The following is a 144,179-nucleotide window of genomic DNA, read 5'->3' as shown; positions in this document are numbered from 1 at the left end:
ATTGAGCTGAACAATATAACTAGAAGAAGAAGAATCAATGGCACAATACACATGAAAATACTTTGGGGAAAGCCATAGCTCAAAACCCCACTATCTGTATTATCTTACAGGGTGGGAATACATAGGAATTATACAAATCCTTAGCTCCCACAGCTAGCCAGCTCTCAGTACAATCCTCACAAATGCTCACAGGAAATCTTGGCTTCTCTCCAGCCTTCCTTTTTGCCCTCCAAGCTCTTATTTACTTGCGGTATTCCTTGTGGATGATTTTCCTATTACCAAGTGGAAAACCTTCTTCAAAACTGCGCAATCCTCAAGGATAAATCCTTGACTACATATATGAGTTTTCTCCATGAGAAAAAATATGCAACTAATAGTACACTGTCCTTGAACATTAATCTCAACTGGGTCTTTCTCAGAATAGACATGCACGAGTTTCTGATGAGGGAATCTTCAGTTAACTAGAGTAGCACTAGTTGAGTGCATTAATGCATCAACTAAATGTTAACTCACTATTAGTTCCTCAAATAGTTCGGAACTAATTTAACTAGACTTAACTTAGTAAACAAAGTTAACTAATTACAACTCAAATATAACTCAATCTTATCTCCTTAATTTAAGGGATAACTCTTGCATGACTTCAGAAAGACTTCTAACTTGAATTTCTCCAACTAATTAAGTTAAAATTAATTAATTAATTATTTCCATGTAGCTGTTAAGACTAAATTCGATTCTAATTCACAATTTAATTCAAGGACAAATTAAATTGGAATATTCTTGTTGCCATAGTTCAACATATATGATGTCAAACCCCAAAAATTCCTTACCTAGTATAACAAAAGAGTGGGGTCTAATCATATCGTGGCCCGTTAGATCGTTTCCTTGTGGCCGATAATATCCTCACCTTGAATTACTACCTTAAGTCAGCCATCCTCCCTTGGGTTGGTCTAGACCATTGACCGATCCGCTTGGAAATATTCGTGCACCTAGATCTGGGGCATATTCCCTTCCATTACTCCCCTCAATGCGTTGAGGTCCCCAACTTCTTCAAAATGGTCTCCACGTTCTGAGCAGGTTGGATCGAGGGAAACCCAATTACTATCTAGGAAGCTAAGATTCGCAGATTGAAACAAGACGTGAAAATGTGGCTAAAAGAGAAAAAAACAGAAAGACAGCTCAATATAAAGAATATGGAAGAAAAAAATGTATGTTATCCAAGGATAGATGGAAACCAGGCAGACACATGTGAAGAATATCCATAAAGAAGAAAAACCCTTCAAGAACTATCACATATATCTTATAGAGGAAGAGGAGTACTTGAGATTAAAATTGAGAAACAATTCGCCAAAGGCAGGTGATAGAAATACTAAATTCTTTCACAAGAAAGCCAATTTTAGGGAATCAAAAAACAATATCACCCACGTTACACATGGGGGAAAGACCATCAATAAATTTGAAGAAATCAAAAGAGCAGCAGTAGAGCATTATAAAAATTTGTATTCCAAGGATCATACGAGGGATTTGGAGAGTGAAGATTCCCTCCTAGAAGGTATTCCACCTCTCGTTTCTACGGACTGGAATAGATTGTTGACATCCCCTTCGATAGAAGAGGAAATCCATAAGGTTATCTTTTCCTTTCCTCCAAATAAAGCGTCAGGCCTGGATGGCTTCTCGGCAAACTTCTATCACTCCTTCTGGGATGTCATAAAGAGATATTTGTTTAGGTTGTTGGGATACACCCTCAAAGACAGTGCAATGGGGGGCGGCATAAACTCTTCTTTCCTAGCCTTAATTCCCAAAGAGTTGAATCCCTCCTCATTCTCTAGATTCTGCCCCATTTCCCTTTGCAATGTCTCTTATAAAATCTTTTCAAAGCTGCTAGCCTGGAATTTAAAGTTGCTCCTTCCCCTCTTAATATCCGCCAATAAAGGGGGCTTTATACCAAGGAGACAAATTTTTGATAACATCATCCTCATCCAAGAAGCCTTGGACTCTAGCTGGAGACAGGGTGATCAGGGCATGACTATTAAACTGGATATGGCTAATGCATTTGACCGAGTTAGACACAGTTTCTTACAGAAATTTCTCCATAAACTCGGCATGGATGACACCTTCATAAGATGGATATATCTCTGTATTTCCTCCCCTTGGATTACTCCGTTGGTGAATGGTCAGGCTGCGGGGTTCTTCAAAGCCTCCAGAGGTCTCCAGAAAGGTTGTCCCCTCTCACCCTTTCTTTATATAATTATGGTTGATGCCCTGAGTAGAGATTTGGAATCCGAGTGGGCCTCCCTCAACCTTCCGGGAATTCGATTCCAGGAGGGCATCAAAAGCATAAACCATGACAGTTTGAGGATGGCACCATGTTAATGGGAGGTGCTTCTACCATTATTGCTAGGAGGTTTAAAAATATTCGAGATAAATTCCTCAATGCCTTGGGAGGAGCTACGAGCGATAGTAAGTGCCACATCTACAGCTGGAATATTACAAGGAAAAAAGAAAAAAAGATTGAGGAAATTATGGGATTTAAAGCTATCAGAGACTTGAGGGAGTTTGAATACTTAGGGATCCCAATCATTTTGGGACAAGCAGCATCGAACACCTGGAAAAAAGTGCAAGAGAAAATGAAATCTAAAATAGTAAACTAGGGCGGTATATGGCTCAATAATGCGGGCAGAGGAATTTTCGTAAAGTCATTCCTTTCAGCTATCCCCTTGTATCATTTCACAACTCTTCAAGCTCCCAAAAGTTTGCTTCACCAAATGGGCATGTTTATCTAGAAATTCCTGTGGGAAGGGGGGAAAAGGAAACCAAAAAATATCATTTAGTAAATTGGAAAATTGTTAGAGCTCCAGAGCAGCATGGTGGACTCGAGATTAGGGACCCAGGTTTGGAAAATATGGCTATAGGAGAAAAACTTAACTAGAGCTCATCATAAACCTGAGCCAGTGTTGGTATCAAGTTATCAGGTCCAAGTACCTATCTCCTTCAAATGATCAGGATGGGAAATTAGCCTCTCGATGGGGATCTCCCATTTGGCAGATGATCAATTCCTTTCAGGACCTCATCACAAGATATTTAAGCAAAATCCCTAGAAATGGGGCCAATATCAATATATTTACTGATTCAATTCTTGGCCTTCAATCCTTAGATTATGATCAATCTTTGGAAGGCCTTAGTATATATTTGGAAATCATAGGAGTGGTAATGTTGGATCATATTGTGGAGTGGGACCTACATGGTGGTTGGAAATGGTGGACGATGGATAACATCCCAGAGGCTCTTTTCCCTCAATGCGAAAGACTCATGTGGTTGTTGATTGGTCGGGCCCCCATTGTAGAAAATGCGGAAGATAGTTGGAAGAGCATCAGCTACTCAATGAAGAATTTTTATTTTCACATGCTCACTGACACTCATTTACCTCCAAAAAATGCAGTTTGGGGGAAAATCTAGAAAACAAATTTCATCCCAAAACTCAATTTCTTTCGTTGGCTTCTCACCCATAAAAAAATTCTTACTGTTGAAAACCTTAGGAAGTGAGGACAGATCGGCCCCTCAATATGTCCTCTCTATGAATTAGATGAGGATTCGATCTCTCATATTTTCCTTCAGTGTCATGTGATGCAGGAAGTCTAGGAAATGACCCTTGGTCCCCTATACTGCAAAACAATTTGGCTTGCAAACATACATTCCTTCTTCAACTCTTGGCCCAACTCGTATGTGGGCTCCCTTCAGGCCAAAAATAATTTTAAGGAGGTGTGGTCCACTCTCCCGAAGTATATCAATTGGAAAATTTGGATATCCAGGAATAAGGCAATTTTCAAAATGGCACATATCCTCACAAGGAATATAGCCATGACAGTGCTCTCAACATGTATGGAGCTGCACAAACCTGTAAAGAAGCCTTCTTTGGATCGGTTGGAAGCTACTTGGCTAGCCCCGTGGGAGGTCCCTCTAACTCCCCAAGATTTGTTGTGTACTCCCTATGTTAGGGCTAATTGGATTTTAAGGTTATCCTTGCAGGAGCAGGTGGCATGGATAAAATCCACAAATAAGTGGACCCTTCAATTCGACGATGCATCAAAAGGAAATCCTGGGGTGGCAGGAGGGGGAGGGATTTTCATTAATCCCAAAGGAATCATTGAATATAGCTATGCTTGGGGGCTAGGCCGAAGGACCAATAACCAAGCTGAGGCTTATGGAATGCTTCTGGTACTAATCATGGATCGTAGAAATGGGATAAAAAAGATTCAGGTGTTAGGAGACTCCATGATAGTTATAAGGCATATGATTAATACTTCAAAGGCTAAGATCTCTACACTGAATCAAATCATAATGAGATCCCAGAACTTGATATCCTCTTTCGACTCGCTAACCTTCTACCATGTCTTGAGGGGAAATAATCATGATCCTAACAGACAAGACAATAAGGCAATCCATCTAGAGGAAGAAAAATGTGTCATCAATGATGTTGTGAGCATGACAAAAATACCTTAATAAATTGAAGAGTGTCATGTGTAGGCTAGAAATAAAGCCTCAGTGGATAGAAAAGGAGGTGGAAAATTTGAATCTATCACTCCATAATGAAATGAAGCTCCACCCTTCTCCCCTTAGCTCTCTCCTTCCATCCCCCCCCCCTTCAGCCCCCTTCCCCATCGCTACCCTTGCCCCCTTTCCCCCCACATTCGTTCCCATATATCCCATACCTCCTCCCCTCCCTCATTCACCTCCCCTTCCCCCTTCCCTGTGGCCCCTCCCTGCTCTAACTGTTATCGGGCAAACTAGTGTCTATTCAGAACTGTTAGCCCCACTAAGACGGGTAGCTATCTTAGAAATAAGTTAACTAAAGTTACTTGTATTTTCCTTTACGAGAGATAGATGAGAAAGAAGCAGAGAGTACCAACCTCAATCTTTCGCTTGGCTCCTTGCTTGTTTCATTTCCCCTTTGACATAATTTTTCCACTGCTTCCTTACTTATCCCGGTTCAAAGAGCACCTGTAGAATCACAGCAACATAATACCATCAAAGCATAGAGATCTATCACTGTAAACGATATAGGATCAGATATTTATTGACCATACAAATGCATATATCAACACAATATTCAGAGATACACAAGAATATGGAGGAAAACTCAAATAGCTTTATTGATAAAAGTATTAGAAGAGAGGATTACAACCACTTGGTCTGACCCAGCACCATCCTCCCAGCTTGAAAGCCTTCTTCACCTCATACAAAGCAAGATCACCCAATAATGTCTTCAAAGAGAAACCAATAGCACTTCTTTGCAAATTACCAAATTCCAACCTTTGGATCTCTGGGATGAGGGATCCATATATAGATATTTGTAGGGGCATGAGTCAGCTTCTGGGATTTTGATTAGTGTCATCTCTCTGATAGTTCTTGGTTCCACTTGGAGATTTCATGATCTGTTACTCATCCTTGGGCGAATTCAGGGAGGCAAGTGTCAAATGATAGTTTCTAGAAGATTCTCAAGGTCTCCACCTAGCAAACTGCTTGTGCCATTTGTCTGCTCTCGCTCGTCACACCCTACATAAGGGCTTTCCAATATACATCGCACTTTTTGTATATGGCAGGTGAGATGCATCGCACCCTTTGCTCTGGGCAGTCTGTATGGTCCTGTTTTGACCAGTTCTGAGTGAGTTTTCATGGAGAACTTCTGGGAGATGATGTAATCAGCTGACCTTGCTCCTTTAGGGTATGAAACAACACTTTTAGGGACTTAGAAGCCCTTGGTTTATGGACATATGTGATTGGGATTTCAGTGCCCAAATATGTCTACAACAGTTGCCCCCTAAAGCATGAGGTCGTAAATCTTTTGATGTCGGGTGAAATGCTTTATAATGAGCATCTGAGGTTTTTCGAACTGGAAGGTGACCTATAATAAGATACAATACAATACATTATCTTCATTATATTTTCATGATCTGGCTGAGGCGGGCATTCCCATGCTCAGCTTGATAAATTCATTTTCATGTACATAGGACAGACAACCGTCTGTGTGCAGACTGATGATTCTGGTAGAGCCATCATCCCTTAGTTTGGATGATTATCTGTGCAGCAATGATGTACATTTGATGTCTTTATTTTCCTGAATATATCGCAGCTCGGATGGATGAAACTAGATCCGGGGTCTTCAAAACTCGTTCAATCTTCGCCCGAAAGTATAAGTCGATCCATGTGAAAAGATGTTCTGATGTCAAACATGGAAGGACATCACCTGATTACCAGCCAATGATGTAAGTTGTTAACAGGCGCGAGAGGAATCACCGATGATGATGATGACCCTCAAGGTACTATAGTACAATTCACGTGGTGTGAATACATGAGTCAATGTCGAACACCACGCGAAATCTTTCAGTCGAAGGCCATTAATGTAAACCTGTCGCCGAAAGTGAGAAACTTGCCATTGAGGCATGCAAGCTTCAAAGTACTGAAAGGGTTGTTCCTAGGTTGGCTACTTGGATAATGAGCTGATGTCGACAAGAAATGACCCGTCGTAGGAGGGCATTGATGGATCCCACATCTACGACACAGAACGGAGCAAATTATTTTGTAGAGGTGAAAACAATCTGATGATACAAGGTTCAGGGTGGCAGTCATGAAAGAATGAAGCGTGAAGGTATTGCAGCAGATGTGACACAAGCTGGGTAGGTGAATTCTCTTAGCAACTTCTCTTGAACATATCGGCAACATTGAAATGGATTGGTAGCGTTAACCCCAAAAGTGGATGGTACGGTGGACCAATGGTGATATGGTCGGTGAATGGAATAACCCAGCCCGACTCAATCATGGTGATGGAGTGAAAGTGTCATGTTCAAGAGCGACCTGCTACAAATAAAGCTTCTTCAAGTTTTCTTCCCAATTTTCCCCAGTCATTTCTGACTAGTACCTCTTTATTTTTGTCAATCTTGAGGATGATAACATATGCTTATTCTATAATTTTCCCTTTGGGCAAACCCCTCGCTATGTTTTAACGAGCCTAGCGACAGTGAAACTCGCTCTTGTCTGAATGGACAAGTTTGTCACTATTTTTTAATGAGTTTAATGACAAGGATAACTCAGTCCTTTTCAATTTTAGAGAGTCTGAAAAGAGACGGAAAGGAAACTCCAATATTCCTTTTTCGTAGTATAATCCCTGAAGTCCGAAAAAGTATAAAACAATGCGAAAGGGATGACTTTTTGATAGTTTTAAGGAGCCGAACAAGACAAATGCTCGATATTTTTGTGCAATAATCCCTCAGGTCCAAAAAGATTAAAATCTAGAGGAGGGATGGCACTTCCAATCACTTTAACAAGCTAGAGAGGCCAATCGCTCCGCAATCTTTCCATATTTTACAAGTCAGATGAAAAGAGCTTAAAGGAGACTCGTTTTTGAGGAACGAGTGATATTTCGGGTAGCAGCTGGTTCCAGGTGAGGGTTGGAACTTTCCAATCATGGTAGTGTTAAGAATATGGCTAACAGAATCACTTGTCACAGTTGTTCCTCAAAAGGGGGTAAACAATCAAATGGAGGTGAATGATCGGTTAAAACAGAGTGGAGGTGATAGTAAGAACACGACCAAGGCTCAAAAGCTGATGATAATGCGTTCACAATGGTTATTTACCGGATGTGGGTTCATTTTTAACGAGCTTAAACTCTGGTGGAACATATGCTCCTTGTTAGGTTTAATTTTTAACGAGCTTGAACTTTGCGTAAAACTACTTGTGATAATGGTCATTGATATTCGATTCACTGTTAACACTTTGTTCTTTTGACAGTCGTACTACCTGTTCAATTGCTTCCTAAAATTGATTATAAATGAGGACATATGCTCGAAAAATGATTTAAAAAACTAATACCCTACTTAAATTACATGAAAGTAACTTAAAAATAGTTTTTTACCCCTCATTTTACCATTTCATTTGGAGTTGTGACTGTTGGAGCTCTGGAGGTGTTTCCCCCTTGATTTTCATCAGCTAATTCTGGGAGATTCTGTGGATGATTTTCGGCACCGTCCGGACCAGGTAGGAGCTAAACCTGAGCTCTTCAGTTGCATTCTTTTCTTTTTGAATTTTGAGCATGTTTTCCCGCTTTTCTGGGCCCTTGGGGTTTGAACATTTCGTTCTGCCCCCATCACACCTAGTATACATCGAAAGGTGTGATGCATCCTAGGCTAGCCACTCGCCAGTCAAGATGCATCTCACCTAGTACACAGCTAAGGTGCGATGGGCACAAGGAGGAAAACTTTTGCACTGATTTTTCATGGAAATTTTGCCTTTTTTTTGCCAAATTGGGTTCCTAATTCTTCTCTTGTTTTCTTTTCAGAGATTCATCGAAGCAAAACCGGTTGTTACATGGCGTGAATGTGAGCATGAAAAAAAGAAATGGTTGCCCTACATGATCCGGGTATGGTAACTGCATTACGGAACTATGGCTTGCTCAAGTTCTTCCGCATGTCTAGCATGAGGCAACAAATCAACTTGTTGCAATATTTCCTCGATGCATGGGATCCTACGGCAACCAAGTGTTTCAGGTAAGAGGCAAATCCATCCCCATGACTGTTGAGGATATCTACTTTTTGACCAGTTTATCGAGGCGTGGTGCCCCTCTCTCATTATCAAGTTCCGCCCGTGGGGGTGAATCTGTGAGGGATTATCTTCGCCGGTACTGTAGAGAAGGATCTCAGCCGAGCAAGGACAGCAAGATCAGTATCCGAGATGTCACAGACCAGTCCTTGAGGACCATTTTATTCACCTTTGCTAGACTGGCTGGCAACGCGGCCCTTCACTTGGCTAACAGGTCCTATATGCAGTACGCCTTGGAATGCCTCGAACCCAAGGTATTAAACTGGTGTGATGCAGTACTTCCAGTGATCAAAGAACAGCTTACCAAGGTGAAGAACGGAAGGTCTAAGAACTTTGGCTATGGTTCTATTCTGACCACTTTCGCCTTGGAGAGGATCCCACTGATGCAGCCCCAGTACATCTCACTTGGCTTACCACCACCGACTAAGCCACGGATGCAGAGATGGGTCAACCTTATGGCCAGACATGTCGGTCAATCTAAGTTTTCATTCTTTGATGCTTTCTTCAAGTGGTTCAACCATCAGCAGATGGTTTAAGCTGAGTATCCATATGCTGGGATGGATTTCCGGGGTGACCCAGATTTGGTGTTGCTGGCTGGCAAGTAGTGGGGTGTCATAGGTAAAAATATTTGACCATATCTCTATTTATTTATTTTATAATGTTCTTGTGTTTTTTAAATATTTATCAAGACTAATCAAAACTCATGTGCTTATGCAAATATTGGGCCAGTGCGACCAGAAGTACGCCTGAGAGCAGCAGTTGCCCTTCCAGCAGGAGAGGTTGTAGGGAGAGCCATTCTTCGCGACCTGGATGTATCTAAGACCCTTGCAATGTTGCAGGATCAGATTGAGGGTCTCACCCTTGGTATTCCGGATGTGAGGACCGATGAGCTGCCTCTGAGGTTACAGCGACATACCACTGGTGTGCCGAACCGATGGACTAGGCTCTTACGCATGATTGCATAGGCGGTGACTAGTTATCACCAGCACCATTAGATTAGGGTGCCCCCTTGAATTTTGAGTTTTTGGGTCGTATGACTGATTTTGTCCTGGACACAAAACACTATGTACAAATTATAAATAGTTATATATATATATATATATATATTTTTGATTTTCGGAGATTTATTTTGGTTAAGATATAGATCCTGATGCAATTTTTGATAAAATGCTTTTCTTTTACAAATGTTACAAATGTCTATCTAACACATAATTTGATAATGAATCGGTTAATGTGTTTAAGTTTCTGGAAATATGTTGTTATTGGATAGAATCGAACTGCCTTTCCAAAATCTTTACCCTTAGGAACATGCGATAGGTAGTTGGATTCCGAACGGAATAGATGCCTGTAAGCTATAGAATGATGAGATGTGAGTCTAGCCTGACGACAAGTCGGTGTATGCCATGCGCAATGGCATCAGAGACAAGTTCTATCAACGCACTATATTCAGCGATGTTGTTCATTGATTGACCAATACACACCCCTCTGAAACTCACTAACTCGTCGCTTGGATCAAAGATGGCCCAAGCTACAAAAGATAGGTTCCGCATACTGCGACTCGCCCCGTCAGCATATCCAACAAACGAATCCAATGGGTTCGACATCTGCAACAAAATGAAAAAGTGGATTACCTAACGAAAACTATCACTCTTAACTAAGACAAAAATGTAACAAAAGCATATGAAGAGGTTACCACGCCGAGTTAAGCATAGTAACACTTAAGGTACAACCCGTTTCGTTGTTGCGACAGTGGAATCCCGTCATAATCTACTAGCTCGTAGGCTCCTTTTGCTAATGCATGCTTAACAATGTAGGGACCCATCCACAAAGATTGGAACTTACCTGCTCCCAATTTATCGGATTCCTAATCGTAAAGTAAGACCAGGTCACCTTCTGAGAAAACGCGGGGTTTGACATTCTTGTCAAATTGTGCTTTGACCCGTTTCTTATGTGCTTCGTTAGCCAAGGCGGCGTCACGATGGGTTTCATCCAGTTGGATTAACTCTAAGAAACGAGCCTCTTCCTCTGAAGTTTCGGGGAGGAGGTCAATTGTGAGCTTGAGAGACGAAATTTCGCACTGAAATGGTAAGATCTCTTCTAGGCAATACACCAGTTGAAAGGGTGTAAACCCAGTCGCATTTCTTACCGATGTTCGATATGCCCACAAGGCTGAGTACAGGATTAGGTGCCAACTCCGTTTATGGACTCCAATCATCCTTTGCAGCCTTTGCTTCACGACTTCGTTGATCGCCTCAACTTGCCTGTTTGCTTGTGGATAATACAGAGTAGAGCTATCGTGGGACAATCCTAATTTGGTGACCCATTCTACCATCATGTGATTGCGGAAATGCGATCCATGATCTGTGACTATAGCTTGTGGAATGCCGAACCTGGAGACTACATTATTAAAAAAGAAAAGAGCAGCCATTTCGTCGTTGTTGTTTAATGTAGGCATCGCCTCGGCCCATTTCGTAAAATAGTCAACTACGACTATGATATACCCATGCCCCCCGGCTGAGGTGGGGTTACATTGAATGAAATCTATGCCCGATTTGGAGAATGGCCCAACAGCAACTACTGGCTTCAAAGGTGCGGGTGATATTCTAGTTTTGCAATCGAAGATTTGACAAGCATGGCAACTTCTGACTGCGGTTATGCAATCTTTGAACATTGTTGGCCAGAAGTATCCTGCCCATAAAAATTTTTGTGCCATAGCATAACCAGATTGATGCCCCCACACACACCTGAATTACAATCATTTAGGACTTTTTTGGCCTCCTCATGGGTGAGGCACCTTCGCAGAACTGTATCGACACCACGATGGTAAAGCATATCACCGATGATCATGTATGTTAAATTTGGACAACTAGGTCCAAACTCCATGTTCTGATGCTCAGGTTAAGAGGCTAATATTTTTGTTGGATTCCTCTTTCTGAGAGGTGTAAAATCCATATAAAAATAGTCTTAATCCGATGAGCAGAACTTATATTTTGAATTTATTATTCTTAATAAATTATATGTGCAAGGTCAGCCAGTTTTGTAATGTAGGCTCACATGCCCAACAGATGTGTCACACACCCTCATTGATGGATATATATACAGGAAAAGTTGGAGAGAATTTGAACACAACACAACTCATCTTCCTCTCTCATCCTAAAAAGTACGAGCTACCTGGAGGACGAATTTCAGCCACACGTGGGAAGGACGAAGAGGATTTTTCTGCTGCTAGGGTTTCTGCTACTAGGGTTTCTGCTGCTAGGGTTTCGTAGAAGTTTTACCAGCGTTGACTTTGGTCAACGCTTGGTCCAAACAAGCTGAAAACTTGTGGGAGGTTCGATTTTTGAAGGCCGTACTACCTGGCACAAAAATCCAGGTCAAAGGGTTGACTGTTTTGCTACTGTGTTGACTTTTAGCTTGCTGCCCCTGCGTTGACTTTTCAGGACAGCGTTGACTTTTGTAGAAATGACTTGGGTTGACTCATCTACTGGTTGGAGGGTTGTTGTGACACATGCTGTGCTGGCTGACCAAAGGAGACTTTGCTGGTTGAAGCATCCTGTTGACCGCCGAAATGAACACATACATTTTTCTTGTTTCTAATTTGTCTTCTGTAAGATCTGCTTATATGTTCTATCTGCATTTTGCTTATCTACTTGTATGATTGCTGTGAGAAAAGTGAAATTTCTCTTAGCATAGAACATCTACAAAACTTTACATGGTATCGGAGCTGAGGTGAAGACAAACTCTATCTATAGCAATCATCATCGAAGGAAATGGATTCCTCTAAACTTGAATTCAGGGAGAATGACAAGCTGACTGGAAGTGATGACTTCCATGCCTGGAAGATGTTATTATATCTCAAATTAGAAGATCATGATCTCCTAGATCATGTGACAGGGAAGATTCAAGAACCTCCATCAAATGCCTCTGCTGCTGTTAAACACAAGTATAAGAAGGGAGAAATCATAGCAAAGCTGCTGATCAGGGAATCCATAAATAAGAGTCTGGTTGCCTACATATCTGAACTAGGCACATCCAAGGAGATGTATGACAAACTGATACTTATGTTCCGAGTAAACAATGTGAACCAAGTGTTATTCCTCAAGAACAAGTTGAAGAATATGAAGAAGGGCCGAGACGAGTCTATTCAAACTTTCTTTATGAAGTTGACCGAAACCAGGAACAATCTGTTAGCTATTGGGGAGACAATAGCTGATCGTGAGATGGTTCTCACCACACTTGGAGGACTTCCATATGAATGGCAAGTATTCACAACTACCATTCTCAATAATAATACCATCCCTAACTTTGATGAGCTTCTGTCTAGATGTATGCAAGAAGAAACAAGGATGAAGGAATTTGATAATGAAAGAAATGCTGCCTATGTTGCTCATTCCCGAAAGAAGAACTCTGGTGGTTCCAAGGACAAAGGAAGGACTAAGACTCAAAAGAAGAAGGGTAAATGTTTCACCTGCCATAGGACTGGACACTATGCTAGAGAATGCCCCTTCCAGAAGAATTCTCCCGATAGTGACGACAACAACAACAACAACCGAAGGAATGGGAATCGAAGAAATGACAAATCCAAAGGAAAGAGGAAGGCTCACTTTGAAGGAAACAATCCACCTTCTAAAAGGACCAGAAATACCAGGTATGAGGAGTCTAATGTTGTTAATAAAAGAAATGAGTATATTCTAATATCTGCTCTCTCAGCTGCATCTCCGCCCGACACTATGGATGTCTGGCTAATCGATAATGGTGCCTCAAGACACATCACCGGATTCAAGGAAGCACTTTCTGACATGGTTGAAAGGGATACTAATCTAGAAATTATCCTTGGGGATAATGCCACTTATCCTGTGAAAGGGACGGGGACTGTGACCCTCCACTTGTCTCAAGGACAAGTCCTCCATCTACAAGATGTACTCTATGTACCCAAATTGAAGAAAAACCTTGTGTCTGTATCTGCCATGGAAGACAAAGGTTTCAATGTAACTTTCTCTGATGGAAAGGTACTCATGTGGAAGAAGAGCTTCAAGGAAGCTATCTCAATTGGTTTTAGAGTTGGTACACTCTACCAAGTTGGAGGGAGTCCGTTGGGAGCTATGACGTGTGATACTATCCGTCAAACCGAACTATGGCACCGAAGATTTGGACACCTTCATTACAAGGCTCTTCCCGAAGCAAGGAAGGTGGTGACAGGGATGCCTGATTTTGGAAATAATCATAAAGGTGTATGTAAGGGCTGTGCTGAAGGAAAACATACAAGGGGACCTTTCCCCTCAAGTGTCACAAAGACATCTGAGATATTGCAACTGGTCCATTCTGATCTTTCCGGTATGTTGCCTGTAACATCCCTGGGGGGATGTTCTTACTATATGACATTTACTGATGACTTCTCTCGCAAAACCTGGATATACTTCTTGAAGAAGAAGGATGAGGCTTTCATGTGGTTCCGTACCTTCAAAGCCTTGGTGGAAAATATGACCGGAAAGAAGATCAAGATTTTGAGGACAGACAATGGCACTGAATATGAGTCAAATGAGTTCAAAGACTTTTGCAGAGAAGCTGGCATTAAGAGGGAGACTACCACTGCATATACTCCTGAGCAGAATGGTGTTACTGAACGCAAGAATAGGACTATTGTGGAAGCCGCCCGTGCCATGCTATGTGACCAGGGTCTTCCAAAGTTTCTGTGGGGAGAAGCTGCAAATACTGCTGTGTACATTCAAAACCGATGCCCTCATTCCGCTTTGGACTCCAAAACTCCCGAAGAGGTTTTCTCTGGTAAGAAACCTGATGTCTCACATTTTAGAATTTTTGGATGTCCTGTCTATTTTCATGTGCCGAAAGAAAAGAGAAGTAAGCTGGATGCTACTGGGAAGAAAGGAATGTTTGTGGGCTACAGTGAGACTTCTAAGGCATATAGAGTCTATGTACCTGGTCAAAGGGAAGTAGAGATAAGCCATGATGTCACTTTTGACGAAGATGCTTCCCTGAAGAAAGTAGTAGATCTTCCTAGATCTGAAGAAAACCATGAAGAAAGACCTGGAAATCTGGAAGAACCCCAGGATGAGACTATGCCTGATGTTGAAGGGCCAATGGACCCTATTGATCCTTCCCCTTCTCTAGGAAAGAGGCCATCATGGCTCAGGGACACCCTCGAAGATGCTGAGGGTCATGCTGCCCCAAGGGGAACATTCCGAGAAAGCAAGAAGCCGTGTAGATACCAAGGGTATCTAGCTGCCATGAGTACTATTATACAATCTGAACCTGGATCTTTTGAGGAAGCCATCAAGCATCAAGTCTGGAAGGATGCTATGCATGAAGAATATGAGGCTATTATGAAGAATGATGTCTGGGATGTGGTCCCGAGACCGAAGGACAAATCTGTTGTCACCGCTAAATGGCTCTACAAGATTAAACATGGATCTGATGGGAGTGCTGAAAAGTTTAAGGCAAGATTTGTTGCCCGTGGCTTCTCTCAAAAGGAAGGAATTGACTATGACGATATATTTGCACCTGTGGCTCGATATACCACCATCCGATCCATCATAGCCCTTGCTGCTACGCAAGGATGGAGTCTTCATCAGATGGATGTCAAGACCGCTTTTCTACATGGTGCAATAAAGGAAGAGGTGTATGTAGAACAACCTCTGGTATTTGAAGTTCAAGATCGAGACACTTATATCTGCAGGTTGAAGAAAGCCCTCTATGGGTTAAAGCAAGCACCCAGAGCTTGGTATGAGAGGATGGATAGTTACTTGATGAAGCTGGGCTTCACTCGAAGCAATGTTGATCCAAACCTTTACTTTAAGGTTGAGGAAGGAAAGCCTCTCATTCTAGTGCTGTATGTGGACGACCTCTTCCTGACAGGTGATGACCCTCTCATTCATCAATGTAAGAAGGAGCTTGCTGCTGAGTTCGAGATGAAAGACCTAGGACTGATGCACTATTTCCTAGGCCTGGAGGTCTGGCAGAGACCTGGAGAGATTTTCCTTTCTCAAGTAAAGTATATTGTGAAGCTTCTGGAAAGATTTGGGATGGTGGACTGTAAGTCCGTGTCGACACCAATGGAACTCAACTTTAAGAAGTTGAGTGGCAGCGCTGCAGGGCCTATCCTGGCCAATCCTACTGAGTATCGTCAACTCATAGGAGCTTTGATGTTCTTAGTGAACACCCGTCCGGACATATGTTTTGCAGTGAATACTTTGAGTCAATAGATGGTTGAGCCTCATCATTTTCACTGGGTTGGTGCCAAGAATCTTTTGAGATATCTTCGGGGCACGATAAACCATGGGCTGAGATACACTGTCGGGAGTGTGATACTCCGGGGATATACTGATGCCGATTGGGCTGGCAGTGTGGTGGATCGTAAGAGCACATCTGGATGTTGTTTCAATCTTGGTTCTGCTTCGATCTCATGGATGAGCAGGAAGCAAAAGTCGGTGGCTTTGAGCACCGCGGAGGCCGAATACATTGCTGCTAGTATGGCCTGTTGTGAAGCAGTTTGGTTGAGGAAGCTCTTTAGTGAGCTGTTCCAACATGTGCTAGATACCACTGTAATACTCTATGATAATCAGAGTGGGATTCGTATGACTGAGAATCCTGTGTTCCACGACCGATCCAAGCATATTGATATCAGGTACCACTTTATCCGGGATATGGTACAGTGAGGCGCCGTAAGGCTCGATCATATAGGAACTGATGAGCAGGTCGCGGATATTCTCACTAAGCCCCTGGGGAAGGTCAAGTTCCTAACCTTCCGTGAGAGTCTTGGTGTCGTGGAAAGACCCTATGATGTGGGTCCTGTTGGACGATGAGCTCTGGGAGCTCTGGGGGGCTTTGGGGATAGCTTCTCGGAGCTATAAGCACTCATAATGCTTCTGCCCCACCCTTGTGATTATTGAGCTGGTTCGCCACTCATTTAATCTGTGCCCCGTATGCATCCTACCCATTGAGTTCAGGGCTCATGGGAAGTACCTCTCATTTGGCCAATGAGGTGTGGAAAAGCTAGAGACTATTAGCAAAGACTGATGGACGCATCAGAGATTGCCGTACTCTCTATCTAGGATGGCATGGTCCAACCACTTGATCTGGGATCAAGATTTGTGAGGTCTGGGACCTCTGGACTGATTATATCAGTCAGGGAATGATGTCTTTGTGACTGACCCACTTCTGTTCTGAAATAAAGAAGCCAGCAAAGCAAGTTTCGGCGGGATGACTCCCGATGTTAATTGCACTAATAGATGGAGTTCTCCCTAGTTGAGAGGGAGTGTTAAATTTGGACAACTAGGTCCAAACTCCATGTTCTGATGCTCAGATTAAGAGGCTAATATTTTTGTTGGATTCCTCTTTCTGAGAGGTGTAAAATCCATATAAAAATAGTCTTAATCCGATGAGCAGAACTTATATTTTGAATTTATTATTCTTCATAAATTATATGTGCAAGGTCAGCCAGTTTTGTAATGTAGGCTCACATGCCCAACAAATGTGTCACACATCCTCATTGATGGATATATATACAGGAAAAGTTGGAGAGAATTTGAACACAACACAACTCATCTTCCTCTCTCATCCTAAAAAGTACGAGCTACCTGGAGGACGAATTTCAGCCACACGTGGGAAGGACGAAGAGGATTTTTCTGCTGCTAGGGTTTCTACTGCTAGGGTTTCTGCTACTAGGGTTTCGCAGAAGTTTGACCAGCATTGACTTTGGTCAACGCTTGGTCCAAACAAGCTGAAAACTTGTGGGAGGTTCGATTTTTGAAGGCCGTACTACCTGGCACAAAAATCGAGGTCAAAGGGTTGACTGTTTTGCTACTGCGTTGACTTTTAGCTTGCTGCCCCTGCGTTGACTTTTCAGGACAGCGTTGACTTTTGTAGAACTCACTTGGGTTGACTCATCTACTGGTTGGAGGGTTGTTGTGACACATGCTGGGCTGGCTGACCAAAGGAGACTTTGCTGGTTGAAGCATCCTGTTGACCGCCGAAACGAACACATACATTTTTCTTGTTTCTGATTTGTCTTCTGTAAGATCTGCTTATATGTTCTATCTGCATTTTGCTTACCTACTTGTATGATTGCTGTGAGAAAAGTGAAATTGCTCTTAGCATAGAACATCTACAAAACTTTACAATGTAGTCTTTTGCTTGGTATCAAGAACGTCTCTGTTCTGAGCAAGAGGTATTAGAACTATACGTTTGGGTTTGGAGATAAATGATTATATCTCCATACCACAGATCACTTGAAGATATCATAAACAAAGATTCATCCACGATTGTTGCTTTGGATGTTGGATCGTTGGACGACGATGGGAAATCACATAGTAACTCCGCGAAAACTAGAGCTTTCTTTGATTTTGATTTTACAAATTCCAAATCAAACTCTTGCAAAATTGCTATCCACTTTGAATATTTGCCCCCAAGTAACTGTCACGACAAGATGTAAGTCATTGGGTTGAAATCTGACAAAACAATGGTTTTTCGAAAGAGAACATAGTGTCGAAATCTCTGTATTGCTTGAACAGCTGCGAGAGCCATCTTTTCAACATAGGATTACTTGCTTTCTGTATCATTTAAGTTTCGACTTAAATAATAAATAGGGTGCTCGATTCCATTGTCTTCTTGAACTAAAACCATTCCGATGGTTGTATCTGTTGCAGCCAAATACAGGTTAAAGTCTCTTTGATAATCAGGAGCGTATATTAATGATGCTTTTATTAGGGATTCCTTTAGAGCATCAAAGGAAGCTTGTGCGACCTGGTCCCAGTTGAAAGGTACTTCCTTTTTCAACAAACGTGTATAACCTTTAGCAAGTTCAGCGTAATTTGGAATGAACCTCCTCATAAATTTTGCTTTCCCTTGGAGTTTTTAAATCTGAAGAAAATTTGAAGGTGGAGGCAAATCGATGATTGCATGAACCTTGCATGGGTCAAGACAAATTCCATCCTTTGAAACTACAAAGCCAAGTAAGTGACCAAAACCGACACAAAACACACACTTGTGTGGATTGATTCTTATTTTGTAGTGTCGAAAACATAGAAATATTTCTCTCAAATGCTGTGGATGATCGGTCCGCTTTCGCGAGTGAGCTGGAAGATCGTCGAGGTATGGTTGAACGATGTTCTTGATCTCATGGAAGGCATAGTTCATTTCCCTATGAAAATTTTCCCTTGCGTTCTTTAAACCAAAAGGTAGCTTACAGTCTGCGAATGTGCCCCACTGACAGATAAATGTAGTCTTTGACTGGTCCTGTGGGTGGATATTTATTTGATTATACATGGAAAATTCATCCATAAACGAAAAGATTTCGCATCCGGCACATTCATCAATTATCTGGTCGATGAAGGGTGTACGGTAGTTGTCCTTTGGACAAGCTTGATTTACATCCCTGTAATCAATGCACACTCTAGTTGTTCCTTGCTTTTTCATTACAGGAACAATGTTCGATACCTAATCAGTTAGAGGAACCGGGTAAATGAAACCAGCATGGAGAAGTTTTTCAACTTCTGCCTTGATAGCAGTGGCTTTCTTTGGGTGCACCTGTCGAAGTCGTTGTCTTACTGGTTTGACATCTGGATACATCTTAATTTCATGTTCAACTATGCTCGAGTCAATGCCTAGCATTTCTTCATATGACCATGCAAAGACATCTCTGAACTCGTGAAAGAGAGCGTAATATACTTCCATTTCTAAAGAAGAACAAGATTTTCCGACATGAATATTTTCTACAACATCTGGTTTGGTTGAGATATTTATGGTGATAGTTTCTTCAATATTGGATAGATTTTGATCGAAATCCACCGTATTTACAGTATTTGATAGAAAATCAAAATTGATGGATGATTAAGGTCGTCAGAGTAATCTTCGTTGTAATCCGGAAGATGGGAACGATGGTGGTAATCTTCCCATGGTGCCCCTTATATGTTCATTGATTGAACAATTCCTTCGTCTGTAGAATGTACATGTGACCAAGGACCTAAAGAGGTACCATACTCCTTTGACCTATCTACCCAAACGCTTGATGAGTGTTCATTTGGGTTTGCCTCCCATGCCAAGAACATTGATTGCTACAATACTTCTATTGGGCTTGGAGGCAATACTTAGTGATGATCCATGCTAACATCGTGTTCGGATACCTTCTGAATGGAAGATACCATATTGCAGGTTCCCACCGTGGTCACTTCCGCCAGGTTGTCTGGAGGCAGTAGGGAAAAATTACCCATCAATGTAGGGTAAAATTACCCATCAATGTAGGGTCTTTCAGCAATCCTACTCCAATATTTTGAAGCAACCGAGAGCTTCCGTGGATCATTGGGATGCTTCCTGTAACTTGTGAATTGTTTTGGAGAAAGGTTTGTTGGTCAACGATTGCAATTCCTCCTTGAAAAGGAAATGCAATCTTTCTAAAGTATGTTGACACAATAGGTGCCATAGCATAAATCCAAGTCCTTCCTAGTAGGATGTTATAATCAAGATTTCCATCGATAACTTCAACATCAATTTCTATTGTTTTTCCCCCCAGTTCAACTTGTAAGTTACTCAAAATCTCGTATGGAGTGTATGTTCGTCCATCGAATGCATTTAACGTCATTGACAATCTCAACAAGGGTGGTGATCCTAAAGTTTTCCAGCAACTCATTGACATAATACATGTAGATGCCCCCTCATCAATAATTGTTCGATGAACAGTTTTGTTGAGAGCTTTCACTTGAATGAGGAAAGCGAGTTGAGCTGGTAACTGAGGTTCATATCCTTTATGATTAAAGGCCACAAGATTGGAATCTACTGGGTCAATCCCACCTATTGCTGATAATAGAGCCTGCTTTTGGGAGGGGCAATTTTGAAGTACTTCAAGTGTCGAGATAGCAGACGATGATTGGGCCAGGTCCTCTACTATATTATAATTCTGTGCCGCTTTGGCACGAGGATTAAATGTCTATTTGTGTACTACTCCCTTTGGCGGCTTTATCGTTAGCTCAGGAATGATGGGTGGCACAACTTCGATTGAAGTTGTTGTTGAACTACTAGGTTGATCAGTAGCTTTGTTGTTCAACAGTTGTGGATTCCTGTAATCTTTATTCCTTGTCGATATCAAAGCATCATTCTGTTGTTTTGAAATGGACAACATGTTACAGGGAAAAGTGTCTACACAGAACTGCTTATCCCACTAGAACTTCGCTTATCCCACTAAGGTGCGTCTCCTAATTCGATTCCTCTCTCTCTTGATAGTCTTTCCCTACTAGCTCTCTTGTACGCCCAGCTTCACATAGTACCTGTAAGATCACAGTAGCATGACACTATACAAGGACATGGATCTATAATCATAAACAATCTAGGATCAGATGTAAATTGACCATACAAATGCATAAAACATAAATAACACAAGAGTATGGAGGAAAACTTGAATAGCTTTTATTGATAAACAAGAAAGAGCCAAGGGAGTTACAACCAGTTGCTCTGACCCAGCATCATCCTCTCAGCAAGTAAGCCCTTCTTCACCTCATACAAAGCTTAGATCACCCAACACTATGATGTTGTCTCAAGAAACCAACAGCAATTCCTTACAATATGCAAAATTCCAGCCTCTGGATCTCTGGGATGAGGGATCCATATATAGATATCTGTAAGGGAGATGAGTCAGCTTGTGATTTGATTAGTGTCTTCCCTCTGATAGTTCTTGCTTCCACTTGGAGATTGATGATCTCTTACTCATCCTTGGTCGAATTCAGAGAGGCAAGTGTCACAGGAGAAGTTTCTGGAAGATTCCATGCCTCTCCACCTCGCGGAATGACACTGCCATTTGTCATTTCTCGCCCATCGCACCCCATAGAAGGGATTTTTGAAATGCAACGCACCCACAAAGTGTATTTAGGTGAGATGCAATGCACTTTGCCTATGGAGCAACTGAAATGATCCTGTTTTGACCAGTTCTGAGCAGTTTTTCATGGAGAACTTCTGGGAGAAGCTGTAATCAGTTGAACTTGTTCCTTTAGGGGTTAGAACAACACTTTTAGGGACTTAGGAGACCTTGGTTTATGGACATTTCATATTTGGGGTCACAGTGCCCAAAAATGTTTATAACAGTTGCCCCCTAAAGCATGAGGTCGTTAATCTTTTGTTGTCAGGTGAAATGCTTTATTATGAGGATCCGAAGTTCTTTCAAGCTGAGAGGAGACCTGTAATAAGATACAATACAATGCATTATCTTCATAATATTTTCATGTTCTAGCTGATGCGGGCATTCCCATGCTCAGCTTTATAAATTCATTTTCATGTACATAAGACAGACAATCGTCTGAGTGTAGACTGATGATTCTGGTAGAGCCATCATCCCTTTAATTGGATGATTATCTGTGCAGCAATGATGTACATTTGATGTCTTTATTTCCCTGAATATATATCGCAGCCTGGATGGATGAAACTAGATCCGGGGTCTTCAATCTCGTTCGATCTTCACTTGAAGTACAAGTCGATCCATGTGAGAGATGTTCTGGAGTCGAACATGGAAAGACATCGCCTGATTACCAGCCAATGATGTAAGCTGTTAACAAGCGCGAGAGGAATCACCGGTAATGATAATGACCCTCAAGGTACTGTAGTACAATTCACGTGGAGTGAATAAAGGACTTGGCGTCGAACACCACGCAAAATCTTTCGGTCGAAGGTCATTGATGTAAACCTGTCGCCGAAAGTGAGAAACTTGCCATTGAGGCATGCAAGCTTCAAAGTACTGAACGGGGTGTTCCTAGACCGACTTCTTGGATAATGAGCTGATGTCGACAAGAAGCGATCCGTCACAAGAGGGCCTTAATGAATCCCACATCAATGACACGGAATGGAGCAAATTATTTTAATGGAGGTGAAAACGATCTGATGACATAAGGTTCAGGGTGGGGGTCATGAAAGAACGGAGTGTAAATGTATTGTAGCGGGTGAGACACAGGTGAATTCTCTGAATGACTTCTCTTGAACATATTGGCGACACTGACGTGATGGATTGGTAGCATTAACCCCTAATGTGGATGGTGTGATGGGACCATGGTGATGTGACCGGTGAATGAAACAACCCAACCCGACTTGCTACCAACAAAGTTTCTTCAAGTTTTCTTCCCAATTTTTCCCCAGTCATTGCTGACCAGTACCTCTTTATTTTTGTCAATATTGAGGAGGATAACATATGCTTGTTCTATAATTTTCCCTTCGGGCAAACCCATCGCTATATTTTAACGAGCCTAGCGATAGTGAAACTCGTTCTTGTCTGCTATGGACAAGTTTGTCGCTATTAAGTTTTAACGAGTTTAACGACAAAGATAACTCGGTCCTTTTCAATTTTAGAGAGTCTGAAAAGGGACGTAAAGGAAACTCCAAAATTTCTTTTTCTTCATCTAATCCCTTAAGTCCGAAAAAGTATAAAACAATACAGAAGGGATGAATTTTCGATATTTTTAACGAGCCGAACAAAAAAAGCGCTCGATCTTTTTGTGTAATAATCCCTCAGGTCCAAAAAGATTAAAATCTAAAGGAGGGATAGCACTTCCAGTCCCTTTAACGAGCTGGAGAGGCCAATGGCTCGGCAATCTTTTCATATTTTACGAGTCAGTTGAAAAGAGCTTAAAGGAGACTCGTCTTTTGAGGAACAAGTGATAAAATTGGGTAGCAGCTGATTCCAGGTAAGGTTTGGAATTTTCCAATCACGGCAGTGTTACAAGGATGGCTAGTGGGATCACTCTTCGCAGTTGTTCCTTAAAAGGGGTAAACAATAAAATGGAGCTGAATGATCGGCCAATACAGAGTGGAGGTGATGATGAGAACACGACCAAGGCTTTAAAGGCTGAAGCACTACATTCACGATGGTTATTTACCGGGAATTCGTTCATTTTTTTTATTGAGCTTAAACACTGGGGAAACATTTTCTCATGACTTATGTTTATTTTTTAGCGAGCTTGAACTATGTGCTAAAACTGCTCGATTAATTTAGTCGTATAATAAGAATGTCCCATTTAAAAATGGAAATTTTTAGAGTTTTGCCCCGCGTCCTTTCTTTATGCAAGTTAGGAAACGACCAATCCTACGAGTTTAAAGGGTTAGAGGACCTACAAACTTAAAAAATAAATAGTCGCTCTTCGCTTGCATGCCAAAAGGTTTGCATGCCCAAGGTATAAAATAAAGTTTCAAGGTCACCTTTCATTCTACCAAAAAATATTTGTTTTATCAAGAAAGGTCCACCTCTTTCAGGTTACCAAAGATTGTTCTATTCACACTGCAAACAAAACACTTCTTCGGCGATGTCTACCGAAATAGACAAATGTGAGACAATCCACTCACATAACTTTGACAAGGGAATCTTGTTCCAGTCTAACCCCCTCTTCCAATCACGGACGGGAGTACAGTCCAGTCATATATCTCTCCCGGAAACCTACCCTATACCTGAAGTTTTCCTGCCGAAGCAGACCAGGGTGCATGCCCCCTGGGATTCAGTCATGTCCCCCGAATCACTCGCGCTCATCAGGTGGACGGAATGGGGATTGATGAGACATTCCTTGTGTGAAAAGACCATTTAGGGATGGTATATGACTATTTTCTATGCGTGATCCGGGAAATCAAAGCTGGTCTACGAGCTTGACCACTCTTCCTTCGTGCGGAAAACACATTACTCTAAAGAGTGATGAGACAATTGTTCCCATGCAATAAATATAGTATCGTCGAAGGAATAGATTATAATCCAGGGGTCCTTGAACTAGCATTACGTTCATGTGAACAATTTTCCCTCTCAATGTTATGGGCACATTGGGAAGGATCCCTAACGGTTGACTGGTTCCTTTGTCAAAGCCTGTTAGATTTCTCATCTCAGGCAAAAGCGATGGCAAACCAAGCGCTTTCCAAGCAGTCAAGGAAATTATACTCATAGAACCCCCTTCATCTATGATGGTACCAGCCATAACCATTCTATATACTTGAGCAATAATTCGGAATGGTACACTAGCCGGTAAACGGGGTCTGCCTAGTTGATTCCAGTCGAAGGAGACAACTAGGTTGCTTGGATGTGGGACCGAATAGATGGCCAGGTATGACTCTGCTGAACTTCCTTCCTATGGTAAAGGAATGGGTAAATTTCCCCCATGTTCATTGGAGTCTGTGCTTACGAAAAGAATTTGGACGGTGTCATCCTTATTCTCTTCTGTGACTGTATCATCTGAAGATTGAACCTCTGAAGGCAAGACTGGGTCAACTGCCGCCTCGACCTTTTGACTTTCGTCTGGTATGGGCTCAGATGGTTTGTCTTCAATGATAGATGCTTCAGTCGACCACCTGGGCGGGTCAGCCGGATTTTCAACTAGTGACGGACTCGGCAAGAATTTTTATATCCAGGAGGAAGTCGTAACGGTGAAACCGGACGATCGTCCAAAACTCTTTTAGCCTCATCTAAGAAGGGACAACGGTGGACGGCATGATCGCCTTCGCACAGTTTACAAGGAAATCTATATTTTCCTTTTTGTCCTGGGGCTTCACTTTCACCAGTCAACGGTGTGTTTTCAACATGGTCATCAGAGGTTGACGACATCGGGTTGTGCAAACGAGGAGACCAGTCCCTTAAGATCCGAGGGATGCAAGGACAATCTCTATGATAGTGGTCTCCTTTGCAAATGACACATGGCGATTTAGGCCTGGTCGGTGCAGTGTGTGGATTTTCGTTAGACGACGCTTGGTTGCCCCCTTTCGCTTTTGGCTCCTTCTTCTTCTTCTCTTTCTTCTTCTTTTCCTTCTTCTTCTCAGGTACTTGATTTTTGGCTTTACCAACCCCATCAAGTGAAGAAGAAGGAGGAGAGGAAGAATTGGAGGAAGTAGAAGGTTGGTGGGTAACTCTGGATTCGTCTAGTTGCTGACTCGATTGTTCAAGAATTGCGGTGTTCTGAATGACAGAGGTTGAGAAGAGCCATACGAGCAAACCAATTGTCAATCCTGGAAGTGACAATGTGGCCATATGTGGTGCACCAACATCTCCCCAAGAGGAGAAGGGACTAGGATTTCCTCCAAGGGGAATTCCTTGGTTGGTGGGTTCCATCTTCTCAACCTAAGATCAACGTAGGAAAGGGTGATGATTATTCCGTTTAAAATAAATTTTAGACGCTTTGACACAACTTGTTTTTTCAATTTTTGAGAGTCGAGAAAAAACAAAAGATGACTCTAGTCGCCTTCGATTTTTAATGAGCCTGAAGTGACAAGTGCTCAGATGGACCTTTTCTATTAAGGAGTCTGAAAAGGAACGAAAGGGACTGCTCTGGAAATCTAGGTAGAGAGATTACCAAACCAATCGCAAAACTACAGAATACTTTTTACGGTACGGCAGTCAATCTTCCCAAATGCTGTGTTCAGTGCTTTGCGATCGATAGGGCGGCAGACACGGCTTCCTATGGATAAAGGATTAAGCCTATTGTGGTCTCCAAAAATATACTCGATGGTACGTGGGAGCACAAGTCCGTACTGGCACTTATCCTCTCAAAGTGGAGGAATCACCCAACCATCAGTGAGAACAACAGTTACCAGGCTTTACGACGCCGGAATACGTCTCTAGCCTAGACTTCTAGATGTTGTGCGTTAGGTTTCAAAGCGTTGTTAGATTCATTAAATTTATTTTATAGTTGATCTTGCTTAAGAAATTTGCCTTTCAGGTTCACCGCGAGATGTAGATATACAATTCCTAAAATGCAATCTAAGATGATAAACAGTCTTTTATCTTCTTTGTGCAATGAAAATCCTAGCTACTAAGGAAAGAGAGACAGTATTCTTTCACAAAGAGCAAAGAGCACACTCTAAATGCACTAACCTAAATCAAACCAATCAAACGGTCTAAATGCATGTGCATGTATTTGTTTTCGGCTTTCTTAGTAGATGAATGGTAAAAAGAAAGCTAATGCACAAATCTAAATTACTTTTCAAGCGACAATTACTAACAAGTTTCTTTTCAAAATCAAAAATGGAGACAATCACAACACTTTACGATTTGGAAATGAATGCTTGCTTTCGACACTAGAAAAACTACAAATTCAGACCAAATACAATAGAAACAGGGTAATCGACTATCAATAGAAACCAAACTCTTTCCTATGACTGAAAATGACACTTACGACACTTTCAAATCAAAGGACGACAGTACAATTACATTACTTTTTGCAAAGGAGAACTGAAAATGACCCAACAAATACATAAAAACATTTACAGTTCTTTTGCACAATGGAGGCGGAATAACAGCAAGGAAAAGCAGTTTCAAACAGAGATATACTGATTACAAGCAGCAAAATTCATGAATATAACTGAAAAGAATGAAACACAGAAACCAAAACTGAACAATGCCTAGTCTGATCAGTGCACCTGTAACACAGGGAATTTGAAATGCAACGCACCTACTACACTCGGGAAGTGCGCTGAATTTCAGATTCACAGAACAGTACCTGCGTTGGGCCAGAGACGAGACTTTGCTTGGGTTCCGGGTCACAGTTTGCAGTTCAGTTCATGGGTTTTGGCCGAGCAAATGGTAATCAGTAAAGCAACAATCAGGGGTAGATCTAAGGAGGTTACTAGAGCTACCACAAGGGGCAATCAGAGAGTTTGTAAATCAGTTGTTTAATTTATAAACAAATCCCGGAGATTGGCTGAAGCGGCATTTATCTACTTTGCATTTGCATAGCAAATGCAGTTCGAAAGCTACCTGGCTCGACTTCAGGCTCCGTCTATAAGTTTATAAAATAAGCAACTAGGAAGATAAACAAACTAACTAATTCGTCCCCAGTGGAGTCACCATTTTGTTACAGGGAAAAGTGTCTACACAAAACTGCTTATCCCACTAAGGTGTGGTAGCTACTTTAGAAACAAACAAAGTAAAGCTACTTTCATTTTTCCTTTATGAAATATAGATGAGAGAAGAACAAAGAAGACCAACCTCTGTCTTGCGCTAATCTCCTAATTCGATTCCTCTCTCTCTTGATAGTCTTTCGCTACTCGCTCTCTTGTACGCCCAGCTTCACAGAGTACCTGTAAGATCACAGTAGCATGACACTATACAAGGACATGGATCTATAATCATAAACAATCTAGGATTAGATGTAATTTGACCATACAAATGCATAAAACATAAATAACACAAGAGTATGGAGGAAAACTTGAATAGCTTTTATTGATAAACAAGAAAGAGCCAAGGGAGTTACAACCAGTTGTTCTAACCCAACAACATCCTCTCAGCAAGTAAGCCCTTCTTCACCTCATACAAAGCTTAGATCACCCAAAACTATGATGTTGTCTCAAGAAACCAACAGTAATTCCTTACAATATGCAAAATTCCAGCCTCTGGATCTCTGGGATGAGGGATCCATATATAGATATCTGTAAGGGAGATGAGTCAACTTGTGATTTTATTAGTGTCTTCCCTCTAATAGTTCTTGCTTCCACTTGGAGATTGATTATCTCTTACTCATCCTTGGTCGAATTCAGAGAGGTAAGTTTCACAGGAGAAGTTTCTGGAAGATTCCATGCCTCTCCACCTCGCGGAATGACACTGCCATTTGTCATTTCTCACCCATCGCACCCCATAGAAGGGCTTTTTGAAATGCAACGCACCCACACAGTGTATTTAGGTGAGATGCAACGCACTTTGCCTATGGAGCAACTGAAATGATCCTATTTTGACCAGTTCTGAGCAGTTTTTCATGGAGAACTTCTGGGAGAAGTTGTAATCAGTTGACCTTGTTCCTTTAGGGGTTAGAACAACACTTTTAGGGACTTAGGAGCCCTTGGTTTATGGACATTTCATGCTCGGGGTTGCAGTCCCCAAAAATGTCTATAACACAACATAAGCACTTGGGATGGGGAAGCATTATCACTAGCAACCAAATTGGTTCCTGGGTTAGGAAATGGGTCAGTCAATACTGTTGAAGTTCTTGAATTCTTAAATATTTTCTTAACTTCAATTTTATATGGACAATCTCTCGTCCAATGATCCTCGTCACATATAAGGCATGGTTGAGTAGGTTTCCTTTTCCCATAAGGGTTTGCAGAAGATTTTTCAGGAGACAAATCATCTTATTTCTTCTTTTTGCTCTTCCCTTTCTTCTTGCCCCCTAGTTGCTTTGATTCTTTGCCTTTGTCGATCGACACGGCATTAACCTCCGAGGCGAGAAGTTCTTCATTTGCATTTTGATCAAAAACCTTACGGGCTTTCTTGGATGCAGCCTTTATCGATTTCGTGCTTGTCGTAACTATCACACCATCACCGGCATGAGAGTCCTTGTTTGATTTAGGAGGAGGAGGAATGGAAATTTCTGGTCTTGGAGCATCAGGGATTTTGTCATAGAGCGTGCCAGACTGAGTATAGATCAAGTCCAGATATTACGCACGAGCAATGACCTGCTCTTCAGTGACGACTTCTCCCTTTGCCACATCTTCTCTAATAGAAGGCAACAAAGACTTAATAAACCATTCAGGTAGTAGCTCATCAGGGACATATGTTTTTACCATTCTACGACGACGTCGCCATTCATGAATATGATCAGATATGTGAGTGGCCATCGTCTGTTTGAAATTGGTAAGAAGCTCTGTTCTTGTTTCGTACCTTATTGGTAACTGAAAATGGGTTAAAAAGGTGGTGGCAAGGGTGTTGAAGTTATCGAATGAAGCTCTAGGCAATTCGATGTAGCATTTTGCTGTTGGACCAGTTAACATTTGTTGAAAAAAGGAAAAGCCTAATCGAATCATCATTTAGAGTGTTGGAGGAACACCACAGATGGAAGGTCATCACATGATTCGACGAAGCTTCACCCAGATTTCCATTGAATTTAGGAATATCTTACGGAAGTTTATGAGGAATTGCCAGCCACCAAGGGGCATAAGCGATTGGATCATTCGTTAGTTGATTTAGATCTGGTAACTCTAAAGTCGCCACGAAGGGCAACTGTTGATTCAGGTTCGACGAAGCGTACCCAGGATAAGATGGGATCGCCTAAGCAATGGGTCTTTGCATACCAGCGTAATGCATTTGATGTTGATAACTTTGGTAAGGTTGTTGGGCATAACTAATTTGGGATGATTGGTGATAACCGTTTTGAATATATGGCTACCCATTACCTTCAAAGCTTTGTTGCTCAGGTCCTTGGTAAGGTTGTTGGAGTTGCGGTTACTGATGTTGCACCAGCCATGGTTGCGAAACCATTTATTGTTGCCCAATACTGGATGTTTGACCAAGATGAGGGGTAATAGTACCCATTTGAACCTGAGTCGTTCCAGTTAAGGAGCCACTAATCGGCGATTGCGGTTGTGTAGTAGGGACAAGAGGTTGTTTTACTACGACCTGAGAATGAGGCTGGCATACAATAGGTAATGCTTGTACTTGCGACATCATCACAATAGCTGGTGTAGTGGGGATACTCGACACAGGTAGACTCGGTTGCATTGAGTATAAAACTCTTGGTTGTTGAGGCAGTATTGGCACCCAACCATTGGATGTGATTCCATTTTGACCTGAATTCAGTTGAGAACTCTCATATGGTTGTTCTCCCGGAGGGAATAATGAAAAGGCATACTGCCCTCCATACGGCAGCAATCCAGTGCTGATAGGAAAGATTGGTCTTTGGAGACCGGACTGCCCAAATTGATACTGTTGTGAAGGATCAATTTGTTGAGACTCAACATAAGAAATTCCAGATATTATTCGGACGAACAAATGGGAACAGACCATATTGTCGAAACAGTCCCTGGGTGGACTCCCTCTAGCGCTTGAGATCTAGTTGGGACAGATGGTATGCCAGTGAACATTGTTGGAGTGGTGGCTGGAGGTTCTGCTACTGCTGTATTGGATGAAACAGTCCTAGATGTCGATGGTTGTCCAGACATATCGAGTCTATCCAAAAGACTTCCTAGCGATTCTACAGGAGCTTGCCAAGAAGGGGTATTAACTTTTGAAGTAGAAGGATATAGGTCGATCCCAGTTCCAAAATGTGATGGAGTACTGGATGGAAGATCCTCTGTAATCTCTTCTATAGCAATCAATCCAGGTGGAAGAGGTAGACCGTCAAGTCCGTAAAATATTTTTGTTGCCAAAGAAGGTATAGATTCTGCAGCAACAGATGCTAGAGGGGTAACAACTTCTGAATCAACTCTAGATGGAGTTGGTTCAGGAATAGAAGTGTTTACTGTTACAGTAGTATCAGCTCTAATGTCCTCTTGTAACTATGGAACTTCTTCTGTAGAGGTAGGGAACTGGAATCTCAGAGGATGTTGAAACAGAAGTTTCAAACAAACCAAGAGACTTTGACCTAGTTAAAGAGTTCGCTTGGCCCGAAATGGTTTCGTTTCCGGAGTCAAAGACTGTTGACTCATCAGTCTCCGTGAACGACGGGGTTTTGATTGACTTTCTTCCACGATTTCGGATTATTTGATCAACTCAAAATAACAGGGGAAAATTTTATTCCGAATTAAATGAATTTTAGATGCTTTGACACAACTTGCTTTTTCAGTTTTTAAGAGTCGAGAAAAAGCTAAAGATGACTCTAGTTGCCTTCGATTTTTAATGAGCCTGAAGTGACAAGTGCTCAGATGGACCTTTTCCTTTAAGGAGTCTGAAAAGGAACGAAAGAGACTACTCTGGAAATCTAGACAGAGGGATTACCAAACCAATCATAAAACTGCAGAATACTTTTTGCGATACGGCAGTGAATCTTCCCAAATGTTGTGTTCAGTGCATTAAAATCGATAGGGTGACAGACACGCTTCCTAGGGATAAAGGATATATCCTATTATGGTCTCCCAATATATACTCGACGGTATGTGGGAGCACAAGTCCATAATGGCACTTGTCGTCTCAAAGAGGAGGAATAACCCAACCTACGATGAAAGCGACAGTTACCAGGCTTTACGACGCTGGAATATGTCTCTAGCCTAGACTTCTAGATGTTGTGCATTAGGTTCCAAAGCGTTTTTATGTTCATTGAATTTATTTTACAGTTGATCTTTCTTAAGAAGTTTGCCTTTAAGGTTCACCGCATGATGTAGATATAAAACTCCTAAATATGCAATCTAAGATGATAAACAGTCGTTTATTCATCTTTTTGAAATGAAAATCCTAGCTACTAAGGAAAGAGGAACGAAATCCTTTCAACATGGAGCAGAGAGCACACACTAGATGCATTGTCCTAAATCAAAATCAACAAGCAATCTGAATGCAAATGCACATGCATGTATTTGTTTTCGCTTTCTTTATGTGTGAATGACAAAAAGAATGCCAAGTACAAATCTGAATTATTCCTTCTTTCAAAGCGACAGTACTAGCGATTTTCTTTTCAAAAAACGAAAAGGAGACAAGACGACACTTTACGATTTTGAATTGAAAACTGCTTTCAACACTTGAAATACTATTAATTTAGATCAAATACAAGAGTAACAGTGTAATCGACTATCAAAAAGAGAAGGATTCTTTTCTTTGACTAAAAACGACACTTGTGACACTTTCAAATCAAAAGACGATAGTTCGATTAAGCTACTATTTTGTAAATGAGAACTGTAAATGGCAAAAAATACATAAAAACATTCACAAATCTTTGCACAATGGAGGCTGGATGATGCAAAGGAAGGGGGTTTCAACAATGGTCTACTGATCACATATAGCAAAACTCCTGAATAAAGCTGAAGACAGTGAAGAAAAAACCAAAATCTGGAGGCAGAAACAGTCTTATCTGATCATCGCACATTTAACACATGGAAACAGGGATGCATCTCACCTACTGCACATGGGAGGTGTGATGCATCCAGATTTCCAAGAAGAGAAGGTGCAATGGTCCAGGGACAAGACTTTAACTTGGGTTTTGGTCACAGTTCGCAGCTTAGTTCAGGGATTTAGGCCGAGCTAATGATAGTCAGTAAATACAAAGTATAGGGGCTGATCTAATGAGGTTACTTGAGCTACCTCTAGGGCACTTAGGACGTTTGCAAGCCAATTATTCAATTCATAAACAAGCCCGTAGATTGATTGAAGCAGTGTTGATCTACTTTGCACTTGCATAGCAAATGCAGTTCGAAGGCTAGCTGGCTTAACTTCAGGCTCCATCTGTGGTTTATGAATCAAACAAATAGAGACAAGAAATCAAAATAATCGATCCCCAGTGGAGTTGCCATTTTGTTATCGGGAAAACAAGTGTCTATTCATAACTTCTAGTCCCACTAACTTGTATTTTCCTTTACGAGAGATAGATGAGAAAGAAGCAGAGAGTACCAACCTCAGTCTTTTGCTTGGATCCTTGCTTGTTTCCTTTCCCCTTTGACAGAATTTTGCCACTGCTTCCTTACTTATCTCGCTTCAAAGAGCACCTGTAGAATCACAACAACATAATACCATCAAAGCATAGAGATCTATCATTGTAAACAATATAGGATCAGATATATATTGACCATACAAATGCATATATCAACACAATATTCCGAGATACACAAGAATATGGAGGAAAACTCAAATAGCTTTATTGATAAAAAGTAATAGAAGAGAGGATTACAACCACTTGGTCTGACCCAACACCATCCTTCCAGCTTGAAAGCCCTCTTCACCTCATACAAAGCAAGATCACCCAACAATGTCTTCAAAGAGAAACTAACATCACTTCTTTGCAAATTACCAAATTCCAACCTTTGGATCTCTGGGATGAGGGATCCATATATAGATATTTGCAGGGGGGTGAGTCAGCTTCTGGGATTTTGATTAGTGTCATCTCTCTGATAGTTCTTGGTTCCACTTGGATATTTCATGATCTCTTACTCATCCTTGGGCGAATTCAGGGAGGCAAGTGTCAAATGAGCAGTTTCTAGAAGATTCTCAGGGTCTCCACCTAGCAAACTGCTTGTGCCATTTGTCTGCTCTCGCTCATCGCACCCTACAGAAGGGCTTTCCAGTATGCATCACACTTTTTGCATGTGGCAGGTGAGATGCATCGCACCCTTTGCTTTGGGCAGTCTGTATGGTCCTGTTTTGACCAGTTTTGAGTGGTTTTTCATGGAGAACTTCTGGGAGATGATGTAATCAGCTGACCTTGCTCCTTTAGGGTATGAAACAACACTTTTAGGGACTTAGAATCCCTTGGTTTATGGACATATGTGATTGGGGTTGCAGTGCCCAAATATTTCTATAACACTAACCCTCACCTCAGTGCTACAAACTCTACCCTGATCTCCTTCTCCCCCTATCGCATCACCCTCTGCAAACTCCTGCCAGCCATGCAGACTCGTGACAAGTCGAACACCTAGACTCACTCGAAACATGGTGTCCCATGGAAATTTGGTACCACACTTGTTTCACGAATAATTCATAGTGTACGAACTTAATTTTTTGGCCCTGGTTATTGGAGATATGGGAGGCACAGCACCTCGAGTGCATGCAGGAATTTGAGTTTTATGGAGCAAAATTTAATTCAAATCTTCAATAAGGTTGGGCTCGTTCGTGGGAGAATTGTGGTAATCACTGATAGAGCACAATATCCTGGTGGGAATTTAATATAGGAGAGTGGATTTATGATGGAATACTCATGGGATCTCGATTACAGCAATCTCCTCGCTCATCTCTACATCACCTCTAGGTTAGGTAACAAGTATAAAGTGCATACATGTATGTGGATTTTGTATGTCATAAGGTCTGAGAGTGGGACGGTGGCCTCTGCGAAATCCTGGTGGCTAGAGACGAGGTTTTTGTGTATTAGTTTCAGTGTCACGAAGGCTCGACGTTATGATTTGAAGAGCACTAAGGAAGGTATTAAGGACTGTCTTTTTGAGGTTTGGAAGGAAAATCAAGAAATCCTGAGCATAATTGGTAGGTCGCGGATACTGGGCTTGGGTTGTCCAGAGTGTTTGCAATCAGACTGGATTTGGGACACTAGGTGGGTTAGTAATTCTCTCTGGAAGTGGGAGGAGAATTGGAGTAGGAGTGAATTGGAACGATGCATTCTTGCTGAGGATCATGGAATTCTGTTGTGGGCACGAGAGGGTGTCTGTTTGTGGGAGATAGATGAAAACAGTGCCAATTTCTAGAGCACGATAAAAAATTCGATTTTGGCAGCCAACATGCAAAGGTCTGAAGACAGTTCATGGTCAGGCACGTGGGGAAGCCACAGGCTAAGATCGGGTGCGCTGAGAGCTGGTTCCTCAATGCAAGGTGGAAAATACAGACCCACCTGTCTCACATGTGTCCAAGATCATTGGGACCTGCAGGAAGCACTATCAGAACTTCAACGCAACATGCATCAGCAAATGCATGAGAATATGAACTTATAGGAAAGGTAAATTGAGAAAAAGGAACGTATCAGGTGGCTCGAGGACGAAGTGAATGCTCTACATCACCAGCTGGACAATTTGAATGGTGGATGCAATAGAGGGTGGTTTGGAGGCAAATGCGGAGGATGTAGCAGACCAGGGAAATCCCAAGGATTCAAAAGAGGCCTCCCCAAAACTGGATCTAAACAGCCCAACCCCTATGGATATCTGACCACCTCTGTATGGCTTTTGTTTTTGTGTTATAAAAATGTTGACCTGTAAATGTATATATCTGTTACTTCAATTATGTAGAAGATATAGTTGTAGATATCCCATAATGGGAAATTTTTGTAGCCAGGATAGACATAGCTACTGTGATAGTCTATATGGACCAAGAAATTTTTATCAGGTTGTTGAAGTAGTGAAAAACTGATATAAAGACTCGACCTTGTTGCAAACAAGTGTGAGTTTTTAATATAAACTATACTCATTCTGGTTTAAAAAAATTATAGTAAGTTATGTAACAAAATAGTCCATATTAAATTTGTGATTTCCTGAGAAGCTTAATGTAACTTGGAGAGTCAATTTTGAGCAACAAGAATTCCAATCCCTTGCCCCGTGGAGGTTTCCTTGACACATTGTCAAGGTTTTACCACGTAATTCCTTGTGTTAATTTGTGTGATTCAATTTCCTAATTTTTTGTGCATTTTTTTCTTGATTGAATGTTAATACAATGCACCTCCATAAGATATAACAGGAGATGGTCCCCAAATATCAGAATTAATACAGTCCAAAATTCCTTTACTATTATGACTTCCGGTTTTAAATTTATGTTTACTTTGTTTTCCATATACACAATGTTTGCAAAAATGAAAACTTAAGGATTTCAAATTAGGAAGCAATTTTTGAATCATCAGAACTTGAAGACCCTTCTCACTCATGTGACCCATCCACTGATTCCATAGGCGAGTATCTTCTTTTTCCTTCTCAGATATAGTCACTTCCTCACTGAACTGAGTACTTCCTTTAAGTCTGTAAATATTTCTTACTTTCTCTGCCTTCATAACAACCAGAGCGCCCTTTGAAACTTTCAACACTCCATTTTGACCTATAAATTTGTAACCTTCTGAGTCCAATACTCCCAAAGAATTCAAATTCTTTCTCAATTCAAGTACATGTTTAACATTAGTTAATGTTCTAACTGTATCATCATACATTTTAATTCTAACATTTCCAATCCCAACAGTCTAACAAGATACATTATTATCCATAAACACAGAACTACCATTCATAGCTTTATATGAAGTGAACCAAATTATGTATGGACTCATGTGATGAGAAGCACCAGAATCTAACAACCAAATTCCATCATTTGGAGAGAAATTGCAAACAGGTAAGCTTCATCTACCATACTTAATTCAGCAGATACAAATTCATTAATCATCGTTGTGTATTCTCCATTGTATTGAGCCATGGGTGAGTGGTGAAATCTCAGGTTATTGGCCCACTTGATTTTGTTTTAGCCAAGGACAATAATATATATTGTTGGCTAGTTTTTCCCCAATTGGGGCTTTCCAGGTAAATCATGGTGTACATGGTTTGAATGATTTTTTCTTGATTGTTATATTTATTTCTCTTGAACCCTAACAAGTGGTATTAGAGCTAGGTTGGCAAGGGGCCTAGTTGGCTATTTGAATTGTTCCCATCGATGAAGTGTCCCCATGAATAGAATTTGTTACACAAACTAGTAGTGTTGGTTGAATCAATAGCTCGTTGCACAAAACAACAGTGTTGATTGAATAATAGTTCGATGAGGAGAAAGAATAAAATGAAGCCTAAAGGTTTTACCAAGGCCTAGGGATAGAGAATATTTTTTGAAAGTTTAAATTAGATTTTGGGGCCACGGTGGAGGCATGCATGCTGGATTAAACGCCCTACTGGAAATGTTGACGAAGGGTTTCTAGTGGTTGCATGCAAAAAATAAGTATAGAAAAAGGGTGTGGTGATAAGGACAAGGAAGAAAAGGCCTGCACTTTGAAATTTAGTGTTAAATAGTAAGCGTTGAGTGATTCTAACACAGGAATATGTCGAAACGTTGGGTTCTTTCTAGTTCGAGTTATGGGCGAGGAAAATTCATTCCGCATGATGCCTTTAGGTCGAGTCATGTGGGGAGTGCCACATCATAGTGAACTATGTGAAATCTCCCTTTGGTAGTCTCAGACCACATAATTTTAAAAAATGGTGTTGATGAAGTGGTTTCAAATTGCATAGTGGACTCTCCTTATTGTATGGTGACAACCGAGTATGAATGGATGACAAACATGGAGAAAATAAGGTCCTTCGCGACAACTCTATGTCATCCTACATGTCTAGCAATAAAACATTAGAAATTTCCAAATTATAAGAGCCCCAACTGGTGGTGAAAATGACTAGAAAGGGTGCCCTTATTCCTATATCATCACAGTAGTTAGGTTGTGCGGGCTCAAATGAGAACGGTGCAATTGTTACACTGAAAGCGGGCATCGCGCAAATAAAGGGAAAATATGACAAAACTAGAAGCAGTGGTGTGAGGAAATGTGCAGCTACTAGAAGCAGGGCATCACACAAATCAAGGAAAACAATGAAAAATATGGGAGAAGTGGTGTGAGGAAATGTGCAGTCGATATAGAGTGGAGAGGAATTGATGGTGGCAACAACACTTTTGGCTCAGGACTCATGAATCCTCCCACTTACGACATTTTTAACTTGAATTTTATTTTATTTTTAAATATCACAAACCATTTGATTGATTGTTCGAGACAGAAAGGTGCAACCATATCATGAAGTGAAGAGTCATCTCATACACGGGGTCCAGTTTTATGATGATGCATCAGGTTTTTGTGAAAGCCTTGATAACACGTACAATTTAAGCACGATATAATTTGCAAGCATTAAAACCTATTAGTTGGGTTGATTATTTATATGCAACATGCATGCATAATAGGTGAGCTGCTTGAAATTACAAAACTCGAAATGAATAGGAAAAAAAAATCATTAGTTCATTGATAGAAAAGGTGCATAGGTTTCTCGGTTCCAACTAAGGGGAGATAGCAATATCTTGGAAAGACCATGTATTCAGAAAGAGGTTGTGAGGTTGGAAATGGCTCAGAGTGTGGAGCAATGAAAATGAGAGGATGTAAAGTTGGAAAGGGCTCAGAGTGTGGAGCAATGAAAATGAGAGGATGTCTCACAATAGAAACCAAAAAAAAATAATGGAGTTGAAAATTTTCATGTTAATGGGCATACGACTATAAGACCTAGTAAAGCATGTGTACCTGATAAATCGCTCATAAAGTCTTGAATGTCCACTTGGGTGATATGGGGATGCATGTGGTGGAATGATGAAGCATGTTGAGCTAGGACAACATGTGATATTCTCAAATACCCTGACCTTGACTAGGCAAGGCCTCTTGATGTTGACCGGGTAGGGCCTAGAGGTGAGTGGTCGTGTTGGCTCATTTGGTTGATTTGGCTAGATTTGGCCAAGGAAAAACCAAAGTCAAGTTTAAAGGAGGGATTGTTAGATAAACTTGACCATGTGATGCGGTTGAGGTTGTGTCAACAGTTATGGTTAACAGTTGTGGTTTTGGGCACCGGGCATTGGTGACCCATGGTTGTGTATTCTCCATTGTATTAAGCCATGGGTGAGCGGTGAAAGCTAAGGTTGTTGGCCTGCTTCGCTATGTTTTATCCAAGGACAGTAATAGATGTATTGTTGGTTGGTTTTTCCCCAATTGGGTTTTTCCAAGTAAATCATGGTGTACATGGTTGGAATGATTTTTTCTTATTTGTTATATTTATTTACCTTGAACCCTAACACGGATGATCTTACAATAAGTTTCATGATATTTTTCTTCTTTCTTCTTCTTCCTTTTATCAGGAGAGAAAAATCAACAGGTTTCTTTTTTATGTAAGTTTGGCAGGACTACATCATCATCATGTCCAACATATTACTTTGATCGGGTTGGGGAATTGAACCGGTGACTTCACATCAAGGAGTGCCTTAAGAGAGCACTTGATCATTGTCTATCCAAGACCCCTTGAACAGAAAAAATCAACAGATTGTCTATTAATATAATAAAAAAAAAAAAAAAAAAAATACTTTACATAAGTTCGATATTCTAGATGTACCTACATTGTCACATCATGGAGTTTCCACCATTTTCTACCATGAGCTTCTACATACATAACTGAAATTAACAATATGTAACACAAAAAAACATTGTATAGTATAGTTCAACCCGAGCGAGTCCTATTTCGAGAGCATTGCAAACTTGTATCAACAAAGGATCATACTAGGTATCTATCAACTGAAATCTTGACTAGAACAAATTCATACCAAAGGAATGGTCCTTACTTCCAGTAGGTCATCTTAATGAAAAACCTCATAATAAATGCTTCCAAGTAGAGTATTGAGGCCCTTTTTGGAAAGGGTATCAACAAAGGAATTATACTCCCAAAACACATGAGCAAAAGAAATCCTTTGAAATGTATCTTTTAAAACACAGATCCTACGCATCCAATTATGCAGAAAAGGAGGGAAAAAGTTGGTGCTACCATTTATCTAATCAATGACAACCCTGGAATCACCATATATACTTATAGATTCTCAACTAAGACATCTAACACAATATAGAAACCCCCAAAGCACAACCACCTCGGCCATTGAATTTGTTCCTTCACCATAACCCCAGTAAAATTGATATTGCCTTATCTTAAAGACATCTAAAAGAACACCAAAACCACAAATCCCTTTTTGTGCGGCCCCATCAAAATATCTAACCAGATATTGAACAATATGTGGGCCAGCCAAAATTCTCTGTGGTTTTTCACTTAGAATCTTCCTTCCATATTCCATATATGATGCACAGATCTTGTCATTGGTTCTGGCAATGTCATACGAGCATTCCTCAAAAATCATCGCATTTTTACCCTTCCATATACCCCACATAATAAAAAATAGAAGAGTTTGATTCTTCCTTAATTAATCATCCACCACTCGATGCATTCATCCATGGACGAGTAGTACCATGTCATAGGAATGTTTAGACTATGTAAAATATGATTCCATGTGGCATTGGCATAGGGACATAGAATGAATAAATGATGAATGTTTTCAATCCCATCCTTACATAGATATCATCTACCATGACCTACATACCCTCTTTTACCAAGATTCTCCCAGGTGAGGATCTTGTTTCTCCAAACTAGCCATCTGAATATTTTAATTTTTAGAGGCATGTTCCAAGACCAAATAGACCTAAAACTGCATAATCCCTCATATGCCTATAGAGAATGCGATATATTTTTGTATATCTTTGATACGTTAGTATGCCCCGGAATGAGAGAACCATTCCATTTGAGCTTATATTCCATGTGACTAATTGTTATCCCTACCCAATGTAACTGCATAATATACCACTCCCAAATAAGATCACTCTTACCATCGATACCCGTCTCCATAGTGCCTTTCCATGCAGGGAATAGTTGTAGTGAATCAAAATTATCTTGATTTTGATTTTAAGTAAAAAATTCCCCTCCTATAGATGTTAAATGATCAGGATGGGTAGAAATTGATCACCACGCAGTCCAAGGATGGGGTCGATCCCCACTTTAACAGAAGTACCAGATCCAATCTCCCATTGAAGATTTTCAAAAATTCCTTTTTTGCTTTTCATAAAACCATTCCAGATGTGTGATCCATTGTTTTAAGCCATCCCAACTCTATACTTATTTTTCGTATATTTATCCTTTATGATTGACTTCCAAATCCATGTACCACATATGGCACGCCAAAAACTCTTTGACATAAGATCCCAACCAAAAAAAAATGTTTTTTAATCCCCATCCCCCAAAATCCTTTGGTTTTGAAATTTCACGTAGGCATGCCAAATGAAATTTTTTACCACCCCTCACCCCAAACCATAGAAATGTTGCAATGATGGCATTGATTTCTTGAATGACATGAATGGGTAGCATAAATAAATGCATCAAAAACACATATATGTTTTGTAACACAGACTATATGAAGATTATTCTGCCCCCCCCCCAATGTCAGCCATCTGTGTGTCCAGTCTGACAACCTGCAATCAAGACTTTTTAGTAGCCATTGCAATCCATAGTGCAATAAAAGTTTGGTTTCAATTTGTAGCCAACGTATGTGAAACTAGCATCCAAAGGTGAGGCCCCGACATCAAAGATGTGCGCAATCTTAGAGATGATGTCTTGTTGTTTACAGGCGTAGATGAGTAATGCGTTTATGTTATTCATGAATAGACCAGAAGCATCTCCAAACTTTGAAATGATGAGAAATGGTTTTTTCCACTAGCATGCGGATATCTATCCATAAATAAGAACATCGTCAACAAACATAAGATGAGTTATAGATACCTTCTTAGTGATTCGTAGGCCAACAAAACATCTATCGATCTTTGCCTCTGATATTTTCATGCTCAGACCATCAATGACTAGCAAAAACAAAAGTGGATACAGTGCACAACCTTGCCTTAGCCCCCTATGAGCCCTGAAGAAATTTGTGGGAACTCCATTAATCAAAACAACATAGTTAACCATGGTCACACATGCCATAATACAGTCCATGATTCCAATTGAAAGACCAATTTTGAACGGAATCATCTTTAAGAAACACCAGACACAATCATAGGCCTTTTGTAGATCCAATTTAAGAATTATAGCCTCCTTTTGAAGTGACTTAATCAAGTGAATGCATTCTTGTGTAATGGCCACAACATCTTGAATCCAACAAAGAAACCAAATTGTTCTATCGATATGACAGTTTACTTATAACAATGAGTCTTTTAACTTTTCATTAGCTAATTAACTTAACATTATTTATTATTATTATGAACATTCTTGTGCAATGGCCACAACATCTTGAATCCAACGAAGAAACCAAATTGTTCCATCGATATGACAATTTACTTATAACAATGAGTGGTTCTAAGGTGAAAGGGTATATGTATTTAACTTTTCATCAACTAATTATCTATTATTGTTATTATTATTATTATTATGACATTTTCCGTGACATAAATAGAAGCTTTTAATTTCCAAAGAACGAAAAAAATAGAAAATTTAAGAGTTGGTGAGGCATCAAGCAAAGTCAGTTGTCCCTTATCACCTACCCATTTTGGAATTCACATTGAAGGTTTGCACCTGGAGAGATTTCATCCCTCTTAACCCTTGATAGATCTAGAATTAAGATGGATCTAGGCTGGTTTATTAAATTTGGAATAAATTTTAACTTGTAAATGTTGAAAAGTTAAAATGCAATTAATCATTCAAATTATAATGTAATCATTTTTTTCAAAATAATTTTTAAAGGTATTGTTTAAATAAAAAAATTCACTATTTCTTTGTTTTGGTTTCAAAACATAAATACCTATAAATTTGCTACTTCAACATGTATTTATTTGTATTTACTTAAAACTATTTTTTCTACTTATAAATTTGTAACTTCTCCTTTACATTTGTACATTGAATGACAAACACTAATAAAAATTCATTAAAAGAAACATATATATATATATATATATATATATATATATATATATATAACATTGTCATTCACATTTTAGTAATGATTAATGAATACAACATTATCATATAGATTCCATATTTTGATATTCACATTTTACTAATGAGTAATGCATACAATGTTATCATCTAGATTCCATATTTTGATTTTCAACAATTACTAGCACAATAGCAATAGAAATCCTAGAGACACGCCAACAAAAATTTATCAATTCCAAAGCACGCATAAAAGATTAAATGAATGTACTTAAAGTATTTAAACTATCTTTCCAAATGACTTTGTTTCCTCACAAATGTAATAGTTAGAGTTTTGAAGTGGAACTTCAAAATTCTCTTACTCCTTACCAAGACTCAGCAATTTTTTTTCATTCCCATAAACTCCATCATCCCAAGGACTAGGCAATGACCTTGTGACTTCGTTGATCACATGCAAAATTTACCATAAAACTCATTTTCTCTCTTCTAGTTTCATTGCCATCCCCTTTAAGGTCATGCTACTAGATAGAGCTATGTCATGAAATTCGCTAGGGTTCAAGTCCTTTGCTGGAAGAGGGATTCAAGATTGAGAGGAATATCGGTTGCCTCACAATCAACCCCTTTAGTGGCTAATCTATTGATGCAGGAGCATCGGAACTGACCAGCAATGTGGAAAATTGTCCACATGTTGTGGTTTGACAGGGTGAATTTTATTACTGTTTGTTCAATTTCAGTTTTACTGGGGAGGTCGATTCTTCATATAGTTTGTTATTATTGTGATAAATGCAACTTTTTTATTTGAGATTTTCTTTAATAATAGAAGATTATGTTAGCTGTTTGTTAGAGCAATTAGTGGAGGAAATACATAAAAAATGTAATAAGCAAAGAGATTTGGGAGGCAGAGTAGGTGTGGTGTGGTTGTTTGTATGGGCGAAAAGCTCTGATTAATAAAGAAGACTGTGTTTTTGATGAAAACCGGAGATCGTTCTTGGTGAAAAGGCATCAAAGCAAATCTCTGTTTTATTACTGCTTATGAATAAAAAAAATAGTGTTTGCGCCCAATGTGTGTTGGTTGATCTGTGTTATAAATGAAATAGACGTGGCCTGTTAAATGGTGTGTAAATTAATGCGTTGACAATTCCCTGAATTGGTTCAAACTGTGGTTTTAATTTAAATATGTTAGAATATATGTGTTATGACCAATGATTTGTGAAGTTTTGTGAATGGAATCTCTTTCTACAGAGAATAACGAGGAATAGACTGCGCAGATTCTTAGGGACAACACCGGATTTTGGAAATTGCGATTCCTAAAATCTCGCATAAAAATCCCGGATATCGTTAATTGCCAGTTGTGATTCGAACTGTTGTTCAGAACAAGAGAGATCTGTGGTAACAGAATAGATTGGATATTCATTAACTTGCGTCCAGCAACTCCGGCAGTTGCGTATTGGAGCACAGAAAACGCCATTTACTTTGCCATATCGAGTTAAAAAAGTAGTGGATTCGACATTGGACAGAATCTGGTGGCTATCTATGCGTTGGGTTTTGAAAATAACCATTTCTGGAGAAATCAATGATTAACACAGTGCCATTCCAAATCATTGCAGATGGAAGAAAGCGCATACAGAGATGGGTGAAATTTTGAGGGCCATGCTGGTGTTTTGGGAATAATGTTGTGTTTATGAATACGTAGTGCTTCTGCATGTTATGTTCGTGTTGTGTCAGTCTCTATGCCTTTTATTTAAATATGTGTGTTAAGATGAAGCGAACTTTGGGTTCTGACTCATATAAAAAAGGCGTTATTCAATTGACTGTGTGAGCAGTTTAAATCTGTCATATGTTTTAAAAAGAATTATATGGCTGCGCTCTGTATGAAACAAGAAAAGAATCCAGTTTTTATGTTTAAGTTGAAACAGAGTTTTTAAATCAGCATTCCGGCATTTTAGAAGTCAATGAGATTGATTTGTATGTATACTGAAAGCTATTGCTTGTAATACAAGTGGAGTGCGCTCAGAGTTTCAGGTACATTATTTTTGGTATCAAAGCCGGAGTTACAGGTGTTGCAGCAAAGATGCCGCCAAGGAGAGGAATTGGTCGAGGGAGACCAGAACCAAATGCAGTCCTGATAGAAGAAGTGCGAAGACTGCGTGAACAAATGGAGACAATGGAAACAGCCCAGAGAAGAGCGCCTGATGAGGGGGCTGAAAGTTCTTCAGAAGAATCTGAGGAAGATGTGGAAGCAGAAGAAGAGAATGAAAACGTTAAACTCGTGAAGATGTTGGCGAAAGTTGGAAGCAAACCCAAAATAGAGATTCCTATGTATGAAGGGAGTTTGAATGCCGAAGGAGTTCATCTTATATTCAGACAACCACGCTTTGCAGTTTATTAATAATCAGCCAAAGCTAAGTCAGAAGCACGCCAAGTGGGTGGAATTTCTACAAAGTTTCACTTTTGTAATAAAGCATAAAAGTGGTAAGTCTAATAAAGTGGCGGATGCATTAAGCAGGATAAGTTTTCTTTTGCAAGAATTTAAAGTGGGTGTTGTAGGTTTTGATGAAATGATAGAAATGTATAAGGATGATGAGGATTTTAAAGACATCTACACAACAGTGCAGAATTCGGTGAGCCATAACAGAAGTCAATGGATGGATTACCTTATTCAAGGAGGCCTGTTATTTAAAAGCAACAAATTATGCATTCCTAAATGTTCCATGAGAGAGAACATCATTAAAGAGAAGCACAGTGGAGGATTGTCTGGTCATTTTGGACAAGACAAAACTTTCGCCCAGGTGAATGCTTTTTATTATTGGCCTAAAATGCAAACTGATATTAAAAAGTTTGTTGAGAAATGCAGGGTATGTCAGTATGCCAAAGGAAGGAGTCAGAATACCGGTCTATATCAGCCATTGCCCATACCAGATCGACCATGGGATGCAGTGAGTATGGATTTTGTTCTGGGTTTACCAAAAACTCAGAGAGGAAACGATTCTATTTATGTTGTTGTAGACAGATTTTCTAAAATGGATCATTTTATTGCTTGTAAGAAGACTAATGATGCCACACACATAGCAAATTTATTCTTTTCAGAGATTGTAAGATTGCATGGTTTGCCTGTAAGTATTGTATCAGATCGAGACACTAAATTTGTAGGGCATTTCTAGAGGACACTTTGGAAGAAACTGGGAACTAAACTCAGCTTTAGCTCAGCCTACCATCCTCAGACGGATAGACAAACTGAAGTTGTGAACAGAAGCTTGGCAAATATACTAAGAAGTCTGGTACATCAGAATCCCAAACAGTGGGATTTGGCATTAGCTCAAGCTGAATTTGCTTACAATGACACACCAAACTGAAGCACTGGAATGAGTCCATTTCAGATTGTCTTTGGAATGCATCCGAGAGGAGTATATGAGCTAAGAGACTTGGGGAAACAAGAAGCCAGAAGTGCAAGTGCTGAAGATTTTGTTGAACAAATGCAGAAGCTACAGGAAGAAGTTAAAGGTAAACTACATGAAAGCAACAAGAAATACAAGCAGAAGGAAGATCTGAAAAGAAGAGAAAAAGAATTTCAAGTGGGAGATTTGGTCATAGCATATTTGAGGAAAGAGATATTTCCTACAAAGACTTATAATAATCTGAAACTGAAGAAGATAGGACCCTGTAAAATCAAAAGGAAATTTTCAGCCAATGCATATGAAATTGAGTTGCTGGAAGGGATCGGAATATCCCCCATTTTTAATATTGCAGACTTGTATCCATTCAGAGAGGCCAAAACAGAGTTACAGACTGAAGCTACAAGTGATGAAGTTCAAACTGTGGATTGGGAAGAACATGTACCAAAAACATCTAAGAAAGAAGTTGAAGTTGTTTTAGATCAAAGGATATCCAAGAAAACTCGAGGACAGACATATTTTCAGTATCTTGTCAAGTGGAAAGAGCAGCCAATGGAAGATTCCAGTTGGTTGACAGCAACTGAATTGCAGAAATATGGCATAAATCCTGAAAGTTTAAAGAACCAATCTTTTCTTCTCCGGGAGTCTGATGCAGGAGCATCGGAACTGACCAGCAATGTGGAAAATTGTCCACATGTTGTGGTTTGACAGGGTGAATTTTATTACTGTTTGTTCAATTTCAGTTTTACTGGGGAGGTCGATTCTTCATATAGTTTGTTATTATTGTGATAAATGCAACTGTTTTATTTGAGATTTTCTTTAATAATAGAAGATTATGTTAGCTGTTTGTTAGAGCAATTAGTGGAGAAAATACATAAAAAATGTAATAAGCAAAGAGATTTGGGAGGCAGAGTAGGTGTGGTGTGGTTGTTTGTATGGGCGAAAAGCTCTGATTAATAAAGAATACTGTGTTTTTGAAGAAAACCGGAGATCGTTCTTGGTGAAAAGGCATCAAAGCAAATCTCTGTCTTATTACTGCTTATGAATAAAAAAAATAGTGTTTGCGCCCAATGTGTGTTGGTTGATCTGTGTTATAAATGAAATAGACGTGGCCTGTGTAAATGGTGTGTAGATTAATGCGTTGACAATTCCCTGAATTGGTTCAAACTGTGGTTTTAATTTAAATATGTTAGAATATCTGTGTTATGACCAATGGTTTGTGAAGTTTTGTGAATGGAATCTCTTTCTACAGAGAATAACGAGGAATAGACTGCGCGGATTCTTAGGGACAACACCGGATTTTGGAAATTGCGATTCCTAAAATCTCGCATAAAAATCCCGGATATCGTTAATTGTCAGTTGTGATTCGAACTGTTGTTCAAAACAAGAGAGATCTCTGGTAACAGAATAGATTGGATATTCATTAACTTGCGTCCAGCAACTCCAGCAGTTGCGTATTGGAGCACAAAAAATGCCATTTACTTTGCCATATCGAGTTAAAAAAGTAGTGGATTCGACATTGCACAGAATCTGGTGGCTATCTATGCGTTGGGTTTTGAAAATAACCATTTCTGGAGAAATCAATGATTAACACAGCACCATTCCAAATCATTGCAGATGGAAGAAAGCGCATACAGAGATGGGTGAAATTTTGAGGGCCAGCTGGTGTTTTGGGAATAATGTCGTGTTTATGAATACGTAGTGCTTCTGCATGTTTATGTTCGTGTTGTGTCAGTCTCTATGACTTTTATTTAAATATGTGTGTTAAGATGAAGCGAACTTTGGGTTCTGACTCATATAAAAAAGGCGTTATTCAATTGACTATGTGAGCAGTTTAAATCTTTCATATGTTTTAAAAAGAATTATATGGCTGCGCTCTGTATGAAACAAGAAAAGAATCCAGTTTTTATGTTTAATTTGAAACAGAGTTTTTAAATCAGCATTCCGGCATTTTAGAAGTCAATGAGATTGATTTGTATGTATACTGAAAGCTATTGCTTGTAATACAAGTGGAGTGTGCACAGAGTTTCAGGTACATTATCTATCTATTTCAAAGCAAATTTCTTTTGCCCTAGTAAAAACCTTAGTTTGTTTAGGCTTCAACTTGGGGGCTTGTTGAAGGTTTCTTGCTCCTTTGGTTGTAGATATGCATTGTTTGGAAACATTTTGTCCGCGTTTTGACTCTAGAGTAATTCGTTTGGCTTGCCATATTTCAAGCCCTAGTTCACTTGTGCCCTAAATTGGCCTTATTGCAGGATGTGAAGTGCCCTATTACACTTGATGAGCCTTGTTCTTAGAAAGAGATGCCCTCTATAAGCCTTTCTTGTCACCTTGATCCTTGAACTTATATATCCTTAGGTGACCTAAATCAATGGGAAGCGTCACTAATGGTGAAAATTAACAAAAGAGCAAAAGGCAGTGGTTGTGGTAACAGTGGGTCAGACCTCATTGTTTTGTCCCTTGGTCAAGTTTTGCCTTAGGTTTACCCATTACTAGGTCTACTAGATTATGAGGCAACATTTTTGGCATCATATATTCGACAAAATCAAAAAACAAGATGAATTGGCACTACTTTAAGTGCAGTAGTCATCATTTTTGTTATTTATGCTAATGATATTGTTGTTATGACAAGGCCCCTGTAGTTCAGCACACAACTAAGAATTCTCTAATGTTCTAACATGTGTGTGTGTGATAGTGAATACTAACAAAATAAAAGTTATAAATCCAAAGGGCTCACTTATGCTAATTTTAGGTGTTATAATAATTTGGAGGCAATTACTTCATTCAAATATATTGGAATCAACCTTCATCTCAAGCATAATTTCAAGCTTAACTGGAATTATAGCATTAATAAAAGGATTAATGGATGGTACAAATTCTATTTTGGTTTTGAAATTAATAGAGATTAATGAACTTATGGAACTTATGGTTGTAGGAAAAAAGGAAATAGCTTTTGAAAACTCTCACCATTCCTTTATTTAATATAAATGTGAAGTTTGGAATTATAACATGTATAGAAAATCATAAAGAAAAACATTTTATAATTTATAATTTTAAAATTAAAAGCAATATCCATAATATGGTTGTAGGTATATATATATATAGAAAACTTTCACCATTTTTTTATGGTATATATACATAGATGTGAAGTTTGGAATTATAACATGAAAAAAAACATTTTATAATTTATAATCTTAAAATTAAAAGCAATATCCATATTTTATTTTATCATCCTAGTAAATCATGGTTTTCCTACATTAAAAGTAATATAACTATGAGCAGGTACCTAATATATAAGCAATGGCTTCCCTGCATTAAAGCAATATAACTATCAGTAGGTACCTAATATATAAGCCATGGTTTTCCTGCATTAAGCCATGGTTTTCCTGAGTAGGTACCTAATATAACTATGCGCAGGTACCTAATATATAAACACAAAACAATTAAAGGAAAAATGATGAACTTCCTAAGGTTGCTTCAAAAAGCACCAACTTAAGAGAAGTTAGCATAAAGATGCCAAGACTTGCTAAATCAATGGAAAATATAGAAGGAAGTCTCTTTAGAAAATATTGATACTATTAAAAATATTATGAAATAAATTTCAATATAAATAAATTGTAATGTGATAAAGAATTAGAGGATTAGAGAAAATTAAAGTAATAGGTCATTAACTCTTAAAAAATAAAAAAATATATGACTTAGTAAAAAATAAAATGAAAATGTTAAATCATTTTTTAAATGTAAATTAAAAAATAATATATTTATGATATTAAAAAGACAAATGACCTCTTAAAAATAAAACACCTTAGTAAAAAATAAAATGAAATTGTTAACTCATTTATTAAATGCAAATAAAAATATAATATATTTATGATATTAAAAGAACAAAAGATGAAAAAAATATATCTTGAAGCTAGTTCTAGTTTAATATAATTATAATATATTTATGATATTAAAAATATAGAAGATGAAGAACAATTTATTTATTTTTAGTTTAATATAATTATGATTAAAAAAAATGAAAAACAATTTTTCCTTAGGCTAGTTCTAGTTCTAGTTCTAATTCAGTGTAAGATAGATAGTTCAGACACTAGTTCTAGTTCAGTCTAAGATAGATAGTTAAGATAGATAGTTCAGACACTAGTTCTAGTTCAATATAAGATAGATAGTTCAGCATAAGATACTAGGGAGTTGGTGTAGTTCATAATATAATATAATATAATATATATATATATATAAAATAAATATATATATATAATAATATATATATATATATATAATAAAATATATATATATATATATATATATATATATATATATAATATAATAATATATATATATAGATTGATGATGATATATAAATATATATATATATATATATATTTTGATGATATAAGTCCTAAAAGTTAGTTCAGTTAGTCAAAATCAGGGTCCAATTTCCGTTAGCTCAGTTGGTCAAAATCAAGGTCCAATTTCCCCGAAGCCCTTAAAGTCAGGCCTTCGAAGTCAATCAACCCAAATTTTTCCAGTAGCGTCACCCGTTGACCCGGATGTCCGTGAAAAAATAAATAAATAAATTTGATGATATAATAAAGATTTTATTGATAAAGTATATAATAAATTGATGATAGAATAAAGATTAATTAATATATATGATTAATAAAGATTTTATTGATAGAGTAAAGATATAGTTAGTTAAGTATAAGATTTTATTGATAGAGTAAAGATATAGTTAGTTAATTATAAGATTTATAATCCCTCAAGAATATACTTTGTCTAAGACCAAGAAGGCTAATACTATTTTGTCTAAGACCAAGAAAGCTAATACTATTTATAAGAGTGTATTTCAAAGACTTCGACTTACTAATCCCTACTAGTTGATTTAAAGACCTTTTAACCTTTCTATTCGTTCTATAAATAAAGAGAATTCCTATTCTAATCACGATAAAAGAGAGCAACCCAAGTCTTACTGTTTCTACCCTCTCGCAAGGCCTCGAGACATTTGGCAAGTAAAGATAGAAACACAATGAGCAAACCAGTATTAATATTTTATTAATATTCCAATTACATTGTTTTCACCACAACGTGGACTAAAAAATATCTTGAACAGATTCAATTTATGAAAATAATGATGCTATCAACTCTTTCAACTGTTGTGGAAGTCCAACGAAGGATGATGCTATCAACTCTTTCAACTATTGTGGAAGTCCAACGAAGGCCTTAGGAGCTAAATAATGAAGTAACTGTTGTGGAAAGTCCAAAGAAGGCGGTACGAGCTTTTTAGAATTAAATATTTTATTCTGGAGTACAAGCAAAGCAATATCACTGCATTTAATAATCTGCAGGATCGTGGTCTGCAGTTTCATCTCCTGTCATCCTCTTATTGAGGCTAGCCCGTTGCATCATACGAACCAATGCTTGCACCACTTCAGACATTGGAGGACGGAATTCTGGTTCAGGCTGCCACGCCAAACAACGAATTGTCAGAACTTATGTTTCCTGTGCCTATACTGTTCATTTTCTCCTGTAACTTACAAATACAAATTAGTATCTCTAACCTTTGGATGTAATTTATAATTTATGTTTGAATTTAGATATTTTAGATTATACCTGAATGCAGAGGGCAATAATATCAGCAAAGCGCGAGAGAGATTTAGCAGGATAACTTCCCTTCAAAGCTGGATCAACCATCTTTGCCAATGCATCAATATCATGAAGCTGAGGGGTGGCCCATCTTACTAATGACTGTTCTGACCTTGTTCTTGAACTGCAGAAGGAGAAACTGAATTAGAAGGGTATTTATTTTGGTACAACCCACAAGTTTCTCTCAAAATAAGAGAGTTACCTATCCAAGGGCTTCCGGCCTGTCAAAAGCTCAAGCATTACCACTCCAAAACTATACACATCGCTCTTCATTGTATAGATTCCTGACATGACATATTCAGGAGCACTGTACCCAAATGAACCCAGCACCTGAACCTGAAAACAAAACATCATTATAATTTTAGTCCTCTAGCTTTCAGTGTCCTCTCCGGTAAGGCTGACCCTCATGAAAAGGTTGAGAAGGGAAATGTTCATTTTAGACCGTCATGAATCACACCTGACGCTCAGAATTTGGATTGAGGGCAGCAATTCCACAGTCGGACAGACGAGGGTTGAAATCATCATCAAGCAAAATATTAGACGACTTGAATTTTTTATGCACAATAGATGGAGAGAAAACTTCATGCAAATACCTGGACAACCAATTTCAAGCGTGAAAACATAAGATTCAGTCTGGTGTCGAACTCAAATAGCGAAATATTTACTGATCAATAAAATACAACTTACTCTAAAACTCGAGCTGAACCCAGGGCAATCTTTACACGAATGTTCCAAGACAAATTTCTAGTAGTCTCATCTGCCATGTGCAATACGTCATAGAGTGATCCATTGTCGAAATATTCATACACAAGAAGGTATTGCTCATGTTCTGTGCAATAACCCACTAGTTCTGTAATGTTAGGATGATGTAGGCGCGATATATTAGATACTGCGTCCAGGAAGTCTTCACGCCTTTGTAGGGACAGCGTAGAAGTGTCCAATTTTTTCACTGCCAAAATCTGAAAGCCAATTGGTAAGTTAGTTAATGTATATTGTACTAGAAACAAGAGTGATACAAGGAAAAAATTACATTCTAGGTTTCCTTCTTTACCTATATTCATCTGATGTTTAACCTGCCCAAATATCTCATGATTTTGGAAGAACGAAAGAAAAAGAATTCCTTCTAGGTTTCCTTCTTTACCTATATTTATCTAATGTTTAAACTGCCCAAATATCTCATGATTTTGGAAGAACGATATCTGATGTTTAACCTGCCCAAATATCTCATGATTTTGGAAGAACAAAAGAAAAAGAATTCCTTCTAGGTTTCCTTCTTTACCTATATTTATCTAATGTTTAAACTGCCCAAATATCTCATGATTTTGGAAGAACGAAAGGAAAAAATTTCCTTCTAGGTTTCCTTCTTTACCTATATTTAGTTGATGTTTAAACTGCCCAAATATCTCAAGGTTTTGGAAGAAAATGTATCAAGAGGTTTACGTGATTTCCATACCTATTTGACGTGCAAAAGACCAGCCCAACCATGACTTGTTAATGACAGGCTGCTGCCTTATCGCAGGCAACGTTATTCAAATCCTAGAATAGAGTTTTAAAACCACACACATGGACACAATAGAATGTCTTGTGCCAGTACGTGCCTTCTTTAATCATCATATTCCAGTTGGACATTTTTCTGGTCATTATTAGGTATACACTATATTAGATATGCAATATTTCGAGGCATGCTAACAGAGAGAAAAGACCGGAGTACTTAACATCCATTTGAGCATGTGCACGAACAAGCTCCACTAAGATTTATTTGCTCCCAAAATATGACATTGTTGAAAATAACACTGAGAAGGGGGGCGCTGAATCAGTGTTATCAAATTCTTTTTCAACTAATGAAACTTGTGTATACCTTCCTGACTTATAATTTATTTATTCTTCAGATGTTGATCATTAATCTATGTGTCAGAACCATATAACAGTGAGCAGGCACAGAAAAGTAGAGCAGACAATCACACAAAAGAACACAAGATATAAGGTGGAAACCCAATGTGGGTGAAAACCACCTGCTGCACTTCAATTAAAAACTTCCTTTTACAATGATTCTGCACTGATGCAGTCTTATACCAGCACGCAGGCTTCAACCTGCAAAAGGCTACAACCTTTTCTCATTCTCCAGACTCTTCTAGAAGGGAGCTACAACCCCCTTAGCTCTTGTAGGTGCTGACCTACAGAAAACTTCTCTTTTCTTCCAGGGACCGCATTTCATATATTTTCAAACTGGATCCATGAATTTCAATCAAGCATCAACTAGATCTGCAATCAACCAACTTCCTTGTACAAATACTAAATCAATAACTTCTCAGAACACAGTCCCAGTAACCAGACACCAAGTCAGAACCCTGAACACTGCAGAAATAGACAAAAGCAGCTAAAACATATTTCAAGGAAAAAGTCTGCAACTTCACCAATAGAAACCTGTGTACGTCTGCAGTATTCCCTTCTTTACCCTGCGGGTATCCGCACCTCCTCTGTGTCGAACCTGCGGTATCCGCACCTGCGCTCTGCCAGAACTGCGGGTATCCGCACCTCCTCTGTGTCGAACCTGCGGGTATCCGCACCTGCGGTGTGTCGAGCCTGCGGGTATCCGCGCCTGAGCTGTCTCGAGCCTGCGAGTATCCGCACCTGCGCTGTGTTGAGCCTGCGGGTATAGAAATTTATCAGACTTCAATTATACCCCAGATTATCAGATTTACAGATCTGATCATGCGCCAAAGAGATCTCGACCCATCAGTAGATCCGTCTTGTAATGCTCAGGTTTCTCCTTGATTCAGGTCCAGCTATCACTCACCAACCGATCACCAGTGTTTCAGATCTTGCTCTTCTCAAGATATTCAACACATTCGTTGCACAAGCCAAATGATCTCTTTTCATTTTTATAGTCTAAGCTTCACTCAAACCATGGTCCAAAACCATAGAGATCCAATACTAGGTACCCAAAACCTGTGTTCAATACTTTAGATGCAAAACCACGGACCAAAACCATAAGATCAAAAATGTCGGATTAGATACCATGGACCAACCATAAGATTTCCCACGTGCGCGCTTTTCTCTGCATGAAAGTGCGTGAACTTTACGTCCGCACTTTTTGTTCGGAGCACCTGCGTACATGTCCGCACCTTTTGTTCGGCGCACCTGCGTATGTACGCGGCTTTGTGAACAGAAACCTGTGGGTATCTCATTTTCTACTAGTTTGAGAGCCTGAACTTGTGATCTTCACTTTAAGTGAGTTGCCATCAAGGTCAACACTTATGTCATCGAGCCAAACCTGTGTCATAATGCCAACAATCTCCCCGTTTGGACTTGATGGCAACCCAAAGTCACTCAAAGTCTTTTCTCCCCCTTTGACATCAAGGGCAAAGGGTTATGCTCCCCCTGAATACACGCTGAAATCTTTGCTTTGCTGAGCTGTCCAAGCTCCCCCTGACATATAGGCAAGATCTGCAAGCAGATGCTCTACAAAAGAAATATGACTGTATACATCATAACTGACCTTCCTATCACCAAAGACTCATACATACGACTCCCAACCAAGTGGGGATACATGATATAATAAGCATATTACATTATCCATCCCAGGCATAGTGGGGCACCAAGATAGGCCGTTACATGACCTTGACAAAAGAAAGATAGAGACAAAATATCAGCAGCATCTGTCAATCATTATTCAGATCAGTATTCATGTTCTCCTTCTGCACTTGCTCCTCCTGAAATCAAAACAACTGAAGAATTGAACCAAGATCTTCTATGATAATGCCAACAATGCATTATTAGAAGAATATATGCTCCCCCTGAACCTGTGCCAGATTGTCTCTGACAAACCCATATCGGACTCTTCTCATCCTTGTTTTTCTTCAAGTTGACTGTATCCACATAAGCCAGCGTATGTACGTGTATACCCCATATGAAACTCGCATACAACCAACAATCTCTGAAAACAGACAAGATTCAACAACAAGATGATGCATCAATTACCCCCAGCTTTTGTCTGAGGTATTCAAAAGTCTCCCTGGGCAGTGGTTTGGTGAGAATATCAGCAACTTGTTCCTTAGAGGGAACATACTCCAATTTGACCTTTTGTTCAAGCACTTGTTCTCGGAGAAAATGATACTTGATCGGTATGTGCTTAGTCTTTGAATGCATGACAGGATTCTTTGAAATATTGATTGCACTTGTATTATCACAGAAAATGGAGATAGGTGGAGTACAAGTGATTTGAAGATCTTGCAATGTTTGCATCATCCAAAGGAGTTGTGTGCAACAAGATGCAGCAGCTACATATTCTGCTTCAGCTGTAGATAATGCAATAGAGCTTTGTTTCTTGCTGAACCAAGATACTAATCTAGGACCCATGAAGAATGCACCACCACTAGTGCTTTTCCTGTCATCCACGCTTCCTGCCCAATCCGCATCAGTGTATGCATGAAGTGTGAGATCTGTACCTCTAGGATACCATAAGCCATAGTTTTGAGTTCCTTGAAGATACTTGAAGATTCTTTTAACTGCCTGAAGATGAGTTTCCTTTGGATTTGCCTGAAACCTTCCAACTATTCCCACTGCATGCATAATGTCTGGTCGGGTACCTGTTAGATAGAGCAAACTACCAATCATGGATCTATAAGTTGGTTGATGTACAGCTACCAATTCATCATTTGCGCTGAGACTGCATCCTGTCACCATAGGGGTACATACTGGTTTCGAATCCTCCATCCCATATTTCTTCAAGATCTGCTTGAGATATTTGGTTTGTGATAGAAAAATGTCATCTTTGTTTTGTTGGACTTGTAAACCAAGAAAATATGTGAGCTCACCAAGCATGGACATTTCAAACTCTTTCTGCGTCACCAAGGCAAAATTTTGACTCTTGTCTTCTTCATTGCTACCAAAGATGATATCATCAACATACACAACAAGTATCAGCAACTTATCATTGTCAATTTTTATATATAGATTGCTATCAGTTGATCCTTTTATAAAACCTTGTTGATGGAGGTACTTATCCAACCGATAATACCACGCCCTTGGACCCTGTTTAAGGCCATAGAGAGCCTTTTTGAGTCTGCATACAAGTTTTGGATCATTTCCAAGAATAAACCCATCTGGTTGTTCAATATATACTTCTTCATTTAAGTCTCCATTCAGAAAGGCAGATTTTACGTCCATCTGAAATACTTTGAACTTCTAAAAGCTAGAGAGAACAAGGAACATTCTTATGGCCTCAAGTCTGGCAACTGGAGCAAAAGTTTCTTCAAAGTCTATTCCTTCTTGTTGCACATATCCTTTACAAACAAGTCTTGCCTTGTTTCTAACCACATCTCCATTTTCATTCAACTTATTTTTGAAAATCCATTTTGTCCCTATGACATTATTATCTTTTGGTCTAGGAACCAACACCCAAGTGTTATTCTTTTCAATCTGCTCGAGTTCTTCTTCCATGGCCTTGACCCAACATTCATCTTTGCAAGCCTCTCTTACGTTCTGCGGTTCAGTGGAGGAGAGCAATGCTAGATAGCTTGAAGCTTCTGAAATGGTTCTTCTTATTTTTACACCTGCCTCTTTCTACCCCAAAATTTGAGATTCTGGATGATTCTTCTGAACATATCTGGATGGAGTCTTTTCTTCTATCCTTATCTGTTCTTCTGGAGCCTCATGGGTTTCTTCTTCGTCATGAATCTGATTTGATGTTGACGGATAGTCTTCGCCATCTTCGAAATCTTCAGATTTTACCTGCCTAGGAGTGTTTCCTTCTTCATCAACCACTACATCAATACTTTCAACAATTTTACCAAGTCTTTTATTGTAACATTTGTAAGCTTTGTTGTGGGGAGAGTAGCCAAGTAAAATGCCTTCATCTGCTCTAGGTTCAAACTTGCCAAGATTTTCATCAGTCCTTTTAATGTAGCATTTGCTTCCAAAAATTTTGAAGTATTTTACCGTGGGAGTCTTACTGTACCAAAGTTCATGAGGAGTCTGAGTGTTGTTTACCCGAACGTTTGTCTTGTTGAAAATAGTAACAGCGACAAAGGCAACTTCACCCCAGAAAGTTGCGGGAGTTCCAGACTCATCAAGCATAGCACGAGTGTTCATCCTTTCCACAACTCCATTTTGCTGAGGAGTCCTTGCAGCAAAAAATTCCCTTCTTATTCCATGTTCTTCACAAAAATCGAAAAATTCATCTGAGGTAAATTCCCCTCCTCGATCAGATGAGGCATTTGATTGAATGATTCTATGATCTGATTCGTTTTCAACCAAGGCTTTGAATGACTTGAACTTTTCGAAAGCTTCATCTTTATACGTCATGAGTCCTATCCAACACATGCTTGAAAAGTCGTCAATGAACAATATGAAATACTCTTCTCCTCGAGGTGATCTCTTCCTAGTTGGACCACATATATCGGTGTGAACAAGTTCAAGTGGCCTACTAGCTGATCCTTCCTTCTCAGGGAAATTAGTTCTGGTTTGCTTACCAAATTGACATGATTTGCATATTGTATTGTCTGGAATTCTGATGTCAGGAAGATCACGAACTGCCTGATATTTGCATGCTTTCCTTATCTGAGAGAAGCTAAGATGCCCCAGCCTTCTGTGCCATAGCCAGTGTTCATCATTCTTGCTTAAATAGCATTGTTGTTGTTCTCCCTTGAGTACGTATAAGTTATTTGGAGTTCTTATGCCTCTGATCATTGTCTTTCCTGTATCAAGCTCACGAACAATACATCCATTTGATCGAAATATTACCTCAGTTCCTTGATCACACATCTGACTGACACTTAATAGATTATGCTTTAAGCCATCAACATACATAACATTACCAACCTTGACCTTTTCTTTCAAACGAACAGAGCCTTTACCTTTTATGAATGCAGGGGTGTCATTTCCAAATGAGACCTTCTTTTCCTTTTCTAAGGCACTATATGACTGAAGTTTTTCTTTATTACCTGTCATATGTTTTGAGCACCCACTGTCGATGTACCATTGATTTTCCTGTCCTTCCGCATATAGGGCTATCCCACATCTTTCCAGTTGCGTTTCTTTCTTTTTCCATGTTTTGGAATTCAATGAGGCTTGCTCCTTCTGAGTTGTTTGCCGAAACCTGCTTCTGCATTCAAAATCCTCATGACCGAAGTTGTTACAGATAGAACATTCTATTTCATTTTCAAGAGCAGAGAAGTTATTGTAGGTTCTTTTCATGATTCCTGTCATACTCCTTTGTTTTTGAGCTTCCCTAGTCATGATGGTCTTGTAGGCAACACATTGAGCAGCTTTATGACCAAAGTTATGACAAGAGAAACATTGGCCATTGAAGAAATTCCTGCGGTTATCAAATTGACCAACCATATGATTGTAGTTTCCATCCATTCTTGAGCCAATATGAGAATGATTTACCTGTGGTCGGTTGAGGCTTCTGTTCATCCTTGACGTAGATTGCCCTTGATAATCTTTGATCATTCTTGAAGCAAATTGTCCCTGATTTACCTGGTGATCTGCATTATGCTTTCGTTGTCGATTGTCAACTTGTTCACTCCTCCTTGCTGCATCAAGATAACTTTTGGAGGTAGATGGCTTCTGTGCTTGCTTCTGAGCTTGAGATGCTTCTTCGGAATATCCGAGACCAGTCTTGATTAGAGGAGAACGCTGCACTTTGATAATCTCATCTAGAGTTTCAGATCCTTTAGCAAATCTGAGATTAAGAGCTTTTGTTTTCTCAATTTATTTTCTAAGTCCCACAATTTCACATTCTAACTCTTCATTGTGTTTATCTTTTTTAGCAAGTTGGAATGTTAGAGTATCTATAATCATTTTTTTTCCTCTAAACAAACTTTAAGTTTAGAAATTTCTTCATAAAGACCTTCATTTATAGCATCCAAGAAATCATCTTCAAAAGCCATCAAAAGTCTATTATCATTACCTTATTCATCTCCATCACTATTTGACAATCCATCACTGTCTTCATGCGTGTAATAGCTCTTCTTATTTACATTTTGTTTTCTGTTCCATCTAACAGGTTCCTTACCTTTGTCTAGTTTATCTTTATGTGGACATTTTGCAGCATAATGACCGACTCTACCATAAGCAAAGCATTTGAAAGGCAACTTACCTCTGAATCTTCCATTTCCCCGTTGAAGGTTCTCGACAAAATTTGCTTCTTCCTCTTCTTCTAACATATGTCCTGGCTCATAGTAATCTCCTTTTCCTGAAGCCTTGAAGCAGCTTCTCTCCTGTCTGATGGTCCTCCTTTTCTCATTTCGTAAGCAGTTAGAATTCCGTGCAGCTGTGACATTGTAAGGCTCTGTAGATTCTGTTTTTCTTCTATGGCAGAAACTTTTGAATCAAACTTAGGAGACAAAGATCTTAGAACCTTTTCAACCAAAACAACTTCTTTTATTTCTTCACCCAAGTTTTTCATACAATTTACGATCTCATCTATACATAGGAAATAGCTTGCCACACTTTCATCATTATGCATTCTGAGACTTTCATATTGAATTCTAAGAGTTTGTAATTTTGCTCGTTTTACCTATTCATCTCCTTCATAAGCTTAGAACGATCTTGTCCCATATTTCTTTTGCGCTTTTGAGCTGCAAAACCTTGACGAATTTTGATTGAGATAGACTTCCTAATAGAGTATTGACAGCTTTTGCATTTGTTTCATATTGCTTTTTACCAACTGCATCTGTAGGAGTTGCTGATGGAAATGTGTATCCTGTTTCCACAATATCCCAAACTTTTGTACCAAAAGATGGAAGATAAGCAGTGATTCTTACCTTCCAATAGACGAAGTTGCTCCCATCAAAAATCGGTGGCCTAATAGATGCTTCCTTTTCGTAGTTGCTCATGATGATAGATCTTCCTTCAAGCGATCAAGCTTTTCCTGAAGGACCTGCTCTAATACCAATTGTTGAAAATAATACTGAGTGGGAGGTGAATCAGTATTATCAAATTCTTTTTCAACTAATGAAACTTGTGTATACCTTCCTGACTTATAATTTAATTTATTCTTCAGATATTGATCATTAATCTGTGTTAGAACCATATAACAGTAAGTAGGAACAGAAAAGTAGAGCAGACAATCACACAAAAGAACACAAGATATAAGGTGGAAACCCAATGTGGGTGAAAACCACCTGTTGCAATATGTCTCTATCTTCTTTCAATTAGAACTTCCTTTTACAATGATTTTATACTTGTGCAGTCTTATACCAGCGCACAGGCTTCAACCTGCAGAAGGCTACAATCTTCTCTCGTTCTCCAGACTCTTCTGGAAGGGAGCTACAACCCCCTTAGCTCTTGTAGGTGTTGACCTACAGAAAACTTCTCTTTTCTTCCAGGGACCGTGTTTCATAAATTTTCAAACTGGATCCATGAATTTCAATCAAGCATCAACTAGATCTGCAATCAACCAACTTCCTTGTACAAATATTGAATCAATAACTTCTCAGAACACAGTACCAGTAACCAGACACCAAGTCAGAACCCTGAACACTGCAGAAATAGACAAAAGCAGCTAAAACATATTTCAAGGAAAAAGTCTGCAACTTCACTAATAGAAACCTGCGTACGTCTGTAGTATTCCCTTCTTTACCCTGCGAGTATCCGCACCTCCTCTGTGTCAAACCTGCGGTATCCGCACCTGCGCTCTGCCAGAACTGCGGGTATCCGCACCTCCTCTGTGTCGAACCTGCGGGTATCCGCAGCTGCGGTGTGTCGAGCCTGCGGGTATCCGCACCTGAGCTATCTCAAGCCTGCAAGTATCCGCGCCTGCGCTATGTTGAGCCTGCAGGTATAGAAATTTATCAAACTTCAATTATACCCCAGATTATCAGATTTACAGATCCGATCATGCGCCAAAGAGATCTTGACCCATCAGTAGATCCGTCTTGTAATGCTTAGGTTTCTCCTTGATTCAGGTCCAGCGATCACTCACCAACCGATCACCAGTATTTCAGATCTTGCTTTTCTCAAGATATTCAACACATTCGTTGCACAAGCCAAATGATCTCCTTTCCTTTTTATAGTCTAGGCTTCACTTAAACCATGGTCCAAAACCATAGAGATCCAATACTAGGTACCCAAAACCTGGGTTCAATATTTTAGATGCAAAACCACGAACCAAAACCATAGGATCAAAAATGTCAGACTAGATACCATGGACCAACCATAAGATTTCCCACGTGCGCGCTTTTCTCTGCATGAAAGTGTGTGAACTTTACGTCCGCACTTTTTGTTCGGAGCACCTGCGTACATGTCCGCACCTTTTGTTCAGCGCACCTGCGTATGTCCGCGACTTTGTGAACAAAAACCTGCGCGTATCTCATTTTCTACTATTTTGAGAGCCTGAACTTGTGATCTGCACTGAGTGAGTTGCCATCAAGGACAACACTTATGTCATCGAGCCAAACCTGTGTCATAATGCCAACAGACACTTCAAAAGACCATCCTTAACATCAGAGGAAAAGAAATTTAAATTTGTATTAATGTCCTACAAATCAAGCTAGCTCAAAGGGACTAGAGTGTACATACTTCGACAAAAAGCAACAACAGCAGATAATAGAAAAGGTGTACAACAACAGGAAATGAAACGACAGACTGGGGTATTAAAACCCTAAAAGTGGATGATCGCTGGTGAAAACATAAATTTGAGGTTAAAATAAGATTGATGCGAAGAGAGGAGGGAGATAGCCCTACCCATCCTCCGAGTTTGAACTAATGATGTGGCTGTCCATGTCGGGTGCCTACCAGATAATGTCCTCTGGAGAGCAGCTCGGGTTGATAGACCCCTGGGAGGTAATCCTAGGTGGCAAGAACCTACTCCCCCTAAGAAGGAGGGAGATGGAGGACCACTCCTAACATCCAAGGAAAAGGAACTCCCTATAGAAGACAAAAAACGATAATGCATCACTGAGAAGATGGGCAACTCTCGTGACTCTCTCTATTCCTCATAGAATTCCTTGACCCGATGTGTGAAGAAGCCCAAGTAGTGCAAGCTAGAGAGCAGGTCCGACCAATGTCCAAGTGTCAGTGGGATGCTTCATCCCCATGATCCGATTGTGTATGTGGTAGAAGAGCTCTGGAGTAAACAACACTTAAAAGAAACAAACCTCCCCAGTATATATGGTTAGGAACTGAGGATCATAATACCTGAAAAAACCAGTGGAACTAGTTCCTAAAGAAGGGAAAAACCCTGAGATTGCATTTTCTTTCCCATGTGTATTTTTTACACATTGGGTTCTTGTGAAACTTGGAAGCACATCGATGTAACAGCCCCGGTGAAAATTTCATGTAATAAAAGTTAAAAACAATAACCACGGATGAATGGGACATTTATTCCAAGTTGAATGTTGGGCAAAGCATCATAGGAGTATTCATTTGGTTGTTTATGGCTAAAAAAAAATTGGAAAAGAAATGGTTAAGGCTTGGAAAGGTAAACTAGCACATTTATTTATGAAAATAATGAAAATTAAGAGAAAAAGGTGTAAGGTCGTAAGTTGCATGTGAAAAGGAAAATGAAGGAAAATAATGGAAAATGAAGAAAATATAGGCATCATTCATAAAAAAGCTTCTGAAGATCAGTTGGTAATCTTTTGTCAGTTCAGTTTTGGAACACTCATTATTCTCTCTCTCTCATATATCTTGGATACTTAAGAGTTTTTCTTGGAGCACTTTGGCATTGGAGCAAGAAAAGCAAAGAAGACAAGAGGAAGCAAGGATCAAGCAGGGAAATGATGGATTAAGCAACTATAGCAGACTTCATTGAAGGTATTGACTTGCATGTGTATTTTCCTTGCTAGATTTGGCATGCATGGTATTGCATGTGGCTCTTTTCTATCATGGCATGGGTTTTCCCAGGTGTGAGTGTTTTTCAGCCTAACCTTGCCATTTCCGAATAGCCATGGTGTGATGGGGCTCTCATGTTTTGGTTGAGCTAGATTTTCGAAAGGATTCGAAGCTAAGTCGGGTGGATCTTTGAATGATAAAGCACATGGCCTAGTGGTCCCTGAACCACACTGTGGATCACGGTAAAGCCATTGGCCTAGTGACCCCTTAGCCAGACTCTGGGTTGTGGTAAAGCCATGATTGTGTTGCCTTTGTTGGGCCTAGTAATCCCGGGTTGGGAGATGCGGTAAAGACTGGAGAGTGGGTCTCGGTTTAGGGCCTAGTGATCTGGGTTTGGATTACGGTAAACCATGAGAGACTAAGAGATAGGAAAATTTCTCATGGCGTACGTGGAGAAATCTGGTGGCAACCATGCTTGTTTGGCCTAATGATTGGGTGGAGATCACGGTAAAACCTGTTATGATGTGTTCATTGTGTTGGCCTAATGCTCTGGGATGGATTATGGTAAATTCTGTGTTCTATTGATGAGGGTGAGGTGGTTTAGCCTCAATATCCCCTGGCTGAGTTCTTTTGGTTTGAGTCCCTCATTCATGCTTGAGTTCTTTTGGTTCGAGCCCCTCATTCATTATTGGAATATGGCATGAAGGTGAATGGCTGAAGAGAGATTTGGCTCAACCATTCTATGGTCGAGTGGAACTTGGTAGTCTCATCTTCAGTTGATTGATTGCATTCATTAATGAGAAATTTGTTCCCTTGATTTCTTCTGCAAATGTACTAATGTATATATGGATTTTGATGGCTGATATGTTTATTGTATTTTTGTTCTTATTATGCTGGTTATATGTACATTTTGTGACAGCAGCTATGTATCGCTATCAGCATGTCTTTACTTGTATTTGAATGGATATGGTAGTTATGACCTAATAAGTGATAAGGCAACAAATGGCATGAGGGAACAATGGTTCATAGCGATTCTCATGTAAGTATGAGATCCCTACACTTAATTTTGTTGTTTACACCTGTAAGTTACATGTTGAGTCTTGACAATATGTTTGATGAAATGTCTATCATGGCTAGTAGGGGTCTGGTTAAGGTCTTGATCAACTTATTGCTTTGGCATCATTGTTTGTCTGTACTTTACTTGATTCTGAGCTTTCATTCCATTCTAGGCAGTGGCCTGGGCTCTAGGCTTGAAAAAGTGGCTTAAATCTTGGGGTCGTTGGCATAAAACTGGCAAGTTTGGTCCACAGTCGCTGGCATGCAAGCCTATGAGAGCGACTTTAGGTCTCTGGTCGCTCTCTTACCCATAGCATGAGAGCGACTATGGCCTAAGAGATCCAGAACAATAGTGGGACCCAGGGACAAGTTGTCTGAGTGGCTGACTTGTCTCCTGAGAGTTTTGTTGATAATGTTGCATGACTGTGTGTGATGTTCCATCGATTCCACTTCCTTAAGGTCACCTAGGAGGTCAAATCTAATCACAGTAGTCTCCTATCTCATGTTTATCCCGGTTGGCATGGCTACTTAAGCGGATGTGAGAGGAGGATGTTACAAAGTGGTATCAGAGCATGGTTCAACTCTCGGACTAAATGGGTTGAGCATGTCAATTTCATGTGTGTCTCTTCCACTTATATACTTGTTGCAATTGTTTGATGTTGGATTAGGGTCGTAGTATGGTTATCATGGAGAATTTGATGTTGAACTTTCAAAACATATTTGTCATAAGCACGTGACTAATTTCATATGGATTATATGTCGCCTACATGTTGATTTTATGGCACCTACTTACATCCTTGTATGTTAGGTTACATTTTGAATATTTTGATTACATGTATCAGTCTTTTAGGTTGATTACAAAAACTAATCGAATATGTTCGCCTACATGTGTTTATGCGTATTTGTAGTTGGCTAGGCATTGCTTATGCATATTGTCAGTTGCACGTAGCAATGTGTATAATGGGGTAATAGTTGTTGTCATGCATGAAGTCATAGCATGCATTGTTGATATGGCCTTGCATTAATGACTAGATCCTAGTTAGGGTGATATTTATGTGTTGATACAATTACTTGCATATGTCGATATGTTGTTATGATTATGTTATGCATGTATCACGTTGATTTTGTGATCTTGCAGATAAGGTATCCTCCCCTAACTATACTAAGGTACACTAGTTATTGTGATTTGGTTTATCTAACATATTATGCATTGTAGGATGAGAAAGATCAATTGACTAGCAAGATGGTTGACTACAAGGACTCTCCCTATGTATCCAAAGGGCAGTATGGTGTTGGGAACTCTTCAAATTTCGCAGTTACAGTGAGAAGTTTGAATGAAGAGATAAGTTGTAAGGCGGATATTGTGATCTAGGAGGATCCTCAAAATGCTCAAAGTTAAAAAGTATCAGATGCTTGCAAAACAAGCACCAAGTCAAAGAGCTCGTCAAGTTGATTCAGGCAGTATATTTAGTTTCGAAAATGACCTCTATATGAGTGAGAAAACACACTCTAAAGTTAATGGCAAACAGGTAAAAAAATGGGCCTTGTAGGCCAAGTGGCAAGCACATACCAAGACACGTGGTGGGGCAATCAAAGTCAACGTAGGCAAGTCAAAGTCAACCGGGCAGGGCAATTTGTAGGGTCGAGGCTCGAACCCGCGACCTCCATTTAAACACTACAAAACTCTACCAATAAACCACGCATTTGCTTTGATTATTCATAGCGCAAAGGTTATACTTCAAGCTATATGGTATGGTGTATGGGGAGGAGGTTGGTGGAGCCCGCGATACTTGGCGGGTCCACCAACCCCATTAACTGGGTTAAATTATCACAGCGCAAATTCTCCATAACTGGCGGATCAACCAACGGTCACAACCCAAGCCACAAGATCGACGACACAAAATTAAGGTTGGTTGTTAATATATATGGCACCGTCAGTAGAAGGATTAACCTTAGTCTATGTTTAGACTTAGGTTATAACAAATAAAGCGTCGGTCCAATAAACACCACACACCATATATTAAAGCGCGGGGGTAATGTTAATGCAAAGTTTAATATAGCGCTTAGTTCCAACAAATGTAACTATTTTCCATGTATGGCCTGGGAGGTCCACGGGTTTGACCCGAGACCTACCCACGGCCTTATAAAACTATGTGCCATTGCACCAATGTGACGAAGTTGTACAGTGCGCCTAGAAAACTTATGATATGTGTGCCTGTAATTTCCTTTTTGGGCATAGCTTGGCCATTTTTGGGTTTTTTTAGAACGAAGGGTTGCATTGGAGAGCAGAGGTCGAGGCCTTCATTCTGATAGTAACCAGCAGTGCCTGCATGCACAGTCCAGAATGGTGAAATTTTATGTAAAGAGCATTTTTTAGCATTCCTAATATAACAGATGCCCATTGGAAGCGGACCCGAAGACGTAGTCCAAGAGGGACGAACTCTGTCATCAATGTTTGTTGTGTTTGCTTCTTTCCATATTGTTTCTCATGTTTATTTTCAGTTCTCAAGTTTATGTTTAAGGCACTTAAAAACTCAATTTTCTCTCATTCATTCACATAAAAGCAACCTTAATTAATATTTGGTGAAATTGAGCAAATAGTCGATCCTGTGTTTTTGGATCATATTTTGGTATCAGAGCAAAGTTGATCATGTTTAAGCAGAATGTTTGCCAATGTGAATGTTGACTAGACCTAGGTCGCAACGTGGAGAAGGGAAACTTGAAAAGTTAAATCCAGAGATTGGAAAGAAGAAAGTCTCACAAAAGATGGTGGGTTCAAATGAAGGAGAAGCTCCTGAGACAAAGAGCGAGGAGCAATGTCAGCAGATGTTCCTTAATATGCAAAGGATGATTGCAGAACTTTATGAAGACAAGAAGACTAGAGATGTAGCTTCGTCTTCTAAAGACACGAAAGTGAAATAGGGAAAAGAAAAATCTGATGGCAATGAACCTCTTTCTCCTCCATCTTCGTCTTCTTCTTCCTCATCCTCTTATCATTCCAGTTCAGATTCAGACTCAAAAAAACCAAAGAAATCTCATTTTTTGAAGCTTGATGTTAAATTTGAGTTGCCAATTTATGATGGTGAAATGAATCCTGAAAAATTAGATAATTGGATAAAGAAACTTGAGGTGTATCGTAGAATTCAGAATATAGTTGATGAATCTACAAAAATTTAGTTAGCTACACTTAGAATGGGGGGAACATCTTTGATTTGGTGGGAAAGTAAAACTCAATCAGATTTGAAGCATAAGGTAAAATTATCTCTTCATGGTCTAAGTTTGTTAAAGCTCTTAGAAAGCAATTATATCCTTTAGGATATATGCAACAAGTTGTGATAGATTGGCAGCATATAAAGCAAGGTAAAGGACAGAGTGTGTAAGAGTTTACATAGGAATTCAAGAAAAAGGCATTAGCACTTAATGTTCCATTAAACACACGGGATACTTTGTTAGAGTATACTGGAAGTTTGCATTCTTATTTGCGACATACATTACCTATGTTTAATCCCACTGACTTTGATGAAGTATGTGTACAGGTCATTCATATTGAATCAGGTGGCAGACCTTTTCAGTTCAATTTTTCAAAGAAACCATTCAAACATTCAGAAAACAAAGACTCCAAAGATAGCAAAGGGAAGAGAAAATCAAAGAGAAAGAAATCGGCAACAGCGAAGAAAGGAGGAGAAAGGCCTACTTGTACTCATTGGCAGAGGGTTGGACATGATGAGTCCAAGCGTTGGAAGCTTCATCTAAACTTAAGCCAAAAAATTTCCTTACAAAGAAGGGTGAGATGAAAGCTAATGCTGCAGTCCAACAAGATTTGGGATCCAGCTCCAGTGATGAAAAGAAGATAATCGTTACGGGTCTGACAGGTAATCCTTCTGAATCTAGCTCTAGTTCTACTTGTTCTGCATCCTCTTCAAAATCTAATGATGAGATTGAAGAAAAGAAGAGAGTTGAATTGTTTCATATTAGGATCATCTCCAAGCACACTAAGGTAGATACAGTATTCGATAGTGGATCACAGGCAAATATGGCAAATCTAATATCTGAGGAACTAATAAGGAAATTGGGATTGGAAACTAAAAATCATCCAAAATCTTACCCTTTAGGATGGTTAAAGAAAAACACTCAGATGCAAGTTTGTTAATTTTAGGTATGTTCTATGCTAGAGCAATTTATTTCAATTTTCAAAGTTAGCTCAATATCTTTTTCAGATTAGCAATCACATTAGCATTAAAGTAAACTGCAAATAGAACATAAATATAAATCACAGAAGACAAGCCAAGACCAGAGGACACAAGATATGGCACTAGTCAGGGACAAACCCCAATGTGGGGAAACTCTTCGTCAACAAACTCCAATGTGGGGAAACCCTTTATCAATTCTTCTTATATGTTCTTCAATAGTTCAGCAAAGAGAGAGAGAAATAGAGATAGTACATTTACAACAGAAGTCAACACTTTGACTTATCTAGATAAGAGCATAGATCATCTCATAGGATGATGATACATGAGATCAGTTGAAGACATGCTACTTCAACTGATTCCCCAAGGTGACTCCTTCACCTATCATAGTGTTGCATCTCGTGATCATGCTGCACCCATCATCACAATGTTGGACCTCATGTTGTTGTTGTCCCAATGTTTAGCATTGTTGTACATAGTGCCACTGTTACACCATGCTTACTTCTGTCCCAATGTTCTTGCAGCACTGTATTGGTTGTTGTCGATGCTTTACCATGTTGTTGTTGTCCATGATTCTTCATGCTTGCAGTTGTCCCATGTTGCATCATGCTTTACCATTGCATGTTGTAATACCTCATCATTACCATGTTGTCCCATTGCAGCACCAATGTCTAGCAATACTGATCTACACCATGCTGCACCATCACTATTATTATGTGCACTATGTTGCACTATACATTGTGCTATGTATTGTTGCTCCTATGTGCCATTGTTGCACCAATGTACAACTGCTACACCAATTACCATTGTTGTTATGACTGTGTTCAGGTTAGGGCATGACTTGTAGTCTACCACACAGTCAGGAGATAAGTCCTTTTAGGACAGCGGTTTACCTTGGAGACCCTTCTCTCATGCCAAGATGCCTTCCAAAGGTCTTGTCCACCCTAGACTGCTTTTATCACAACCTCTAGTTGTGTGCTATGGCCTGCGGCCTAGCACAACAGCTAGCTGTAGATTTTGGTCTGCCCAAATGACACTCAAACAGCATAGTTTCCTCCCTGAAGATCTCGGCTTAGCTGACTGCTCTTGGCAGCACCCAAACGCATACACAATTCAGCCCTACGTTGATCTGTTCTTAGACTTGAGTGCAGACTTCTTTAACGCACAGCCTCACCTTATGATTGTGGCTCCCTGTCTTGCAAACAGTCCTCAAAACATGCCTAGAACAGCTTCTATTACTGCGCTGTCACCTACAGCAACCCGAATTCTTTCACGCTGTCAACATGCTTCTACTTGTTGCGTTAGGGCTCCTTTGATCTGCGGCTAGGATCTCTTCTTAGCTGTGTATAGGGCTCCCTCTTTGCTGTGGATTAGGGTCTTTTCCTGCTGCGCATTATAACTCTTGTTGACTACGGCTAGGGCTTCATAGATCTGCGGCCAAATCTCCTTCAAGATTGCGGCTAAGGCTCTCCCTTCAACTGCGGCTAGGGCACCTTTGATGATTGCATCTAGGGCTCTCTTAGATTACCCTTTCCATTGCGTCTTCCTTGAGAGAAGACGAACCCAAACAAGTGGAGAGAGGGAGATCATGGGAGCTGTGTGTTGTCAAATGACGTTGAGCACATGTGGGGTTTATTTGGTTGTAGGTTGACCTTGACGAATTGTCCCATGACACAAATAAATTCATATCTCCATGAATACTTATCGAAATCTGATGATCTTTAGATCAATCCTACACCTCTCGATGAGAGGGATCCAAGAAAATATCAGCTACCATTAATAAGATGACCCACTTGGAGTTTGGCCCTAGTTGCCAATTTTAACAAAGTTACAAAACAATGTCATTTAAGGTTTGCAATTACAGCTAATTTTGTTTATGGAGTTGATTTAGATGTGATTCCTTTGGATATATGTGGGGTTGTGGCGGGTAGTCCTTGTCTTTATGATCAAGATGCCATATTTCATAGAAAGGAAAATAAGTATCATCTTGTTAAAGATGGAATCTAATACATTGTCAAGGCACACAGAGTGAAGAAAGCTTGGATTTAATCAATGTTAATCAAATGAAAAGACTCATAAGTTCAAGTAAAAAGTATGTTCTCATGTTTATTAAAGAACAACCTAAAGATAAGTATGATGTTTTTCAAGGGTGTGATTCTCAGTTTAAGGACAAATTGGTTGAAATAGTAGATTCTTATAAAGAATTGTTTAAAGAACCAAAAAGTCTACCTCCAAAATGAGAAATACAACATGAGATTCAATTACAATTTGATGCCCCTCTTCCGAATATTGGCATGTATCGTATGTCGGTCATAGAAAATGAAGAAATTAAGAAACAAATTCAGGAATTGGTTGATAAAGGCTTCATTCGACCTAGTTCTTCTCCATGTGGATCACTGATCATATTAGTACCTAAGAAAGACAAAACTTGGAGAATGTGTGTTGATTTTAGAGCCTTAAATAAAATCACCATTAAGAACAAGTATCCTCTTCCAAGAATAGATGATTTGCTTGATCAGTTAAAGAATGTTGTTTACTTTACAAAACTAGATTTAAGAAGTGGTTATCATCATATTCGTATGAAGAGAATGATATATGGAAAATTGCATTTAAGACTAGACAGGGGTTTTATGAATGGTTGGTTATGCCGTTTGGTTTATGCAACGCTCCAACAACTTTTATGAGAGTGATGAATGATGTGTTTCGTCCTTTTCTTGATAAGTTTGTCATAGTCTATCTGGATGATATTCTTATTTTCAGTTCAAGTTTGGAAGAACATGTAAAGCATGTTAAACAAGTTTTTGATGTGTTGCAAAGAGAGAAACTGTATCTCAAACTTTCTAAGTGTGAATTTGGGAAAACTTCCTTAGTTTATCTTGGTTACATAGTTGGAGGAGGTCATCTTAAAATAGATCTAGCTAAAATTGATATGATTGTTAAGTGGCCAAGACCTAAAATGTGACAAAAGTTAGAAGTTTTTTGGGTGCAGTTCAGTGTTGGAGGAAGTTTATTTCTCATTTCTCTTTTATTGCATCACCACTTCATGCTTTAACAAGTTCTAAAGTTTCTTTCCAGTGGGGAGGAAAACAACAAAAAGCATTTGATACTTTAAAGCAGAAAATTGTGACAGCTCCAATCTTAGCATTACCAGACCTTCAACAGCATTACCAATCCTAACATTACTAGACCCTCACCTCATGTCTGCTTAAAACCAAACTTTTGGTGGTCCAAAAGCTTCCAGTGGAGAGGAATGATCCAGGAGGATCCTCAAAATGCTCAAAGTTCAAAAGTCTCAGATGCTTGCAAAACCAGCACCAAGTCGAAGAGCTCACCGCACTGATTCCGGCAGTATATTCAGTTTCGACAATGGCCTCTATATGAGTGAGAAAACACACTCTGAAGTTAATGGCAAACAAGTAAAAAAAATGGGCCTTGCACGCCAAGTGGCAAGCACATACCAAGACACGTGGTAGGGCGGTCAAAGTCAACGCATACAAGTCAAAGTCAACCAGGCAGGTCAATTGGTAGGGTCGAGGCTCAAACCCGCGACCTCCATTTGAACACTACAAAACTCTACCAATAAACCACGCATTTGCTTTGATTATTCATAGCGCAAAGGTTATACTTGAAGCTATATGGTATGGTGTATGGGGAGGAGGTTGGCGGAGCCCGCCATACTTGGCAAGTCCACCAACCCCATTAACTAAGTTAAATTGCCACAGCGCAGAGTCTCCATAACTGGCAGATCAACCAACAGTCATAACCCAAGCCATAGGATTGACGGCACAGAACTAAGGTTGGTTGTTAATACATATGGCAACGTCTTATAAGGATTAACCTTAGTCTATGTTTAGACTTAGGTTATAACAAATAAAGTGTCGGTCCAATAAACACCACACACCATATATTAAAGCACGGGGTAATGTTAATGCAAAGTTTAATATAGCACTTAGTTCCAACGAATGTAACTATTTGACATGTATGGCCCTGGAGGTCTGTGGTTTTGACCCCAAGACCTACCCGCGACCTTTTAATAATAAAACTATGTGCCATTACACCAGTGTGATGGAGTTGTACAGTGAGCCTACAAAACTTATGATATTTGTGCTTGTAATTGCCTTTTTTGGCATAACTTGGCCATTTTTGGGCCTTTTTGAGAACGAAGAGTTGCGTTGGAGAGCAGAGGCCGAGGCCTTCATTCTGATAGTAACTAGCAATGCCTGCATGCACAGTGCAGATTGGTGAAATTTGATGTAAAGATCCTTTTTTAGCATTCCTAACATAACGGACGCCCATTGGAAATGGACCCGGAGACGTAGTCTAGGAGGAACGAGCTCCGTCATCAATGTTTGTTGTGTTCGCTTTTTTTGTTTTTGTTGCTCATGTTTATTTTCAGTTCTCAAGTTTATGTTTAAGGCACTTAAACACTCAATTTCTCTCATTCATTCACATGAAAGCAACCTTAGTTAATATTTGTTGAAACTGAGCAAATAGTCAATCCAATGTTTTCGGATCATAATGACCGGATCATACAAGCACAAGAGAAGCAGGCAAAGGTGAATGCTATACTTTTTCAGAGCTTGTCGGACTTGTAGCGACAAGGGCTGCTTCAGAGCAGCGATGGACATGAGGATAAAACTAATAGAGCATATGGCAATAGATCTCCTGATAGACACAGGTCAGATAGATCTAATACAGTGAGAGATGGTAGGTTGTTGGACAACTCTAGATAGGAGGGGTGGTGAACACAGGCATTATTCTAGTTTGGTTATGATAGACATCATGATCGCCATCGCTATCATCCTTATAGGAGGAATGATAGGGGATACTTGCTGGATGAGTTCAAGAAAGAAAAACCACCTATTTTTGACGAAGATATGAAGAAGTCGGAAAATGCAGAGACTTGGATACTTGGAATGAACAAATTCTTTGAGTTGCATGAGTACACAGATAACATGAAGGCCAGGATAGTTATCTTCAGCTTGAAAGGTAAAGCAAACATCTGGTGGGGAGATGTTAAGCGGGTTAGAGACATCAGCACAGATGACTTGAACTGGCAGGAGTTCAAGAGACTTTCTAGGAAGTACTTGTCAGAAATGTACTATGACAGTAAGGCTAAAGAATTCCATGAGTTAAAGATGGGATCAATGACAAACGAAGAGTACACGACCAAGTTTCTAGAACTATTGAGGTATGTACCATATCTTACTAATGAGAAGACTAAAGTTCAGAGATTTGTCATTGGTTTGTCATTAGCATTTAGAGATCGGACTGAGTATGATGAGTCTCGGTCACTTGAGGAAGTTATTGGTAAACCAAGCATTGTTCTGAACAATCAAAGCATAAGAACGAATCTCATCATGGATGGAAGGAAAAGGACAAAGGTAAAGGTAAATTGCAGCCTAAGAGGACAAGGCCTCAGCATGCATATGAGAAAGAGAATGTGGCACTGCAAAAGAGATTTAATGCAGCTAGACAGGGACATGAGTCGCAACAGCAGCTTAGAGGTGTCAGTACTGGTCGATTGGAGTGTTGGACATGTGGCAAGGAACACCTCAAGAGACGTTGTCCCCAAAACCAAGGTGGTAGGCCTCAGATATACAGTGCACAAGAGGTGCAGATTGTTGGGGATGTTGGTCAAAGTATTCCATGTATCTATGCAGCAATGGACAAAAAGCAGGCAGAAAACCAGGCATCTATCATTAAGATGGACGGTAAGCTTTGTGATCAAGTTATTTCTATTTTGATTGACCCTTGATCTAATTATAGCAATGTTAGTCCTGACTTGGTGGATAAGTGTGGTTTGAGTAAGGAATTGCATGCAGAGTCTTGGTTAGTGCAGTTGGCTATAGGTACAAGAAGCGAGTTCATCATTGGGTAAGAGTTTGTGCATTTGATTTAAATGGTATGCTTACAACAGCACATTTGAATGTTACCGTTGGGATCATACAGTATGTTGTTGGACATGAATTGGTTGTATCTACATAGAACCAAGTTTGACTGCTATGACAAAGCTATTGAGTGTGTTAATGACAATGGAGAACCAAGAGTCTTGTAAGGTAAGAAGAAAGCCACATCAGTTAGGATGGTGTCAGCTATGCAAACAAAGTGTAGTTGTAGAAAAGGGTGCAAGCTATTTGCAGTACACATTTCTAGTGATAAGGGTAAGGAGGTTGAGGATACAGATGCGTTGAGTAGATAGTAGATACCCAGCGTTGCAGCAGTTTCAGGATGTATTTCTTGAGGACATTATAGAGATGCCACCTCACAGGTAGTTAGAATTTTCAATTGAGTTAGTGCCAGGGGCAAGTCCGGCATCAAAAACACCTTACAGGATGAGCACACCTGAGTTGGTTGAGTTAAAATTGCAGTTGAAGGAAATGTTGGACAAGGGATATATTAGGACAAGTGTATCACCTTGGGGCGCACCCTTAATTGCAAAAGCCCTCATCCTCCCTAACCAAAACAAAAAGCAAGTTATTTCCAAGACTTGTAACAAACAAGACATCGTCAAAATCTAAAGAGTTAATGACTCACAGTGGAAGGGAATAGTACCCACTCCTACTACTCGGTACTTGGCATCATCACCAAGCTCAACTTGTACTCCTACATCTTGCTTCATTAGACTAGAAAATAATTGTCAAGTCGATGAGATGCCCCATTGTCCACAAACCATGTATTGCTTGGAACTGTACAAGTAAAAAGACAAGATACCATCAAAAAATCCTCCTCAAACTTGGCCATAAACTCATTCATCTAACTTTATGTAGAAGATGCTACCTATATAGCTATTGCTTCCCTTTAACCTTCTTATCTAGACATTGTGATGCATAATGACCTTGTTTATGAAAAATGAAGCACTTGACTTTACTGAAGTCTTTTCTTGGTTATGACGTTGACTCCTCACTCTCTCTTACCCTTGTTGGTCCTTTACCTCTACCCATATTTGTTTGACCAAATAAGGCTAAGTTCTCATCACCAGCGTTCTTGCTAAGTTTTGGCTCCATTAGAGTCTCCTAGACACATCATCCCACATCCTTAAAGTTAGGAAGGTTCTCACAAGCATAGATTCCTTCGACAAATGGTTCATGTCTCTGCTCAAATTGTAATTAATGATCAAAGTTGTAATCCACAAGGTACAATTCAAGAGAAACTACTAGGACATTCATCATTGTCACCTCAGCAACCTATTCTCTTCAGTTTAGGCCAAATCTCCTCCAGCATGCAAGGGTTGTTCCTAGTAGGATTATTTAGGGGAAGCAATGAGGCACAAGGTGAAGTTAAGAGTAACCTTAATAAAAAAGAGTTTTGAGGGTTTTATGGTTTTAAAATAGGTGATGGAAGGAAGTAGAGATTAATGCCATATCAACTAAGGCAATCGAGTCAAGGTCAAAAAGAAACCATCAAAAGAATGGCTTGTGAGATCAAGAAGAAATCCTCTAAAGAATTGGCTTAATTCCCTCAAGGATTAAGGCTTCAAGATAAGAATCAAGAGAGAATAATCGCTTGCCCAATAAAGATCAACATTGAATATCAATGTCTATGACATTATAAACCTTCAATGGAAAACCTTCACCAAAAATATCAACTATGCTTTAATGAATTTAGTTTATGCTTTTTGCTAGGGAACCAAAAGGAAAAACAAAGCAAAGCACCAAAAACCAACAAAGAAAAAAATAAATGAATAACCCTAGAAAAACTTCCTTCCAAGTGGTAGACTTACCCCTCAAATGTATCAAACTTGAAAGCTTGTGGAAGATCTGAGAATTTCACCAGTAATCCTTATGCACCAAATAATAACCAAGATAGAAAAAATTCAATAGTGAACAAAAATCATCCACAAAGAAGAAAACATGTTTACAACAATATGCTTCAAGAAAGATATGTCAATTAAGCTCCAAGGAGTGAGAGCTCCAAAAATTCAACCATGAGCGATAATGATGAAATGCATCTATTTATATAGAGTGATGCTCAACTTCCTTTACAATAAAATAATATTATTTCATGTGAGATCCTTAGATCTAGCCTAAGAAAAGTAAAATACAATTCTCCTATAGCTAATTTAATCTAAAACAACAATAAAATAAAGTGGTCAAGCCACATGTACAATGATCAAAATGAAAAATCATACCAAGAAAGGGGCATCTCCCCTAAATGATGAATGAAGTGGCTCCAAGATGCAATGTTAGCCTCCAAAGATCCCCAAAGTGTGTAGATACTTAAACACCTTCTCCAAGTGTGTAAGTCAAACCATCTAAGTTTCCTCCTAGGTGGACATATGGGCCTGCAAGGGAAAAACATTCTTTGAATGATAAAATAAGACCCTCCAAAGGCGATGGATCAACAAATAATGCCCATAAATCCTCAACATGTCCCCAACACATTACCATGTCCATATCTCAAGTCAAGAAACCTCCATGAAGCATGGAAGTGAACCTCCAAGTCAAAAAATGGGTCATAAAACCCCCAACAGCTAGGATTGATGTCTAAATGAGTGGGATTGGCCCTCAAATCAAGTTTAGAAAAGCTCAAAAGGTGGCAAAGCAACAAAACATGTGAGCACTCTAAGATCCTCAATGTGGCATGTCAAGTGGGGACCCATGCAAGTGATAATAGCCCAATTGTGCCTCAGAGGATGTGACCAATGCCTTGATATTTATGGGACTACCTCAGAAAATGAGAAAATGCCCAAAAGTTTGAATGAAGCAAGTGCCATGTCCAAACCCTATAGGGGTTCAACAAAGGGACTATGCATGATCAACAATTCTTCCATCAAATTCCATGAAAACAAGTAGCCCAACTGTCACAACTAAACAATACAAGGACTAGTGAAGAAATTCACTAGGGTTAGCCCCCAACCAAAACAAGGAGTTACAATGCCCATGAAGTAAGAAATCCATCCAATGCCATGTTCATTGAATCTGCGTTTGCAACCTTTGTTGGAAATAACACTGAGAGGGGGGGTGAATCAGTATTAGTCAAATCAATAACTTTTTCTTTTCATACTCTGATTTATATACGCTACTTCAATGAAGGTAACTTGTGTGTACACGCAACTATATTTAAGGCAACTAGCGTATATCCAGCAAACTTTTGATTCAGTTAAGTCATCATATTTTCATCTTTAATCAGTGCATCAGTACTTCATTAACCATATAAACAATAACCATGTGCAGTAATAACAGAACAAACCATCACACATAATAAACACACATGAACACCAAGATTTAAGGTGGAAACCCAATGCGGGACAAAAACCACCTACTGTTGTCTTCTTTTAATATAAGAAAAACCTATTTACAATCATGTATTGGTGCAGACTCATACCAGTACGCAGCCACCCACCTGCAAAAGGCTACAACCTTCTCTCATTCTCCAGGTTCTACTGGAAGGGAGCTACAACCCTCTAGCTCTTGTACTAGCCGATCCATTTACTAGTACGTAGGCGTCGGCCTACAGAAGGCTCCAACCTTCACTCGTTTTCCAGCTACTACAGGAAGGGAGCTCCAACTCCCTGGCTCTTGTACTGGCCATATGTTTACCAGTACGTAGGCATCAGCCTACAAAAGGCTACGACCTTCACTTCCTCCTCCAGGGACCACGTTTCATAAATTTTCAGACTGGATACTCCTGGAACACAACACCATAATTTGAAGGCCTTGTTTCATCAAATTTTCATATTGGACCCATCAGTGGCATTGAAGCTCAAAAACAATCACCACTGCTATACAACCAATCACTGACAACCTGTCATCACTAAAGCAAATCACAATCAATCAATCTGAACATTCAGAACACTGTCACCAAAATACAGTCACCAGAACACAGAGTAGAACCCAAAACTCTATAATAACAACCAGAACCAACTGCAACTTCAAATATCATATTTCATAATGTATACACTACTTTGATGTGTCGAACCAGCGTGTATACGTGCTTTTACCAAAGCGAACCAGCGTACAGATCTGCAAATGCTAACTTAAAACATCACAACTATTTCAGACTTCAGTCATACCTAGATCAGAACATTTTTAGTGTAAATCATGTGTTAACATTTAGATCTAGACTATCCATGATCAAACCATATAATAATAATTCATTTCAAATCTCGATCCATCATTAGATCTCATCCCTCATCAACCGCTAAGGTTCATCCTTAGTTCAGATCAAGCAAAGCACCATAAACCCATAACATGCATGTTTGTTTTTTATCTCACTCTTCATAGGATATTCATTACTTACACACTATGGCCTAATGATATTCTCCTCCTTATATAGCTTTAGGCCCTTTGTCAATACCTTGGACGAAAACCACTTAGGACCAATACCTTGGACCCAAAATACCTTGGACCAAATACCTCGGACCAAAACCTTGGTTTTCTAACATGTACGCGCTTTTCTTCCTATGGGAGTGCGTGTATAGGTATACACTCTTTTTGTTCTATATGCCCGCATGTATACGCTACTTTGACACAATGAACCAGCGTATACCTCTCTTTCTTCAATCTCTGGAGTCTTATTTGTAATCCTTTGTTGTTAACCTCTTGTAATATGAACTGTCATCTGTGTGAGTTGCCATCAAGGACATCACCTGTATCATAATGCCAACAGCCTTCTCCCCAACTGCTACAAGTTGATCATGAATCTAAGTGACCTTCATAAGATAAATGGTAACTAAATCTAATACTCTATGGACTTGAATTTGTTTTGCGAGATCATCTTTTTGTTTATGTTCACTCTGGTAGAAGCTTACCAAAGCGTCAAACATTTTCTTTGCCATCTTCTTCTTGAATATATGAGAAATCAAATGATCTTTTATGGAATACATGATAATCAACTTGGTCCTCACTTCCTTCTTTTGAGTTTCCAACTGCTGCGGCAATATAGGCAAAGGCAAAACATCCTTGACAATATCCTAAAATGATCATTCTCTTTTAATAGAAGTGTAACCCTCGCATTCCATGCCAAGAAATTTGAGGCACCATCCAGTCTATCCTCAAATCTAAGGCTAGCTGAGGCCATTTTTGAGATCTAAAGCACAATCTTCCATATCTAAAAATTAGTCCTTAAAAATGGAAATGTTGAAAGCCTCTCATTGCTGGTCCTTTTTTCCACCATTTGATTTATAAGTGTAAATTCTTGATAGTCTCAGTCAGACAAACAAGCTCCTATACCATGTGAATTTTTCAACCTAGGTAACTGTTGTCCTAATGTTCTAAAGCTATATAACTCAAACAAAATTTATTTAGCAACAGAAAATTAACATTTGATCATTGCATCAATCACACATGCGTAAAAATTAAACAGCAGAAAAAATCAAACACTTACACAGGGGTATCTCCCTAAATCAGCTTTCTTTATTCTGATTAAAGCTTACAAGGTGACCATGATAGCCCGCTTAAACCAGAAGCTGTATGGTCATTAAAGTTGCCTCGAAAAGCAGTGTATGACCTATGAAAAGAGGGTACAGCTACAGCAGTATAGCCTACTCTATTTATGCCTTTCCTAGAGAGCAAATCTCTTTTCTCCCTCTCAATCCCTAAAGCACACAAATCCTAATCCAAGTCACTAAAATTCTAGAACTTCTAGAACATTTCATTATAAGACAAGTTGACTTCAAAACATTAAATTTCCACTGTATTTTTATTTTGAGCGATATTACAAGATAGAATTAGTGATCATCTTTTTACTGTGATCACCAAAGAAATGTCTCAAGCCATTCCCAGCACGTTCACACTAAACCAGTGCAAGAAGTTCCTACTCAAGCTACATTTTTCAACACTCGTGAATGTATACATTCCTTAAATTTTAGGATCCAGCTTTTATTTAAATAGTATTTTTCTAGTGTGCATTGCAACAACAGATGTGATTTTGAATTAGTCTGGATTAAAATCCCGAGTTTCAGTTAAGACAACATACCAAAGATACTATTGTTTAATTTTTTGCGAAATCAATCTACTTGTGAATTTCGAATCAATACATAAGTTGTATAAGTTTGAATATAACAAATCAGTACGTAGGGGACCATCTGCAGGAACCAAGCGAGGGACTCGAGCTCCAAGAGATTACAGCTCTTTGTTTGGGGTGCTCACGGTTAGGAGTACTCGCTTACAGGGGTTTTATTTTTCACAGTTTACGGTGATGAGCGACATTGGCTACACTTGAAGAGTGAAGGTTACAAACCACTGTTTTGTTACCTCCTGCCTTCCCACTCTAACTCCAGTTTCACATTGCAACCAAGGGTGGACTTTTGTGGTCACGCATTTTCTGCTGGAAGCTAACGGGACTGTGGGTCAGTCTGGCAGGAGCATTAAAATAAACCCTTGTCTTTTTTGTGTCAAAACAGGAACCATTTTTTTTGTAAGAGAGTTTGAAGTAGAATACAAGGGCGTTTGTCAAGGAACAGTGATCTCCGGCGAGTGTAACCCTCACAAGAGACCGCAGTGGTAAGATAAGTTTTTACGGGTTACTTCGGAACGAAAACATCGTTCTCTGCCTCCCTGCCTTAGGTCAACAATCATCTTATCACTATTCTAGAAACGGCGCACTGTTTTCTTGGGCAGCTGGCTCCCGGATGGACGAACAGCTACTTGACTATACCTCTAACTCCCTTGCTGTTGAGGATATTTGGGTCAATTTCACCTGACCGGTTCTAGCTTTGACTACGCCAGCGATAGCCAGTCTATCAGTCACAGGGGTTGAGGCAGTCATAACTCAAATGGAAGATATGAAGGTCACTCCACAGACCCTAGATTCGACTCTACCCCCGACAGTTACGGAAGGAATATTTATCTCAAAAGAAGGCCCGGCGTTACCTTTCATACCCATCCCTTCCCCGTCAGATCTGAACTCATGGTCGTAGGCCTTCCCAGCAGCGACAAATACCCAAGGTGGTGCAGGTGCTCTAGAGAAGGACCGAGTAATTTGGGACAAACAACACAAGGATTGCTGCCTAAACAAGTCGGAATCCTCGGCACTGCCCCTTTTTATACAGCATTCCAACCAGTGGGCTCAGCCCCTCCTTCAGGCTGCTTCATAGGCATCCCCGGACAAGACCAAGCATTGGAGGGAAATCGTTCTAATTCAGAAGACATTGGCCTCGAGGAAGGAGAGCAAGCAGCTAAGACGCGGCCAAAGCAACCAAAAAAATCAAGGAATTCAAAAATCAGAGAAAGGGACAGGCAATTAATCTTCGAAGAAGGAATCTCTATGGCACAAGCGGTCCTCACGGAGAGCACGGTGTTAGTTGGAAGGGTGAGAGGCCGAAATTACTCTTCGATGCGCCTTCGAAAGTCGACAGTGAAAATTTGGGGGAATCTCCTCATTCAGCTTCCAAGTATCCTTTCGCTTTCCCGGGGTTGGTTTGCTCTAATTTTTGCTCATCCAAACTAGGTAAATTGGGTCCTCACGCGGTACTAGCACATTGAGATGACACCAGTGCTATTGAAACGATGGTCGCCAATGTTTGACCCAGAAAATGAAAATCATGGAGTGGGGCCAATCTGGGTCTGATTGCTTGCTCTCCCATTACAATTATGGGGGGGAAGAGATCTTCAAGGTAATAGGAGATGATTTGGGTGTCTATCTAGATCATGATGGAACCTACCAAGACACAAGTTGCCTAGCATTGGCATGTATTCTAGTGCACCTAGATACCAGAGAAGGTCTGGTAGAGAGCTACCTGCTTCAGATGGGCGACGTTACTCGGAGGCAAATACTAGATTACGAAGGCATTCCCTTCCGTTACCGCAAATGTCACGAAGTCGGGCATTTATATAGACACTGTCCAAGAATTAGGGCAGAATTGGATCCCAACCAAAGCATTGGTCTCAGCCTCCACTCAAACTCTGGATTCGAACTTCGGTTCTCCAATGGACCTCCAAGAAAGTATTCCGCCCTCTAGTCAGACTCCGCAATAGACCATTACTCACCAATCTGCAAGGGCATCGATCGCCCTCCTGAAAAATCCAGAACCCAAGACACAGCTTTCACGAGTACTCCCTACTCCACTCTTCCTGATTTTTCTCATTCTATTGAAGGTTCAGTAAATTTATCTTCTTCATTGAACTGTGTAGTTTCTCAAGCTTAAGTTAATAAGTTATGCTCCTCGGTATGTCCTCTTCCCACTGCCCCTCCCTCTCTGTCTTCCCCCATTCCCCAACCCTCTATGGATAGGACCACTTGCCCGCTCGATGATCGCCCGCTATCAAGTGGGCCGCACTGATATTTTCTCGAACCCCTTCCTACTGCACCCTCTTTGGTCCTAGGCCTAGACTCAGACCCCTCTCCTTCTATTACCCTCAAACCCCCTCGTGGCCGTCAATCAAAAATTTCTAAAGCTATTAAAAGGGCTAGTGCTGAAGTAGCCTTCGACGTCCAATCCCCAATCGACTGGGTTCTTAGAGCAAAGAGTAACCCTCACTCCTCGCCCCCATGATCTGTCTTTCCTTTAATTGTAGGGGTCTAGCCAACCCAAACAAAAAGTTGGCTCTCAAGAGGCTCTGTCTGTCTGAAAAGCTGGATGTTATTTTCCTTCAAGAAACTCTGGGGGAAGGTCACCAGATTAATAAGCTTCTCTTAAGTTTTCTCCCAACTTGGGAATTTCACTTTCTGGATGTGAAGGGTCGCTCTGGTGGTTGCGCTTTGGGGTTTAACACTCGTTCTACAAAAATCCTCAATGTTTGGGGAGGAGAAGGGTTTCTTGGTGCAGATACCTTGTCTATGGAGCTCGGCAGACCATTTAGGCTTATCAACATCTATGGCCCTTGTCAGAACAGAGAATTCTTCTGGAATAGAATTATGGAGGCCAATTTTATGAATCAAGATAATGTAATCATTGGTGGAGATTTAAATTTCTCCCTCGATTCAGCGGAATCTTGGGGTTTCAAGGGTCAAAGTGATCATCTCACGACCTTTTTTGAAAACTTGTTGGATGCCCACGATTTTTTAAATATTGACCCTGTTAAACTCAAGCCAACTTGGAGGAATCGCAGATTGGAGGTAGATGCCCTTGCTAGAAGATTGGACCGATTCTTGATCAAAGCCCCTCTTATGGCAAGTTTAAATCTCTTTCATCAATGGGTGGGAAGTGGTGGGATCTCTGATCACTCTCCTATTTTTTTGGAGCTCAACGGTAATCTTTCTAAACCCTCTTCACCTTTTAAATTCAACTCCTCTTGGTTGCTAGAGCTGGGTTTCAGCAATTTGGTCACGGCATCTTGAATCCATTGCTCTCAAAATGAAACTTCCTCTCCAGGGGAGCTCTTTGCAAAAAATCTAGCAGTTCTAAAAGGCAAAACAATAACCTGGGCCAGATTAAAACAAAGAAAAGAAGATGAAGATCTACAAAGGATTGAAAAGGCTCTATTAGCCTTCGAAGAATCAGTTCCCACTGGCTCGAACTCGGCTGAACAAAAGTTGCAGTTGATTCAGCTGGAAACAGACAGAATTAAACTTCTTCGCTTAAAAGAAGAAACCTGGAGGCTCAAGAGCAGAGCAATCTGGCTCAAAGCAGGTGATGAAAACTCAAAGTTCTTTCAACAATATGCAAGGGGTCGGAAATCCATTAACACAATCTGGGAATTACAAGACTCGGAAGGAAGGAAAGCGGGCAATTTTGAGCAATTGGCTGACATGGGGATTAGACATTTCTCTAATATTTACAAAGCCCCCATTGGAATAACCCTTCCAAGCATCATTCGCACTGCCGAAGCTCTGCCCAAATTTATCGAGCCGGATGAAATTGAAGATCTAAACTCTCAGGTTACTAGAGAAGAGCTTGAAGCTGTGTTGAAGTGCTTTCATAAGGATAAGAGCCCGGGTCCTGATGGGTGGCTGGTTGAATTCTTCAGTTCCTTTTTTGAATTAATTGGAGATGATCTCATCTAGACCATTGAAGAAAGTCGAAAATCTGGCAAAATTTTGGAGGCCTTCAACTCGACTTTCCTGGCCCTTATCCCCAAATCTAATAACCCTTCCTCCTTTGACGATTACAGACCCATATCCCTCTGCAATAGCATTTACAAAATCATCTCCAAAACAATAGCCCTCTGTATTAAGCCCTTTCTCTCCCGAATGATATCCAAGGAACAATTTGCCTTTCTCAACCATCGCCAGATCCATGAAGCAATTGGCACTGCTCAGGAAGCTCTCCACTTGATTAAGAAGCTCCATAAAAAGTCAGTCATCCTAAAAATTGATCTTTCCAAAGCCTTTGATCGTACCTATTGGTCCTACCTCAGGATTACCCTCACTCACATTGGCTTCCCCTTTGGTTTCATCAATTGGATCATGGGTTGTCTTACTTCAGTATCCTACAATATTCTCATCAATGGAGTGGCTTCGGGTTTCTTTCATGCAGAACGAGGCCTTAGGTAGGGATGCCCTCTCTCCCCGATGCTCTTTCTGCTCATCATGGAAGGTTTTAGCAAACTGATAAAAAAAGGCAGAGAGGAAGGCTCCTTGGCTGGTGTCAGGATCTCAGATATGTCCTCTATAACCCACCTCTTATTTGTAGATGATGTTCTGATTTTTTTAAATGGATATTTTCAAGACTCATATGCATTCAAGGTTATTCTAGATCTCTTTTGTAAAGCTACAGGCATGCAGCCAAATATTGCAAAATCAGCTATTATCATAGTTTCCTACCACCTGAATGAAGCAAGATTAGCTAGCCAACTTTTTGAATATAAGCATCAAGATTTGGATGAGGGACTTAAAAATTTGGGTTTCAGATTGAAATCAAATGGTTATCGTATAGCAGATTGGACTTGGCTTATCGCCAAGATTGAAAGCAGAGTTAATATTTGGCAACAGATGATAGTTTTCTAGAGCAGGTAGGCTCACCCTCCTCAAGTCAATCCTACAAGCTATTCCAGTTTACTGGATGTCGTTGGCCTGGATCCCCAAAGGCATATTAAAAAGAATTCAACAATTATGTTGTCATTTCCTTTGGCGCAGACAAAATCCAAGAAAAACCTTTGCATGGATTCGTTGGGACAGTATTGATAAACCCAAAAACTTGGGGGGATGGGGCATAAAAAATTTGCACTTATTCGTTGAGGCTTTGGCTGCAAAATTGGGTTGGCAACTTATAAACTCCAAAAGTCTTTGGCAGGAAATCACTTTTTATAAGTATATATATCCGCTCTCAGTTCTGGAATGGATCCATAGACCTTCAGTTCCTACGTTGGCTCCTCCATAATTTGGAAAGCAATATCTCAGTCTATCTCTCTAATCAACCGAGGTGTGGCTTGGAAAGTTGGCAATGGAGTTCAAGTGAGGATTGGTTTGGACACGTGGAGTGGTTGTGGGAATGGCCATATTCTTCCCCGACCTCTTTGCAATTTCCTTCAAGTCTCAGGCATCACCCACTTATCGCATATAGCAGTTGCAAATTAGGACAGTTGGCAAAACCAGACCTGGAAGGACCATAGAATGCTCAACATTCCGGATGTTTGGGTCAAAGATTGGCAGAGATTCATAGGTTCATTAGAGGAGGCCAATGTGCGAATAAGCGACAATCAAGATGTCCTTATCTGGGCATTGGATCCCCATGGCAGATACTCCCCCAAAACAGGTTATGCTTATGCAATGGCAGCCAGACACACTGGTGATTTCTCTTGGTGGTGGAGTCATATCTGGAAATTAAAGGCCCCTCCTAAATCCAGGCTTTTCATGTGGTGCATTTTAAAAGACAAGGTTCCCACTGAACTAATGTTGAGGCGTCGTGCAAACTGCGGGCCTTCTAGATGTTGTCTGTGTAGGAAGCATGAGGAAGATACTTCTCATCTCTTCCTTACCTGTCCTGTCTCGAAAGCCTTCTGGTTAAGGATCCTCACTTCACTAAATCTACATATTGATTGGTCTGGACAAGATATTGAAGAGGCTTGGCAAAGATGGTGGATAAAAGCCAACTCACAAAAAACTAGATGCCTTCCACTGCTAATTTGCTAGGGAATCTAGCTTAACAGGAACAAATCCATCTTCATGAATGCCAAAATAGATTGGGATTCCTCCAGTATTTCGTTGTTGGCCATATACAATTTGCTCCCGGAGGACCAGGACATTCGACCCCCTCGGATCATTACCCAGGAATCCATAGACATAAACTCCCCCTGGGGTTATTTTGATGGCTCGGCACAAGCTGAAGGCTGTGGTGGTGGGGCGGTGTTGCATATGGATAATATAGTGTCTTATAGAATCAAGGTCGGCCTAGGTAGAGGCACAAACAACTATGCTGAATTGAGCAGTCTAAAATACCTTCTCCTTTTTGCAAAAGAACAAAATTGCCAACAACTTCAGATATTTGGAGATTCACAGCTCATAATTAACTGGACAAATGAAGTTAATCATTGTCACTTGCACACACTTAGAGATATTCTGACTGATATCCTTTCTCTAAAGTCTCAATTTGATTCATTTGCATGCTCACATATATACAGGGAAAGGAATGAGATCACTGATCGTTTATCCAAAGAGGCAGCGCCACTGAACAGAGGTCAATGGCAGATACAGGAATACAGGGGTGGCATTTTCTACAGTTACTATCATCGTCCTTTCATGGACATGAATGGGTCCTTTCCGAATGAACGCTAGTTCATTCACCAGTTTTTCTTTTACTATCTCCTTCTATGTATACAACTTGTCTAGTTTCAGTGTATTTTTGGATAAAACACATATTTCTGAAACTTACTGGACTTCTCTGTAGTTTATTATCAGTATGCGTCATAATGGTTTTTGTAAAGCTTATAATAGCTCTAAACAGTACTCCTTTAGTGGTGACAGCAGTTCATATATGCAGTATCATACAACATGTAATTTTCTTATCTTTATAATGAAAATTATGCTTCTTCTGAAGGAATAAAAACAAACCAGTATGTGGAACTCTATTTCAAGCAAAAATTTAGCCTTTTTTTCATGCACAGTCCATCATGGTGGGGTCTGGGACTGACGCGACTGAGTAAGACTGGTTTATTACTGAAATGGCCAAGTCATGCCTCGACTCAGCTGGTTCGGTACCAAATAGGACCTCTGAACCAATCCACTAGCCAAGTCAATATGCTCAATGATCGATTCAACCATGTTCACTAAGTCCTAGTTGACTCAGACTGACTTTTAAAATATTGATTAGGGAAGCCACCTCCTTTAGTCTTTAAGTTGTCAAGGTTACTAATACTTGCAACAATTTAGAACACTTTGCAAATCATAGCCACGGAGCTGGATTGGAACTTAAATCATTGCAGAGATACACCCATAAGGAGCTAGCAAGGACACAATTCCTTCAAACCTATAATTATGAATATAAAAGAAAATCAAGAGCAAGAATATTATTTGAAGACAAAAAATATGAATCTTTGATTCTTAGAGATGGGAATGTCTTTGAATTATTCATTTATGTCTCTTACCAAAAGGTCTATGTGAAGTTTGAACCCATGACCCTAGCCATATATAACCAAAAGTCGATAATGTTTCAGAATTCTAGGTACAGAACTTTATGCTTCTGCTTTTCAAATATCTCTAGGTCTACTACAGGAACTACACATTGCTTTCTGCAGAGCACACAGATTGCCAACTGGCTTAATGAGTCTTGATCATGATAATAAATTTTTGAACACAGGAGTTAGGGAAAAAAAATTGGAGTACGAGTTGATAACAACTGCCTTGAGCACAAAAATGATAAATATAATGAAAAATGTGTCACAATTAGACAACGCCTGTGAAAGAGGACATTCATACATGCTATTTCAAACAAAGTAATCCCAAACATATTTATTTCACTTGAGGGTTGATATCACTTTCAGGTAAATGCTTGAAATAACATGCTTAATTCCATTGTGTTCCGCAGGAAAGAAGCTACTGCAGTGGTGAATCCTTTACTGAATAAATAACAACAATTAAAATTATGGAAAGAAAAATGTATTAAGTACGTAAAAAAGGTCAAAACTAACCTAGGCAAGTCAGTCCAAAAAATGCATATCCAACACTATTCCAATTTTTAGATATAAAACTAAACTTCAGAAAGATATTATATTCTGAAGTAGGAAATAAAAGCAGAAACTGATAATGTAGTCACCCAAAAATGCATTTCCGGTACCTTTCCATCTGGAAACTCTGCTCGGTAGATTCGTCCAAGAGCACCCTCCGCAATAAGATTATCTTGACTAAAACTATTTGTTGCCATTTGCAGGTCTGCAATAGAATATTCAGTTGCTGATATTGGGTTTTTAGTCCTCTTGCTTGAAAAAATACTTCCGAAGCCTTTGTCCCCTGTAGACTTGTTGCGTTCAGAAGGGGGAGGCTTAAGAGTGATTTCAGGAGGTGATGAGCTGACTTTTTGCTCTGGACTCTCTTTCAATACTGCATCAACCAGCAATTTAAAGAAAAGTAGCCCCCATTAGAGATTACACTATTTGGTCATGAACAAACTGGTATACATTCCAACTTCAGAATTTTTCACATCATGTGAACATTAACATTTAGTGACTTCTCTGATGTACTCATATTGTTCCCTAATATGGCATAAGATGCATGTTTTTCAGATCGGATAGAGAAATAATAAACAAGAGAAAGGAAAAGATAAAAATTTAATATATATATATATATTAAACAAACAAACAAAAAAGTGCATCTTATTACTAGGAAAACATTCATCAAGTAACAAAGCAATGCATCTTGTCCGCATATTGTAATATGAATTTAAAAAGGTGTAAGACTGTGTTCCATGGGGACGCATCAAACAATTGAATTAACCCTTTATACTAGTTGATAACACAAAAGACAAAATATACAGCAATTGTTGGCCAAAAAAGATGTTTGCAATGATTGCTGGGCATGAAATCAAACCTCTAAATCTGATCACTGGCTTGTAAGAACACAATATAAGTTGCACATGCCCATGACCTAATGGAAACCATCAAAGCTTAGGAGGCAGTTGGCTCAGGCCCATGACTTGATAATTGCTTGGGATTCGATATTTAGACCATGATTTTATCATATAGAGGGGCATGGGGCACTTATTCTTTGTTCATTCACAGCTAGTTAGTTATGTTGCATCTATCTGTCCCATCTTCCATTTTATGGCAACTAGCAAAGACATTAACAAAATATATCTCTCCTCCCTGAGAGGAAAGGTGATAAACATTGAGGCGTTAGGAAGGTCATTGTCAGAGAGCAGGTGTCAACGTGCAAAGAATAGTAGAATCAATTACTATTTTTATTCTAATTGGCAGTTTACCTATCAGAAATAAGTAGCAAGAAACAGTCCATAACCAGTAACACAACCACAACAATGAAACAATTGGTATTTTTATTCTAATTGGCGGTTTACCTAACAGAAATAAGTAACAATAATCAGTCCATAACAAGTAACACAACCACAATAATGAAACCATTTAAAAAGGAAACCCAATTACAAGGAATAATACACTGAGAAAATCCACTAATGTCAATTTACAAGAGGACATGCATAGATCCATAACGTTGTCCACTATCATCAACCCCAGAGCTCCATAACAGCAATAGAGCGACAATAACCTAATGTTGACTAGGATGGTACCAAGTTCCAACAACCATTACATGAACACTGTGCATTCCTTTATAATGGACACTTCTGACCAGTGTTGCACTTATAGTGATATTATCAGAATTATCATGATATCACCAAAACAAATCTCGGTGATAATTTCAAATTTTAAAATTATCGTGAAAATTTAGGTAACTATCACAGATTCACAATAATTTGGAATCAAATTGATGTAGCTCATGTGGTTGGGAGGATGTTGTCATCCTCCCCACCGGGGTTCAATTCCAGCATCTGACATGTTGAGCTCATACTGAGCATATCCTTGTAATGGTTTAGAGCCTTGTTGTCTGAGAGTCCCTCGAGGACTGAAGCATGTATATTCCTTAAATGGAATACAAAGATATTTAAAAAAAATCACAATAATTTGGAAACTTTCGTGATAATTTAAGTAATTATCACTCTATCTCCACCAATATCACTTTAGAACAAAATTCTTGGTCATTTAACCCTCAATTTTTAAAAGTGAGTTAGGGGATTGAACTCTGAGGATACCGTGATTATTTTCCATCAAGCAAACACAAGAAAATCAATTGTTTTCATTTCCCATTCATCTTATGAGATACATACTCATAATCCATCTCCTTTATCTTTCATTTCAATCCTTTTACTTAATTTTTTAACATTATCATTAATTGTTTCAGGATGTTTGAGAGTGGTTCCAACCTCCTTGGAATTCATATGGAGAAAGAATTTTGGATCCCATTCAAAATTCAGCAGATTTAACAGTTTTCAAGATTGGCAAGAACCCCGATAGGGGTGCGATGGGATGCGAGACCCCCACGTGGATCATCGCCATGCAAAAAGGGCCGGGGAGCATGGCAGGTGGGTGGCCCGCCCAACGTCCCCACATGTGTAAGGCAATAAAGACCTGGAGAGACTGGCAACAAGTGGCAGTCGCATTGGGAAGACAAATGGCAAAGGAGGGAATACAAGCGGGAAAAGTGGCAAGGGTTGCCATTGTATGCATGCATGGTCTGTGGTGGAGCTTGCCTGCAGGAGTAGAGACCGATAGTAGGGTGGTGGAATTCGCCTGTGAGAGTAGAGACTGGAGCCATCAGCAGGACGACACCAGCAAAGCTTTGGCCAGACAAGGTCACTAGTCTATCTAAATTCCTTCTCCCTCCAAATTCGGCACTTCTGCTCCGTGCCAAGGCAAGAGCTCGGGACGTTCCGCAGTCGAAGGAAATTCTGGTTGAAGGCAGCATGGTGAAGGAAGAGGTGGGACCAGGGAAAAGAGGGCGTCGCCGCAAGAACAGCAACAAAGGGAAAACGTTGTTGGCCTCAACCAGCAAGACCCAGCAGAAGAGAGGCAGGAAAACTAGGGAGGAGAACATGCAAAACCTCATGCATGCTTACAGTGGGGAACCCCAGCACAGGGGAAGTCCCTAATTTCGTCATGCAAGGCGGAATTGAACGCCGAGGCTGCGACAGAGACGCCTCCAACGGAGGATTGGGAACCCTTGCTTCTAGACCCTGGACACACCCAAGGTAGGCAGACTCTCTTCAAACAGTCAATCCCACTCCACTGAGTGATGAAAAATTTATTGGCAAAAGGAATGACAACTACCAGGAATTTGGAGGAACCACCGCAAACCCATCAAGGGGGGCCTAGCCTAAAAGATATTCAGTGGGAGATCCAGGCAGTACAGGTGCAACAGTACCACCAGAATGTCCACCTTGGCCGCATGGAAAAATAGCTACAAACCCTGCAGCAGAACGAAATGCCAGGGCCGAGTGCAAAGGACCTGGCTCCCATAGAATCGTCAAATGGCTGACTGTCGAGAAGTTTTGAACCTCCTGAAAGTTTTTTGATGTTTTTGTTGCAATGTTTTTGTTGGATAGCATTTACATTGTCAGTAGTAAGTTTAAACATATAGTAGACATAGTATCTTATATACCCTGGATGGACATGCTCAAACTGTTTATGTTTTGGATGGCATATGATGTTGATCAGTGGCCAACAGACCTGGTTTCCTTCGGGCAGGTTGAGGCCACTGGACATATATTTTGTAACCTGCCTTACATATGATTAATAGAAAAGAAAGGTACTGCCAAGCTTACACAACAAACAAACAAACAAAAATGGCAAGATTGCACTATTTCCATTGGATTCTTTCATGTATGAGGATATGGAACTAAAATTTAATCAAAAGCACAAAGCCCTCTATAATATATATACCTCGATGTTGGTGGCATTGAAAATCACTTATTAGGCATGCTAAGCTTTTTCTATTTTATTTTAATGTTTGGAGGGTGATATGATGAGGATCGCAATATAGGCAATGATTTTATGATATGTAGCTATTTGTTGTAGCATGATTTTTTGTTGGACTCTAGAGGCCATTTAAAGCCTCTCCGTTAAGGTAATTTGGTTCCGAGACAGATTGCAGTTCATGTTATTTTGGTTCTATGCACCCTTGCTATATACATGGAAAAATTGCATATTTGTATATAATGGTTTGGATTCATATGGGTATGCACATGAATGTAATTGTTATTTTTTTTTAATTGAATATTTTATGTATTATTTTGCGACCAATATTTCAGTCTGGTTCCAGTCCTTATCAAGTTTTTGGGGTTGACCAGTCCAGTTCAGATAATATTGCTGAGGATGCTATGACCATTTTCTATCAAGCAAACAAGGAGAAATCCACTGTTTTCATTGCCATGATTCATCTCATGTGATACATTTAATTTTGTTTTGATGTGAATTTGTGTAATCTTGTCAGAACTTATGACTCATATTTCAGTATCAATATCTGATGTACCACTTGACATCTTAAATATCAGTTTATTTTCGTATCTATGTAGCGATGTGTTTGTTTGATGTTGATGTTTCTTTAGAAGTTTAAAATTTTGAAAAAGAAAATTATTATTTTGTATTTTTTTTTAATTTCCTGTTTTCAATATTTTTCCCAATATTGCAAACAATTTATATTTGGGATCCCATCAATAAATTCCCAATAATGATAAATTTTATATTGCTTCTAAGTTTCTAACTCTCCAATAAATTGGTATACAATAAATGACTTCCACTAATTTTCCCTAACAATAATCAGAAAACAGATATGCCTGCAATGACCCAAAATTTAACAGCAGAGAGTAAACTTACATTCAGCATCGAGGGGAGATAGGGGGGTGAAAGACACGCGATTGCTTAGTTTTTCTTCATCCTGCTCTCTTCTAGGAGACTTACGTGCATATAAAATAACTCCTAATATAGCAGCAACAACAGTCAAAATAACTGCAAATATTATACCCGCTATGGCACCACCACTCAGAGATTTCTTATTGTTGTTCCCACCCTTTGAGCCACCTGATGAAGGGACCACATTTGAGGACTTGGGTGGCCGATTGTTAGAAGGTGGAGGTGGAGTATATGGTGGGGGAGGAGGAGCAGGACCAGTGGCGAAACTATTACCACTGCTATATCTGCAAAGGAAATTCAAGAATGTATTAGTACAGTAGATGGATGTCCTTTGGATAAGTAATCCATCTCCCCAAAGAACTTATATCTAAGGTGCACATCTAAAAGTTTAACCATTTTCCAAAAATAAGATACATGCCTAGAACAGAACCCAATAAATAAGCAAATTATCAACTTATTCTATGAACCTCCTGAGATGTAATAAGACAAAACAAAAGATATGCAAGTTGAATGCTTACTTAAAGTTTTGGTTGGACCTCCAGGCATTGGGTACCCAACCACTAAAACGGTTATTTTCAATATTCCTGAAAAGAACAAATGAAATTTAGATAGCTGTTACACCTTTTTCTGTCCAGACAAACAGCCAAGAAATTGATGGAAGAACAATAGTTCGACTTACAAATCTGTGAGTGGCAGATTGGCAAGAACATTAACAGAACCAGTAAGCTGATTATTTTGCAAATATCTGCAACAGTACCAAAAATCATATTCCTGAAGTAAACAAAGAAATTTTCACAACGTAACACTCAGATTCTTATTTGCAAAGACTAGGAAATCAAATTAACTCACAGCACACTGAGAGTCGACAATGAGCTGAAACTCTGGGGCAGATTTTGAGTCAAAGTATTGAAGGATAGATCCCTGCAAAGTTGAAAAACATCATATTAATAAACCAAACTAGCATGAAAATTTGAAATGACATGCAGGAACTGTGAATAAGCCTACTGACAAGCTAACTATATACTGTTATAACCCATTTTTTCCTTCAAGGGATGCAATCCAGTGCAACAATAAAACAAAGCTTCTTACCACAATCCTGGAAAAATTGTCGCCTGTAAGCAACTACAAATGCTGAAAAAAATAGTTTATTTTGCATCTATAGATGACAGATAAATACTATATTTCCAGAGTTCTGCATTTGAGGATGATTAACTTAAGCATTATCAAATTGAACATTATTTATTTGCCTGAACAAATTGCATTCCAGCTGATTGAAATTGACTGTTACATTCTTTTACACTGGACCAAAGATAATCCTATGTAATATTGCAGAGTCCAGACTACAGTTAGACTACTTTAGTTCAATAAAAAATGTAGGAAAACTAAGTTCCATAGTATTCAAAACCGGAACCAGGTGACCAGACCAATCCACCTATCAAACCAGGTTTCAAACTGGAACAGATCAAATCAGGACTGGTCAGATCTCAATGAACAAGTCTTTAAAACAATAAATGAAATAATTAGTTTTTAATGAAAAAAACTTTTTGTAAGATTTAAAACCATGATTCCAGACCAATACAGACAAAATATATAAAAATGGCACCGAGTGTAATACATATCAGCAACAAAATACACAATCAATGAGGCTCTAAATGGCGCCTCTAGAGTCCAAAAAAATGCTACAATCTATGGGGCCACTGGCCTACTACAAGTCTACATATCAGTGATCAACATGATCACTGTTCATCATGATCAAACTCATCACCACTACTAGACATCGGATCCTCAACACGAGCTATATAAACATCATCTGGCTCAGAGTCTGAGGACTACTCAAACTCCTCTGCAACCTCAGTAGTAGTAGCAGCAGCTGCAAAACTAGACATCAAAAATTTTAAATACAAATCATTGATCAACATGATCACTCCTAAAACTCGTCAATGATTCAGCACCATTAGAAATGGGATCATCAACAAAAGCTACATAAACATCATCGAGCTCAAAGTCTTCAGACTTGGATTGCTCAACCTTATAATATGGGAGAAATTGAAAAAGTTTAACATGCCTAAACAGTGACTTTGGTTTGAGTAAAAGGGTTTATCTCCTCAACCTTATAATATGGTAGAAAAAGCTTATAGCATGCCTCACCAATTATTTTCCTTCGAGTGAAGGGTGCATTTGTGTTGAAGCCATGCTACAGGAGTTCAACAATCAATATCACCAACATCCACAAAGTTCAACAATCAATAACGTACTTAAAGGGCGTCATGCTCTTGATCAAATGCCAATCTCATACCCTCACACATGACAGAATCAAATGCAAACATTGCAATCCCCCAAATCCTGAAATCCTGAAAACTATTAAATCTGCTGGATTTTGAGTGAGATCTAAAATTCTAGTTTCTCCATGTGAAATTCAGTGAGATTGAAACCACTCTCAAACATCCCAATCATTTCATGGTGATGTTAAAAATTTAAGTAAAAGGATAAAGGAAATGTCACTTTTACTTTAAGAATTTAACATTACCATTGATTCTCAGCATTGCTAGGGTTGAGATGTGTGAGGCAAATGAGAGGGAACATATGCTTTTAAAGGCTTGGAGGGGTTGCTTTTTTAGGGAAACAGCACCTAATTTCCTTCAAAACAGCTTCAAAAAGCACAAAACCCCCTTTCGTGGGGTCAGCAGCCATCCTGGCAATAAACCGGCTAGTTTATGACGGAACCGGCCAGTTTATGGGAAAATCGGCCAGTTTTGTCATAAGCATTTGGTTTATGGCCGGTTAGGCCCAGAAACCCTAGCTTACAAAGTTCAAAACCGGTTTTTCTACCGGTTGGATGGCTCGGCCTAATGAAGCGGTCAGTTTGACCGGTTTAGAGTTCGATCTGTCCGGTTTTTAATACTATGGAACTAACAGAAGACCAAAAATCACAAAGCCTATCATTGATAACAAGTTTGTAACGTGTTCTTTGCTGTTGTGATTACTTATTTTTCACTTACATTGTGAAAGGATCAAATCTGGCTATGATCATTACTAAATAGAAGCTCTGTCAAGAAGAAGGCCTGCCCATTTGTTGTTGTTATAACGTTTTGTCACAAGCGGCTAGGGGATGAAAGTGTCCTATGGTTGTCTTCCCACATCCTCACCTCATTGGCAGTGCAAATAAATATACTCTTTATTTTTTCAAATGCATATTGTTTATGTCTAATTTTGAAATGATAGTTCAGTTGGAATGAAATGACTTTTAATTTGAAAACTTGCATTTCCTAAGCCCTGGGCTACCTTCTCTAGGTTAATAATTAAATAATGCATTTGGGAAAATGGACTTTGATGAATGAAAGGCTATATTCTATTGTTGAGAGTAAATGGATCGTGCTAGTCATGGTAATTGTAAGGGCCTACATACTAACCATCTAAGCACTCCTTACAACACTTCGTTCCCTGCATTACCTATGAGCATTGCACGGTTATATATATGTGTGTGTGTGTGTGTGTGGGTCATGCTAATCATAATGATCATAATGATTTTATGGCCTATATACTAACCATACGAAAATTCCTTACAACATTTCCTTCCCTACATTACCTATGAGTATTGCATGGATGTTATACATATTATTTATAATTTTATATATTGGGCCTTCTACATACATGCATGCATGTTCCCTTGAAATGTATGGAACTTTGATGGAGGTGTGAGAGTTTTGCATGGGTAATGCCAAATTATTGTTGATGTCTTGGGTAGCATCAGGAGGATTCTCATGTGTGGGGCAAGTGGGCGAAGTGATGGGGCTTTGCAACCATAGAACGATGGTATTTTAATGACCCATGGTATTCTGAGAACCCATGGTATTGCACCCTTTGGAAAAGTAGAACTACAAGGTGAATGATTCATTTTTCTGTGGCTTGGCAAGAAAGCAGAGAGAACGAGAGTGCATATGGAGAGCCAAGAGAGCCGAGAGGGCTAAGCAAGGCACATGTTGATGTTTTGGGTCGCATCAGGAGTATTCTCACATGTGAGGCAAGTGGGCTAAGTGATGGGGCTTTACACCCATAGACACATGGTATTTTGATGATCCATGGTATTCTAATGACCCATGGTACTCTAATAACCCATGGTATTGCACCCTTTGGAAAAGCATAAGTACAAGGGTGAGTGATTCATTCTTGTGTGGCTTGGCAAGAGAGTTGAGACAGTCGGGAGGGCCGAGAGGGCCAAGCAAGGCATAGAGACGTGCAAGAGCACGAGACTTTGAAAGAGAGATTCTCTCATGTAAGCAAGAGATCTGCATGAGTAATATTCCAGGTTTGGATGCTCAGTTGTGCTAGGTTCAAGGAAAGAGCATGGAGCAGTAAAGGAGAACCAGATCAACCAAATCAAGGATGGATCTAGGGCTTGATCGGCTAGATTAGATCTAGGGTAGTTGTTGTATATGTAATTTCCTTGAGGGCCATTATCCCAGACTCCCAATAAGGGGGCCTGAGTAGGTTTCAAGAAGAATTTAATGAAGAATTGTTGATTGGGCAGAACTTGTGTGTAATGTGTTTATTGTGCATGATCTAATTATTAATTTTATAAGTTATGTTGTGCATAATTTGTTTTTGGTTAGACACAAGTCTAGTGGCCAAACTATTGTGTCTAACCAAAAACAAATTATGCACAACAGAACTTATAAAACCAAAAATTAGATCATGCACAGGAAACACATTACATACAAGTTTTGCCCAATCAACAATTCTCCATTAAATTCTTCTCAAAACCTACTCAAGCTCCCTTATTGGGATAATGGCCCTCGACAACATTACATATACAACAATTACCTTGGATCTGACCCAACAGATCAAGCCCTAGATCCATCCTTGATCTGGCTAATTTGGATCTCCTTTGTTGCTCCATGCTCTTTCCTCGGACCTAGCACAACTTAGCATCTCACTCACAACCTGCAATATTACTCATGTTAATGTCTTGACTCTTGCTTACATAAGAGAATCTCTCTCTCTCAATGTCTCATGCTCCTACACGTTTATGTGCCTTGCCCAGCCTTCTCAGCTCTCCATGGGCCCTCTCGGCTCTCTTACCAAGCCGCACAAGAATGAACCACTCACTCTTGTACTTATATTTTTCCAAAGGGTGCAATACTATGGGTCATCATGATTCCATGGGTCTATTGCATGGGTCATCATAATACAATGGGTCTTCAAAATACCATGGGTCTATGGGTGCAAAGCCCCAACACTTAGCCCACTTGCCCCACGCGTGAGAATACTCCCAATGCTACTCAAAACATCAACAATTTTATCAAGGGTTTGAGGGAAGGTCTTTGGTAACCATCATAGTTTTCTTATTTGAGGGTGAGGGAGTGCTCAAAGCCACTAAGGATAATTGTTACGCTAAGAAGCACATTCTTCAACCCAATATGGGGAAGGTTGTCCCAAGGGATTTAACTCTAACATCGCATTGACCTTTTCACATTATTTTTCTTTTCAAAAATAATACACTTTAATTATAACCTATGAAGATTCATGTTAACCCCAAAATCTACTAAGCAACGAGAGGGACCAAATCCCTCCATGTGCAATCATTTCCACAAAATTTTGCATCATCAAAAAAACCTTTGCACCTCAAGAGATTTAATAGAACACGAGTTAAGATGGATATATGATTCTATGCTAGTCATAGATCAATGCAACTATGATAAAACGTGTAGTGTCCATTGTCACTAGCTAGCCACACAATTAAGGGAGAAGTGATCATTGTGTGGTGTGCTAACCATAAGAATGATGATTCTTAGGAACAACTTGGGATTATCACAACTCTTGATTCTTTCCCTAGAGGTGCACATTCAAGGAGTCCTAAATACAACTAAATTACCAAATACACCTAGTGCTTGAGAAGGAATAGAGGCATGCTAAATTTACTTCCATGCTAACATATGTAAGTTAGTCTTTAACACTCTATATTTTCAATATAACTTTCTTGGCTATACAAGACTTTCATATGTTGAATGCACTAGCATGAAGTATTCTTAATTTTCTACATCTTCAAATTCAAAATTTGGCAGTCTTTATTCAAATCCTATTTTTATCTTTTCCATCTTCTAACTTCATAGAAAATCTGATAGAAGCACATTGTTATTCATTTAAGAAATGGGCCCTCTCACCAAATTTATAGAAACTTATCGTGTATTAATTGTTTTCTACTAGAGCCCTTTGTATAAATGTGTTAAATTTGTATTTTTTTTATTTCCCTAAATACAATTACGAGTAGACATTCTTTATTTATTCCTTTTCAGTAGATACATGTGATATTCAAATAAAAAGACCTCATATAATTTTCTCCCCTTTAATGAGCCCCTTTCTAAAGTTTCTTAGATAGCCATCATTTCCATATTGAGATTGCACTCACGCAATGTCTGTGTCAATAAAAGCACTAATGTCACCAAGATGTCAAACAAAATCTCTTATTGAAACACTATAAATTAAGATTATATTGAACAAACCTTTGTACATAGAGGTCAAACATCTTGCTTGATACCCAGCCAGTTTAAGCTCAAGCCACTCTTAGGCCTATGAATATGCCTATTTACAAACATTCAATCCCACAATTATAACTATTCTAATGCATCATATTATTATATTATCTTCTATGCAAATGCATCAAAGAAGATGCATTTCTATAACGGTCTCATTATCACACAGAAACTCCCCTACTTCAATCATGCCATAATTCTTCGTAGATGCAATATCAAACCTCAACCTCCAGAAACTTGGAGCTATTGGATCCATTAAGGACTTAAATTCATGTTTTGGAAGGTATCATTTGAATTTTAAAGCCTAGTCTGTATGATAGAAAACACAAGTTCTCTCTAGCAAGAGAAAGCCCTCCACAACACATCGGACAATTGTTCATCCTCAATCTCTGCAACAAAAGCTTAGCTAATCTGGATGTTGGCTTTGAGGTGCAACTCCCCAACTCAAGGTGACAGCATCCTCCTCCCCTTAGGTACTAAAATCACTGGCAGTTTTGATGTCATGTCTTGTTGGTCCTCTCTAGCTTGTGGTTGTTATCAATGTGGCATCCCTAATTCTGCAAATTATTACCACAATAGCAATCCCTATGGTGGGATATTATTCTACATTAATACACTACTTCATATGCTTTCCACGTGTGTATTGGGTGTGTGTTGTGAATACTCGCACTTGGAAAAAAATTAGACATCACAACACCTAAAGCCTTGTCAATCTGGAAGCTGGCTTTGGGCCTGCAAACCCCAGGGTTAATGTGATTGCATCATCCCTTGTTTTGGTGCTAACGTTGTCAGCGGATTCAGTGTCATGCCTTGTTGACCCTCTCTAGCATGTGATTGCCATCTGTGATGTTTGTCACTTTGTAATTGCAAGCCATTACAGCAATGGGATATTCCTACGATGGGGATTTTCTCTGCATGTGTTATAAATAATCGCACATGGATGACAATTGTGAAATAGAGGTGGCTTATGAGGCATTGCCCCACCAAACGCTTTGTCAATCTAGAAGCTGGCTTTCGAGTGCAAGACCCCAGGTTGATGTCACTTCAGTACTAACATTGTCCATAATTTCATTATCCTGACTCGTGCCTCTTTCACCCTCTCTGGTTGTCATCTGTCTGAAATAAGTAACTGCAAGTTGTTACTATATTAGCATATCTATTTTCTATAGTCTCAAATAGTCTTTGCTTCTAGCAATCCAAACCAGTGTTGCGAAAATCGTGATTTTTCAGAGTGGCGATTTAATCGGCCAATGTTATCGGCAATTTTTTCCAAAATGAGAAAATCATGATAAAATCGTAAAAATCACCAAAAAAATCATAAAAATCGTCAAAAATTTGTGAATTCTTTAGATAATAAAAAATTGAAGAAAAATGGGGTGGCAGGAAGGAGAGGGATTCTCACTAATCCCGAAGGAATCATTCAATTTAGATATGCTTGGGGGCTTGGATGGAAGACCGACAATAGCAATCCCTATGGTGGCTTGGGGGCTTGGGGGCTTGGGGGCTTGGATGGAAGACCAACAACCACGCAAAAACGCATGGCTTGTTCCTGGGCCTTACCCTAACTCAAAAGAAGGGCATAAAAACAATACAAGTTCTAGGGGATTCCATGAAAATTATTAGGTATATGATCTAAGCTACAAAATCTAAAAACACTACCCTAAACCAAATTATCAGGAGATCTCAGGGACTGCTCCCCTCCTTCGATTTGGTGTCCTTCTATCATATTCTCAAAAGAAACAACCAAGAAGCAGACAAGCAGGCTAATCATGCATGCCAGTTGAGAGAAGAAAGATGTATATTGAATGAGGTCGAGAGCACGACTAACATCCCATAAGTAAACTAATGGGATACAAGTTGTGGATAGCAAGGAAATTAATATATACAAGTATTGGAGACTTTAATTTCATTTTGTTTAAAGCGGTAAGTTGGCCCCTCCTCCCTCCCCTTTGTCCCCCTCCTATCCCTTGCTCCCCTCCTCTTCCCTTCGCTTCCCCTCCTCCTTTTTAACCTCCCCACCTCTTCCCTCCTCTACTCTCCTCTCCTTTCCCCTGTTGCCCCCCTCACCCTTCTGCTTCTCCCCACTATGATCTCCACCCCAACCCACCTCATCCCCTTAGGGCCTTGTCCCATCATATCATGCGGACTCTAGTCTGCCATGGAGCCTCGTGGCAAGGCTATCCTCTCCCTTCATTTGCAACGTGTCGGAGTCCGTTGCCCTAGTACTACACATGTTTTCGAAAGGGACCTCAATGTGCGTCTTCAATTCCCACGCCCTGGTTCATGGGGCAAAAGATGGCGCATCTCCTCGGGAGATTGCAGGAGTATGGGATTTTCGGAGCAAAATTTAATTCTGGTTCACAGAGAAGCCCTGTTCACTCGTGGGAGGATAATTTGGCTGAGAAGGATGGACCAGGAGCAGTGTGGGGAATTAATGGAGGACGACAGGGAAATAATGGTGACTTATCGGGATCCTAGTTGCATCAGCTTCTTCGCTCAGCACAACATCATTCAATCAAGCAACAGCTATAAAGGGAATAACGCTATGTTTTGTTTGTATGAATCAAGGATATATGTTGCTAAGGTGGCCTTTGCAAAGGCCTAGTGGCTAAAGTTGAGGTTGTTGATTGTCTGTTATTGGGCGTGGTCTGATGGGATAAATTACAAGGAAGGCCCGAATGCAATTGAGGGTTTAAGCGCAATTGAGGATCTCAGAGCAATTGAGGGCCTGAGTGCAACTGAGGGTCTGAGTGCATTGAAGGGTCTGAGGGCATTTGAGAGTATGTATGTTTATATTGGGTCTAAGGACGTGTTGACGGTGTTGGAACTGCCAACATCAGGGGATCTCCCCGGTATGGAGTCCCAACTAGACCTCGCACCGTTTAGTGTATGAGTCCCATCCAGTATAATGGCTCCAATGCCATTATCTTAAAGATATGCCTTAGCTCTTGCTTGTGAGCACATAAGAATGGTCTACTTTGTCTTCGAATCAACGAATTTCGCGCGCCTGGTGAGTGCTAGTGTTACTTGTGTCAAGGTTCTTTCACCGTAGAGAGAGAAGGTGGGAGTGAGTCTCAAGTCGGATGGGACCCAACTTTGTTAACAACACTCAACACAATAGGATGTGCGTAGCCTTTGGAGGAGTAACCCACACGGATGCGGCAATCGCAACACACAAGGGAAGATAGCACGTACAACACTCAGCAGGTCAATCCGCGCGAGCACGACAGTCGTTATAGCAAGTTTACGTGAAAGGTTATGTCTGATGTCCGGGAAGGTAACCAACACGAGCAAGACAACGTTAACAACTTATATAACACATTTTCATAAATATATGTATTAGAACAGCTGAATGAGTTCAATTGTTTAATACAGGTTACAGCGACATGTATTACAAGTGTTCAAGATAATCTTACAAACAGTTACGACACGTGTGAAAACGTGTTGGCCTGTTAGCAGGCTTCTGAATTAAGCAAAAGTTCCAAGACACATCAGTACACCATTACATCACTAACCCCATGGGCAAGGCATTGGAGCCACTGCTCGCTCCTCAAAGAAAAGATTATAGACTCTCAAGGCTATGTGGGAGGAGCCAAGGTGAAAAGTCTTTTGCATGTACAAATGAGGGCTATTTATAGCCAAGAGTAAAACTGGCCCTTATGACTGTTTGACTTCCCTCATGACTGTTTGAATTTCATGACTCTTCCGATTACAAGTGGGTCTCTTGGACTTCCACGTTACATTACATTGATTTATACAATATGGCCCACAGTAGTGATGTGGCCTGACTTGACTCATGACACGACTCAACATGATAGCACTGGTATGTTCATGTTGTTGCTTGTGTGCATGTCAAGCTGCAGTGTTGTTGAGTGATGGATGTCCTCTTGGTGTATCACAGCTTCACCTCTACATGGCCAAGTGTGGTCCTTGATGGTCATTGGGTTTGCTTGATGTTGCATGTGCGTATTGCTCCTTGCCTGTGCTTTGGCATACTTCACATGTTCGTCCGTTCACGAAAATTGCATGTTCGTCCATTCGCAAAAATTGCATGTTCGTCCGTTCGCAAAAATTGCATGTTCGTCCGTTCGTTCGTCTGCGAACACAAATTCGCATGTTCGTTCGTCTCCACGAATACATCTTCGCACGTTCGCCTATCCATTCATCCGCAAACACCTCTTCTCATGTTCACCTGTCCGTCTGTCCACAGACACCTCTTCGCATGGTCGTTTGTTTGTGAACACATCTCTTTGCATGCATCTTTTGTTCGTCCAATCGTGAACATGTCCTTTTGCATGTACTCCCTTTGTTCATCCCATCTGTCATCGCATCTTGTTCCTTCATGTACCTATATCAGCATTCACTCATGACGAGACGATATCAAATCCAAAAATCTCCTAGTCTACCATGATGCATGGTCATTTTTGGATGCAGGTGCCCAAGAGAGTGAACAAGGTTGCGAAACCGCATGAGGCAAGTTTCGGGGTGGGATGCGGGCTCTAGGCACCGCTGGTGAAAATGCGCAGAAGTCACTGGGACATGGAGACAGGTAATCTAGATTGGCAATGAATGTTTGCGGGGTCTGGCTCAGCTGGAGGACATATCTGCGCAATTTCTAGAGGGAAGCAGTGCGGGTTGCAGGAATGGTTGGCAGACAAATCTACGCAGTTTCTGGAGGGAGTTGGCAGCGGGCTATGGGAGTTTGGCAGCAAAAATTGTGCAGTTTCTGGAGGGAACTGACAGCAAGTTGTTGGGAGCTGTTGGCGGGAAAAACTACATAGTTGTTGGGAAGCTGACCTGTTGACCACCTCTGTGCAGTTTCTAAGTTGAGCGGACTGTTGGGCTGCAGATGGCTTGCTCAGGAAATCTGCGCAGTTTTTTGGGTGAGCAATCGGTCGGCTGACTGTGACTGGCTAGGAAAATTGCGCAGTTTTCTGAGGGAAACAAAGACGGGCACCCGGTATCTGTCCGGCCTGTCTGCACAATTTTCTCAGTCAGTGGAGCGAGCAAGGTCTACAACCTCTACACAATTTTTGAGGGGAGTCAGTCTCGGGGTGACTGCCCGGTCAAACTCTCCGGTTGATCAGCAAGAGGGTTGATTGATCAACTTGTAGGCAGTGCAGCTTGGAATGGCTTGTTGGATGCTTCTGCGTTGTTCTGGTGACAGTCGGTCAAGTCGATGGCAGGGTGAAGGTCCGGCTGTGAGAGGGGGGTTTGGTCGTCAAAACTTCAGCAAAGTGGCTAAGTGTGTGAGCAAGCAAATTTGTGTATACGCGACCTTGCAAACACACACTCACATGACTTGACGACAAGACGCCTCAAACCATCAAGACACACATGCTTAACATGACTGACAGACAATGCGAGCAACAAGCACGACGCTTGTGATAAATCGTTGGACGACCGCGACGACACTTGCACGACAATGCATACAACTTCGTGTGTGAGTGCGGCGGATGTTTACATAGCGAACATAACATGTGCACAGTGCACACAAAGCGAAGACCTTGAACATCACTAGAACGAGGCCACAAGCATGACATAGCAATCAACATGCGGAAGATGACAGTTGGTCGAACAAGTGAAAAAGAAGCACGACATGTAGAAGCAACACATAAAGTGACTTTTCGTGTTTGCGCACATGCATGTTACTAAGGACAGAATGAAGCAGTCTTGCAAACTCAACTAAGAGGTGTACTTGGAAAGATGTTCCATACTTATCATACTTACCCTCAAGATGATCAAGCATCCGATGGAGTTTGCCTGCAGTCCTGATTTTTTCCATTACTCGGTTCCTTGGTCCTTCTCCTTAACTCCTTGGAAGCGATTTCAGCATGTCTTCTTTTCCTGTAGACGCTAAGAGGTAGATCTGCGCAATTTCAACAGATAGTGACTGCTACCCGAATGAGGCCCGTCTACGCAATTTATGCATGCAAGAACAACAGGACAACTTGGACAACACTGCACAGTTTTGAGGATCAAAGCACTGTTGTGGGACAGGGTTCCTAAGAGGACACCTCTGCGCAATTTCTGAGTGCAGTGTAGCTAGACTGCTCTACACATTTCTAGAGAGCAGTGTTGGCTGGGGCCTTTTCAGGTTGCGGGGTTTCAACAGGCAAGGGAGGTTGGTTTCTCTACGCACTGCGGGGTTTCAGCAGGCAAGGGAGGTTTGTTGATGGTTGCAAAAACAAAGTGCATAGTTCTGGGAAGCTAGATGAGGCTAGGTTGTTAGGAAAATGGCTAAGTGTGAGATCAATGAAACATATACAAACATTGATAGGAATCCACTGTGATCGCACACAGACACTTAGTGACACAACGTAGACCATCCAGAATACATAAGACATACTTTGCTTGATGCAACAACCTTCGTTACGTGAGTGCGTGAGGTGAGTGTGAAACATGTCTATGTGATGACAACCACTCATACACACACAAATCCATTGAAGCAAGACAACATTCCCCTTGTATGACAAACAACAACACCTGTGCCCAAATATGACACATGCTGCATGAAGATGAGAATGCTAACAACTCTTAAGATCAAGGAGGGGATCTTGAAATCGTTAGCTTACCAACAAGTGACCAAGGATAATCGATTGCAGGATCCGAGGTAGGCTCCGAAATTTGCATGCGAGACAAAATTTTGGAGGGGGGTTGTAGCTGCTACAACACTTGGCGACACACTAGTAGAACCCCAGCTCTCTGTATGGACCTTGTTTCGTGAAAAGTGAGTCTAACCCTTCCAGAAGTATTGTTCGATTCTTTGATCATCGTGGTTTCAATACTAACTTGATTGAAAAATGTAGTCCCTGTAAAATTTTCTGTTTCCCAGCCCGGTTTTCAGTTTCACCTTATTTCTCCCATGTAGTTAAATGCCCATTCCCATAACCATACATTTAACAGACTGAAAAAATAAATATTGCTGAAAACACAAATTCTGGAAATTTTTCAGAATGCTGGAAATTGCAGAAATAAAAATCAGCAATTAAAAACAGCCATTAAAACACATTTAAACTCAGTGATTTTTGGTCAACTTGACCCTGGAAAAACCCCCTACAACTCTTGGGGAAAACCAGTTTGAGAGCTCTTCTTTATTTCTGGAAATGCCTTTTTACAGTGAGAAATTTTCAGCAAAAATCAGCAAACAAATTTACAACTTATCTCGATTTCTAAGCCTCACAGCCCACCAGAAATTTCCAAACAGCAACACAATGCTGTACGGCCACTGTACGGACGGTACGGACGGTACGGTACGGGCGGCTGTACGGACGGTACGGACAGGCTGTATGAACCTCGATTTTTGTGCAGAAAATCAGCTGCCTCGATTTCTGTGCAAAAACAAATCTGCCTTTTGCTGTTTGCTCAAGAAAAATCTGTCTTTTACTGCTTGCACATTCAGCTGTAAGGATTTGCTTAAATGTTGCCTTGGTATGTGTGCCAAGCTGCTGCCTCCTTCTCCTCCTTGTCCAGAAATCTCCCTTGCTCTCTTGCTCTCTCTCTCTCAATCTGCTCATGAAAGAATGAATGATCTTTTTCCTCCTTTTCCTCCCTTAACCCAACCCTAAATGACTTTTGGGTGATCCCTAAATCCAATGGCTGAAATAGATTTAGATCAATGGCTGAGATTAAATGCTCATTTAAATCTCACTTTCTATTTTTTAATTCACCCCACTTTAATAAAGACCCACTTAGTCATTTATTTCCAAAGTCACTTTTCCTTTCTAATTTTTCATTGACTTTATAAAAGTCACTTTAAAATTAGACTTAGTAACTTTATCACTTAAAGTCACTTTCAAATTAGATTTAACTTTATAAAAATTATTAAGTTACTTTAGGAGAAAAATTAAATTCTTTTGGACACTTTTCCCTAGGCCAAAGATCAAAGCCTTAGGGAACCACCTGTCCTCCGGTACCAAATTTCAACACTCCCTCTTACCGAGGAAGGTGTTCCTCACCACACCCATCTTGTCTTTGAAGTAGACATGCTTGCCCCGTGGTAAGGCTTTGGTAAGAATATCTGCAACCTGCTCATCAGTGGAAATATACTCAAGCTTCACAGCTCCCTTCTGAACATAGTCTCTCATGAAATGATATCTGATCCCGATATGCTTTGACCTGTCATGAAATATTGGATTCTCCGTGAGTTTAATGCAACTCTGATTATCACAGTAAATCACTGAAGGTCTCAACGGCTGACCAAATAAGCCAAACAACATCTTGCGAAGCCAGATGGCCTCACAACTAGCTAGACTGGCTGCCATATACTCTGCTTCCGCTGAACTCAGTGCTACTGACTGCTGCTTCCGGCTGAACCATGACACTACTGCTGAACCCAACCCAAAACAACACCCTGAAGTGCTCTTCCTATCAGAAGCACAACCTGCCCAATCAGAATCAGTGTATCCTGCCAATCTCACTCCATCTCCCTGCCTGTAGTCCAGACCATAATCCACTGTCCCCTGCAAGTACCGCAAAATGTGTTTTGCAGCCACCCAGTGAACCTTCCTAGGCTCGCACATAAACTGACTCATCGTGTTGACTGCAAAACAGATATCTGGTCTAGTGTTGACCAAATACATCAAGGAACCAATCAGCTGCCTGTACAATGTGGGATCCACCAACTCGGAATCCGAAGCATGAAGCTTCTTCCAGTTGGTGATCATCGGTGTCGACATGGGTCTACAATCCTCCATGTGGAATATGCTAAGGATGTCCACAATATACTTCCCCTGCCCCAGGAAGAAATGCCCCTCCTCCTGCCACACCTCCAAACCCAAAAAGTAATGCATCAAGCCGATGTCCTTCATCTCAAACTCCGCCGCAAGATCTCTCTTGCAGTGCTCTATGAGTCTCTCTGCACCTGTAATGATCAAGTCATCTACATACATCACCAGAATGAGAGGCTCCTCACCAATCACAATAAAGTAAAGGTTCGGATCTGCCTCACTCTTTGTGAAACCCATCCCCTGCAAGTATGCATCTATCCTGGAGTACCAAGCTCTGGGAGCTTGCTTTAGGCCATAAAGGGCCTTCTTCAATCTGCACACATGGGACTCCTTCCCATGCACCTCAAAGCCCTGTGGCTGCTCAATGTACACCTCCTCCTGTATGAAGCCATTGAGAAATGCGGTCTTCACATCCATCTGGTGGATCTTCCAACCCATCTCTGCTGTTATCGATATAATGGAGCGGATCGAAGTATATCGAGCCACGGGAGCGAAGGTCTCCTCATAATCAACTCCCTCTACCTGGGAGAACCCTCTAGCCACAAACCTCGCTTTGAATTTCTCAATGCTGCCATCTGCAGCATGCTTTACCTTGTAAAGCCATCTGGAAGTAACCACGGATTTGCCCTCAAGCCTCGGCACCACCTCCCAAACATCATTCTTCATGATAGAAGAATACTCCTCCTGCATGGCCTCTCTCCAGACCTGCTGGCTAGCTGCCTCCTCATAGCTAGAAGGCTCAGAGTCAAGGATGCTGGTAACCATCGCCATATAACTACAAAACCTCTCAGGTGGTCTACTCTCTCTGACCGGCCTCTTCGGCTCAGCAACAGATGTGGCATCTCTCAAGGTGTCCTGAAGCCACTTGGGGTTCCTCTTCCCTGAGCATGCTTCTCCCATAGGAGAATGAAACTCCTCCTCCTCATCACCATCAGTAGCCTGAACTCCTGATTGTCTGTCGGTTGTCCTCCTGCCTGCACCTGAACCTGTAGAAGCTGAGGTACCGTGTGAACTGTCCATCAGTGGACTCCCTAGTGAACTGCTCTGTGAACTGCTCTGCATGCTGCCCGGAGCACCACCCTCTGGCTCGGCGAGCCACTGCTCACTGATGGACCTGACATCCTCATAGATGTACCTCCGGATCCTCCTGATCCCTGCCCACTGGATCCCTGCGACTGACTCAACTGCTGCTGAGGGTCTGGCTGATCCAGATACTCTAACTCCCGTGACCTCCTAAAGGCCCTGTCCTCCTCGAACTTCACATCCCGTCTGACAACAACTCTCCTCTGTGCAGGAATGTAAATCCGAAAGGCCTTTGAGGTCTCACTGTAGCCCACAAAGATACCCTTCTCTGCGGAGGGCTCTAGTTTGGTCCTCTTCTCCTTGGGTATATAGGAGTATGTAATGCATCCAAAGATATGAAGATGACCAAGATCAGGCTTCTTCCCAGAGAAAGCCTCCTCCGGAGTCATGTGCCCCAAGGCACGATGCGGACTCCTGTTCTGCAAGTAAACAGCTGTGTTGCAGGCCTCTGCCCACAAGAACAATGGCAACCCCTGATCATGTAACATGGCTTTAGCAGCCCCTATGATGGATCTGTTCTTCCTCTCTGCAACTCCGTTCTGCTGGGGGTTGTAAGGAACAGTGAACTCCCTCCTAATGCCTGCCTCCGCACAATAGTCAACAAACTCTCCAAGGGTGTACTCTCCTCCATTGTCCGACCTCAAGGACGTGATCTTTCGACCTGTCTGAGTCTCCACAAGAGCTCTGAACTCCTAAAACCGCTTGAAGACCTCACTCTTGGTCTTCAAAAACTAAATCCAGGTCCTCCTGGAGTGATCATCAATGAATAACACATAGTACTCATATCCACTCAAGGAAACATGAGACATCCGACCGCTCACATCGGAATGAATCAAATCAAGTATCCCCGTCGCTCTGCTGTCACTGCTGGGAAAAGGGGATTTGGCAAACTTGCCCATCGCACAACCTCTGCAAGTATCAAAGTGATCAGTACTGAAATCTGGCACACCTGTAGTGATCTCCCGCAATGTCCTCAAGGCTCCATGATACATGTGCCCCATCCTGCGGTGCCAAATCTCACACAGCTCAGAACTGCTAGCTCTGCTGTCGGTACTACTGCTCAATGCCAAAAGGGGCTGGAATGCAAACTTGTACACCTTTGCATGGCGTACACCTATCACTCTAGTTGAATCAGTTGGAGTGCCCCTGGGATACATCAACACTTGTCCTCCCCTGAACAGTACCTCATATCCTCTGTCCTCCAAAGCTGAGACGGATATGAGGTTCTTCCTCATCCCTGGCACATAAAGAACATCTGACACTTTCAAGGGAGGTCTGGACTCCCTCTGAAATGTCAGTGTACCCACCCCGACTGCTTTAACAACTCTGTCATCACCGAGTACTACCTCAATATCAGTGCCATTCTCTGAAAGCTCTGAGAAGTACTCCCGGACTCCTGTCATGTGGCGTGAAGCCCCACTGTCCACATACCAGATACCTGTAGATGCTCCGCTAATCGAGGGAAAAGCATGCCCCCTCTGAACCTGTGTGGCAGGTGATCCTGCACTAGAGGACTCACATGTAATGAACGCAAACTCTCGGTCAAAACGACCTGCAAAGTCCTCAATCTCAGCTGAAGCTGCCACATCCTGGTTCTTCCCCTTCTTCTTCTTCTTCTCCGAACACACAACTGCATAGTGTCCCATCTTCTGACAATTCCAACACTTCACTTTGGAATAGTCCTTCTGTGAGTTACCCTGTTTACCTTTACCTTTGCCTTTGCCTCCACCACCGCTTGTGGAAGCCTGCTTCTTCCCTTTGCCTTTCTTGCCTCCTGCCACCAGTGCTACGTCCTCATCCTGCTCAACTGGCTTGGCTGCCCCAAGCTGTCCTTTCCTGATCTCTGTCTGAATACAATCATCCCAAAACCTCTCCCACGTGGGAAGGGTCTCACGTGCACAAACCCCATCAGCAAAGTTCAACCATGAACGGGGGAGGCCATTCACTGCAATACGCACCAACTCAATGGATGGAATGGCCTCTCCAATCGCTGCCAACTCATCTCTCACATTGGTAATCTTTGTGAGATATCCAGCTGCACTATCATTCCCCATCTTAATGTTCTTCAGCTTCTCCTTCAGGACCATCTTCCGGTTCTCATTGGTACTCTGGTAGAGATTGGACAATGCTGTCCACATCTCATGGGCATTGCTCTTTCCTCTCACATGAGGAATGCAATGGTCTTTGATTCCGTCTAGAATCAGCCTCTTACCCTTGTTGTTCTTTTTATTATAAGCGGTCAACTGAGTAGCATCAGTAGGCACAACAACAGGGTGCTGTGTTGTATGCACCATGATATCCCAGACTTCTGCCTCCTCAGAGATACTCTGCATTCTCTCCTTCCAAACGCTGTAATTTGTATGCCCATCCAACCTATCCTCCACCCTCAATCCCAATGACATATTGCTGTCCTAAAACTGAAAAGTAGCACCGCTGTGGTAAATATAAAACTGTTGTTTATGAAAAATCAGCTTGCTGGAATTTTCTGAGTGAAAAAATCAGCAGCTGTATTTTTTTTTTCTTTTGCTGTCCCAAACTGCCCTTCAGCACTCAAGCTCTGATACCATGTAAAATTTTCTGTTTCCCACCCCGGTTTTCAGTTTCACCTTATTTCTCCCATGTAGTTAAATGCCCATTCCCATAACTATACATTTAACAGACTGAAAAAATAAATATTGCTGAAAACACAAATTCTGGAAATTTTTCAGAATGCTGGAAATTGCAGAAATAAAATCAGCAATTAAAAACAGCCATTAAAACACATTTAAACTCAGTGATTTTTGGTCAACTTGACCCTGGAAAAACCCCCTACAACTCTTGGGGAAAACAAGTTTGAGAGCTCTTCTTTATTTCTGGAAATGCCTTTTTACAGTGAGAAATTTTCAGCAAAAATCAGCAAACAAATTTACAACTTATCTCGATTTTTGAGCCTCACAGCCCACCAGAAATTTCCAAACAGCAACACAATGCTGTACGGCCATTGTACGGACGGCTGTACGGACGGTACAGACATGCTGTACAGACGGTACGGACATGCTGTACGGACCTCGATTTTTGTGCAGAAAATCAGCTGCCTCGATTTCTGTGCAAAAACAAATCTGCCTTTTGCTGTTTGCTCAAGAAAAATCTGTCTTTTACTGCTTGCACATTCAGCTGTAAGGATTTGCTTAAATGCTGCCTTGGTATGTGTGCCAAGCTGCTGCCTCCTTCTCCTCCTTGTCCAGAAATCTCCCTTGCTCTCTTGCTCTCTCTCTCTCAATCTGCTCATGAAAGAATGAATGATCTTTTTCCTCCTTTTCCTCCCTTAACCCAACCCTAAATGACTTTTGGGTGATCCCTAAATCCAATGGCTGAAATAGATTTAGATCAATGGCTGAGATTAAATGCTCATTTAAATCTCACTTTCTATTTTTTAATTCACCCCACTTTAATAAAACCCACTTAGTCATTTATTTCCAAAGTCACTTTTCCTTTCTAATTTTTCATTGACTTTATAAAAGTCACTTTAAAATTAGACTTAGTAACTTTATCACTTAAAGTCACTTTCAAATTAGATTTAACTTTATAAAAATTATAAAGTTACTTTAGGAGAAAAATTAAATTCTTTTGGACACTTTTCCCTAGGCCAAAGATCAAAGCCTTAGGGAGCCACCTGTCCTCCGGTACCAAATTTCAACAGTCCCTACCATTATCTTGATCGGTCAGCACACATTCCAAGCCAAGTCAACTTAGTTGTTTCGATTAGGGATGAGGGGTATATTGATGCACAAGTAATATGACAGTCAAATTTTAAGTTTCATCTCTCGTGTTGGTCCCCTGCCAGCAGGCCTGGACAGTACCTTGGCGGAGTCATGCAGGAACACAAGCATCGCGTCGCTACCAGTGAGCCTAGTTAGTACCCCAGTGGAGTTCCTTGCATCACCTCTCTACGCAGGAAGCCTTTCTTTTCTTTCATCGTATTCATTTTTTTTGGAATTTTCGTATTTTAATTTTTTTATTTTTCATTTTTCAAAGAACTGTGCGTAATCACTTATTTATTTCAGAGGCAAAAGAGGGATCCCGACTTATTGAGAGCAGAAGAGGTTGTTCCTTCAAAGAAGTATGTTATGTATACCTCTTACATATTTGTTAAGGTTTTCCCTCTCACCTTATTCTACTTGACTAAGATGACAAGGGTTAAACCAAAACAACCGACTAGAGTAAGTGGTGCTAGTTAGAGCGCAAGCATTGTGTTTTCACCAAGACTCACTATGAACAAAACATATTTTTCATCAAGGCATCATCGACTGAAGAAAACAAGTTCTTCATAGGAGAGAGGACAACAGATAACCAAATATTGATAGTTGTACAAGTTCTTTTGAATTCGCCTAGCTTGTCTCGAGAGCCAAACACGGTTTCACAAGAGGCTAACCTACGGGTATAAGCAAGCGAAGAAAGCAAAAAGCAGAAGTAAAGCAAAGGAAAAACAGGTAAGCAAAGCAAACAAGCAAGCAAACCAAAGCAAGTAAGCAAGCAAGCAAACATGCAAACCAGAATGCAAAGCAAAGCAAAGCAAGGAAGCAAACACTACTCCTACTCCTATGCTAAACAGTGCATGGGCCTACTTACATGAAGTGATACTTCTAATGCAGCCATCGCATTATGGTCGACCCATGTTCGTGAAGGCATGGTTTGCGAACAACACAGCCATGCGAACCAGCAAATATGAAAGATATAACAATGAAGACAAACACACTTCGAGTTTAAATGCGTCCACAGAACATAAGTGAGTGCAAGCACAAGACATGCAATCCGTGGAATTACCATGGTGTTTTGTGACACTGTGTGCATATTTTAACCACATACTCTTGACTGTGACATGCAAGCAAACGAGAGAAAGAAATACAACTTGTGTCGCGCACGTGTGCTTGCTGTGTAAGATTCCTCCAATGCATGAGCGATGGGATCGTGTAGTTCAAGTGGAGGAAGCGAAATCTGAGTGTTGGATTGATCTTCAGTGCATACAAATGAGTGATGAGGAGCCTCGGGTGTTTCGCAAATTTTTTTATCAGAAGTGGAACTAACCTTAGGACAACGAGGGCTCAAGCTGAAGTGCCTCGACAGCCTGTGGGGTTCCCACTTCATTAATAGATAGATCATCGGAGACCAATGTCTTAGACAGCTTAACAACGAGTGAATCAACATCGTGATCAGATAAAGAAGTACAGAGATCACAACAACCAAGATCAGAAAATTCGGGATGTTTGTCAGCATCGATGATTTGATGAATCACACAAAGGGGTAGGTGAGAAGCAAGAATGCTCACCTTTTGCATTTCCAAAAAAAGCAGATGAAAAATCAAGCAGATGTTCAATGAATGATTTGTCCTCTCCGCTATCGAATGGTGGACTGACATCCGGTGTGTTCTACGAGTGATCAACAATGGGTGCATTCGTAGACGGAGATACACAAGTGAAATCAGGGATAGCAGAATCACCGAAGATGTCAAGAAAAAGCGGAGGAGGCGCGGACAAAAAGAGATCATCCTTCGCCGCAGGTTGTGCTCAGGCTCCCAATCATACTCTTCATGAATGACAGCGCATATTGGTTGTGCGACATCAACTCCATCGATGGCTTGATCCTCGTTCACAACAGGTGTAGAGTCCAAAACGGAAGAACACAAGACAGTTGAATCCGGAGGATCAGCAGAACACGAAGACGGAGGTTGAGGTAAGAAATGCATGTGACAACCCATGGGATTCGCAACCAAGTCTGTGCGACAATTGAGCGAAGTGATGTTGGGAAGATGTGACAGTTGAACAAACGTGTGTGCATGTCCTCCCGCATCACTCTGCAGTGGTGGAGCTGTTTGATGAGGGGACAGCAGACAATCACTTGTGACAGCAACTATGTTTGTCTGTGATTGCGCGGCTCCATCACCGAAGTATGTTGAGCGGGGTTTGAACTTCAGCTTCATCTTGGGATTGACTGATTTGTTAAGACAGTATTCGAATCTGTCCCAAAGATATGGAAATTTCATCTGGCTTTTTGGAGCTTCAAACTGCAAATCACGGAAGCGCTGCCAAAAATCCATAGGCGATTCTTGCGGAGTCTTTCGTTGTTTCAATAGTTTTTTGTCAAGAGCTTTTGGATCAAAATGATGGAAAGTAGATTCAAAACTGGTCAAGTGAGTGCACGCAGCCGGGTGGCAGGCTACAGAACCATCATGGGTGAAATTTTCTTCAATTACGTGGACTAATGACAACAAAGGGTTTTCTTACAGCCGTTACCGAAGCCCCAAAGAAGGAGATCGGACAGATGCAAGAACAAAAACAGATATCAATATTGATCATCAACCATTTCACCATTTCTTGGGTACCAATCAATCTAAAAATATTCGCTGCTGGAAAGATTCAGAACAGCCCAAGTGGACAATTGAGTCTGTAAAGACAGATGACAGAGAGTATGTTCTTTTATCTATGATAGAAGGCTGTAACCCTGTGAACGGACTCTTTTATTGTGAACTCACTGCTCTTCCTCAAGGTTTCAAAGGCACAAGATGAACCGAAGATGAAGGGCGGTTCTGTGCTCTGCATTCTCTAGGATTGTCTTCCACCCAGTACTGTGGAAGCCATTGGAGTGCATGGAATGTTGATTACGCCTAAGTATGGAATTATAGCAATTCCAGGGGATTCAGTTTTGTACATACCAGATGCAGGAAGAAGCAGTAAAATTGGAGTTTCAATTGAGACCCCATTCAGACATAGGATGTCAAAACCAGTACAATATATGGAAAGTATATGTGTTGTAAAGCCAAAATTGGGGTCTACACTGTACACTGTAGACTTGTAGTAGGCCAATGGCCTCATAGCTTGCAGCATTGTTTTTGGACTTTATAGGCCATTTAGAGCCTCATTTCTTATGTATTTTGCTATTTTGTCGATGATATGTATTGCACTCGGTGCCATTTTGATATATTCACCTTTGCATGGTATATAAATGAGCAAACTTTGCATATTTTGTCTCTATTGGCTTGGAATCATGGTTTTACATCTTAAAAATAGTTTTGTTTCATTAAAAATTAATTATTTAATGTATTTTTTAAAAACCGGTTCGTTTAGACCAAACCAGTCCCGGTTAGACCGGTTCCGGTCGGTAAACCGGTTCATTAGGTGGACCGGTCCGGTCACCGGTTCCGGTTTTAAAAACATTGGTTACGCTATAGGACCTCTCTACTCGCTGCCTCAATGCAGTAGGTCTGTCTAACGTCGTAGTAGTCCAAGGGGTTAGTTTACTTTTGGACATGCTACATTTGCTCTCCTTTTCTTTTCTGGACACATTCGGCATGGTGCTAGGACCTTATTCAGAGATGCTTTTGCTGGTATCGACTCGGATCTGGATGCTCGAATGGAATTTGGAGCATTCCAAAAACTGGGAGATCCAACTACTAAAAGACAAGTGGTATGATATTGGAAGGACCCGGTAGGGGGCTCGACCAAAAGGCCGCCATCACCGGGTAGGGGGCTCGACCGAGGTTACGAGGGAGAGGAGCAACTCTCTTTTGGGGGAGGGGCCCCCGCCATCAACTTGAAGAACTATAAGGCCGCCATCGACTCACCGATTCATATGGGTGAGGACCGGCAAGGTGCGTAGCACGCTCGACTAATAAGGCCGCCATCTTACAACAACATGTATTACAAGTGTTCAAGATAAACCTTACAGATAGTTACAACACGTGTGAAAACGTGTTGGCCTGTTAGCAGGCTTCTGAATTAAGCGAAAGTTCCAAGACATATCAGTACACCATTACATCACTAACCCCGTGGCGAGGCACTAGAGCCATTGCTCGCTCCTCAAAGAAAAGATTACAAACTCTCAAGGCTATGTGGGAGGAGCCAAGGTGAAAAGTCTTTTGCATCTACAAATGAGGGCTATTTATAGCCAAGGGTAAAACTGGCCCTTGTGATTGTTCGACTTCCCTCATGATTGTTTGAATTTCATGACTCTTCAGATTACAAGTGGGTCTCTTGGACTTCCATATTACATTACAATGGTTTACACAGGCCCACAGTAGTGATATGGCCTGACATGACTCATGACACGACTCGACATGACAGCGCTGGTATGCTCATGTTGTTGTTTGTGTGCATGTCGAACTGCAGTGCTGTTGAGTGATGGATGTTCTCTTGGTGTATCACAGCTTCACCTCTGCATGGCCAAGTGTGTGGAGTCCTCGATGGTCATTAGGTTCCCTTGATGTTGCATGTGTGTGTTGCTCCTTGCCTGTGCTTTGGCATACTTGACATGTTCATCCGTTCACAAAAATTGCATGTTCATCCGTTTGTTCATTCGTGAACGCACCTTCGCATGTTCATCCGTCCGTCCGTCCATCCGCGAACACATCTTCTCATGTTCGTCCGTCCGTCGCGGACACCTCTTCGCATGTTCGTCCGTCTGTCCATCTGCAGACACCTCTTCGCATGGTTGTTTGTTTGCGAACACATCTCTTCGCATGCATCGTTTGTTCATCCGTTCACGAACATGTCCTTTTACAGGTACACCCTTTGTTCATCCCATCTGTCATTGCGTCATGTTCCTTCATGTACCTATATCCGCAGTCACTCATGACGAGACGACATCAAATCCAAAAAACTCCTAGTCTACCATGACGCATGATCGTTTTGGATGCAGGTGACCGGGAAAGCGGACAAGGTTGTGAAACCGCGCTAAGCAAGTTTCGGGCTAGGATGCGGGCTTTGGGCACTGCTGGTGAAAAATGCGTAAAAGTCACTGGGAGATGGAGACGGGCAATCTGAATTGGCAGTGACTGTCCGCAAGGTCTGGCTCGGTTGGAGGACAGATGTGTGCAATTTCTGGAGGGAAGCAATGCGGGCTGTAAGAAGGCTTGGCAGACAAATTTGCGTAGTTTCTGGAAGAAGCTTGGTAGCAGGTTGCAGGATCTTGGCAGCAAAAATTGCGCAGTTTCTAGAGGGAACTGGCAACGTGTTGCTGGCGAGAAAAACTACGCAGTTGCTGGGAGGCTGACATGTTGACGACCTCTGCGCAGTTTTTGAGCTGAGCGGACTGTCGGGCTGCAAGTGGCTTGCTTGGAAAATTTGCGCAATTTTTCTGGGTGAGTAGCCAGCCGACTAACTAGGTGACTGGATGGGAAAATTGCGCATTTTTCTAAGCGAGACAGGGACAGGAACAAGGTGTTTGTTTGGCCTGTTTGCGCAATTTTCTCAGTCAACGAAGCGTGCAAGGTCTGCAACCTCTACACAGTTTTTTAGGGGAGTCAGTCTCGGGGTGACTGCCCAGTCAAACTCTCTGGTTGACCAGCAGGAGGGTTGATTGATCAACTTGCGGGGAACGCAACTTGGAATGGGTTGTTGGATGCTTTTGCGTTGTTCTAGTGACAGTCGGTCGAGTCAATGGCGGGCTGAAGGTCCAGCTGTGAGAGGGGGATCTGGTCGTCAGAACTTCAACAAAGTGGCTAAGTGTGTGAGTGAGTGAATTTGTGTATACGCGACCTTGCAAACACACACTCAAACCATCAAAACACACATGCTCAACATGACAGACCGAGAGTGCAAGCAACAAGCGCGACACTTGTGATAGATCATTGGACGACCGCGACGATGCTTGCATGACAGTGCATACAACTTCGTCTTTGAGTGCGAGGGATGTTTACATAGCGAACATGTGCACACAAAGAGAAGACCTTGAACATCACCAGAACAAGGCCAAAAGCATGACATAGCAATCAACATGCAGAAGACGACAGTTGGTCGAACAAGTGAAAAAGAAGCACGACATGTAGAAGCAACAACTTCTCGTGTTTGCACACATGCATGTTACTAAGGACGGGATGATATGAAAATGACAAGCATTCCTGCAAACTCAACTACGAAGTGTACTTCGAAAGATGTTCCATACTTACAATACTTACCTTCGAGATGATCATGCATCCAACGGAGTTTGCATGCGGTCTTGATCTTTTCCATTACTCAGTTCCTTGGTCCTTCTCATCAACTCCTTGGAAGCGATTTCAGCATGTCACCTTTTCCTGTAGTCACTAAGAGGTAGATCTGCGCAATTTTAGCGAACAGTGACTATTGCCGGAATGAGGCCTTGGGAGGCCCATGTGCACAATTTCTGCATGCAAGAACGATATGACAACTTGGACAACACTGTGCAGTTTTGAGGCGCAAAGCATTACTACGGGACAAGGGTCACGAGAGGACACCTCTCCGCAATTTCTGAGTGCAGTGTAGCTGGACTGCTCTACACATTTCTAGAGAGCAGTGCTGGCTGGGGCCTCTTTGGGCTGCAGGGTTTCAACAAGCAAGGAAGGTTGGTTTCGCTACGCACTGTGGGGTTTCAGCAGGCAAGGGAGGTTTGTTGATGGTTGCAGAAACAAATTGCATAGTTCCGGGAAGCTAGATGAGGCTAGGTTGCTTGGGAAAATGGCTAAGTGTGAGATCAGTGAAACATATGCAAACGTTGATAGGACTCGACTGTGATCACACACGGACACTTAGTGACACAACATAAACCATCCAGAATACATAAGACATACTTTGCTTGATGCAACAACCTTTGTTATGTGAGTGCGTGAGGTGAGTGTGAAACATGTCTATGTGATGACAACCACTCATACACACACAAATCCCTTGAAGCAAGACAACATTCCCCTTGTATGACAAACAACAACACCTGTGCCCAAATATGACACATGTTGCATGAAGATGAGAACGCTAACAACTCTTAAGATCAAGGAGGGGAGCTTGAAATCGTCAACTTACCAACAAGTGACCAAGGATAATCGATCGCAAGATCCGAGGTGAGCTCCGAAATTTGCATGCAAGACAAAATTTTGGAGGGTGGTTGTAGCCGCTACAACAAGACGTCGTTATTTTACTGAAGCGAGCAGAGGTTCGGATCCAGAATCTAGGAGCTAATTGGTTAGTAGAACATCAAAGGGAGGTCTGGCTGAACACGGAGTAAGTGAGAAGAGTTGTAATCCTTAGGTCTGTGAGGGTGCCTGGCTAGATGTCAGGGTCAAGCGCACTCTGAATTTGAGTGGGAGTGACAGAAAGTTCTGGAACATTTCGGACAGCCGAAAAATGGATTCTAGTGTACAAAGTGTAGATGCCAGTTCATGGTTGGGCTCTTGGGGCAATCGCAAGCCGAGCTATGGCGGGCCGTGGGTGGGAACCTCTCTCGAGGGAAGGAGAATTTGGCCATTGTGCATAAACTGTGCAGGACCACTTGGAAATGAGAGAAGGCGTGACCATATTGCAACGCAACATCCATCAGCAACTACAAGAGGACCTGTTGATGCAAGAGAGAGAGTTGGAGAAATGGGAGCACATGTGCCAGCTTGAAGATGAAATTGATACACCGAGGCATCAAATTGAGCAGTTGTAGCTCAAAGTGGATGAGAGCAACAAGGAAAAGGAGGACTCGACCGAGCAGGACCAGAACCAAGGCTCAATTGGCCTGGACCTCAACAATCCAACGCCAATGGATACTAGCTTTCATATGTTTTTTTCTCACAGTTTCTAAATGATGCATTGTAAATGTAAATATATTATGTTTCAATTTTGTCGAATTTACAGTTGTAAAGGCTCCAGAATGAGGAATTTTTGTGGGCAGATCAGATACAGACGAAATACTAGGTTTTCGGCACAAATGAAGCATTATCAGCTCTTTATAAACTTGGAAAAATCTATGTTAAATCTCAGTTTTGTTTGCAAATGGGCGTGATATATTTTATATAAAAATCTACTCCTTCTGGTTTCTCTCTAGTATCAATCTCTGTCGGCTTCACGTCTCCTTCTACACTTAGGTTTCTTCATCATGCCTTATATATTACTGCTTGGTGGATCAGTCTTTCCATATTCCAACTTATGTTCCTGATGATGAGCCACATATGATGGCTTGATACATCGAAGAAAAAGAGAAACCTGATGCAATGACTCCAGAAATAATTCAACAAAAGAAGAGCGCAATTAGAATTTCATATTATTGGCATTTGCCTCTATTAACTCTCCCTGTAAAAGTTCTACTAACTTTGCTACACTGTATTCACTAGCCTGTGACCCCACCTTCCCCACTACTCTTATCTTCATAATTAGTTTTTGCATATAATGTGTTAATAATGGTGCAAATTTTTTTAATCTGTCACTGTAAAGCCCTTCCAATAAATGCCTCCCCTCTTCCAAAATCTTCTACGTGCATCAAGATCTTCCCTGCACTGCACAAAAATTCACTTTAAGGGACCCACTACCTACCAACCAAGTGATTCTAGGTCCTTGCCTCAATATAAACGCGATTTAACTATTTTACAAGGGTAGATACTACCCGCTACCTTTGTTTCACTTATGTTTACTGTCATTCCAAATTTCATGAGAATGCTTCTCAAACAACTTAGATGGCTCAAATTTAGCAAGTGTGCTTTCCATTAAAATAATATCGCCCACATATAACAACAAAATAACCAGCATTGGGCTCACCACCACCCCCTTTTCCCATCAAATATTTTAGCACGGGAATTATTGCCCTGGCCATGTTGAGGAACTGGACAGCCTTGTCTCACTCCATTATCAGAACTCACTGCCAAATATCTCTAACAATTCCGCTGATTTCACTTCTAACCAACCTCTAAACTATTGCCCTCCACTGTTTGTTACTGGTAACTGCACCCTATTGGAGTTTTACATAATGGGACTGTGTCAAATGCTTTCCTTGAACATTTCTTCTTTATATGCCAATCTGTCACCCACATGATTTAAATTCAGAAAATGGGAAACTCTGGAACATTTGGACCTGAAATCTTCTTGTGTCACCACCTTTTCTACTCTTCTATCTTTATTTTTAATTGACTTCCAAACAACTTTCCCAAAAATCAGTTCGCATTATGGGACTGTTTCAAATGCTTTCATTAAACCTTTCTTGCTTATATGCCAACCTGTCACTCTCATGATTTACATTCATCAAATGGACAACTCGGGAACATTTAGGCCTGAAACAAGCGCTTCGGGATCAAATTTTGGACATTCATTAGTTTTGGTTAAAACTCCTGTCAACATTGTTCTTGTCGACAGATTGAGAGAAATTACAAACTGATAAATGCTTAAAATTTGCAATATGCTCCAAACAATAAAATCGTCAAACGAGAAAGTATTGTGTAACAATCCCAATTAAAAATCATAAAGTGAGCATTTTATAGTTTCCTGGAAAATGTATTTCATACTATAGTTTCAAATCCAGAGAAAACTGTTACTCGAAATGGCATATATCAGGAAGAAACTTCCTATGAGATTCCAGCATCATAATCACAGACCATGCCCACAATATCTGTAAGTAAAGAATCGGAGAAGATTCTGCCTTATCAACTTTAATGACGAAAGATGCTTTCATTTAATGAAAATATGATGATTACATTAAGAGGTTCAAATAGATCCAAAACTATTCCTGAAGGTAACAAACTGGCTGGATTTTTAACATTGACAGGAGTGGCATAGGAAAAGGTGCTTCTCCGATGAATACTAACATTTCCTTATACATAATTCAAAAATTAAACAATTAGCGTCTATATTGGAATTATTTCCTATCTGAAGCATCACCAAATTTTTGCTTCTGAAAAAGGGTGTAACATTTCCCTTTGCCTTTATCAGACTCAAGGAATCCTCAAGAATCAAAGCATTCACCTACATAGATCTGGAATATTTTATGAAATTCTTATACAAGATTAAAGAAAACTGTGCACTGCAATCTACTAAAAAAACAATGATCGATTATGTTTTTTTTTTGAGAAAATATTATAGAGTAGATTGGTTGGAATGCTTTCCAAATATATCTTTCATCTAACCTAAAATTTGATTGTGATTCAAATTTATGCACTTCACCTTATCCATTCTTAGGACAATTTCTCAATGAGCACATCTTAAATACAATAACTTAATTTGGATAAGCTTACAAATATATGAGGCCAATCATGTTTGAGGATGAATACAACATAGTACCATTGAGGCCATTTCTGGCAACGTTTCTGCACAGTAAGTATCAAACTGTAGAAGTTTACTCAATCAGAGGAAAAAGCTCACCTAGCTCAAACAAACAAAATGAGGAAATCCAAAACAAAATCCAATCAATATCTGTGTCACTCACAACTCCTGGAGTTTCTGTGGAAGTGAATTAGGAATGTGGCCCTGAATGTTGTTGTTGCTCAAATCCCTATATTAGAGTCAGACATTATCAGCTGACAAGCATTGCATAATACCGCCCAAACAATTTTAGATAGTTTATTTTCCTTCCTAAAACAGAAGGAATTTGCATTTAAGAGATAGATATATTTTCCTCCTGAGTTAAAAGGAAGAGATATTTTTCTCAGAAAAAACTTTACAGTCCTTACAAGGTTGTCAATGATGAAAGGTCTGAAAGCTGGTAATATAATGATCCTGACAATCCTAAGCCTGAGAGCTTACTGTCACATTCAAAAAACATAAAAGGTGAAATTTTCTTCGCACTCGTGCTACCTTCAAGAACAACTATTCGGCAGAAGCAGAAGGCGGGGTAAGAGAAGTTTACTACATTGATGTAACTGATGATCCAGAACATGAAACCCCTTTCCAGGACTGACCACATGGATCTCCTCCATTTGCACTCCATCCAGAAAGTTGCTGGGGAGAATTTAGACTGCTATATATGCCTTTGAGCGCAGAAACTGCAATGATCCACACAAATAAAAGATAAGGTACTCCACATAGACATTTTGGTTATGATAAACAGAGCTTTTGAAATTCAGAAGAATTTGCACCTTGAATGGAAGACAAGCTTCGCAAACTTACGTTTTCACTGTACAGTCTAGTTGATCAAGTATTTGGGCCTAAGTAGAGAGTATTTCGGGGCAGACAGTCTAAATCACTAAGTTTTTGTCTTGTTTCATGGAAGTTTTACTTGCAGCTATGTAATACTGCATTCCCTTAATGCGGTCAGAGACACGAGATTTCATTTAAGCTTGCGCATAACCAGTTTTAAACTCTAGATTAATCAACGCTTAAGCTTTTGAAGTAAATTATCAATCTGTTGAACGGAAAACTGAATGAACGACAGTATTGGACAGGAACAATCGGCTAAAAGATAGTCGTTGCAGAAGATTTCAATGTATCACAGTAAGCAGATAAATATTTTGTCCAGGGAACCTATACTGGTCTATGATGATATACTTTTTTTTTCAGAAAGAAAAGGGCTATATTATATTGAGGCAATATATACAAAATTGTTCTGATGGATCTGTTAAAAGATCGCCTGAGAGAAAGACTGATGGGTCCGTATGCAAAAGCATCAAAGGATAAGCATAATACCAAAAGAGATTGCCTTCAGAGACAGCATGATCACAGAGACAAAATTAAACCCCAGAGGGTCTATGATGATATACTGAGAGCGCAAAGTTCGACTTTTCCAAATAGAACTGTTGCTTGTAACCATTTGAAAAGCACTATAGAATGTATTGAACAGTGGGATTTTTAAAGCCACTGACGTGTCTTTCATGCTTGAGGGCAGCGGAGTGCCACTATGACTCAGATGCCATTTGGTCTGTAATACCGGAAATTGCTCTGCTATCCAGAATAAAAAATGATTAATGAATCTTTGGCTTTGACTTTTTTTATCGGATTCCTAGTTTTAATCAATAGAGAAACTCAGCTTTCGTAGGATCTGGGCAATGTTCTAATCGGTAGCCGAAATTACCTTGCCAAAAAAACAGAACAAATAGCAATTCACGTTTATACTACTGGTAATTGGCATTGACAGTCGCATCAGAAGCTCGTATTTCCATCATTTGGTGAAATTTCTACAAATGAAATGTGCAATGCTTGAATCTATTAGCTTACTCTGTATCTCTAAAAGATAGAAAATCGTGTGTGCTTCTAGCTTCTGCTTATGAAAAAAATTTCTTAACAGACAAATAAATAGCTTCCGCTGTAAGATCGAATTGCTCTGTGAAAGATCGTTGCAACCAAAAAGAAAGCATCTAAACATTTTACCGTCGTCTGGATCCGTAGTTCCGTGCGATATCGCAATAGTCGCCGTCAATATAGCAATAATTAACCGCAAACATTGCAAAATTTTCCTTCCCATTTTCAAAGAGCTACGATATCCTTACTGTGTTTCCGGAGAACTCAAATCTTCATTTCCTGCACAAATGACTAGCAGGAGATGAAGAAAATAAATCAAATTGCAGTCTTTTCTCTACCAGAACTCATAGTGCCACGTTTATATCTGATAGCCAACATTAGTAGCTTACCTGATTTTGATCCGACAACATTCAAAAGAGACTAAGGTAGATTAACCTCAAATCGCATTAAAATGGAAATGTCCTACTATAATTAGAGTTTCAAAGATGATGCCAAACAGACAGACAATCACGCGGCGTAAGGTGTGTTGAGATTTCACCTTGACTATTAAAAGGATTGAACCTCGAAACCTCGAAACGGCACCGTGTTCCAGCACCTGTGCCAGAAAGTTGCAATGCCGTGTCTACGAAAAATGTGCTGTGCAAATACCAGCAGATTGCCGATAGTCGCCTCCTACCAGCTCAGATGCGGGGCATAGCCAGGCTGTCGCCGAATCTAATCTGTAACATTTCTTGGGGCATAGCCAGGCTGTCGCCGAATCCAATCTATTACATTTCTTTGGTTTTAAGCCCAAATGTGCACAGATCAGACAAAGATTTTCGCCGGCTAAGCTCGACACTAGGTCATTTCACTTTAAACTTCACCGTATCGGGTAAAACTTTGTTCTTTACATTTGCAACGAAACCTGCACTCTTTTATAGTTCAAAGTCTCTCTCTCTCCCCTATTCCTCATAAATATGACTAAAAAATTACCTCGACTAAAGCTCCCGGGTTTAGCTCCAATTTTAGTGACACGAGTCAATACTTGGGCGATCCGTCCCGTTTGCGCTGGCATATATTGCTATTTTTGCGCTTTTTTGCCTTTGACCCATTTTAGCCAGATTTTCATCACTTGGAAGTCAATTTTTGTTTGCAACAGGAATCGATTTCACTACAACAACAACAAAAAAAAAATGCAGATCTTACCGGTTTCCAAGTTGTCTGTTTTACGCTTCCCGATGAATATCTATTGTTCTGCATCGCATTGCGCTATTAAGCTACGAAAAATAAATAAATACACAGTGCGATCGTGGTTTGGATGTGCCTGCCGACCAAGCTGAAGCTCAACCTCAAGCTCAAGCTCAGCGACGGGGCAACAGAACTGCCCCGCACGTTGCTCTTTTTCTTTTCACATTGTTTTTTATTTGAGCATTAAATGTTATCGAAAAAACACAAGTTTTGGGGTCCACAACTTACCTAGTATCCTTACCCTTACGCGTAAAAATGATTTTATGCGCCAACTGTCCTGCTTCGCTTCGTTGTCGACAACCGTGCAAAGTTGCGAAAGATGACATCAATCATTCTAATGTGACCTGCCTTCGCTATTCTATTTGGGATTTAGTTATGAAACCAGCCTAATATTTAATGCAGTTGTCTCATTTTTTGAAAGTTTTTTTGGTGGGTTTTTCCGGTGAAAATTTGGTAGTAATTTATTGGAATCGCAAGTTTGATAGTTAGTTTCTGCACAATCAAAACTTCCCAGGGGTTTTTCAGGATGCTGAATCCGAATATACAGTTAAAAAACCATTTTAACTGTAACAAATCATGATTTAATCTCAATTTCTTCGGCCGAATTCTATCACCGAAATCTTCAAAAAATCACATTATAAACAACTCCATATTTAATTTAATGATATATTAGTTATAGGTCGAATCATTTAGATTAAATTTAATAATAATAATATGTATTGAAATAAATACAGTTCTCTCGAAAATTAAAAAAAAAAAATGAAAATATTCATAGTGAAAATTGCGGTCCATAAAATAAATGCGTAAAACGCTTTGTTCAGCGCTAAAGTGCGAAATGGTTGAAAGACACACAAACTCGTGTTTTGTGTCCCCCCACACACACACATAGTTAATCGTCATGTTATATGATTTGGATTCCCCACACACACTTAGTTAATCGTCATGTTATATGATTTGGATTCCACACACACACTTAGTTAATCGTCATGTTATATGATTTGGATTAGGTGTTGGATAGTTATTGCTCAACTTCCACTTTCTTTTGCTTTTTTTTTATATTTGACTTCAAATATCTCTCCATTTTATTTTATTTTTTTTATTTCACTTCAAATATCCCTCCTTTTTATTTTTACAATTGATTGATGAAAGCTTAAATGTAGATGTACATTTCTTATTTATAATTTATTAAAAAAAATTATTATTTTTATTTTAAATTAAATTAAAAATAATTTGGCGTAATAAATTATACTAATTTTTATTTTAAATCAAATTAAAAATAAATTATATTAATTTTTATTTTAAATTAAATTAAAAATAAATTGACCTAATTATTCTTGGGTCGAGTTGTGTAAGAATGATAACCTCCTTGGGTAAATTTATTACTCTAAATTCAAAGTAAATCCGATGTCATCCATAGCTTTGAATTTCTATTTATGTTGTTGTTAAGTAAATCGCATTTTCCAAAAAGTGATAGAATGGAGCAATATGGCTATCATCCTAGTGTTAGTGTAAGTATTGAAAAAATTCTTAGTATGAGGGCATTTTGGAATAGAAATTCTAGTGTTAGTGTAAGTATTGAAAAAATTCTTAGTATGAGGGCATTTTGGAATAGAAATTTTCCTTTGCTTTGTTTTAGATTTATTGAGTAGATTTATTACTAACATATTAAATTTTAAATCCCACTGAGTTTTTAGGTATTATTTAAATTGGATTTAGGAAATTTATTGGAAGTTGTTTTGTTATTTTAGATAGTTTTGATATTTGTGCAACTCATCATTGAAACTTTGTTTTTATTGTACATATGTAACTTTTTGTTCTTAATATTAACAGAGAGATACATAAATTTGTTTCTGAAACAAAAGTATTGAAAATATTATTTTTGTTATAAATTTTATCTTAAAGGATTGATTTTCGTATTTTATGATAAAATTTCATTTTTTTTTTGTTTAAAGTTCGATATTTACAAATTAGTATTCTCTTTCTTACTGGTTTACTTGTAGGGAAATCATATTAATAGGACAAGTAAATGATCTTGAGGTTGTGTAGGCCTAGCTTAACCATATTATTAAAAAAATAAATAAATAAATAAAAATAAAAAAATCGCAACTAGATTGAGCATACATCTATTTACAGACCTCATTTGCTAGAAATAGAAAAAATGTGCCCAACGCTGCACTTAGCTAAGAGAAACGACTCGTGATGAACAGGAGGAAGTGCAGTGTGGAACTAAGAACAATGATAGTTGGTCTTGACCTTAGACCCCAGGGCATGATCATTATGTATGTCATGTGCGCCTTGACCATATCCTCGACCACGAGCATCCCAACCTCGAGCATAGGTTCGATCATGAGCACCGCGACCATGAGCACCCCAACCATGAGCACCCCAACCACAAGCATCTTGGCTCCGAGCACCTTGACAACCATGATTTTGTCCAATATATCCTTTGCTACGATGCCCCGCCTTGCGTGTAATAGCCCTTGTGAAAAGTTCATGTAATAAAAGTTAATGAAGGCAAAATAAGACCATGGTTAAGGGGCACTTATTCCAAGCTAAATGTTGGGTAAATAAAGTGGGCATCACTCGATGTGTGTTTTGGCTAAGGAAATTGGCAAAGGCTAAGGCATTAAAAGGCAAAAAGGCATTTTTGGCACATTTATTTATGAAAATAAAGGAAATTAGGAGAAAAGGAAGGCAAAAGGTCACAGTTTATATGTGAGGAGGAAATTAAAGGAAAATAATGGAAAATGGACAAATTAGAGGCCTCATTGATAAAAAGGCTTATGATGATCAGTTCATGGCTTTTATCAAGTTCAAGTTTGGAGCTCTCTCATTATTCTCTCTCTCTCACTCTCTTGGTCACTTAGAGTTTTCTTAGAGCACTCTATTTTGGAGCAAAGAAAAGGGAAGGCAAGGAAAGGAAAGGAAAATCAAGCAAGGATAAAGGAAGGAAAGCAGGATCAAGCAACTTCAACGAGAATACTTGCAGGTAACCTTTTGCATGTGTGATTTCCTAGTTGGTTTGGAAATGCATGGTTTTGCATGTTGGTTCTCTTATTGTCGGTGGCATGGTCTTGTCGGGTTATGACAATGGTTTTCAGCCTAGCCTAGCCTATTTCTAGATGCCATGGTAGGTTGGGATGTTTATTTCGGTTTTGGAACTTTGGAATTACCGGATGGATTTCAAAATCTGGGGCAAAGGTGGTATCAAGGTTCATTCCCAAAGGCCTAGGAATCCCTTGACCGGCTTTGGTGGGATACACGGTAAAGCCTGAGGGAGCAGTCTCGATTTAGGGCCTAGTAATCCAGGTTTGGATTGCGGTAAAGCCTGAGAGACAAGGAGACAAACAATTTCTCAAGGATAGTGATGGATTCCAAATGGCATTCCAAGTTCTGTTCGGTTGTGATCGAAGCACTAGTTTTGGTGTGATCACGGTTTGGTGAGGGTGGAGTTGGTTTAACCTCCGGATTCCCTTGGTTGTTCTTGGATTGGTTGTTCTATGAGATCTCACATTCATGCTTGGAATATGGCTTTAGGGTTACTGGCTAAAAAGGAGATTTGGTTCAGCCATGTCTATGGTCAGGTGGTACGTGGAAGTCCCGAACCTGGTCGAATTTTCCTATGATTAATAAAAGCTAAGTTCTCTTACTTTTGCACTGATTTATATGTGGATTTAATGGCTATCATGTCTCTGATATTTACATGGTTTAATGTTGGTTATAAGCATGGTTGTGTGACTAGTTTATGTCATGGTTATTTCATGTATTTACTTGTAACTATTAAATGGATGGATGCAAGACCTAATTGATGATCTAGTAGCTCAATGGAGAAGGAGGTGATCCTTCTGATGATGTTTCATAAGTTGTTTCAGTCATTTATACTCTATCTTGTATCCTAGACTTGTAGGTTGCATTGATGCCAAGTGTTTGACAAAATGTCAGTCCTGGTTGGGGATGCTTGGGCCTAGTCCCGAGGGTTATTTTTTATTGATCAACATGGTTATCATGTTTTTAATGATTTTTTAGAGTTACAACATGTTCTAGGTAGAGTCGGGATTATGGGCTAGAAAAGTGGCTAAAATCCCGAGGTCGCTGGCACAGTTTTAGCAATTTTAGACCACAGTCGCTGACAGGCAGGCCTATGAGAGCGACTTTGAGTTCATGGTCTCTCCCTTGCCCATACCATGAGAGCGATTGAGGGCTAAGAGTTGTAGAATAGCAGTGGGGCCTAAGGACAAGTTGTCTTCTCCTGAGGGGTTTGTTGATGATTTTGGATGAATGTATGTGATGTTTCGTCGATTCCACTTCCTTAAGCTAACATAGGAGGTCGAATCTTATTGTAGTGGCATCTCTCCTCATGTTTACCCCGGTTGGCATGGTTACTTTGGGTAGACCTGGGAGGGAGTGTTACAGATTGGTATCAGAGCATGGTTACACTCTCTTTGGGTCATATCTGGTGCTACAAATATGGGTGAATGTGTTGGTCGTTCATGCATGTTAGTTGTGTGTGCGTCTTTTACACTGACGTCCCATGTGATTATTGCACTGCATCATATTGATCATGGTAGAAGTAAGGTTATCATGAGGAACTCGATGTCGATTTTATGGAATGCATCGCTATGAGTATATGACTGGTTATACAATTATATGTAGCTTGATTACATTCTTGTATGTTGGATTGCATTCTTGGTTATTTGATTACATGCATCAATCTTGTAGGTTGATTAGAAGAATTGGTCGCTTATGCTCGACTACATGCGGTTATGTGTAGGTGTATTTGATTAGGCATTACTTATGCACGTGGATAGTTGCATGAGGCAATATGTATACAGGAGTAATGGTTGTTTTCATGCATGAGGTCATAGCATGCATTATTGATACGGCCTTGCATTAATGACTGGACCCTAGTTAGTATGATGGTTATGCGTTAATGCAATTATTGATATACGTATATATGTTATTATGGTTATGATGTACATGCATCACGTTGATAACAAGGTATCCTCCCTGAATTATGCTAAAGTACGTTGATTTATGGTGATTTGGTTTAGTTGACATAGTATGCCTTGTAGGAAAGTGATTAGATGGCCAACAAGGTGGTAGACTACATAGAATCTCCCTATGAATCAGATGGGCAGCGTGGTGTGGGGCACTCTTCTGACTTAGCAAATGCCTTGAGAAGTCTGAAGGAAGAAATAAGGAGTTGCAAATCAGACAATGACAAAATCATGCAAGCACAAGAGAAACAAGCAGAGCTGAATGCGATATTACTTCAGAGTTTGTCAGATTTGCAATGACAGGGACCTCTTCAGATCAGTCATGGACATGAGGATAGAACTAATGGGGCATATGGCAACAGGTCTCATAGTAGACATAGGTTAGATAGATCTGACACTATCATAGATGGCAGATCGTTGGACACTCCGGATAGGAGAGGTACTAGACATAGGTATTACTCTAGTTCTGGTTTTGACAGACGTCATGATCGTTATCATTATCATATGTACAAGAGGAATGATAGGGGATACTTGCCGGATGAGTTCAAGAAGGCAAAGCCACCTACCTTTGATGGAGAGATGAATAAATCGCAAGATGCGGAGGCTTGGTTGCTTGGCATGCGGAAATTCTTTAGATTGCATGATTACTCAGAAAACATGAAATCAAGGATAACCCTTTTCAGTCTCAAAGGTAAAACGAACATTTGGTAGGAAGACGTGAATAATATCAAGGATGTACATGAGGATAATTTGACTTGGCATGTGTTTGAAAAGATCTTCAAGAAGAAGAACTTGTCCGAGAGGTATTATGATGACAAAGCTAAGGAGTTTTATGAGTTGCGGATGGGTTCTATAACAGATGAGGAGTATACTAGCATATTTTTGGAGTTGTTGAGACATGTGTCTTACCTCAGAGAGTAGAAGGCCAAGGTTCATAGATTCATCAGTGGATTGCCAATTTCATACGGAGACCGGATTGAGTTCGATGAGCCTAGATTGTTGGAGGAGGCCATCCAAAAGTTGAAGCATTGTTATGAGCAATCAAAGCGCAAATTTGAGCCTAAGCATGACTTGAAGAGAAATGAGAAAGCTAAAGGAACATGGCCACCAAAGAGAGGGAGACCTCAAGATGCAAGTGAGAAAGATAATGCAGTTCCTTACAAGAGATTCAATGCAGCTGAGAAGGGACATGAAGAGCAGCAGGCTGGAGGTGGTGGTAAGGAACCATTGCAATGTTGGATATGTGGTAAGGATCATTGTAAGAGGGATTATCCGCAGTATCAAAGTGGTGGTAGACCCAAGTCTATAGTGCTCAAGAGGTGCATACAATTGGTGATGTTGGTCATAACATTCCTCATATTTATGCAATTGTGGACAACAAGCAGGTGGATCCTTAGGCATCGATCATTGAGATGGATGGTAAGCCTTGTGATCAAGTTGTTTCTATTTTGATTGATCCTGGATCTAACTATAGTTATATTAATCCTGACCTAGTGGATAAGTGTGGTTTGAGAAAAGAAGTGCATGCAGAATCTTGGTTGGTACAATGGGCTACTGGTACAAAGAGGTGAGTTCACCATTAGGTAAGAGCTTGTGCATTTGAGCTAAATGGTATGCCTACAACAACACATTTGAATGTATTGCCATTGGGATCATACAGTATGTTTTTGGGTATGGATTGGCTATACCTTCACAGAACCAAAGTGGACTACTTTGACAAGGTCATTGAGTGTATGGAAGATAGTGGGGAAAAGAGGACCTTGAAAGGAAAGAAGAAGCCTACATCAGTGAGGATGGTTACCGCTATGTAGGTTAAGCATAGTTGCAGAAAAGGTTGTGTGATGTTTGAAGTACACATTTCGAATGACAAGGGTAAGGAGGTTGAGGATGTTGATGTGTTAAGCAGGTACCCAATATTGCAATAGTTTCGGGATGTATTTCTTGAGGACATTTTAGAGTTGCCAACTCATATGGAGGTAGACTTTACTATTGAGTTGGTGCTATGGGCAACTCCAGCATCGAAAGCACCTGACAGGATGAGCACACCTAAGTTGTTAGAGTTGAAGTTGCATCTAAAGGAAATGTTGGACAAATGATACATCAGACCCAGTGTATTACCTTGGGGCGCAATAGTGTTTTTTGTAAAGAATTAAAGATGGTACTCTCATATTGTGCATTGATTACAGGCAGCTGAACAAGGTAACAATCAAGAACAAGTACCCTTTACCGAGGATTGATGATTTGTTTTATCAACTAAAGGGAGTGGCAGTGTTCTCTAAGATCAACTTGAGATCGGGATACCATCAGGTATGCATCAAGGAAGAGGATATCTTCAAGACTGTGTTCAGGACCAAGTATGGGCATTATGAGTTTGTTGTTGTTCCATTTGGCTTAGCTAATGCTCTAACTACATTCATGTGTTTGATGAATAGTGTGTTGTGTCCTTATTTGGAAAATTTTGTTATTGTATTCATTGATGACATATTGGTATATTCTAAGAATGAGGAGGAACATGTCGAACATTTAGCAACAGTGTTGAGATTGCTAAGAGAGCATCAGTTGTATGTTAAACTTAGCAAGTGTAGCTTCTTTCAAAATGAGGTACATTACTTGGGACATTTTGTCTCCAAGGAAGGCATAGCAGTAGATCCAGAAAATATAAGGGCCATCATGGAGTGGGCAACTCCTAAGAATGTAGATGAGGCGAGATCATTTATGGGATTGGCAGGTTACTATAGGAGGTTCATCAGGAACTTCTTATGTATTGTATATCCTATCACATCATTGCAGTGAAAAGGTAAGAAGTTTGAATGGACGGCAGAATGTGAAGATGGTTTTGAGCAGATTAAGAAGTTGTTGACACATGCACCAGTGCTAAAGATTGCAAGTCCAGATAAGGAGTTAATAGTGTGTACAAATGCTTTCAAGAGGGGACTTGGTGGATTTCTCATGCAAGAAGGACATGTAGCGTGTTATGAGTCATGAAAATTGAATGATCATGAGAAGAACTATTCGGTGCATGATCCTGAGCTAGCAACGATTATACATGCATTGAAGATGTGGAGACATTATCTTCTGAGCAAGAGGTTTACGTTAATGAGCGATCACAGTGGGTTGAGGTATTTGTTTGACCAGCTGAATCTAAATTCCAGGCAAGCTAGATGGTTGGCTACCCTTAGCGAGTTTGACTTCGAGATCAGATACATCAAAGGGAAGGAGAAATGGGTTGCAGATGCTCTTAGCAGGAAGGTACAAGTAAATCATATAACAGCTATAAGCTCTTATAGGACAGAGTTACAGGATAGGATTTTGTAAGTAGGATAGCGGGATGACAAATACATGGATATCATGCATAGGTTACAACAAAGCATAGGTACAGGCACAAGGGATCAGGATGCAGACTATCGTCTCACGGTAAATGGCTTGGTGAGGTTTCGAGACATGATTTATGTGCCGAATTCCAGTGAGCTCACGAAGATTATCTTGAGGGAGTTTCATGTGAAACTGTATTCGGGTCATCTAGGATATCAGAAAATGTTGATGACGGTAGAGAATTTCTATTATTAGACGAATTTGAAGAAAGACGTGGTTGAGTTTGTGGCTAGATGCTTAGATTATCAGCAGGTAAAGGCAGAATGCAAGATTCCAGGTGGTCTACTACAACCTATAGTGATTCTGGAATGGAAATGGGAGATCCTTTCCATGTATTTCATCATAGGTCTTCTGAGGACAATGAAGCAACATGATTCTATTATGGTCATGGTTGACAGGTTGAGCATGGTAGCTCACTTCATTTCGATGAAGACTACATATTCAACTAGTGAGGTAGCATAGGTGTTCATGAAATAAATAGTAAGACTATATGGTGTTCCAAAGAAGATTGTATCGAACAAGGATGCAAATTTCACTTCCAAGTTTTGGAAGGAGATATTTGCAGGCTTGGGTATAGAGTTGGCCTTTAGAACAACTTATCATCTACAAACAGATGGTCAAGAGAGGGTCAACGGGATCTTGGAAGATACGCTGAGGATGTACGTAATGCACCAGTAGAGTAAATGGGAAGAGTATCTACCATTGGTTGAGTTCGCATACAACAATGGTTATCAGGAGTCATTGAGCTTCGAAGCATTGTATGGGTGGAGTTGTAAAACTCCCATCAGATTGAGTGATCTAGTGAACATGGTACTTATTGGACCGAACATGTTAATGGACATGAAGCAAGAGATTCAGGTTATAAAGAAGAATCTAAAGGTAGCACAGGATAGACAGAAGAGTTATGCATATCAACACGAGGTGTTCAAAGAGTTTCAGGATGGGGAGCATGTGTATTTGTGCATCAAGCCCAAGAAAAGCTCTTTGAGGATTGGTTCATGTGCCAAGTTGGCACCACGCTATTGCGGGCTTTTCGAGATCCTTTAGAGGATTGGACCAGTGGCATATCGACTTGCACTACCTCCAACAGTGAAAGTCCATGATGTTTTCCATGTTTCATTGCTTAAGAAGTATATAAAGGGTGTTGATCATGTTATTGATCGATCTATATTGCAAGTGGGGCAAGAAGGAGAATTCCAGCCAGAGCCTTAGTGCATATTGCAACATAAACATCTCATGCTCAGGAACAGAGCCATAGAGCAAGTTAAAGTGCAGTGGAAGCACTTTGGGCTTGAAGAAGCTATATGGGAAATGGCGGATCAGATGTGGGCCCTATATCCTTCATTGTTTATTGGTTGAGGCAAAGCAGTTTAGGTTTGATGATTGGTTTATGTTTGGCATATGTTTTGCTCATGTTTTGATATTTGTATATGTATGTGTATATGGATGTAAATACCACCATGAGATAAGTTATAAAGCTGCAATAAGTGGTATGGGTGTCGTGTTATTGTGTGATCTAGGAGGATCCTCAAAATGCTCAAGATTCAAAGGTCTAAGATGTTCCTGGAAATAGTGCCAAGTTGAAGAGATCGTCGCACTGAATTCGGCTTTTGGTTTCATAATTGGCTTCTGGATGAAGGAAAAAACACCCATTGAAGTTTATGGCGAACAAGTAAAAATGGGACCTTGCTGGCCAAGTGGCATTCACACAGCTTGAGACATGGAAATGGTCAAGTCAACTCAGTGAAACTCCAGTTTGTGTGCATATATTCAGGTTACCTAGCGCAAGGTTTGATTTGTATAGCACATATCATATTTTATGGTTTACAAACTATATATTGTTGGATCGAAAATCAAACATTGTATTAAACATTCGAGCGGAGTCTTATATTTTAAAACCCATAGATTATGGTGTATAAGGGCGGATATATGTTAACGGTATTAAACCAATGTTTCAACACACCATCGAGTAATAAAACATGGCACGCAGTGTATAGATAGTCAGTGCGTCAGCATCGATCACCACCAGAGTGATGAGTCACCATGCCATGTGTCAACGTATTCATGTTAGCCACAACCGCCGGGACTTAACACCGCATGTCACAACCGCCAACAGTTCATTGCCACGTGTCTATGGTTATATAGATCGTCGGGTATGTGGTTAAAACAAATGTTACCTGACGTGGAGATGTGTTACATGATGCGGAGATGTGGCATGGTTAGTAGCACCGTTAGCCTATTTATAAAAGCGGGTTTTAAAATTTTGGTTTATGTATTACACCATGGCGCGGGGTATGTGTTATTCGGTCCAACCGGTGTATACCATGTATATGGTATTGTTTAATCTTGCTAAAAATTATGCGCCAAGTGTTAGAATATATGCGCCATAAACAAAATGCGCCTAATGTGCCGAGTTGGTAAACCTTATCATAAGGTTGTAACATATGTTATTCACCTAATACCTCAACCATATGCCATGTATAACCCGGGAGGTCTAAGGGTTTGACCCTGTAACCTGCCCAAGGCCTTTAAAAGGTTTGCCACTGTAGAAGGAGTTGTACAGTGGAGTTTAGAAACATGTTTTGTTTATGCTTGCAAATGTGCTTTTGAGACTAACTTGGCTATCTTTGGGCCTTTTTTAGAACAGAGAGTGGAATTGGAGAGCAGAGGTTGAGGCCTTCTTTTTGACCATATCCAATAGTGCACGTGTGCACATTGCAGATTGTTGAAATTTCATGTAAAGGGCATGTTTTGAGCATTCCTAATATATCGGATGCCCATTGGGAAGCAGACCCAGATACGTAGTCGAGGAGGGACGAACTTCGTCATCAATGTTCGTTGTGTTTGCATCTTTTATTGTTGTTGTTCATTCTTATTTTCAGTTCTCAAAGTTTATGTTTAAGGCGTAACAATAACTCAATTTCCCTCATTCATTCACATACGTGCAACCTTAGTTAATGTTGGTTAAATTGCGCAAATAATCAATCTTGTAGATTTCATATCATTATGGTTATTATCTTGTAATGTTGTCATGATGTTTTTCTTTTGAGCAGATTCTTCATTGTAAATACTGCAATGAGCTCAGTTATAAAGCTCCATAGGCAGTATGTTTGTTTTAGCGTTTTTGTTGAGGTCTTGGTGTGGTTTAACACGGAGGATGATGTTCCCCAAGGGGGAGGGTTCTGTAACAGCCCTAGTGAAAAGTTCATGTAATAAAATTTAATAAAGGAAAAATAAGACCACAATTAAGGGACACTTATTCCAAATTGGACGTTGGGTAAATATATCCTAGTGGGCATCACTGGATGTGTGTTTTGGCTAAGGAAATTGGCAAAGTCTAAGGCAAAGGCATTAAAAGGAAAAAAGGCATTTTTTGCACATTTATTTATGAAAATAAAGCAAATTAGGAGAACAAAAGGTCATAAGTTGCATGCGAGGAGGAAATTGAAGGAAAATAATGGAAAATGAAGAAATTAGAGGCCTCATTGATAAAAAGGATTATGAGGACTAGTTCATGGCTTTTGTCAAGTTCATGTTTGGAACTCTCTCGTTATTTTCTCTCTATCACTCTCTAGGTCACTTAGAGTTTTCTTGGAGCACTCTAGTTTGGAGCAAAGGAAAGGGAAGGCAAGGCAAGGAAAGGAAAAATAAGCAAGGATCAAGGAAGGAAAGCATGATCAAGCAGCTTCAACATGAATACTTGCAGGTAATCTTTTGCATGTGTGATTTCCTAGCTGGTTTGGACATGCATGGCTTTGCATGTTGGTGTATGGTTCTCTTGTTGTCGGTGGCATGGTCTTGCTGGGTTATGACAATGGTTTTTAGCTTAGCCTAGCCTTTTTCTAGATACCATGGTACGTTGGGATGTTTATTTTAGTTTTGAAACTTTGGAATTACCGGATGGATTTCGGAATCTAAGGCGGAGGTGGTCTCAAGTTTCATTCCCAATGGCCTAGGAATCCCTTGTTCGATTTTGGCAGGATAAATGGTAAAGCATAAGGGAGCAGTATAAGTTTAGGACCTAATGATCCGGGTTTGGATTGCAGTAAAGCCTGAGAGACAAGGAGACGTAAAATTCCTCAAGTATCGTGATGGATTCCAAATGGCATTCCAAGTAATGTTCGGTTGTGATTAGAGCACCGGTTTTGGTGTGAGCACGGTTTGGTGAGGGTGGAGGTGGTTTAACCTCTGGGTTCCCTTGGTTTCTCTTGGATTGGTTGTTCTATGAGATACCACATTCATGCTTAGAATATGGCATAGGGGTGACTAGATGAAAGAGAGATTTTGTTCAACCATGTTTATGGTCGGGTGGTATGTGGAAGTCTTGAACCTGGCTGGATTTTCCTATGATTAGTAAAAGTTGATTTCTCTTACATTTACAATAATTTATATGTGGATTTAATGGTTGTCATATCTCTGATATCTACATGGTTTAATGTTGGTTATATGCATGGTTGTGTGATTGTTTTATGTCATGGTTATTTCATGTATTTACTTGTAACTATTAAATGGATGGATGTAAGCCCTAATTGATGATATAGTAGCTCAATGGAGAAGGAGGTGATCCTTCTGATGATGTTTCATAAGTTGCTTCAGTCATTTATACTTTGTCTTGTATCCTAGACCTGTAGGTTGCATTGATGCCAAGTGTTTGACAGAATGCAAGTCTCGATTGGGGATGTTCATGCCTAGTCCTAAGAGTGATTTTTTATTGATCAACATTGTTATCATGTTTTTAATGGTTTTCGGAAGTTACGATAATTTCTGGGCAGAGGCTGAGATTCTGGTCTAGAAAAGTGGCTCAAATCTCATGGTCGCTGGCACAAAACTGGAAATTTTGGACTACAATCGATGGCAGGCAAGCCCGTGAGAGCGACTTTGAGTTGGTGGTTGCTCGCTTGCCCATAGCGTGAGAGCGACTAAGGGCTAAGAGTTGTAAAATAACAATGGGACCCATGGACAAGCTCTCTGAGTGGCTGACTTGTCTCTTGAGGGGTCTGTTGATGATGTTGGATGACTGCATGTGATGTTCCATTGATTCCACTTCCTTAAGGTGACATAGGAGGTTGAATCTGATTGTAGTGGCATCTATCCTCATGTTTACCCTGGTTGGCATGATTACTTTGGGTAGACCTGGGAGGGGGTGTTACACTGTGCAATTGCAAGCCATTAGCTCTTTGGCCACGAGTTAAAGAATCGATGATAATTGAATTGTGCATACATAACAACGATGTGTCTATTGCTGTAAAGTGTCAGAATACTTGACACCAGCCTAAACCCATCATTATTTGGTCACAAGTGGAGCAAGTAAGCTTCCAATGAGAAATCCTATGCACGCAGAGAGTGAATTCCCCTGTGATTTTTAGACTGACGCCTATTGTATCAGATAGATGGAAAGAAGACATAAATCCTCAGCGACAGATGAACCAACAAGTTAAGGTTGGGTGACCATCATGAACCCCACAGTGGCTAGGTAGATGCAGGAGTGTGCTGGATGTGAAATAAGAGGTGCAGTGATATACAAATATGCCAACCTGGAGAAAAACATAGAAAGTTCATATCATAAAATCTCATTAAATTATCAGATAACGGGTATTTAATTTAATGGATTAATAAAGTGTTTTTTTTTTGGATTATGATTTCTTAGTATGTTGAGGGCATTATGGAACATAAATGTTCCTTTGTTTTTTCATTGGAATTAGTAAGCAAACTTATTACAACATATAAGTATTGAGGGGTTTTCACAGTGCATTATATTATATATCATTTTTTGGGATTCAATGTGTTATGTAAGTCATTCATCTATGACCATTTCCATGATAGGTAGTCGTAACTAACTAATTTCTCATGATTTTTGAGTAATCCACTTAGCACTTCTTCACCCTTGTGAGCATCGCCCGATGTAATAAGTGCTAAGGATCCATTTCACTAGTTTAATCCCACTTCCTCACCCCTGTGAGCATCACCCGATGCAATGAGTGCTAAGGATTCATTTCACTAGTTTCAATCCCACTTCTTCACCTCTGTGAGCATCACCCGATGCAATGAGTGCTAAAGATTCATTTCCCTAGTTTCAATCCCACTTCTTCACCCCTATGAGCATCACCCGATATAATGAGTGCTAAGTGGACTATTCAAAAATCATGAGAAATTAGTCAGTTATGACTACCTCTCATGGAAATGGTCTTAGATGAATTTCTTACTTAAAGCAGTTGAATCCCAAAAAATGATATCTATTATTACAACATATTAAATTTCAAACCTTAGTGAGTTTTTAGGTAATATTCAGTGATATAAGTCATATTTAGGAAATTCGTTGTATTGGCATTGGTAGTTGTTTTGACATTTTGGATAGTTTTGGTATTTCTACCTATGCAACCCATTGGTGAAGCTCTGCTTCCATTATAAATAGGTGTTGTCTATATGTGAGACTTTTTGAAAAGTTTTCTAGTTTATTTTCTAATCTAATTTGTCTAGAATCTGGTAGGGATTCATTGAAATCATAAGTTTGACGGGTGAACTCTTCACAATCAAAATGCCCCATGGGTTTTTGAGGGTGTTGAATGCATATGTGCAATCGAAAAACGAGTTTAAACAACACAAATCAAGATTTTACCGCAAAAATTTTCGCGAATTCCAGCCATAAATCTATAAGAAACTCCAAAAAGTCTCGTATATAAACAACTCTTTATGAAAATGTTGGATGTAACTTTATTCACAATATAAATATAAAAGTATTGAAATTTTCTTTAAAAAGAAAGAAAGAAAAAATATTGAAAACATTATTTTTTATTATAAATTATATTCCAAATGGAGTGGTTTTTATTTTATTTTATGGTAAAATCTCATTAAATGAGAAGATAACCGATATTTAATTTAGTGAATATATAAAGTGTTTTCTTATGATTTTTTATATTTAATTTATAATTTAATGAATATATAAAGTGTTTTTTTTTTATAATTATAATAAAATATTATTTAATTAAATAACATTTTAATTCAAAATTGTTTAAAAAGATTAGATTTTTATTATTGGGTAAGGTTTATTTTTTTGTTTGCTTAATCCTTGAGCATAATCAATATAGGATAAAGCATACTTTCAGAGACTTGAACCTAGGTGAGTGGGGTGGCAAGCCACAATCCCAATCACTTGAGCTAAGAACCCTTCGCCTACTCCTTGAGCATAATGGACTTGAGCTATGAACCCTTCGCCTACTCCTTGAGCATAACAGACTCGAGCTAAGAACCCTTCGCCTACTCCTTGAGCATAACGGACTCGAGCTAAGAACCCTTCGCCTACTCCTTGAGCATAACGGACTCGAGCTAAGAACCCTTCGACTACTCCTTGAGCATAAAAGACTCGAGCTAAGAACCCTTTGCCTACTCCTTGAGCATAACAAAGTGAAAACTCCATGAGGTTGCCTACTCCTTGAGCATAATCAAAACAAACTAAAGCATGCCTTCAGAGACTTGAACCTAGGTGAGTGGGGTGGCAAGCCACAATCCCAACCACTCGAGCTAAGAACCCTTGGCCTACTCCTTGAGCATAACAGAGTGAAAACTCCTTGAGCTGAAGCATGCCTTCAGAGACTTGAACCTAGGTGAGTGGGGTGGCAAGCCACAATCCCAACCACTCGAGCTAAGAACCCTTGGCAATAGTAAACAATTGTTGGATTACATAGTAGAACTCGTTTACACAATTTTTTTCATAATTTTCACGAAGTAAATCATATATCCGGAGATTTGAACCCGCCACGCCCAAAAACACAATATGTGCGTCTATCACTTGAGCTCAACTCCTTCAATTGGTAAGGTCTAATTTTTATGAAGACCTACTCTAGAGTCATGGGACACCTTAAAGTGTGGTTGCACTCAAAATTGTAACCTATATATACTTAAAGCTAATAAAAACCCACCTCTTTCATAGCGAATTGAGTTTATCCACAAGAAATGGTCCTTTTAAAATCGAAACATTTATTTTTCTTATATCATAATATAAAATTATTTCTCACTGAAAATAAAAATAATAATAAGTGATATATATATATATATATATATATATATATATATATATATATATTAATTATAAAATATGTCATTAAAATACTCAACGTCAATATTATTAAATTAAAATTATATTAACAACAAAGAAGAATTATTTACGCTCAACCATTTTAATATGTAAATAAATATTCCAATTTAAACACAACACCATACCGTAGTCATATAACTCCTTAAATATGATAATTACAATGAAGTATGATGATAATATTAAGGTAGTTGATGTGGTAAAGTAAAAAGAAGAATATATTGGGCCTTGAATACGAAGTTGTCGCTTTTTTATTCTCTTTAACATGTTTTTTTTTTAATCTAGGATAATTGGTAACTGGTGAGAGTTATCCTGAACAGACCCAGGATCATATTCTCTTTAACATGTTAACCCCCTTACGTGGAAAGTTGTAAGAATCACCGCTTTCACAGATCTTTACGTGGGACAATAAAAACATATGGAATATGGCCTTTTGTATTAAACATGATTTTTTTTTTAATACAATTTTAATAAGAATTATAATTTTATTATTATAAAATTAGTTTAGATTTTTTTTTTTTTTTGAAAGTTTGTATATCAATAAATTTGATCTTATTTTATAGGTTCAAAATTAAACATGGATCTAGCTAGTTTAATTATTCATTATAAATAATTATAATTACAGATATAAATATAATAATTATTATTATTTTTAAAACTTATATAATTTAATTAAGTCAAAATGTTTTACTGATAATTATAATTATAAATTTTATTTTATTTTGACGTTTATAAGACATTACAACATCTTTAGTATTTCTTAGCACAAAAATACTAAGAGTTTTAATATTTTAATTAAAATTTTAAATAATATTTTTTTTACTACCTTATTATATTGTAAATTGAGCTTTATTAAGTTTAATGGAAATTTAATACATATTAAAATTTTGGAAATATGAATTAAATTAATTACATTTAAATTATAATAAGTTATTAAACATTTACTTGAAAGGTTTTACTTGGTAGAGGCAAAATTCATAGAATTGCATTTTACACAACTCCCCTGTAGCATGATCGATTCA

General features: G+C 39.9%; 1 protein-coding gene across 1 annotated transcript; it reads right to left on the bottom strand.

Annotated features, from left to right (window-relative positions):
- Positions 1-50,857: 50,857 nt before the first annotated feature.
- LOC149168482 (protein STRUBBELIG-RECEPTOR FAMILY 7-like) lies at positions 50,858-126,816 on the bottom strand. Its single transcript, XM_089424893.1, has 16 exons — positions 126,011-126,816; positions 125,602-125,763; positions 124,148-124,280; positions 123,969-124,040; positions 123,725-123,790; positions 123,534-123,605; positions 94,078-94,173; positions 93,908-93,973; positions 93,747-93,812; positions 93,193-93,512; positions 88,593-88,855; positions 52,161-52,432; positions 51,931-52,066; positions 51,676-51,809; positions 51,441-51,597; positions 50,858-51,290 (listed from the first exon to the last, which is right to left on the bottom strand). The coding sequence occupies exons 2-16, from the start codon at positions 125,693-125,695 to the stop codon at positions 51,162-51,164; spliced, it is 2,076 nt and encodes a 691-aa protein (XP_089281019.1). The 5' UTR covers positions 125,696-125,763; positions 126,011-126,816; the 3' UTR covers positions 50,858-51,161.
- Between the last annotated feature and the right edge of the window lie 17,363 nt (positions 126,817-144,179).

This window comes from Pinus tabuliformis, chromosome 4_2 (genome assembly GCF_031772625.1).
Source record: "Pinus tabuliformis cultivar Carrire ecotype Pingquan chromosome 4_2, CPIR1, whole genome shotgun sequence".
Lineage (NCBI taxonomy): Eukaryota > Viridiplantae > Streptophyta > Pinopsida > Pinales > Pinaceae > Pinus > Pinus tabuliformis.
Note: the sequence above shows the minus strand (reverse complement) of the source record. Positions and strands in the feature narration are given on the sequence as shown.

Coding starts and splice junctions, on each gene's coding strand:
- LOC149168482 (XM_089424893.1), bottom strand. CDS start 125,695: ATGGGAAGGAAAATTTTGCAATGTTTGCGGTTAATTATTGCTATATTG. Junction 124,041..124,147: donor GGATCATCAGTTACATCAAT/GTAGTAAACTTC, acceptor TGAATGTGACAG/TAAGCTCTCAGGCTTAGGAT. Junction 93,974..94,077: donor TTGTCGACTCTCAGTGTGCT/GTGAGTTAATTT, acceptor GTACTGTTGCAG/ATATTTGCAAAATAATCAGC.